The sequence below is a fragment of the Oncorhynchus keta genome, chromosome 19 (assembly GCF_023373465.1).
Source record: "Oncorhynchus keta strain PuntledgeMale-10-30-2019 chromosome 19, Oket_V2, whole genome shotgun sequence".
In the NCBI taxonomy this organism is placed as follows: domain Eukaryota; kingdom Metazoa; phylum Chordata; class Actinopteri; order Salmoniformes; family Salmonidae; genus Oncorhynchus; species Oncorhynchus keta.
The window spans coordinates 43,043,911-43,165,893 of NC_068439.1; the positions used below are offsets into that span (position 1 = coordinate 43,043,911).

Genomic DNA, 121,983 nt, shown 5'->3' on the forward strand with positions numbered 1-121,983 from the left:
ACAGTACATATAATAGGTGCAGTCTGGAGTAGCCCTCCAGTCAAAATGTCTAGTTTACATTTTGCGAGAATCTTGAAAATAGAAAGTTACGGGAGGCCACAATCAAAGGCTAAAGTGTACCCTCATGAGGTTATGCTCGTTGAATGCTCTTCCTACACGTAAGTAGGCCAGTAGCTGCTTCAAGTTGGGGACTACCTCACACAATGAGTTTATATTATGCATTTTTGTACTGAGGTCTTTACCTATTGAAACCAAGAGAGATACTAACAGTACGGCTTTTAAGTGGAAAAAAATATTTGTGTGACTTACATTTGTCTTGCGTATCACTGCTTTTTAATTAAATTGATTGTTGTGACTTACATTTATCTTGTATATACCTTGTAAGCATTTGTGTCTGTCATGTGAATGTTGCTTTTTATAAGTTTACTTTATGTTTACAGTTTATTAGGTACACCACCCTGTTCACAAAAATGGTTAACTTCTACAGAGTGAGTCACATGGCCGGGGCTTGCCTTATAAAGCAGGCAGACAGGCATCGAGCAATTCAGTTACTGTTTGATTGAACTTTAGAATGGGCAAAACAAATGATCTAAGTAACTTTGATGGTGGTATGATAGTAGGTGCCAGGGGCGCCAGTTCCAGCGTCTCAGAAACGGCCGGCCTCCTGGGCTTTTCACACACGGCAGTGTCAAGGGTTTACTAAGAATGGTGAGACAAACAAAAAACATCCAGTCATCAGCAGTCCTGTGGGGGCGAAAACAGCTTTTCGAAGGAGAATTGCAAGAATCGTGCAAGCTAACAGGCGGGTCACAAACAGGCAAATAACGCACAACTTGTCGGTCCTTGTCAAGTATGGGCTATTGCAGCAGACAACCACACTGGGCTCCACTCCTTCAGATAAAAACAGGAAGAAGTGGCTCCAGTGGGCACGAGGTCACCAACACTGGACAATTGCGAAGTGGATAAACATCGCCTAGCCTGACAAATCCCGTTTCCTGTTGCATCAATGGTTGTAAAGATGGGGAGAGTTCTCTCCGTAATCAAGAGATGCTCTGCTTTTTTGACACCACACTCCCCAATACAAGTCCTGCAGGCTCTAATTTGATTTTATCTTGATTATTGTCCAGTCATATGGCCAAGTGCTGCAAAGAAAGCCCTGGTTAAACTGCAGCTGGCCCAGAACAGAGCGGCACGTCTTGCTCTTTATCGTAATCAGAGGGCTAATATTAATACTATGAATGCCAGTCTCTCTTGGCTGAGAGTTGAGGAAAGACTGACACCATCACTTCTTGTTTTTATAAAAAAACGTAAATGCGTTGGAAATTCCAAATTGTTTGCATAGTCAACTTACACTTAAGTGATAATGCCTGAGAATCCGGTGTTTGGAGGATATATTGGTATGGGTGTTGTTAGGCTCTGGACGTAGCCGGGGGCTGGCAAACCGTGCCAGTATATTCTCCAAACACCGGCTATGAGGGCATTATCACTTTTATACAACGGGTTACCAACATATTCAAATAATGATAGACATATTTTCATTAAAAACTTTATTTTGACAAATTTATTCATATTATTACATCCTTCCACAAGATATAGTCATGACAAAAATCTGGGGTTGCTATCCAAACCGGCTGGTCATTCTGCTTTTTGTTCTATATCTATGGACGCAACCCAGTCGCTTGTTGTAAATTTTCCATTGCCATCCTGGCTGGCAACGTCCTTATCCCTTGCTTGCTAGCTAGCCAACTACGGCTAACTTACAGTCACGTCAAACAGTGCTGCCAGAATAACAACAGTGTAGCTGCATTTGAATTTGTTTAAGCTGTTTTATAGTAACAATTAGCTAATGAGGCATAGAAAATGGGTTCTCTCGTCAGGACAGAAAGACTGCAAACTAACTCTTCGTTTCATTTCACCTTTTTTCAATTTACATTTCTTTGTATCTATCCATAAAAATGAAGCCAGCTGATTGTCGTGACTTTTCTTTCATTAATCTGATGATTGATATTTATCTAATCAACTAAATGTGTTTAATTGTTACCCAATTAAATTAATCGTGTAAAAATTACCTAATTAGGGATTTGGGGCGAATTAAACTCTAAAGCTCTTTACCTATTACATCCATAAACAGTCAACTCATTAATCATAATCTTGTATCATATCATCATTCTGAACAGTCGTAACCTCCTGCATCTGCAAAAAACCCAGCCTTATTTATGATTCAGTACTACACAAATTGGTTTAATTCTTTATTTACTAGCTAACTAAATGATAACACAGGGTAAACATACACACTTACTAGATTAGAAACAGATCCACAGAGGACTGACACAATAGAGATGGAGAGGGAGGGAGGGAAAGAGAGCGAGAGAAAGAGACACTTATCGTTGGTACATTTTAGAAACTACTCTCACAGTAATCATATACTTTGCACACAAACTGCCGCCCATTTGGATTAAGAAATCATAAAACTTGGTTCTCCAAGTATTGCTGTCGGAAACAGGCCTTCTTAGAAAGGGTGTTGGGCCTTTCCGTGGCACGCTTGCAAAGCTCTGAATGTCCAAAAGGGTCCCCACTCGTCTTCTACTGTTGTTCTCTGCCGTCGTTCTGTATCCGGTAACTTGTCGTGTAGTCCTGAACAGAACTACGTAGTTTATTCGACTTTCCATTCGCTCCTGAAGCTGCCTCTTTGTAGAAGGGGTCGATGGTTCCCATTGGAGTGATGATAGCTGGTTCCACTGGTCCCACTTAAATTAGTTTTCTAGATACTTTACTTAGGACAACTAATCAGCCGCACCAGTGACTGTCTGGGAGGTGACTATTGTCTCTACCTCGTGTTGATATTTCAAAGTTCAAACCACTTTGGATGTGAGCTGCAGCTACATGCCTCTCTGGTCTGATATGTTAATTCTTAACCCACCGTTTTATACAGTTCATTCAAAAGGGGCATTTCGTGAGGCTGACACACACTCTTACCTCACTCAAGGGGGCGGTGACTACTCACTTGTACAAAGTTATTGAAACAATTTCCTCTTATAGTTTCTAAGATCACATCCCTCTCTTAACAAAAACACTTTCATCATCGTTCATATTTCATACATAATGTAGAGGATGGAGACTTCACACATATAGTGTGTATACTTTTCAAGTTACGGTATTTCCTTTATAACATTTTTGATGACATAACAAAATAACAACCGAAATGGCATTATAATTCTTTAGATCGCCTCTGACCATTCCCCACATTTATTTTTTATTTATTTATAGGGGACAATGCACATTAATCAACATCAATATTACAATAATGCAACATCCATGTAAATGTGCCGGGGTTAGCCAAAAGCTAATTTGCACCCATAGTCCCAGGGCAGCTAAGGACAATTGAACAGCCACAATACAAATACTCACCAAAATAATACAAAATACAATACATTACATCCAGTAATAAATCATTCTAACGACAACAACACCATCATCAACTGTCGTCTTACATATGAGGAACCACAGACAACTCACGTGTACAGGTTTGGATAGATTTGAGCCATTTTTCAATTCAAATTTAAAAGTACAATAATCAATGTCGCTTCTCAAGTCCATGGGCATTACATTCAAGTATATTGTAGCTCTAACAGAGAAGGCCGAATGACCGATTTTACTGTGTCGAAAAGGGACAACGCGATCCCCTCTAGTTACTGCCCTTGCTATCCTGGAGGTGCTTTCCTTGAGCATTATATATTTATTATTATTATTAAACTTTATTTAACCAGGAAGGGCTCATTGAGATTTAAAATCTCTTTTTCAAGAGCGTCCTGGCCAAGATAGGCAGCACCAAGTCATTAGAAAAATGACAGAAAAACAACATGAAAAACTACAAGTAATTTAGTAAAAACCATAGAATTCACTAGAATATAACAAAATCAAAAACAGCAAATTAAAAACATTGACAGGTCAGGGAATCAATCTCAAAATCATTCATCAGTGATTTAAAAATACCAATCGGGACAAGTTCTTCTAGTTTAAAAGTATTTTGTAAGGCGTTCCAAGACGATGGTGCAGAGTACATAAAAACCCTTTTTACCAAATTCAGTTCGGACATTTGGAACAGTTAGCAGGATAAAGTCCCGCCGAACGAAGAGAGTACCCACCACATTTCTGAACAATAAAAATTCCCAAATAAAAAGGTAGTAAACCCAAAATGGCATATATGCCAACATAGGGGTGGAGGGGCAAGACCATTCAGGATCTTAAAGACAAGGCTTGTATCTACATACTGCTTAAAGCTATCCAGACTAAAAAATGATGTTTGTAAATTATATGACAATGGTGGTAACTGTTTGTTTCGTTATCAAAAATCTTAAGTGTTCATTTGCAGAGTGATTCAATTGGTTTCAGAATAGTAGCTCCTGCTTGTGACCAGCATGTGAGGCAATATCTCAAATGTGATAAGATCATAGTATGAATATATAGTTTGGCGGCCTCCAGAGGAAGGAAAGGTCTTATAAACCTAAAGTTGGATAATCCAAACTTAACAGTGTTAATCACCTTCATCACATGTTTCTTAAATGTCAAGTTGGAGTCCAAAATTACACCAAGATACCTGAAGTTAGACACAACTATCAAATTTTCTCCATTAACAAGAACAGCTTGTTGGGAATAATCAATACATTTCTTAGAGAAGTGCATACAAACAGTCTTGTCGATATTTAAATGCAGGCAAGAATTAGTCAACCATTTAGAAAAATTTACCATAGCTTCTGTTAACATGTTCACAACCAACTGTCTATTGTTTGAGTGTACATACAGAACTGTATCGTCTGCATACTTCTGCAAGTTAACTTGTGGGCAAGCAAATGGGAGATCATTTATATAAATGGTAAATAGAAGGGGGGTAATATTGACCCTTGTTATAGTAAAGAGAGTCTGACTGAGTGTCCCCCAAATGAACCCTTTGACTTCTGTTTGTCAGATAGGAATACATCCAACTAATGACTTCAGTGGGCACATTAATTAAGGGTGGATAGTTTACATACAAGGACCCCATGGTTCACAGTATCAAAGGCCTTTTTAAGATTCAAAAAGACTGCACCCACTTCACCACATATGTCCAGTTTAGATTTAATGCACTTCAGAAAATAGGAAATGGCTGTTTCGGTAGAATAGTTAGTTCTAAATCCAAATTGCATTTGATGTATGGAGTTGCCCTGAATGAGGTGATCAGTAAGATTATCAGCCACCCATCTTTCAGCAACTTTTGATAGCACTGGAAGAATGCTTATAGGTCAGTAATTTTCCACTAGTGTTGGGTCACCAGATTTTTAAAACAAGTATCACTGCAGCAGACTTCCAAGCATTGGGGAAGAACCCATATTTTATGGACAGATAAACTAGATGTGCAATAGGGGCAATCAGAGAATATTTGTGTCTCTTCAGGAATACAGTGTCTAAACCAAATACATATTTTGTTCTAGAGCTCCTGAAGAAGCTAATAATAGTGTCCACTGCTGACTCTGAGATTTCAGGAATTATGAATATTGGTTTATTATTATACAGTTGATGGTAGAAGTTTACATACACGTTAGCCAAATACATTTAAACTCAGTTTTTCACAATTCCTGACATTTAATCCTAGCAAAAATTCCCTGTTTTAGGCCAGTTAGGATCACCACGCTATTTTAAGAATGTGAAATGTCAGAATATCAGTAGAGAGAATGATTTATTTCAGCTTTTATTTCTTTCATCTCATTCCCAGTGGGTATGAAGTTTACATACACTCAATTAGTATTTAATATCGGCTCATTCCTCTTGACAGAGATGGTGTAGCTGAGTCAGGTTTGTAGGCCTCCTTGCTCGCACACACTTTTTCAGTTCTGCCCACAAAGTTTCTATAGGTTTGAGGTCAGGGCTTTATGATGGCCACTCCAATACCTCGACTTTGTTGTCCTTAAGCCATTTTGCCACAACTGTGGAAGTAGGCTTGGGGTCATTGTCCATTTGGAAGACACATTTGCAACCAAGCTTTAACTCCCTGACTGATGTCTTGAAATGTTGCTTCAATATGTTCACATCATTTTCCTCCCTTATGTTGTCATCTATTTCGTAAAGTGCACCAGTACCTCCTGCAGCAAAGCACCCCCACAACATGATGCTGCCACCCCCATGCTTCACGGTTGGGATGGTGTTCTTTGGCTTGCAAGCCTCCCCCCTTTTCCTCCAAACATAACGATGTTCATTATGGCAGTTCTAACAGTTCTATTTTTATTTCATCAGACCAGAGGACATTTCTCCAAAAAGTATGATCTTTGTCCCCATGTGCAGTTGCAAACCGTAGTCGGTTTTTTGTATTGCAGTTTTGGAGCAGTGGCTTCTTCGTTGCTGAGAGGCCCTTCAGGTTATGTTGATAAAGGACTTGTTTTACTGTGGACATAGATACTTTTGTACCTGTTTCCTCCACCATCTTCACAAGGTCCTTTGCTGTTGTTCTGGGATTGATTTGCACTTTTCGCACACCAAAGTTCATTCATCTCTAGGAGACAGAGCGCGTCTCCTTCCTGAGCGGTATGACGGCAGAGTGGTCCCATGGTGTTTATACTTGCGTACTACTGTTTGTACAGATGAACGTGGTACCTTCAGGCATTTGGAAATTGTTCCCAAGGATGAACCAGACTTGTGGACGTCTACAATTTTTTTTCTGAGGTCTTGGCTGGTTTCTTTTGATTTTCCCATGATGGCAAGCAAAGAGGTACTGTGTTTGAAGGTAGGCCTTGAAATACATCCACAGGTACACCTCCAATTGATTCAAATTATGTCAATTAGCCTATCAGAAGCTTCTAAAGCCATGATATAATTTTCAGGGATTTTCCAAGCTGTTTAAAGGCACAATCAACTTAGTGTATGTACACTTCTGACCCACTGTAATTGTGATACAGTGAATTATAAGTGAAATATTCTGTCTGTAACAATTGTTGGAAAAATTACTTGTCTCATGCACAAAGTAGATGTCCTAACTGACTTGCCAAAACTATAGTTTGTTAACAAGAAATGTATGGAGTGGTTGAGAAACGAGTTTTAATGACTCCAACCTAAGTGTATGTAAACTTCCGACTTCAACTGTATATTAACTGTGGTCTTGGATGAAAATCATTGAGCCAGTTCCCTGACAGAGTCAACAAAAAAATGGTTATAGGTGGTGGATATGAAATTGGAGTCTTGAATTAGAATCCCGTTAACTTTTAATTCAGGATGTTTTTTGTCCTTTTCAGCTCCTCTCCCTGTTAGTTTGTTGAGATTTTCCCAAATTATTTGCCATTTCCTTTCGCTTCATTGATCACTCTAAGAAAGACCTCTGCTTATGCTTTGTTTTATATTCCTAACCACCTTAATTCTCAGTGCTGTAAATACACGTCTGTCATCATTCTTTCCAGACTTCAGTGCTTCTTCACGCTCTCTCATCTGCCTCCAGAGGTCCTTGTTGAGCCATGGCAGAGAAGTTTTCCATCTTGGCTTACATTGAAATGTCCTTGTGAAAGAGGTATCCACTTTGTCAAAAGCTGACAGAAATGTTCTGTATCCAGACTCTGGGTCTTCATAGCTTAACAGATCAGACCAGTCAATTTGACTTAGAACTGCATCGGTGTTACTCTGCTCACTTTTCAGGATTTTTTTTATCATACTGTTGCACATTAATATGGTTCTTAAATCTCTTTTTAGTAAGCTTTCTTAAATCTCTTTTTAGTGAGCTTTCTATCCGCCAATGTAACATTGTGGTCAGATATGCCAGTTGGTAAGTTACTGAACTTAGTTATTTGATCAGGTCTGTTAGTAAAGACCAGATCAATTTGAGTCTGGGATGACTGTGTTACTCTGATTGGACCTTGTATTATTTGAGTCAGGTAGAAATAATCTGTGATCTCATTGAGTTTTTTACTGCGAGTTTTGTTTTCCCAGTTTATATTGAAATCGCCCCTGAAGAAGATCTCTTTCTTAAGATCACATTCTTTAAGCATGGCATTAAAATGGTCATACAACAAGATATCAGATGTTGGTGGTCGATATAATCCCATAATAGTGAGAGACACATGAGGGGAGAGGAAGTCATCCATCCCCATACATTCAAAGTCATTGGCATGTTTCCATATGATACGATTGGAATATCCAGGGACATTAAAGACAGAAATATGAGAAGATTTCTTCTGCCACGACTCAGAGAAACAGAAGAAAATCTAGATTGGAGTCATTCAATAAATGTTATACCTGTTCACTCTTCGAATAATGCTATGAATATTCAGATGACCTCCCAATATTCCTCTAGGCTTGGAACCATGGTCCCAAAGCATTTTAGACAGACAAATGGTTTTAAAAAGTTTCATGGTACAATGTTTTATAATACCTGTGTTAAGGCAAATGAGTTTCTGACTCAAAGGCGGGTTTTGTTTGGGACACGTATCAAGAGTTGGCATTAAAATGACATTATCAGCAGATTGCTCATTCTCTTGGAAAGCCATGTTAGAGACAGAAGTCATGCTCACATACACAGAATATCCTTCTCTGAACCAGATCATTTTTTACTCAGATATAGATTATTTCAATCCTTCATCAATGATTTTGGTCTGGATGGCTAAGTAGGGGGACTTTTCTCCATTTCCCCAGAATTACATCCTCCATATCAGCAGGTGACCTAACTCCAGACTCTGATGAGGAGCTTGTTACCCTGGGCCGCTTGGGTGTAAGTTTATTCCGGATTGTTTGAATGAAGACCAGCGTTAATGTATGGCTGCCTTCTTTTGTATTCCCCAGAGAGTTTCACTACCTTCGGGGGGCCCTTATTAACCTCAGAGTTTTAGCATTTTCCCTCTTGTTCTTCTTCTTTATCATGGAATGAGAGGTCACTGTTGTAGACTCTGGCTCACCAGGTACCATCTCCAATGTTTCATTCACTCCGTCTTTGCCCCTGGGAGCCAAGGAATTATCCTCTTTAACTTCAGTCTCACATTCTGTCATTTCAGCTGAGATATGTGATATGTCTGCCCTAATCATGGGGAAAGGATTGTTGTCCTGCACGTAGTGTGAAAAAGTTTCCTATGTTAGAAATATTGTTCCAGTACTTTAGAACATGTTAGAGTTTTGTCAGGAAAACGTCTGTGAACTAGGCACATTGCTGTGTGAATTTGGAGAGGGAGATAGCTGAACGTTCTTGTTCTTGATTTACAGCAGGGTGTGAGCTGTCTTTGGGTGAGAGAGGGTCTGGTTGAAGTTATCCATTGCCAAGCTGATCTAACCTATTTGGATCCTCAGTCATGACATGATTCATGATTTCGACTGGCTGAGAAACGCCGCCTGTCTGTCTCGTCCCGACTCTCGACACGTTCATTACAATGGGACAGCTGGAGGTCGAAGTGGAATATTGAAACAATGTTTCAAATGTTGAAGAGATAGACAGCAAGGTTTCAGTGGATTGAGACAGTGGATTGCGCAGTCAGATGGAACAGAGTAAATAGGCATTTTAACGTCATAGATTTAGCTGGGGGAATAGACACTGGCTGGAATGTGGTTTTAATCAATCAGCATTCAGGGTTAGACCGAGCCATTGTATAAACAGCACTGACATACACACTTACCCCACCAGACATGCCACCAGGGGTCTTTTCACAGTCCCCAGGTCCAGAACAAATTCATGTACAAATTCATGTACATGAACAGTATTTTACAGAGCCATGAATGAGTGCATGGAACACCCATTCATCTTATATAGAGCAAGTGAACAGCAAACCTGGTTTCAAAAAACAAATAAAGCAACACCTCACGGCACAACTCGCCTCCCCCATGTGACCTACTTGTTGTGTGTGTGTGTACTGACATACGTATGTGTAACTGATAGATGCACACACAGTACATGTTCATGTTTTTAAATGTATGTAAATTGTAAAGTATTTTTTGTTGTTGTCTGTAATGTCTTTTTCGTTATGTGTCAGACATCAGTAGGACTAGCTGTTGCCATTGAGGTCGGCTAATAGGGATCCTAATAAATCAAGTGATGCTGATGGCAGAGTCGGGAATAACTGACTCAGGAGTAACTGAATAATTTTCCTGGCAGATGTTAGGTCCCTTGATACAAATTAAGCAACGTTTGAACAACACACCTTGAAGAATTCATGCTCCAAAGAATTCAGGCTGTTCTGCAAGCAAAGGGGGGTCCGACACGGTACTAGATGGATGTACCTAATAAACTGGCCACTGATTGCATACCTTTACCTTTATCTAATCCGACTTGCCACAACTGAAGTTCCTTCTGGAAAAATAATCAAGACATAATTGCTCAACTTTTGGTTGAAGGAACAATTCATTAAATCAATGATCTAATATCTATTGAGTTCATGAGGAATTATAATCACAACTTTAAACAAAACCTCGAAGTGACAGCAGCACACAAAAATAACACCAGACCAGGGTAGACTGAACATACTCATCTAATTTGTTTATTGATCTAATTTGTTTATCAATGGACCTCAATGGATTTGCATGACAAGGACACATTCACAGATTCAACCTGACTATTATCTATTACTGTAATAATACTGCTCTACACTGCTTCACTGTGTTTGCATGTCATTGTCCTCCAAGTGTATCTCCCTCCCGTGAAATCTCTGTTTCGTGGAGAGAAAATGGAAGTCTCCTCCTGCAGTTTTGCACGACGGCCGCTAGGTGGCAAAAGTGCTCTTACTTCTTTATGAAGAAGTCATTGCACATCACCGTGAGGCAGGACACCAGAGTGACATACTCCTTGAAGTCGACAGTGTTGTCTTTGTTAGAGTCCAGGTCCTTGAAGATTCTGTCCACTGCTGACTTGTCACTGGCTTTCTGCAAACAGAGAGAATGCAGAAGAAAAAAGTGGGAGGTTAACACAGCAAACAAACTGTCTTGGTTTATATATCTGTTTATTTTGATCATGGCGACACATTGCTGTATTTCTGGCCAATGGTGAGATAAATCTTTGAGTTTCAATATTTTGGGATGCCATTGCTGGAGTTAGCGAGTATTGTTTATTTGAGCTGTATTCAAAAATGGACCCCATCTGTCCAGCTTTCCTATTCTGCCCAGCGCAATGGATCTCTGAAGAGAGAGAACTGATCCAGCATCAAATCAAATCAAATGGTATTAGTCACATGAGCCGAAAACAACAGGTGTAGACCTTACAGTGAAATGCTTACTTACCCTAACGAACAACACTAGATACTGCAACAGTGCAGTACAAACATATTAAAACAGGGCCCTCACCTATTTAAAAACGCATGGACACAAATATAAAGGAAATAACAAAAATCAGACACACCCCACTGGGCAAAAACTGGTTGAATCAAGATGACATTTTCAACCACCTAAATGAAATGTGATGATGTTGAATCAATGAGTGGAAAACTTTTTTATTTTTTTGGATTATTATTTTTTTTTTAAATCAACAAAAGGGAATTTAATATTTTTTGGTCACCCAACTTTTTCCCCCAATGACATGGTAACACTTTTTGGGATTTCACATTGAATTCACATTAGTTGACAACTCAACAAATTATATCAAAACTAAACCTGATCTGTGCCCAATTGTCTCAATATTTACACTCCTGCTGTAGTGCATGTTTAGCAATTGATCCCAGATCATTAGGACTTGCTCATTATATCAACCATTCATCTCCCCTAGAGCCTGGAGATGCTCTTTCAGCTCAACATTTGAGGGTGAACAATGTCTCCCTGCCCTTCCCAGACTACTTGTGGTTAAGGAATGCATTTACATCAAGTTTACCTGCTGGATCCCAGACATGGTAACTATAGTTAAAGGGGAAACAGAGGGACACACAACCTATTAGAAGCACTAAATAAATAATGTTTCTGGACATCTGTGGGGCATTAAACCATTTCAATGAATTCACTGACAGCATATGGTTGTTGTTTTGCATCATACTGTAGCTTTTTCATCATAGCTTTTGTCTCGTGTGTTTTTCTCTGTATTTTCCATGAAGAGGGATAAAAATAAACCCTGGTTTCCACAGAGCCCATGGTAGAACCATTATTTCCTACATAGCCCTGGTCAAAACAAAGTAGTGTACTTATTGGGAATAGGGTGCCATTTGGGAGGCACCATGGTCTCTACCACAGGTTCTATGGTGAAATACTGGCACTGTTATTGACAAGACGATCCTGATCTCCTGGTAATTGACAAGACGTTATTGATACTGGTTATTGACAAATTATTGATCTGTGGATTGACTAATTTTCCATATGCTGTGTTATTGACAAGAGAGTCATTGATACTTTAATGTTATTGACCTGCTATTGATTGTGGCTGATTGAGGAATGGGTTGATACTGGTTATTGACGTTATTGATGAGACAGAGAATGAATGAAAGAAGGGAGAGAATGACAAAAGGGAATGATAATAGTGTTATTGACAAAAACTGTTGATTGATACTGTGTTTTTTCCCTCCAGAGATGACCCATTACAACTACTGATACATTTTGTTTTGACAAGTGAGAAAATATGATAAAAATAAAAGTGTTACTGACAAAACATACTTGAACAGGGATTATTGAAAGACGTTATTGATACTGTTTAAACATCACGTTATTGATACTGTTTATTGACAAACGTTATGACATTTTCTACTCACCGAGATGTACGAAGAATGAGAAAGCAAAGTAGAAAGTGAGTGTATATGGAGAGAGTGAGATAGTGAGAGACTGATGGAGACAGGGATGTGTTTTATACACATCCACACCCTCTATCCCTCCCTTTATCTTGGTCCTTAAATTCTCTTCCCCCCCTCTCTCTTTCTCTGGGACATTAACTATTACTTTCCTCTTCGTTCACTTATCATTCATTTATCATGTTACCTGATAGTGTTAATTGTCTCAATATTTACACCACATTGCATAGGAGTGGATGTTTAGCTTGGTGCACCTGACATGGTCTAAATCCTTGCATTATATCCAACCATTCATTCCCAAGACTTTAGATGCAATACAATACATTTAGAACAATTCACTGCCCTTCTCACACTATAGGTTAAGCAATGCATTTACATCAAGTTTACCTTGAGCTTATGACCAGCAGCCTTTAGTTGTATTGTAGGTTGACCAAAGAGGGTTTGCTTAAGAATTATTTTGATTGTGTAGTATTAAAGCCCATAATGAATTATTGTCTGCCAAACAGGCCTACTTTTGTAACTTGTTCGTAATGCAAATGGGTGACGCTAACATTGAATCTGCCAGCTAGTATGTCTTATTGATACTGTGTTATTGATACTGTGTTATTGACAACACGTTATTGATACTGTGTTATTGACAAGACGTTATTGATACTGTGTTATTGACAAGACGTTATTGATACTGTGTTATTGACAAGACGTTATTGATACTGTGTTATTGACAAGACGTTATTGATACTGTGTTATTGACAAGACGTTATTGATACTGTGTTATTGACAAGACGTTATTGATACTGTGTTATTGACAACACGTTATTGATACTGTGTTATTGACAACACGTTATTGATACTGTGTTATTGACAACACGTTATTGATACTGTGTTACTGACAACACGTTATTGATACTGTGTTATTGACAAGACGTTATTGATACTGTGTTATTGACAAGACGTTATTGATACTGTGTTACTAACAACACGTTATTGATACTGTGTTATTGACAAGACGTTATTGATACTGTGTTATTGACAAGACGTTATTGATACTGTGTTATTGACAACACGTTATTGATACTGTGTTACTGACAACACGTTATTGATACTGTGTTACTGACAACGCGTTATTGATACTGTGTTATTGACAAGACGTTATTGATACTGTGTTACTGACAACACGTTATTGATACTGTGTTATTGACAACACGTTATTGATACTGTGTTACTGACAACACGTTATTGATACTGTGTTATTGACAACACGTTATTGATACTGTGTTACTGACAACACGTTATTGATACTGTGTTACTGACAACACGTTATTGATACTGTGCTATTGACAACACGTTATTGATACTGTGTTACTGACAACACGTTATTGATACTGTGTTATTGACAAGACGTTATTGATACTGTGTTATTGACAAGACGTTATTGATACTGTGTTACTAACAACACGTTATTGATACTGTGTTACTGACAACACGTTATTGATACTGTGTTATTGACAACACGTTATTGATACTGTGCACTGGTTGTTTAAAGTTCGCATACAGCGTAGTGTCCTACAGACTTGCACTACATAGTGCTTATGGATAAGCACAGTCATACTGTAGATACAGTATAATATGAGTTCCATTTGCACAGTAAAAGTAGCCAATTGCAAAGTTGACTATATGAGAACACATTAAACTTATTTAGGTGTGTTAAGACAGCAGATCTAGAATAAAATTTAACTACGGGATTTCGTCCCAAACGGCACCCTATTCCCTACATAGTGCAATATTTCTGATGGGCCCTGGTCAAAAGCACTATAAAGGGAATAGGGTGCCATTTGGGACACAAGCCTATGGCTGGATATGTGTTTAACAGAGGGAAATGAACCCTGCTTGTCTGAGTGAGTCATGCAGTATCATTTATATAATTACAACATGTCCCAAAAGCCTGCGGTTTCCTTGGTCACAATTAACTTCAGTCACCAGTTAGATTCTTAGATGCATTTATAGGAATTGCTTCACAACTTGACCAAACATCTTTCAACTAGGAGGCATGGGCTGTATTCACTGGAGGATAAATCGTTTACAATATGTATAAATAATGTAATTGAGTTACTATACCATAATACTACTGTATTTACTGAGAAGAAAACACTTTTAATCACCAACACGTCTTATGTCATTTCTGTATTGTAGCTCTTCTTCACATTAATACATTAATATCTGGTTTTACTTGTACTGTATATGCCATTACATCACACACACACACACACACACACACACACACACACACACACACACACACACACACACACACACACACACACACACACACACACACACACACACACACACACACACACACACACACACACACACACACACAGTCTCTGTCCCGTGCTCTTCCTTTGTTGCTTTGAGAAATGATAATCAATGTCATCTTGTGACGCTTTTCTAAAGCTTGTAAGAAGAATAATAGAAACGCTGACCCACACACAGTTGAAAGATTCCAACAGTTTATTGTTTTGAGTCAGAGTAATTTGTCAGGCCTTGGCTCTTTTAATCTAACGCTTGAGTTGGATACAGAGAAAGACAGTGAGTGCATGCTTTTATGTACCACTCCCACAACTCTCTGCGTGCTTTTATTCCTAAAAATGTGCATCTAGATTACTGTGTGGGGCTGGTTCTCCTTCATATCACTCGTGTGTGTGTGACTCAGTGAGGAAGCTGAATGTGTGTATGTGTGTGTGTGTGTGTGTGTGTGCGTGTGTGTGTGTGTGTGTGTGTGTGTGTGTGTGTGTGTGTGTGTGTGTGTGTGTGTGTGTGTGTGTGTGTGTGTGTGTGTGTGTGTGTGTGTGTGTGTGTGTGTGTGTGTGTGTGTGTGTGTGTGTGTGTGTGTGTGTGTACTAGTTCCAGTTAAGTTCTGCAAATGAAGCTCCTCCTGACTCACTGGTAGTGAATGGGTCCACTCTTCCTCCACAGCGATTTAATTCCACAGTTCTGAGGTGGTGATTGTGAATCACTGACATGACCCTGAGCAAATGAGTCAGACAGACGCCTGACTGTACATAATTATGAACATCTAAGCGTCAGGCCCATCTCTACCATTATTGCAACCAATGCAGTCTCAGTGGTCATCATGTGTGTGCGTGTGTGCATAAATGTGTTTGTGTGCATGGATTTGTGCGTGCGTATGGTCAGTGGTTTATCAAGGATGCATTATGTGTACTATCTTGGATTTCTGCATTTGTCTGTACGTGTATACATTGTATATATTCCTCCTTGGAATTCGTCCTTAATTCAACATGTCTTCAAGATAGCATGAGCCTCCGATACAATAGGATCCAATTTAATGGTCTAACGTTCAAGTATCTTTGGCAACTATAAGATTATAAGATTGGGGCGGCATGGAGAGCGTTGGGCCAGTAACCGAAAGGTTGTTGGATCGAATCCCTGAGCTGACAAGGTACAAATCTGTCGTTCTGCCCCTGAACAAGGCAGTTAACCCACTGTTCCTACGCCGTCATTGTAAATAAGAATTTGTTCTTAACTGAATTTCCTAGTTAAATAAAGGTTAAATACAAATGTAAACAAAAAAATTAACACTGAATACCCCCTTGGCCTTAGAGTACCAGTACCAAGTCAATGTGCAGGGGTATGAGATAGTTGAGGTAATATGTACTTGTAGGTTGGGGTAAAAATAACTAGGCAATCAGGATAGATAATAAACAGAGTAGCAGCAGTGTGTGTGTGTGTGTGTGTGTGTGTGTGTGTGTGTGTGTGTGTGTGTGTGTGTGTGTGTGTGTGTGTGTGTGTGTGTGTGTGTGTGTGTGTGTGTGTGTGTGTGTGTGTGTGTGTGTGTGTGTGTGTGTGTGTGTGTGTGTGTGTGTGTGTCCAGTAAGTGTGTATAGGGTCCATGTGAGTCAGTGCTCTGGTACTGCTTGCCGTGCGGTAGCAGAGTGAACAGTCTATGGCTTGGGTGGCTGGGTCCTTTGACCATTTTTGGTGCCTTCCTCTGACACCACCTGGTATAGAGGTCCTGGATGGCTGGGAGCTTGGCCCCAGTGATGCACTGGGCTGTCCGCACCAATCTCTGCAGACCCTTGTGATCGAGGGTGGTGAAGTTGCCATACCAAGCAGTAATGCTGCCAGCCAAGATGCTCTCAATGCTCTATTACTTTTTGAGGATCTGAGGGGCCATGCCAAATCTCTGTCACGCCTTCTTCACAACTGTGCTGGGGTGAGAAGACCATGTTAAGTTCTTGGTGACATGGACACCAAGGAACTTGAAGATCTCGACACACTCCACCACAGCCCTGTTGATGTCGTCCACGATCACCTCCTTTGTCTTGCTGACGTTGATGGAGAGGTCTCTGTCAGGTCTCTGACCTCCTCCCAGTAGGCTGCCCCATTGTCGTCAGTGATCACGCCTTCCACCGGTGTGTCATCAGCAAACTTGACGATGGTGTTGGAGTCGTGTGTGGCCACACAGTCGTGGGTGAACAGGGACTGCAGGAGGGGACTAAGCACACACCACTGATGGGGCCCCGTTTTGAGGTTCAGCGTGGCAGACGTGTTGTTACCAACCCTCACCACCTAGGGTCGGCCTGTCAGAAAGTCCAGGATCCAGTTGCCGTATTCAGTCCCAGGGTCCCAAGGGACTGATGTTTCAATTGTGTAAGATTATGTAGGAAACAACAAGAGTCCCACTGACACACAGGCACGCACACACACAACCCAGGCCTTTATTACCCAGTGCTCATAAATAGGAGAAATAGATAAATAAACAGCAGTCCACACACATATGACCAACTTATCACATGAGAACACAAACGTCTTCATCTTCAAATATGTTTGTGTAACCATGATGAGATATAGCATAGGAGTACATATTGCGACATCCTTTGTATATAGCCTCATTATTGTTTATTGTGTTACCATTTTCTACTTTTTAACTCTGCATTGTTGGGAAAGGGCTGGTAAAGTAAGCATTTCCCGGTAAAGTGTACACCTGTTGTGTTTGGATCATGTGACAAATACAATTAGATTTTTCATTTGACTTGACTGACCTCCTCTGTGGAACTCCTCTCTGCCTTTCTTTCCCTCTGCTACCCCCTCCCCAACACCTTCTCTCAATCTAAACGTTTTTGTCTTTGAAGGACAGACAATACAAAAGGAAGAGCACACAGTAGAGGTTAATGTAAGCAGCAGTGTTATGTGGTTGTTTGTGTATGTGAGGGTTGACAGTAACAAATTACCTGGGTCGTATTTATTAAGGCACATCTCAGCAAATCCTTCTGCAACAGAATATGAAAACTGGTTTCTCGTTGCACTCATTCTTGTAGTCGCTCCCTTTTTAGTCGTTTTAGTTAGTTTTCTTCCATACAACAATGCAATAGCTCCGAGTTTAACAGTAGGATTGCCATACTCTCCTGACATCTAGTGGTCAAATATGGAACTCCAGAATAGAGAAGATAAGAACTTTGGTCAGTGCCAAATCTTGTACTTGTTTTTAATCAATTAGACATACAGTACCAGTCAAAAGTTTGGACACACCTGCTCATTCAAGGGGTTTTCTTTATTTGACTATTTTCTACATTGTAAAATAATAGCAAAGACATCAAAACCATGAAACAACACATGGAATAATGTATTAACCCAAAAGTGTTAAACAAATATATTGTATATTTAAGATTCTTCCAAGTAGCCACCCTTTGCCTTGACAGCTTTGCACACTCTTGGCATTCTCTCAACCAGCTTCGCCTGGAACATTTTTCCAACAGTCTTGAACGTTTTTCCAACAATTTCCACATAAGTTGAGCACTTATTGGCTGCTTTTCCTTCACTCTGCGGTCCAACTCATCCCAAATCATCTCCATTGGGTTGAGGTTGGGTGATTGTGGAGGCCAGGTCATCTAATGCAGCACTCCATCACTCTCCTTCTTGGTCAAATAGCCCTCACACAGCCTGTAGGTGTGTTGGGTCATTGTCCTGTTGAAAGAAAAATTATAGTCCCACTAAGCGCAAACCAAATGGGATGGTGTATCGCTGCAGAATGCTGTGGTAGCCATGCTAAATCACTGACAGCACTGACAGCATCACCAGCAAAGCACCCCCACACCACCTCCTTCATGCTTCATGGTGGGAACCACACATGCAGAGATCATCCGTTCACCTACTGTGCGTCTCACAAAGACACGGCGGTTGGAACCAAAAATCTCAAATTTGGACTCATCAAAGGACAGATTTCCACTGGTCTAATGTCCATTGCTCGTGTTTCTTGGCCCAAGCAAGTCCCTTCTTCTTATTGGTGTCCTTTAGTAGAGGTTTATTTGCAGCAATTCAACCATGAAGGCCTGATTCACACGGTTTCCTCTGAACAGTTGATGTTGAGATGTGTCTCTTACTTGAATTCTGTGAAGCATTTATTTGGGCTGCAATTTCTGAGGCTGGTAACTCTAATGAACTTATCCTACGCAGCAGAGGTAACTCTGGGTCTTCCTTTCCTGTGGCGGTCCTCATGAGAGCCAGTTTCATCATAGCGCTTGATGGTTTTTACTACTGCACTTGAAGAAATGTAAGAAACTTTCAAAGTTCTTGAAATGTTCCGTACTGACTGACCTTCATGTCTTAAAGTAATGATGGACTGTAATTTCTCTTTGCTTATTTGAGCTGTTCTTACCATAATATGGACTTGGTCTTCTATATGCCACCCCTACCTTGTCACAACACGACTGCTTGGCTCAAATGCATTAAGGGAAGACATTCCACAAATGTACTTTTAACAAGGCACACCTTGTTAATTGAAATGCATTCCAGGTGACTATCTCGTGATGCTGGTTGAGAAAATGCCACGAGTGTGCAAAGATGTCATCAAGGCGAAGGGTGGCTACTTTGAAGAATCTCAAATATAAAATATATTTAGATTTGTTTAACCTTTTTTTAGATACTATGTGATTCTATATGTGTTATTGCATAGTTTTATTGTCCTCACTATTATTCTACAATGTAGAAAATAATACAAATAAAGAAAAACCCTTCAATGAGCAGGCGTGTCTAAACTTTTGACCGGTACTGTACTTTGAGACAGGCATTGTAAATGGAACTACATAAGTTAGTTTTATTGAACTATCCAAAATGGAAATTGTATCTAAATAGTTGAAATCGAAATTCTCCGATTTTTTTTTCTTCCCGAAAATGTGTTTACATATATACTCTCAAACCAATGATCAGTGACTTCCAACCCATTGAGGAAAACTGGTTGAAAATATTTTTTTTCAATTGCAAAACAGTAAGAAATTATGTATTTTTAACCAGTTTTGCACCCTGGGAAGTGGGAACGTATCTAGTGTTGTCTCACTTAAATTGAGAATATGTAAATTACTGTAGTTTTGTTGTCTCATTTAACACAGTACATTATACAGCATTACAATATTCTGTAAAATGCACATAGCACAAAGGATGTTATGAAATTATCCTGAGAGAAGTCCCAATTCTAAAACCCTTGTGTGTGTCACATGGGCGTGTAACTCATGTGGATATAGTGTTTATACTGTTTATGCAACCTCCCCCTCAACCCACAGTTACCTAGCAACACCCCTGTTTGCCTTGTAACCAATAACATTGGTTGGCAGCAAAGTAGGCCCTGCTTAAGTATACTCAGAGAACAAGAGAGGGTAGGTCCTGCCAAGAGAGAGAATGAGAGAGGAAATAACAGCTTTTGTTACTCAACTTGCACCAGACCATGACACACGATGAGAAAGGCCTTGTGGGAAAATAATTGTATGAAAATATAGCCCACTATGTGTCCTATAATTAAACCACCCTACAGTTATTTTGTTGGCCTCTGTTACATACAGTGCATTCGGAAAGTATTCAGACCCCTTGACTTTCTCCACATTTTGTTACGTTACAGCCTTATTCTAAAAGCAATTACATTTACATGTATTCAGACCCTTTACACATTTCTTTGTTGAAGCACCTTTGGCAGTGATTACAGACTCAAGTCTTCTTGGGTATGACGCTACAAGCTTGGCACACCTGTATTTGGGGAATTTCTCTCTTTCTTCTCTGCAGATCCTCTCAAACTCTGTCAGGTTGGATGGACAGCTATTTTCAGGTCTCTCCAGAGATGTTCGATCTGGTTCAAGTCCGAGCCACTCAAGGACATTCAGAGTCTCTAAGCCACTCCTGCGTCGTCTTCTTGGAAGGTGAACCTTCGCCTCAGTCCTGAGCAGGTTTTCATCAAGGATCTCTCTGTACTTGCTCCGCTTTCCCTCGATAGTCTCCCAGTCCCATCCGCTGAAAAACATTCCCACAGCATGATGCTACCACCACCATGATACACTGTATGGATGGTGCCAGATTTCTTCCAGACATGACGCTTGGCATTCAAGAGTTCAATCTTGGTTTCATCAGACCAGAGAATCTTGTTTCTCATGGTCTGAGAGTTCTTTAGGTGCCTTTTGGCAAACTCCAAGTGGGCTCTCATGTGCTTTTTACTGAGGAGTGGCTAAGTACGATAATGTATGGACTAAGTCGCTCTGGACAAGAGTGTCCGCTAAATGACTCAAATCTAAATGTAATCTGTACAAGACTGAAATCACAGGTAAATCTGTAAAAGGACATGGTATATGGTGTCTTTATAAGGCAGTCTCAGACACACATTAATCCTAGTTATGGACAACAACAAAAACAAGCTCAACAGCGATTATCCATTGAAATAGCTTTTTACTCCAGGAGAACGGTTCATAATAATGGCCGGAATGGAGCAAATTGAATGGCATCAAACACCTGGAAACCATGTGTTTGATATATTTGTTACCATTCCATTCATTTCGCTCCAGTCATTACCACGAGCCCGTACTCCCCAATTAAGGTGCCACCAATCTCCTGTGGCCTAATCTGTGTCCAAGAAACCTCCAAGACTATTATGCATTTTTTTGTAAACAAAAATAAACACACATCTACAGTATTTTGTACTCTAATTGAATTCCAATAGACTAGCTACAGTATAACACATGTACAACCTGCATCTATAACTACTTTCTCTAATGCATGCACACACACACACACAAAATAATGACAACAACTCCTTGGTCTTTGTGTTTAATGGACAGTGTGATCATTACAAAAGTGAAAATTAGAACCCTTCCTCCTCTCCTCTTTTCATCCCTCACTTCCCCATCTTCTTCTTGTGCATCTGGTAGCACTGTTCACAGGCGATGGACAGGCCCACAACTAGAGAAACAAACTCCTCAAAGTCCACCTCTCCATCACCATTAGAGTCCAGATCCTTCATGATCTTGTCTACTGTGGCTGGGTCCTTCTGAGACTGAAAGGAAGACAGGGATGTTTTAATAATACAATGTAAATACTGTAATTTCACAAACAGTACTAGGGGACAACTGTTGACGCCGCTACTCTTTATTGGGCAGATACATGACAAGTAGGAACACTTTTTTGCGGACCACCTGACCAAGGAAAACACTGGGCTTTATGACCTGGTCCCCTGAGTTTTTCCTGGTCAAGTCACGTGATCAGGAAAAACTCCAGACCCTAATCATAAATGTGCATGTTTTCTATAGCAAAATAGTAATAGAGATAATATTTATTTATTTTATTTCACCTTTATTTAACCAGGTAGTATACTGTACATCCCAAATGGCATCCTATTGCCGAAATAGTGCACAACTTTTGACCAGAGCCCTATGGTGCCATATGATACACAGACATAGTAGAGATAGTAGTAGAGATGGCCACCTTGAGGAAGCCAGAGAGCTCGTTCTCCATCAGGTCCCTTAGCTCACGGCGGCTCAGAGTGTTGCCACTGCCCTCCTTAGCAGCATACTTGTGGAACACAGTGATCATGGACTCCATTGCTCGTTCCAGGTCTGATGGCATGGTTGCAGGTCTAAGTTAGGTTGCACTGAGAGAGAGAAAGAGAAAGAGAAAGAGAGAGAGAAAAACATTTGAATGACAGGGTAGCAAAGCATTCATGTGACTAACATGTATCTTTAGTCTGGCATAATGTTTTTTACAAATACTGTAGTTTACAAGATGTTGGCTAAAGGAACTATATTTCATGAGGGAATGTGTGTGTGAGTGAATGGGCCATGTTGAAGAAAATCAGCACCATGTGCCCTGCCCATTCCAATGAGTAATGCTCACATGAGTAATCCATAAAATCACCAACAAAAGTTGATCACAGATTCACTACTAAGTTCTTTCCTCTCAAATACAGAACACAAAATACATTCAAATACACACAAGTCAGATACAAAGAGCACACAGATAATTTGACCTAACTTTACCTGGTTGAATTAGATAGAAGGGAAACGTAAAAGAGAGCCAATGAAAAAGGGTGTGGTATGAGAGAAGAGGAAATGACTGAACTTGGAAAAAATGTAGTCCAAAACTGAGGAAAGTAGGGTAAAAGGAAAGACAAACCAGACTCGAGAAAGAGAGGTGGCACCAACAGTGAGGAAATACGTGTGTGTACATGTCCACAGTCAGCTCTTAACCCAGTCATTCAAAGTGAGCCACACCCGTATTTCAGTCAATTTCTTTATTGTTAAATAATATTACAAACTCAGATTCTTTTAGACCAAAACAATTATAATGCACACAATTATAATGCTCTAATTGTTTAGCAAACATTCTAGGTTCTATATCTATGTGTTGGACATGCTCTTTTGTCCTAATGACAAATGTGATTATTTTAGTTATGAAACTATAAAGTTTTAAAATCCTTCATCAATGCAGAACACCTAAAAAGGTACTACTGTAAGGCTGGACTGTAAAAAGTGACTTCTGTTGACTTTTATATTTACAGATGAAAAGTTTGACAACTACCCCATAGAAACCTGCACTTCAAAGCCAAATGCACAAGACCAAGAATGAATTAAAGTATTTCAAGTCCTCTGACTAGTTCCTGAGTTGGATGAAGAGATCAGATAGGATTAACAAAACTATTTAGCCTGAAGCGACGTTTTACATTCGTAGACATATTTTTTTTACCACCAGTCGGACAAGAACAAGAGTATACATATTATATGCTGAATTCTTACCGTTCACGAGTGTGGAGTTGGCGATTGAGAAGAGTTGAATCGTGCTGAGCTGAGAAAAATATTGCGTCTGAGAATTTATAGACAGGCGCCGCCCTGTCGTCTATGCGCTGCCTTGAGTGAAGTAATGATATATTGAGCAATATAGTATGTTAAATTGGTAAACCTTGCAAACACAGTCAACGAATAGTTCGCGTTGTGCGTTTAAAATTATTAAAATGACTTACTCATTTACATGACAAGTAGGGCAAATTTTTATTTTAGAAAGTATTAATATCCCTAAATTGTATTAATCTCCCACTTATATACAGAATAAAGAGAATAGTGAAAATTGAGAGTGAGGTAAAGACAAATAGACATAGCCTAGTGTAAATGATAATCGATTGGAATAGTCGAAAGGAGCGCAGCGTGCTTAGAGTTCCACATACTTTATTACAAATTGAAACTTCACAAAAACAACAAAGAATAAACGAACGTCCAGTACAGAGCGCACTTAGCCACCAACTGAAAACAATATCCCACAATGCAGGTGGGAACAGTGGACAACTTAAGTATGATCCCCAATTAGAGGCAGCTGATTATCGTCTCTAATTGGGGATCATACTTACAGTGCCTTGCGAAAGTATTCGGCCCCCTTGAACTTTGCGACCTTTTGCCACATTTCAGGCTTCAAACATAAAGATATAAAACAGTATTCTTTTGTGAAGAATCAACAACAAGTGGGACACAATCATGAAGTGGAACGACATTTATTGGATATTTCAAACTTGAACAAAACAAAAAATGAAAAATTGGGCGTGCAAAATTATTCAGCCCCCTTAAGTTAAAACTTTGTAGCGCCACCCTTTGCTGCGATTACAGCTGTAAGTCGCTTGGGGTATGTCTATGAGTTTTGCACATGGAGAGACTGACATTTTTCCCCATTCCTCCTTGCAAAACAGCTTTGAGCTCAGTGAGGTTGGATGGAGAGCATTTGTGAACAGCAGTTTTCAGTTCTTTCCACAGATTCTCGATTGGATTCAGGTCTGGACTTTGACTTGGCCATTCTAACACCTGGATATGTTTATTTTTTAACCATTCCATTGTAGATTTTGCTTTATGTTTTGGATCATTGTCTTGTTGGAAGACAAATCTCCATCCCAGTCTCAGGTCTTTTGCAGACTCCATCAGGTTCTTCCAGAATGGTCCTGTATTTGGCTCCATCCATCTTCCCATCAATTTTAACCATCTTCCCTGTCCCTGCTGAAGAAAAGCAGGCCCAAACCATGATGCTGCCACCACCATGTTTGACAGTGGGGATGGTGTGTTCAGGGTGATGAGCTGTGTTGCTTTTTACGCCAAACATAACGTTTTGCATTGTTGCCAAAAAGTAAAATTTTGGTTTCATCTGACCAGAGCACCTTCTTCCACATGTTTGGTGTGTCTCCCAAGTGGCTTGTGGCAAACTTTAAACAACACTTTTTATGGATATCTTTAAGAAATGGCTTTCTTCTTGCCACTCTTCCATAAAGGCCAGATTTGTGCAATATACGACTGATTGTTGTCCTATGGACAGAGTCTCCCACCTCAGCTGTAGATCTCTGCAGTTCATCCAGAGTGATCATGGGCCTCTTGGCTGCATCTCTGATCAGTCTTCCCCTTGTATGAGCTGAAAGTTTAGAGGGACGGCCAGGTCTTGGTAGATTTGCAGTGGTCTGATACTCCTTCCATTTCAATATTATCGCTTGCACAGTGCTCCTTGGGATGTTTAAAGCTTGGAAAATCTTTTTGTATCCAAATCCGGCTTTAAACTTCTTCACAACAGTATCACAACAGTATCTCGGATCATGAAGCCGGAGGCTTCCTCTGCGCCGGTGTCCAGGCCAGGCACGGCATCTAGTCCTGCTCCATGGCCGGAGCCTTCCTCTGCTCTGGTGCCCAGTCCGGCGTTCAGCCCGGCTCCATGGCCGGATCCGCGGGTTGAGCGGGTGCTACGTCCTGCACCGGAGCCGCCACCAACGCTAAGTGCCCACCCTAACCCTCCCCATCCATCATTATCAAATAAAATGTTATTTGCGCATGCGCTGAATACAATAGGTGTAGACCTTACTGTGAAATCCTTACTTTACAAAGCCCTTAACCAACAATGCAGTTCAAGAAAGAGTTAATAAAATATTTACTAAATAAACTAAAGTTAACAAAATGACAAGAAATGTACATAACAATAACGAGGCTATATACAGGGTACCGGTACCGAGTCTGTAAGAGGGTGCGTGCTGGTGGCAGGGAAGTCAGGCGCAGGAGATCGAACTTGGTATAAACGGAGCAGTTTAATAAGTGCTAAAAAAAATCTAAATATACAAAATAATACTAGTGGGTACAAAACCCTTTGCACACCAGAACATAGCTTACAAACAAACAATCACCGACAATGACATGAAGGGGAACAGAGGGTTAAATACACAACATGTAATTGATGGGTTTGGAACCAGGTGTGATACAAGACAAGACAAAACCAAAGGAAAATGAAAAGAGGATCAGCGATGGCTAGAAAGTCGGTGACTTCGACCGCCGCCCGAACAAGGAGAGGGACCAACTTCGGGGGAAGTCGGGACAGTAACCCCCCCCCCGACACCGGGGACGACCCAGAGGGCGAGGCGCAGGGCGATCCGGACGAAGGCGGTGGAACTCCTGCAGCATAGATGGGTCCAACACATCCTCGACCGGAACCCAGCTCCTCTCCTCCGGGCCATATCCCTCCCACTCCAAAAGATACTGAAGGCCCCTTGCCCAGCGCCTCAAATCCAGTGTGGAGCGAAAGGAGTACGTTCAGAGGTGGCGGAGGAACCTCCCACACCTCAGACTCCTGGAGCAGGTCAGCCACCACCGGCCTGAGGAGAGACACATGGAACGAGGGGTTAATGTGGTAATCGGGGGGAAGCTGTAACCTATAACATACCTCGTTCACTCTCCTCTGGACTTTAAAATGGCCTCACAAACCGCGGACCCAGCTTCCGGCAGGGTAGGTTTCGGGTCGAGAGGTAGGTTTCCGGTCGTGAGACCCCGGTGCATTACTCTTCTGGCGTGTCACGGCCTGCTGAAGGTCCCATGTCTCCTCCGCACTCCTGAACCAGTCGTCCACCTCAGGAACCTCGGTCTGTCCCCGATGCCAAGGCACCAGAACCGGCTGGTACCCTAGTACGCACTGGAAGGGAGAGATGTTAGTGGAGCAGTGGCGAAGCGAGTTCTGCACCATCTCCGCCCACTCCTCCGGCCGGTCCTGGCAATAGGACCGCAGAAACCTTCCCACATCCTGGTTAACTCTCTCCACTTGCCCATTACTCTCGGGGTGAAAACCTGAAGTAAGGCTGATCGAGACCCCCAGATGTTCCATGAACTCCTTCCAGACCCTAGACGTGAACTGGGGACCCTGCTGACTCCATAGTTGGGTCGGTGATTCTGTAAGAGGGTGTGTGCTGTTGGCAGGGAAGTCAGGTGCAGGAGATTGAACTTGGTATAAACGGAGCAGTTTAATAAGTGCTCAAAAACAGAGGGTTAAATTCACAACATGTAATTGATGGGATTGGAACCAGGTGTGATACAAGACAAGACTAAAGGAAAATGAAAAGAGGATCAGCGAAAGCTAGAAAGTCGGTGACTTCGACCGCCGAACGCCACCCGAACAAGGAGAGGGACCAACTTCGGTGGAATTCGTGACAGAGTCAATGTGCGGGGTACAGATTCAGCGAGGTAATTTGTAAAGTGACTATGCATAGATCATATACTGCGAGGGGGGGGTTTCAATGTAAATAGTCCGGGTGGCCATTTGATTAGTTTAGTTGTTCAGCAGTCTTTAAGGAGCTGTTAAGGAGCCTTTTGGTCCTAGACTTGGCACTCCAGTACGGCTTGCAGTGCGGTAGCAGAGAGAACAGTCTATGACTTGGTTGACTGGAGTCTTTAATAATTTTTGGGGTCATCCTCTGACAACACCTAGTTAAAGGTCCTTTATGTCAGGAAGCATGGCCCCAGTGATCCACAATGCAGTTAAGGATTTTTTAATATTTTTAACACATAATTAAGGAGCAACAATAAAATAACAATAGCGAGGCTATATACAGGGAGGTCCGTTACAGAGTCAATGTGCACAGGCACTGGTTAGTTATTCTGTAGGTGGAGGTAAAGTGACTATGTATGGATAATATACAGAGTAGCAGCAGCAGTGTAAAAATAGGGGGTTGGGTGAGGACAATGCAAAACATATTCCAGTCTGTGTTAGCAAATCAGTTCTGTAGCTTAGCATCTGCGTCCTCTGACCACTTCCTTATTGAGCTGATACTTTCTGCTTTAGTTTTTGATTGTAAGCAAGAATCAGGAGGATAGAGTTATGGTCAGATTTGCCAAATGGAGGGCGAGGGAGAGCTTTGTACGCATCTCTGTGTGTAAAGTAAATGCGGTCTAGAGTTTTAGAGCATGCCCCCATTCTCATCGACAGGGCCCTTTTCCCCTCAGGAGACTGAAAAGATTTGGCATGGGTCCTCAGAGCCTCAAAAAGTTATACAGCTGCACCATCCTGCTTGGTTGCAGCACTGCCTGGTACGGCAACTGCTCAGCCTCCGACCGCAAGGTACTACAGAGGGTAGTGTGTACGGCCCAGTACATCACTGGGGCCAAGCTTCCTGCCATCCAGGACCTCTATACCAGGCGGTGTCAGAGGAAGGCCCTAAAAATTGTCAAAGACTCCAGCAATTGTAGTTATAGACTGTTCTCTCTGCTACCGCACAGCAAGCGGTACCGGAGCGCCAAGTCAAGGTACAAAAGACTTCTTAACAACTTCTACTGCTTCTACTCTTTCCCCAAACCAGACTCTCCCTACCCATCAAATGACTATTTGCGTTGCCCCCCTCCCCCTTCTACTCTGCTTCTACTCTGTTAATTATCTATGCATAGTCACTTTAACTACATGTACATATTATCTCAATTACCTCAAGCCCTCAACAGGGCTACTGTTATATTACGGCTGCTATTTAATTATTTGCTACGTATCCATTTTTTCCTTAACACTTATTTGTTTTAAAAATGCATTGTTGGTTAAGGCTTGTAAGTAAAGTCTACACCTGTTGTATTCGGCACATGTGACAATTACAATTTGATTTGATTTAGAAATGAGGTAAAACAGATGTTAAGTCACATTAAAGTCCTCGGCCACTAGGAGCATCGCCTCTGGATGAGCATTTTCTGTTTGCTTATGGCCGTATACAGCTCGCTGAGTGCCATCTTCGTGCCAGCATCGGTTTGTGGTGGTAAATAGACAGCTTAGAAAAAATATAGTTGAAAACTCTTGGTAAATAGTGTGGTCTACAGCTTATGAGATACTCTACCTCAGGCGAACAAAACCTTAGTTAATATTAGATTTCGTGCACCAGCTGTTATTTTCAAATAGACACAGACCGCCACCCCTTGTCTTACCAGAAGCAGCTGTTCTATCTCGCCGATGGACCGAAAACCTACCAGCTGTATGTTATCCATGTCGTCGTTCAGCCACGACTCTGTGAAACATAAGATATTACAGTTTTTAATGTCCCATTGGTAGGATTGCACATTGGCTAATAGGACTGATGGTAGAGGAAGTTTACTCACTGGTCTACGAATTCTCAGAAGGCAGCCCGACCTCCGCACCCTTTTTCTCTGTCTTTTCTTCACACAAATGGTGGGGATTTGGACCATTCCTGAGAAAGCAGTATATCCTTCGTGTTGGACTCGTTAAAGAAAAATCTTTGCCCAGTTCGAGTTGAGTAATCCAGAAGTTATTTTCGGTCATAAGTGATGGTAGCAGCAACATTATGTACAAAATACGTTTTTTTTTAAAGACAAACAACGCAAAGAAAAACTAACAAAATAGCACAGTTGGTTAAGAGCACGGCAGCCACCCCCTCCTTTGTTTGTTACCATTCCATTGATCCATTCTAGCCATTACAATTGAGCACATCCTCCTATAGCTCTGCTACATTGAGGTTTATCTTAGGTTATCTGGCATTAGTGCATAAGCCTAAATTTTAGGGCCTAAGAGTACGTGCACCAAATAGGCCTGCCGACAAGAAAAAGTTAACGCCATCCACAGACATTTTCTGAGTTTAATTCAATAAAAGAAAAGCTGCGAAATGGGGAGTTGAAAAGGAAGATGGGAGGGCCAGAAAAGTAATGTTCGTTAATGATTTGGTGAAGTGGAAAAAGAGGATGATAGCAGTGCCTATGTTATGTGTGATGATTGTGAGGCGCCATACAAAATCGACAGTCACAAGATGGGGACTTCAAATAGGCCTACGGCACATCAAGGGAACCATAGCCTACTGTTCAGATCACACAAAATGCAGGCAACATCTTTACTCAAGCGGAGAAATATAAGAGAATGCGAAAGCACAGTCAGTAGGGGTGCTATCTTGAGCAGCATCATAAAAGCAGGTAGTATTTCAATTCAACCAGATATATGCCTCCAATTCAAACTGAAATCTTATCAGAAACATGTTGGGTCATGTTCACAGCTTTGTATTTCCTTGCAACCGGTCAAACTGCTGTCATTTGGAAATTTTGTACTGAAAATCTTTTCCACAATGTTTTTGTTTGTTATTGCATTTTCTCCCCAGTCCATAAATGTCTTACTTCATGAAAGAAACAGATCACAGAGAACTGTACCGATGTCAACTAGTTTGAAGCATACAATCTATCCATTTGTGACAATCTGGTGAGCAAGGGTTTATTTAGTCTTCTAGGGCAATGACATGACTTTTATTGATGAAATGGACCATCCAAAGGTTATGTTGTTATGCCCTCTAGTGGAATATCGTTGTAATGACAGATTACAGTACTATAAGTGAAATATTTAAAATAACGTTTTAAATGTGGTTGTTTGGAACTGCAGCGATAAGGGGAACGTGATGAAATGTCAGAGTTCTCTCTCTCTCCCATTTCATTCCTTTCTTTTTCTGTCTTGCTTCTCTGCCCTAACCCTCACCCCTCTCTTTCCCCAAACCAGACTCTCCCTCCCTCTCTATCTCTGGTGTGTGTGTGCGCGCGTGTGTGTGTGTGTGTGAATACACGTGTTAGACAATTTGCTGACCAAAAAGACATGGGTATATAAAGGAGGGTCACCTAGCGACAACACCCAGCTTCCAAATAAAAAAAAAAATTTCAGCCTACACCCTTTTCTCTCTCAATCTGCTCCAGGCATGAATAATTGTATTTGTAATAATTGTATTTGTATTTATGTGACAAATAACAATGTCACAGGCCATGTGCTCTTCAATAGAAGCTCCCTCAGTCTCTCCCCGTCTGCACCTGACAGATTCTCCTATTCTACACACGGCTAAGACCGACAGGAAACTCAGGAGAAACAGAATACATTCTTGGACAATCTTAAAAGATAATACAAGGAAGAGGTGAGGGCCCTGGCGGAGTAGTGCCAGGAAAATAACCGCTCCTTCAACATCAACAAAACGAAGGAACTGATCGTGAACTTCAGGAGACGGCAGAGAGCATTGCTCGCTCGGATATTTCTTAATGATTTTCTTTACATTTTGGGGATTTTCGTGTATTGTAAGGTATTACTGCACTGCTAGAAGCATAAGCATGTAGCAGCACCTGCAATAGCATCTGTAAATACCGTATGTGTACGTGACCAATAAAATTTGATAATAGCATAGTAGGGTAGAAAGCAGGAACTTGTAAAATCATGTTTTTTAAAATGCTTTAGGGTTAGATATCGTACATGAATGTCATTTGGAACAGTAATCAACATACGGTACGGCTGCGTGACTGGAAATAATCATTAACAAAGGTTATACTGTACATTTATTTACAACACTACTGTGTCCAAATACTTGGAATGTCTCCAACTGTTCATGCATTTAAACAAGAGTTCAAGTCAGTAATATGTGTGATATCATTGGTCTGAGTAAACTTATCAATTAGACATGTGTAGTGGAACGCCAAATGGATCTACCTCCTGGTCCTCTTCCCCTGTCTTGCCCACCAAGGGTGGAGACAGAGATGACCTCGCCTACTGAAATACCGGATTGGGCAAAGCCACCAGAGGAGACTCAAGCCAACCAACTGTTTGAACCTGACTGGTGTCAGGAGGAATCGCCCTCTGCCTCAGGTGACACCTCTGAATGGGAACAGCTGATGGACTCATTGCTGATAGAGTAAGGGCACTGTCATAAACAGAGGCCCATATGCGCACTGTAAGAAAAGCATTTCCTCATTGTTGCTAGAGTAATAGGCTCTGTCATAACCAGAGGCCCATATATGCACTGTAAGAAAAGTGTTTCCTGTTGTAAGATATGTCATCACCCTCTCTGCTCTGAGGGAATGGGAGGAGCAGCAGATCGGGTGCAGAGAATCAAAAGGTATATAAAAGAGACATTTGCCATTACTTTGGCGCTGACTTCTTGAATTCTGAATTCATTTAGACAACCATTTGACTTCGGGTAAATTGACACCTGACTCAAATTACTTAAAAGATTCTAACTTGTTGGATCTGAGAAGTGACTCTCCGATATACCGTTTAACTATTGACCAGTTGTTTTGTCGCTTTGATGCCGTTGTGTTGAAACGCCTGATGTTTATTAACAGTGAGAATCGCAGAATGGTGAACTAAACGACGGAGAGTTTTGACTGTGTGTGATATTAGATCGCTTCTTGTGTAAATATTTTCTGTCTGGATTTTAATGATTTGTTACTACTTCTACTTAAGAGAGAGAACGATAAACAGATTGAGACAGATTAAAATGTAAAAGACAGGTAATTGTAAATTCTGCCAAAGCGTTACAAAACAAAAAATTCTAAAAAGTTGAATGTTTTAATGGGTGCGTGGGTGCTGATGCAAATATATCCAGAAGTGTTCTCCGGAACCTCTCGATTGAGCTCAGCATCTCGACCTCGTTGCGGACACAGACTTTTTGGTATTCCATTTGGGGCAGGGAATCACCAGCGGGTTCTCCCATCCAGTCCAAACTTGAATCTCTCAATTTAGCAAAGCACCGACTCCAAGTCAACCTCTCAGCCAGTAGAGGGGAGTCGCTACTAACTAAATTCTAAAAAAGAACTCTGACCGCTTGAAACTCTGCTCCTGATCTTGTGGGTCTCCTCGTCATCTCTCAAAGGTAGTTAAATAACTATTATAAGTATTTAATATAGAGATAAGTGTTATCATTGTGCCAGGCATTTTATAAGAGCATTAAGTCAATTGCATGTTTTTGATTAACGCTGTGTGTGACCGAGTAACAATTGTGTATTTTGATGTCTGTTTGATTGTAAAAGACAAAAAACAGAGTGTTTTCAAAAATAAACGGTAGTCTTATTTTGTCTCGAGTAAACGGTCCTCTCAAAGACAGTTAACGGCACGGGAGATAACAACTCTGACACTCCCCGCTACCGGGACACTGGAAACGGAGATCAGTACTCTATGACAGAATGAGTTACTATTAAAAGACAAAGAGGAAGGTGTGTCCAGTAGTGATTCATTTAATTGTCTTATCGATCTATCTAAGTTTTATTTTCCAAGCGATACATAGCCGACGGGCAGAGTAGTGAGACTAAGTTGACTAAAGGTCCTCACACTTTAAACTAGATACATCACAGAGGGGAAACACTCAACCACAGGGAAATCATATAGAGACTGGTAGGACTAGTGTTTAATAATAACTCAAGGACCAATTAGTGGTGAAACAAAGAGTCTAGAGGATAAAGGTGGCGTTCACACATCCCAGCTAGAGCTAGACCGTTGAGAGTGACAAGTCAAAAGACCTCCCTACGCGGACAACGCTTCGATATAGAAAGAGAGGCAGGGCTACGCGAGCGGTCCTGGTTATACCAAGATAACCTGAAGTACCTATAGTGCCCTGTCCAATCCAGGGAACGGGACGCTAACCACCTCTAGCAACTCCGCTGCCGGCCAAGGGGCGGGGCTGAAGGTTTTGTATCGCGACACATGTCTAATCTATTCTTCATTTTGTAAGTGCTTACTTACATAGTCCTCTTCATTCCTGTAAAGTACATTAGGCCTTCCACATGTAAGCTACTTGCCTAGTACTTATAATAGTTTCTACCCCCAGGACCACCATCACCGTCACCGTCAGACACCATGGCACAGCCCACATCTCTGGAAGCCTCCCTGGGAGCTCTCATCATGACATTCCACAAGAAATCACTTTCAACGAAGAGTATCCATTGCGCTAGCTAGCAGATTGTAACGGGCTAATGTGATGCTCGCAGGCCTTCGAAATTCCAGTCCCTGTGGGCTTGATTGGTGTCACACTTTCCCCCTATCTCTAGCAAACACACCTGATTTAAACAAATTTCCTTTTTAACTGAAGATGATTAGTTGATTATTGGAGTCAGGTGTGTTAGGGCAAAAGTGTAACACCAATCAGGCCCCTGAGGACTGGAGTGCCCAGGCCTGTGAGAGTACTGTTTGGCGTAGCACAGGGAATATTCAACCAACCATCCTTAACGATACAATCTTTTTTCTCGATTCGGCCAAAAATGTCAGTGTCCAGTTGCAGGTGGTTTGTTTCAATTTAGAAAATGCTCCGTTATTAAAATAAATGTTTTGCTCCATGAAGTAATCTGAATGTGCTTGCTACTATTAAGCATAGTTTTCATTTTTAAATCTAGGACTAGGCTTGATCTGTATGACTAGAAGTCTATGGTATCTACTAGCATGCTAGCAGTTCCTATAAGGGCTCAGGGCCAGACCCAGATGCAGACACGGGAGGCAGATGGTTTGAGTGTGTGATATTTATTAGTTCCAAAAGGGGTAGGCAAGCGAATTGTTGTAGACAGGCAAAAGGTCAAAACCAGATCAGAGTCCAGTAGGTACAGAGTCCAGAAAACAGGCAAGGGTCAAAACCGGGAGGACTAGCAAAAGAGAGAATAGCAAAAGCAGGAGTGCGGGAAAAACACGCTGGTTGACTTGAACCAGACAAGACAAACTAGCACAGAGAGACAGGAAACACTGGGATAAATACACTGGAGAAAATAAGCGACACCTGGAGGTGGTGGAGATTCTAACTAGCATTACCGCAATGACTAGAAACCTATGGTATCTACTAGCATACCGCAATTACTAGAAACCTATGGTATCTACTAACCAATAGAAATTGGTTCAACGAGTTCATCTAACTCTGGGTTCTTGATAAATCCTGAAGTATTCCTTTAATTTGTTGTGATTTGAATAAAAACTATTTAATTCTTGGTTTGATTGAACTTTGACTTATTCTATATTGCATGGAGTCTCAACCATTCAGTGCGAATGACAATTAAATACAGAAATGTTAAGGTATTGTGACTTTCTTTACTTGTGATCTGACTGCATGAAAAATCTGTCGATGTGCCCTTGAGCAAGGCACTTAACCCTCATTGCTCCTGTAAATTGCTCTGGTTAAGAGTGTCTGCTAAATGACTAAAATGATCCTATATTACATTTGCATGAGCAGAAGGGTGGTCCTGAAGTGGATGACCTGATGACGATGCTGGACCAGGATGCTGACGACTCTGTGGACTTCAAGGAGTACATTACCCTGATTGGATCCCTTGCCTACGCATGCAACTGTGCCCTGTTGAGGAGTATGTGATTGGATGTAAAGATCTGCCTGCTTCCATCTGCTTTGTACATTACATTCTACATTAATAAATGTCTTTTTATTTTTGAATTTGGTTGTTCGGGTGTTTATTTTGTGAGTTTTTTGCGTGAACAAGGGTTTTGTGAATAGGTTTTGTAGGATCTTAATTTGATCAACCTGTTGCTGGAGAACTTTCCTGCAATGCAGTGTGTATATTCAGTCAAAATCAGATATACAGGTTTCACATTTTCAGCTAAACATGCACATTATTCTTTGAGTAACTAACTAGCCAACAAGTTTGTCGAGTAGGCTAGACAGGGTGCTTGTTGAAAAAGTACTCTTATTTGTGCAAGCAGGTTGTGAAGGACTGACAGCCAGGGGATTGAGTATATACCTCCCTCGGAAATTAAAGAATAAATATCTAAAATCAGATAAAATAAATCTTGCACCCCTGTTGAAAAATCTTTCCACCGTCTGTGACTGTAGCCTACAAACCCCCTTTTCTATATGAGTGGGTTAGCTAATGGAAATGTCTCATGAAAATAATTTAAAATAGATTCTCATGCCACATGTTCTTATGTTTTCCTGTACATTTAGATACATTTGAGAAAAGCTGTAATGTATAATTGGCAGCTCCACATATCAACACTGCGTGGTTAAATAAGAAATAGCAATCTACCTCTACAACCACCATGTAAAGCGATCCTAATGGAGAGGTGCAACAGTTTTATTGTGCGACATTGAAACTTTTGGATGGTTGGGTCCATTTCTTCAATAGAAGTCATGTTTTTATGCCCTCTAGTGAAATATCTTCAATGACAGATTACTGTATTATAAGTGAAAGATTTAAAATAGAGTTTTAAATGCGGTTGTTTGGAACTGCAGCGATGATGGGGAAGCTGATGAAATGGCAGAAATCTCTTTATCTCTCCCATTTCATTCCTTTATTTTTGTCTGTCTTGCTTCTCTGCCCTAACCCATTCTGCCAGTCACATTCTGTTAAAGGTCCCCAAAGCACACACATCCATGGGTCTTTCCTCTTTTCAATTCGCTGCAGCTAGTGACTGGAGCTGCAACAAGCAAGACAGAGAAAAAGCAAGCTTCCAGAAAATTGGAACGGAAATGACGCCACACCAAACTGGAAGTCTTCCGACTAGCTTTGAAAGACAGTACCGTGCAGTATCGAAGAGCCCTTACTGCTGCTCGATCATCCTATTTTTCCAACTTAATTGAGGAAAATAAGAACAATCCGAAATTCCTTTTTGATACTGTCGCAAAGCTAACTAAAAAGCAGCATTCCCCAAGAGAGGATGGCTTTCACTTCAGCAGTGATAAATTCATGAACTTCTTTGAGGAAAAGATCATGATTATTAGAAAGCAAATTACGGACTCCTCTTTAAATCTGCGTATTCCTTCAAAGCTCAGTTGTCCTGAGTCTGCACAACTCTGCCAGGACCTAGGATCAAGAGAGACGCTCAAGTGTTTTAGTACTATATCTCTTGACACAATGATGAAAATAATCATGGCCTCTAAACCTTCAAGCTGCATACTGGACCCTATTCCAACTAAACTCCTGAAAGAGCTGCTTCCTGTGCTTGGCCCTCCTATGTTGAACATAATAAACGGACCCAGAAAATATAAAAAACTATCAGTGTATATCGAATCTTCCATTCCTCTCAAAAACTTTAGAAAAGGCTGTTGCGCAGCAACTCACTGCCTTCCTGAAGACAAACAATGTATACGAAATGCTTCAGTCTGGTTTTAGACCCCATCATAGCACCGAGACTGCACTTGTGAAGGTGGTAAATGACCTTTTAATGGCATCGGACCGAGGCTTTGCATCTGTCCTCGTGCTCCTAGACCTTAGAGTGCTGCTTTTGATACCGTCGATCACCACATTCTTTTGGAGAGATTGGAAACCCAAATTGATCTACATGGACAAGTTCTGGCCTGCTCCAGTTTCAACTGTTCTGCCTTATTATTATTTGACCATGCTGGTCATTTATGAACATTTGAACATCTTGGCCATGTTCTGTTATAATCTCCACCCGGCACAGCCAGAAGAGGACTGGCCACCCCACATAGTCTGGTTCCTCTCTCGGTTTCTTCCTAGGTTTTGGCCTTTCTAGGGAGTTTTTCCTAGCCACCGTGCTTCTAAACCTGCATTGCTTGCTGTTTGGGGTTTTAGGCTGGGTTTCTGTACAGCACTTTGAGATATCAGCTGATGTATGAAGGGCTATATAAAAATAAATTAATTAAATTTAATTTGGAACAAGCTGCAAAAAACACTCAAGCTGGACAGTTTCATCTCAATCTCTTCGTTCAAAGAGGGTCACTCTTCCTGACAGTTGAGGCTGCTTTGTGTGATGTATTGTTGTCTCTACCTTCTTGCCCTTTGTGCTGTTGTCTGTACCCAATAATGTTTGTACCATGTTTTGTGTTGCTACCATGCTGTGTTGTCATGTGTTGCTGCCTTGCTATGTTGTTGTCTTAAGTCTCTCTTTATGTAGTGTTGGGTTGTCTCGCTTGTCGTGATGTGTGTTTTGTCCTATATTTATATTTCATTTAAAAAATAAAAATGATCCCAGCCCCCATCCCTGCAGGATGTCTTTTACCTTTTGGTAGGCCATCATTGTAAATAAGAATTTGTTCTTAAAATTACTTGCCTAGTTAAAAAAATAAAAATTACCCTCACCCATCTCTTTCCCCTAACCAGACTCTCCCTCCCTCTTGATCTCTGGTGTGTGTGTGTGTGTGTGTGTGTGTGTGTGTGTGTGTGTGTGTGTGTGTGTGTGTGTGTGTGTGTGTGTGTGTGTGTGTGTGTGTGTGTGTGTGTGTGTGTGTGTGTGTGCATAAATATGTTTGAAATAATTTTTGTGCCCAAAAAGAAATGGGCATACAGGGAGGGTCACCTCGTGACAACACCCAGCTTCAGTCAACACCCTTTTCGGTCTACTCCCTTTTCCCTCTCAATCTGCTCCAGGCATGAGCAACATATGCGGTTGCTTAGGCCCCAAGCTGCTAGGGGACGCAACCCCCCCCCCACCCGAAAGATTTGTATTTGTTTTTACTCAGTCTGGGTTTCAGCTTATTGTTGAGAGTTAGAATACCAGAATACACAAGGTGCAAGTTTGACATTTGGTTCTGCATCAGCAATGTTTATCTTGTTATGTCAGTCACTGACAGCCACTCAATTAGCCATGTCAGCTGACACTTTTTAGATTGGTACAGTAGTCTAGCCAGCTATCTAAATTTGTAGTATGCCAAATCATGGCCGAATACCAACAAGGCACATGCCCAGGGGCCTGACCACCAGGGGGCAAAATGAGTAGAATTGCATGTCGTTTGTCACAAAGTCTCGCTTAGGGCCTCCAAATGGACCTGCTCCTAACGCTTTCCCACTCTTAATTTCTCTATGTGTCATCAGTGTATGACTCACACATGACATTCAATGGCTCTTTGAGCCACATTGTGCTCCTCTACCCATGGCTTAACCTTAGATAGAGATCATTTGTGCTGCTTTTCATGCATGAGGGTTCTCTATTTGTATAACTCCGATGATATTAAACTAAATGTCACAACCAAACAAGTTCAACTTGAATATCTACAAGGTCAGAGAGAGAGAGAGACAAACAGCCAAACCAAACTGCTCATACCCAAGATAAATATTTGATACACTAAAACCTGAAGGCACTGTGTTGCCGAAACGCTGGTTATTAGGTTTAGCCAATTGTTGGGAACATACAGTACATATGCAACTTTCTTTCTTTTTATACTACAAAAACCTTCTGCAACTGTCATGATTTCCCTGGTGTTTTGTGCCTTGCAGAAACATTTAATTAGCTATGAATGGCACTTATCAAATATCTTTTGCAACTCACTTTTTGTAAGCAGCTAAATTTGTGGGAAAGTGGCTTTGTGTAGTGAGCCTAGCATTCAAATGGAGAATGTCATGAGAAGATGTCAGAAATGTTTCTCACAGGAGGAAGCTCACCAGTGGCACAATGCCAACAATACATTTGTTGATATTAAAGGTGTCCCAAATGTAAGATCCATACCATCTTCCTTCTTCTCCTTATCATCATCATCATCATCATCAAATGATCATCATCAAATGAAAAGTGAAATTGGTATCCCATAAAAGCATCTGTCAAATTGAAGCATCCACCTGCGAGGATGTCAAGGAGATATTCACAGTGCGCAACTTCAAATAGGCCTATGGTACATCAAGGGAACCGTAGCCTACTGTTCAGATCCGTTAAATGGAAACTGAAATCTGGAAACTGACTGTTGATCAAAAACCTCACACATAGCCTTAATATTAATAATTTCTTGCAGTAAAATTAGACACAAAATGTAGGCAACATCTTTACTCGAGCGGAGAAATATGAGAGAATGCGAAAGCACAGTCAGATACTGTCAGTAGGGGTGCTATCTTGATCAGCATCATAAAAGCAGGTAGTATTTCAATTCAACCAGATATATGCCTCCAATTCAAACTGAAATCTTATCAGAAACATGTTGGGTCATTTTCACAGCTTTGTATTTCCTTGCAACCGGTCAAACTGACATAATTTGGAAATTTTGTACTGAAAATCTTTTCCACAATGTTTTTTGTTAGTGCATTTTCTCCCCAGTCCATAAATATCTTACTTCATGAAAGAAACAGATCACAGAGAACTGTACCGATGTCAACTAGTTTGAAGCATACAATCTATCTATTTGTGACAATCTGGTGAGCAAGGGTTTATTTTGTCTTCTAGGGCAATGACATGACTTTTATTGATGGAATGGACCATCCAAAAGTTATGTTTTTAATGCCCTCTAGTGGAATATCATTGTAATGACAGATTACAGTACTATAAGTGAAATATTTAAAATAACGTTTTAAATGTGGTTGTTTGGAACTGCAGCGATAAGGGGAACGTGATGAAATGTCAGGGTTCTCTCTCTCTCCCATTTCATTCCTTTCTTTTTCTGTCTTGCTTCTCTGCCCTAACCCTCACCCCTCTCTTTCCCCAAACCAGACTCTCCCTCCCTCTCTATCTCTGGTGTGTGTGTGCGCGCGCGTGTGTGTGTGTGTGAATACACGTGTTAGACAATTTGCTGACCAAAAAGACATGGGTATATAAAGGAGGGTCACCTAGCGACAACACCCAGCTTCCAAATAAAAAAAAACTTTTCGGCCTACACCCTTTTCCCTCTCAATCTGCTCCAGGCATGAATAATTGTATTTGTAATAATTGTATTTGTATTTATGTGACAAATAACAATGTCACAGGCCAGGTGCTCTTCAATAGAAGCTCCCTCAGTCTCTCCCCGTCTGCACCTGACAGATTCTCCTATTCTACACACGGCTAAGACTGACAGGAAACTCAGGAGAAACAGAATACATTCTTAGACAATCTTAAAAGATAATACAAGGAAGAGGTGAGGGCCCTGGCGGAGTAGTGCCAGGAAAATAACCGCTCCTTCAACATCAACAAAACGAAGGAACTGATCGTGAACTTCAGGAGACGGCAGAGAGCATTGCTCGCTCTGATATTTCTTAATGATTTTCTTTACATTTTGGGGATTTTCGTGTATTGTAAGGTATTACTGCACTGCTAGAAGCATAAGCATGTAGCAGCACCTGCAATAGCATCTGTAAATACCGTATGTGTACGTGACCAATAAAATTTGATAATAGCATAGTAGGGTAGAAAGCAGGAACTTGTAAAATAATTTTTAAAAAATGCTTTAGGGTTAGATATCGTAAAATGAATGTCATTTGGAACAGTAATCAACATACTGCGTGACTGGAAAGAATCATTAACAAAGGTTACACTGTACATTTATTTACAACACTACTGTGTCCAAATACTTGGAATGTCTCCAACTGTTCATGCACTTAAACAAGAGTTCAAGTCAGTAATATGTGTGATATCATTGGTCTGAGTAAACTTATCAATTAGACATGTCTAATCTATTCTTCATTTTGTAAGTGCTTACTTACATAGTTCTCTTCATTCATGTAAAGTACATTAGGCCTTCCACATGTAAGCTACTTGCCTAGTACTTATAATAGTTTCTACCCCCAGGACCACCATCACCATCACCGTCAGACACCATTGCACAGCCCACATCTCTGGAAGCCTCCCTGGGAGCTCTCATCATGACATTCCACAAGAAATCACTTTCAACGAAGAGTATCCATTGCGCTAGCTAGCAGATTGTAACGGGCTAATGTGATGCTCGCAGGCCTTCGAAATTCCAGTCCCTGTGGGCTTGATTGGTGTCACACTTTCCCCCTATCTCTAGCAAACACACCTGATTTAAACAAATTTCCTTTTTAACTGAAGATGATTAGTTGATTATTGGAGTCAGGTGTGTTAGGGCAAAAGTGTAACACCAATCAGGCCCCTGAGGACTGGAGTGCCCAGGCCTGTGAGAGTACTGTTTGGCGTAGCACAGGGAATATTCAACCAACCATCCTTAACGATACAATCTTTTTTCTCGATTCGGCCAAAAATGTCAGTGTCCAGTTGCAGGTGGTTTGTTTCAATTTAGAAAATGCTCCGTTATTAAAATAAATGTTTTGCTCCATGAAGTAATCTCAATGTGCTTGCTACTATTAAGCATAGTTTTTATTTTTAAATCTAGGACTAGGCTTGATCTGTATGACTAGAAGTCTATGGTATCTACTAGCATGCTAGCAGTTCCTATAAGGGCTATAAGACCCAGATGCAGACACGGGAGGCAGATGGTTTGAGTGTGTGATATTTATTAGTTCCAAAAGGGGTAGGCAAGCGAATTGTTGTAGACAGGCAAAAGGTCAAAAACAGTTCAGAGTCCAGTAGGTACAGAGTCCAGAAAACAGGCAAGGGTCAAAACCGGGAGGACCAGCATTACATTTACATTTACATTTAAGTCATTTAGCAGACGCTCTTATCCAGAGCGACTTACAAATTGGTGCATTCACCTTATGACATCCAGTGGAACAGCCACTTTACAATAGTGCATCTAAATATTTTAAGGGGGGTGAGAAGGATTACTTTATCCTAGCCTAGGTATTCCTTAAAGAGGTGGGGTTTCAGGTGTCTCCGGAAGGTGGTGATTGACTCCGCTGTCCTGGCGTCGTGAGGGAGTGTGTTCCACCATTGGGGAGCCAGAGCAGCGAACAGTTTTGACTGGGCTGAGCGGGAACTGTACTTCCTCAGTGGTAGGGAGGCGAGCAGGCCAGAGGTGGATGAACGCAGTGCCCTTGTTTGGGTGTAGGGCCTGATCAGAGCCTGAAGGTACTGAGGTGCCGTTCCCCTCACAGCTCCGTAGGCAAGCACCATGGTCTTGTAGCGGATGCGAGCTTCAACTGGAAGCCAGTGGAGAGAGCGGAGGAGCGGGGTGACGTGAGAGAGAACTTGGGAAGGTTGAACACCAGACGGGCTGCGGCGTTCTGGATGAGTTGTAGGGGTTTAATGGCACAGGCAGGGAGCCCAGCCAACAGCGAGTTGCAGTAATCCAGACGGGAGATGACAAGTGCCTGGATTAGGACCTGCGCCGCTTCCTGTGTGAGGCAGGGTCGTACTCTGCGGATGTTGTAGAGCATGAACCTACAGGAACGGGCCACCGCCTTGATGTTAGTTGAGAATGACAGGGTGTTGTCCAGGATCACGCCAAGGTTCTTAGCGCTCTGGGAGGAGGACACAATGGAGTTGTCAACCGTGATGGCGAGATCATGGAACGGGCAGTCCTTCCCCGGGAGGAAGAGCAGCTCCGTCTTGCCGAGGTTCAGCTTGAGGTGGTGATCCGTCATCCACACTGATATGTCTGCCAGACATGCAGAGATGCGATTCGCCACCTGGTCATCAGAAGGGGGAAAGGAGAAGATTAATTGTGTGTCGTCTGCATAGCAATGATAGGAGAGACCATGTGAGGTTATGACAGAGCCAAGTGACTTGGTGTATAGCGAGAATAGGAGAGGGCCTAGAACAGAGCCCTGGGGGACACCAGTGGTGAGAGCGCGTGGTGAGGAGACAGATTCTCGCCACGCCACCTGGTAGGAGCGACCTGTCAGGTAGGACGCAATCAAGCGTGGGCCGCGCCGGGAGATGCCCAACTCGGAGAGGGTGGAGAGGAGGATCTGATGGTTCACAGTATCGAAGGCAGCCGATAGGTCTAGAAGGATGAGAGCAGAGGAGAGAGAGTTAGCTTTAGCAGTGCGGAGCGCCTCCGTGATACAGAGAAGAGCAGTCTCAGTTGAATGACTAGTCTTGAAACCTGACTGATTTGGATCAAGAAGGTCATTCTGAGAGAGATAGCGGGAGAGCTGGCCAAGGACGGCACGTTCAAGAGTTTTGGAGACAAAAGAAAGAAGGGATACTGGTCTGTAGTTGATGACATCGGAGGGATCGAGTGTAGGTTTTTTCAGAAGGTGTGCAACTCTCGCTCTCTTGAAGACGGAAGGGACGTAGCCAGCGGTCAGGGATGAGTTTATGAGCGAGGTGAGGTAAGGGAGAAGGTCTCCGGAAATGGTCTGGAGAAGAGAGGAGGGGATAGGGTCAAGCGGGCAGGTTGTTGGGCGGCCGGCCGTCACAAGACGCGAGATTTCATCTGGAGAGAGAGGGGAGAAAGAGGTCAGAGCACAGGGTAGGGCAGTGTGAGCAGAACCAGCGGTGTCGTTTGACTTAGCAAACTAGGATCGGATGTCGTCGACCTTCTTTTCAAAATGGTTGACGAAGTCATCTGCAGAGAGGGAGGAGGGGGGAGGAGGATTCAGGAGGGAGGAGAAGGTGGCAAAGAGCTTCCTAGGGTTAGAGGCAGATGCTTGGAATTTAGAATGGTAGAAAGTGGCTTTAGCAGCAGAGACAGAGGAGGAAAATGTAGAGAGGAGGGAGTGAAAGGATGCCAGGTCCGCAGGGAGGCGAGTTTTCCTCCATTTCCGCTCGGCTGCCCGGAGCCCTGTTCTGTGAGCTCGCAATGAGTCGTCGAGCCACGGAGCGGGAGGGGGAGGACCGAGCCGGCCTGGAGGATAGGGGACATAGAGAGTCAAAGGATGCAGAAAGGGAGGAGAGGAGGGTTGAGGAGGCAGAATCAGGAGATAGGTTGGAGAAGGTTTGAGCAGAGGGAAGAGATGATAGGATGGAAGAGGAGAGAGTAGCGGGGAGAGAGAGCGAAGGTTGGGACGGCGCGATACCATCCGAGTAGGGGCAGTGTGGGAAGTGTTGGATGAGAGCGAGAGGGAAAAGGATACAAGGTAGTGGTCGGAGACTTGGAGGGGAGTTGCAATGAGGTTAGTGGAAGAACAGCATCTAGTAAAGATGAGGTCGAGCGTATTGCCTGCCTTGTGAGTAGGGGGGAAGGTGAGAGGGTGAGGTCAAAAGAGGAGAGGAGTGGAAAGAAGGAGGCAGAGAGGAATGAGTCAAAGGTAGACGTGGGGAGGTTAAAGTCGCCCAGAACTGTGAGAGGTGAGCCGTCCTCAGGAAAGGAGCTTATCAAGGCATCAAGCTCATTGATGAACTCTCCGAGGGGACCTGGAGGGCGATAAATGATAAGGATGTTAAGCTTGAAAGGGCTGGTAACTGTGACAGCATGAAATTCAAAGGAGGCGATAGACAGATGGGTAAGGGGAGAAAGAGAGAATGACCACTTGGGAGAGATGAGGATCCCGGTGCCACCACCCCGCTGACCAGAAGCTCTCGGGGTGTGCGAGAACACGTAGGCGGACGAAGAGAGAGCAGTAGGAGTAGCAGTGTTATCTGTGGTGATCCATGTTTCCGTCAGTGCCAAGAAGTCGAGGGACTGGAGGGAGGCATAGGCTGAGATGAACTCTGCCTTGTTGGCCGCAGATCGGCAGTTCCAGAGGCTACCGAAGACCTGGAACTCCATGTGGGTCGTGCGCGCTGGGACCACCAGATTAGGTGGCCGCGGCCACGCGGTGTGGAGCGTTTGTATGGTCTGTGCAGAGAGGAGAGAACAGGGATAGACAGACACATAGTTGACAGGCTACAGAAGAGGCTACGCTAATGCAAGGAGATTGGAATGACAAGTGGACTACACGTCTCGAATGTTCAGAAAGTTAAGCTTACGTAGCAAGAATCTTATTGACTAAAATGATTAAAATGATACAGTACTGCTGAAGTAGGCTAGCTGGCAGTGGCTGCGTTGTTGACTTTGTAGGCTAGCTGGCAGTGGCTGCGTTGTTGACACTACACTAATCAAGTCGTTCCGTTGAGTGTAATAGTTTCTACAGTGCTGCTATTCGGGGGCTAGCTGGCTAGCTAGCAGTGTTGATTACGTTACGTTGCGTTAAAAGAACGACAATAGCTGGCTAGCTAACCTAGAAAATCGCTCTAGACTACACAATTATCTTTGATACACAGACGGCTATGTAGCTAGCTATGGAGCTAGCTACGATCAAACAAATCAAACCGTTGTGCTGTAATGAAATTAAATGAAAATGTGATACTACCTGTGGAGCGAAGCGGAATGCGACCGGGTTGTTGAGTGCGGAAGTTCTATTCAGTAGACGTTGGCTAGCTGTTGGCTAGCTAGCAGTGTCTCCTACGTTAAGGACGACAAATAGCTGGCTAGCTAACCTCGGTAAATTAAGATAATCACTCTAAGACTACACGCTCTAAACTACACAATTATCTTGGATATGAAGACAGCAAAGACAACTATGTAGCTAGCTAACACTACACTAATCAAGTCGTTCAGTTGAGTGTAATAGTTTCTACAGTGCTGCTATTCGGTAGACGGTGGACGTTTGCTAGCTGGCTAGCTGCTGGGCAGATAGCAGTGTAGACTACGTTAGGACGACGAAATACGAAGTTGCAATAGAAGTGCTGACTGTTTCACTTTGTTGTCCTCTTTCTTTTCCTTTTTCTTCTGTCCTTCTTTTGTCCTTCTTTTGTCTCCCTTTCTTCTGTAACTAGATATTTTTTTGTTGTTATTCTTTGTAAGCTAGCTAGCTTCTTCCAGGAGAGTCCCTAGCAACTGCTTAGCAACAAGTAAACAATTCTGCTAGCAATTCAGCTAGCTAAGATAACTGTACAATTTTATGAAAAATAGTTACTTTTTCAAAAGCCTGTCTTTTTTGGTTTGTTCCTTGTTTTGTCTTCTATTGAGTCTTGCAGTTTTCTCTTGATTTTTTTCGATGTACTTCACTCTAAAAAAACATTTAAATCTCAATATATACAGGAGCTCATTTTTCAGCAGCTGCTCAATTTAGAACTCCGGAACGGAACCAGCAAAAGAGAGAATAGCAAAAGCAGGAGTGCGGGAAAAACACGCTGGTTGATTTGAACCAGACAAGACAAACTAGCACAGAGAGACAGGAAACACTGGGATAAATACACTGGAGAAAATAAGCGACACCTGGAGGTGGTGGAGATTCTAACTAGCATTACCGCAATGACTAGAAACCTATGGTATCTACTAACCAATAGAAATTGGTTCAACGAGTTCATCTAACTCTGGGTTCTTGATAAATCCTGAAGTATTCCTTTAATTTGTTGTGATTTGAATAAAAACTATTTAATTCTTGGTTTGATTGAACTTTGACTTATTCTATATTGCATGGAGTCTCAACCATTCAGTGCGAATGACAATTAAATACAGAAATGTTAAGGTATTGTGTCTTTCTTTACTTGTGATCTGACTGCATGAAAAATCTGTCGATGTGCCCTTGAGCAAGGCACTTAACCCTCATTGCTCCTGTAAATTGCTCTGGTTAAGAGTGTCTGCTAAATGACTAAAATGTAAATGATCCTATATTACATTTGCATGAGCAGAAGGGTGGTCCTGAAGTGGATGACCTGATGACGATGCTGGACCAGGATGCTGACGACTCTGTGGACTTCAAGGAGTACATTACCCTGATTGGATCCCTTGCCTACGCATGCAACTGTGCCCTGTTGAGGAGTATGTGATTGGATGTAAAGATCTGCCTGCTTCCATCTGCTTTGTACATTACATTCTACATTAATAAATGTCTTTTTATTTTTGAATTTGGTTGTTCGGGTGTTTATTTTGTGAGTTTTTTGCGTGAACAAGGGTTTTGTGAATAGGTTTTGTAGGATCTTAATTTGATCAACCTGTTGCTGGAGAACTTTCCTGCAATGCAGTGTGTATATTCAGTCAAAATCAGATATACAGGTTTCACATTTTCAGCAAAACATGCACATTATTCTTTGACATTGACATTGAGTAACTAACTAGCCAACAAGTTTGTCGAGTAGGCTAGACAGGGTGCTTGTTGAAAAAGTACTCTTATTTGTGCAAGCAGGTTGTGAAGGACTGACAGCCAGGGGGATTGAGTATATACCTCCCTCGGAAATTAAAGAATAAATATCTAAAATCAGACTAAATAAATCCTGCACCCCTGTTGAAAAATCTTTCCACCGTCTGTGACTGTAGCCTACAAACCCCTTTTTCTATATTAGCGGGTTAGCTAATGGAAACGTCTCATGAAAATAATTTTAAATAGATTCTCATGCCACACGTTCTTATGTTTTCCTGTACATTTAGATACATTTGAGAAAAGCCGTAATGTATATTTGGCAGCTCCACATATCAACACTGTGTGGTTAAATAGCAAATAGAAATCTACCTCTACAACCACCATGTAAAGCGATCCTAATGGAGAGGTGCAACAGTTTTATTGTGCGACATTGAAACTTTTGGATGGTTGGGTCCATTTCTTCAATAGAAGTCATGTTTTTATGCCCTCTAGTGAAATATCTCCAATGACAGATTACTGTATTATAAGTGAAAGATTTAAAATAGAGTTTTAAATGCGGTTGTTTGGAACTGCAGTGATGATGGGGAAGCTGATGAAATGGCAGAGATCTCTATCTCTCCCATTTCATTACTTTCTGTCTGTCTTGCTTCTCTGCCCTAACCCATTCTGCCAGTCACATTCTGTTAAAGGTCCCCAAAGCACACACATCCATGGGTCTTTCCTCTTTTCAGTGACTGGAGCTGCAGCAAGCAAGACAGAGAAAAAGCAAGCTTCTAACTAGAAAATTGGAACGGAAATGACGCCACACCAAACTGGAAGTCTTCCGACTAGCTTTTGAAAGACAGTACCGGCCTGCAGTATCGAAGAGCCCTTACTGCTGCTCGATCATCCTATTTTTCCAACTTAATTGAGGAAAATAAGAACAATCGGAAATTCCTTTTTCAATGATACTGTCGCAAAGCTAACTAAAAAGCAGCATTCCCCAAGAGAGGATGGCTTTCACTTCAGCAGTGATAAATTCATGAACTTCTTTGAGGAAAAGATCATGATTATTAGAAAGCAAATTACGGACTCCTCTTTAAATCTGCGTGATTCCTTCAAAGCTCAGTTGTCCTGAGTCTGCAAAAATCAACTCTGCCAGGACCTAGGATCAAGAGAGACGCTTACAACATGTTTTAGTACTATATCTCTTGACACAATGATGAAAATAATCATGGCCTCTAAACCTTCAAGCTGCATACTGGACCCTATTCCAACTAAACTCCTGAAAGAGCTGCTTCCTGTGCTTGGCCCTCCTATGTTGAACATAATAAACGGACCCAGAAAATATAAAAACTATCAGTGTATATCGAATCTTCCATTCCTCTCAAAAACTTTAGAAAAGGCTGTTGCGCAGCAACTCACTGCCTTCCTGAAGACAAACAATGTATACGAAATGCTTCAGTCTGGTTTTAGACCCCATCATAGCACCGAGACTGCACTTGTGAAGGTGGTAAATGACCTTCTTAATGGCATCGAGTTGTCAACCGAGGCTTTGCATCTGTCCTCGTGCTCCTAGACCTTAGAGTGCTGCTTTTGATACCAGAGATGCGATCACCACATTCTTTTGGAGAGATTGGAAACCCAAATTGATCTACATGGACAAGTTCTGGCCTGCTCCAGTTTCAACTGTTCTGCCTTATTATTATTTGACCATGCTGGTCATTTATGAACATTTGAACATCTTGGCCATGTTCTGTTATAATCTCCACCCGGCACAGCCAGAAGAGGACTGGCCACCCCACATAGTCTGGTTCCTCTCTACCTTTCTTCCTAGGTTTTGGCCTTTCTAGGGAGTTTTTCCTAGCCACCGTGCTTCTAAACCTGCATTGCTTGCTGTTTGGGGTTTTAGGCTGGGTTTCTGTACAGCACTTTGAGATATCAGCTGATGTATGAAGGGCTATATAAAAATAAATTAATTAAATTTAATTTGGAACAAGCTGCAAAAACACTCAAGCTGGACAGTTTCATCTCAATCTCTTCGTTCAAAGAGGGTCACTCTTCCTGACAGTTGAGGCTGCTTTGTGTGATGTATTGTTGTCTCTACCTTCTTGCCCTTTGTGCTGTTGTCTGTACCCAATAATGTTTGTACCATGTTTTGTGTTGCTACCATGCTGTGTTGTCATGTGTTGCTGCCTTGCTATGTTGTTGTCTTAAGTCTCTCTTTATGTAGTGTTGGGTTGTCTCGCTTGTCGTGATGTGTGTTTTGTCCTATATTTATATTTCATTTAAAAAATAAAAATGATCCCAGCCCCCATCCCTGCAGGATGTCTTTTACCTTTTGGTAGGCCATCATTGTAAATAAGAATTTGTTCTTAAAATTACTTGCCTAGTTAAAAAAATAAAAATTAAATTACCCTCACCCATCTCTTTCCCCTAACCAGACTCTCCTCCCTCTTGATCTCTGGTGTGTGTGTGTGTGTGTGTGTGTGTGTGTGTGTGTGTGTGTGTGTGTGTGTGTGTGTGTGTGTGTGTGTGTGTGTGTGTGTGTGTGTGTGTGTGTGTGTGTGTGTGTGTGTGTGTGTGTGTGTGTGTGTGTGTGTGTGTGTGTGTTGCATAAATATGTTTGAAATAATTTTTGTGCCCAAAAAAAGAAATGGGCATACAGGGAGGGTCACCTCGTGACAACACCCAGCTTCAGTCAACACCCTTTTCGGTCTACACCCTTTTCCCTCTCAATCTGCTCCAGGCATGAGCAACATATGCGGTTGCTTAGGCCCCAAGCTGCTAGGGGGACGCAAACCCCCCCCCCCCCGCCCGAAAGATTTGTATTTGTTTTTACTCAGTCTGGGTTTCAGCTTACTGTTGAGAGTTAGAATAGCAGAATACACAAGGTGCAAGTTTGACATTTGGTTCTGCATCAGCAATGTTTCTCTTGTTATGTCAGACACGTTATGTGACATGTTATGTCAGCTGACACTTTTTAGATTGGTACAGTAGTCTAGCCAGCTATCTAAATTTGTAGTATGCCAAATCATGACCGAATACCAACAAGGCACGTGCCCAGGGGCCTGACCTCCAGGGGGCAAAATGAGTGGAATTGCATATAGTTTGTCACAAAGTCTCGCTTAGGGCCTCCTGGCCCTGCTCCTAATGTTTTCCCACTCTTCATTTTTCTATGTGTCATCAGTGTATGACTCGCACATGACATTCAATGGCTCTTTGAGCCACATTGTGCTCCTCTACCCATGGCTTAACCTTAGATAGAGATCATTTGTGCTGCTTTTCATGCATGAGGGTTCTCTATTTGTATAACTCCGATGATATTAAACTAAATGTCACAACCAAACAAGTTCAACTTGAATATCTACAAGGTCAGAGAGAGAGAGACAAACAGCCAAACCAAACTGCTCATACCCAAGATAAATATTTGATACACTAAAACCTGAAGGCACTGTGTTGCCGAAACGCTGGTTATTAGGTTTAGCCAATTGTTGGGAACATACAGTACATATGCAACTTTCTTTCTTTTTATACTACAAAAACCTTCTGCAACTGTCATGATTTCCCTGGTGTTTTGTGCCTTGCAGAAACATTTAATTAGCTGTGAATGGCACTTATCAAATATCTTTTGCAACTCACTTTTTGTAAGCAGCTAAATTTGTGGGAAAGTGGCTTTGTGTAGTGAGCCTAGCATTCAAATGGAGAATGTCAAATGAAGATGTCAGAAATGTTTCTCACAGGAGGAACCTCACCAGTGGCACAATGCCAACAATACATGTGTTGATATCAAAGGTGTCCCAAATGTAAGATCTATACCATCTTCCTTCTTCTCCTTATCATCATCATCATCAAATGATCATCATCAAATGAAAAGTGAAATTGGTATCCCATAAAAACATCTGTCAAATTGAAGCATCCACCTGCGAGGGTGTCAAGGAGGTATTCACAGTGCGCAAAACCATTTTGTGATTTTATATGTCCATGGGAAAAAGTGGAACTACATGTATCCAGCCAAGGGCGTACATTTGAATTGAGTCCACAGTGTGTATTTGAAATATTAACGGGATAGATCACCGAAGTTACAAAATGATTACGCACTACTTTTTAGAAGCAATAACACTGTAGGTTTCATTTTGATAGGGGTGAGTAATTATGAGGGTTTTTAAATCTCATGGTTTATCATCAGTCACATTAGTTCTTCAGATGACTTAGCCAAGTCATATTTATACTGTTGTATAATCAAAACAACAGTATAAACACATACTCTCTTAGTCACTGGGCTAAACGTTTAGCATTTCACTGTTAGTCTACACCTGTTGTTTACGAAGCATGTGACAAATAACATTTGATTTGACTTAAAAAATGCCTGTTTTAAATGACGGTTAGAGGGGCTGTGCTTTTAATGACGCCACTATAACAAACCATAAACAGGATAAACTCAAATATAACCTGATCTGGAATGCAAGTATTTACTGCAAGACAAAGAGAGCATGGACACACCCTGCCATTCAATGAAATGCCACGGACAGTGTAATAGAAAATGGACTTAGATAACTTAAACCATTTACCATCCTCTCTATATGCAGTTGTTGTTGCATGATACATGCATGATATATGAAGGCATACTGTTCACAAAAACACAAGAGAGGACAATGAATGTGTTGTATTCATTTGAGTTGCATGTTATGCAACTTTAGTGTATAGACTACTACTATTAATCACACAAACGCTATTAAGGCTAAGGATGATGCTATTAATATGGACAATACTTTTTTAGACAGCATATTCTACAGAGAATTTTTATATTTGCTAAAGCAGCTACCATGAAAAGTCAGGTCACACAGGGACATGCAGGAAGGGCGTAGCGTAGAGAGAGATGAGGGAGAGGAGAAAGAGGAGGGAACAGGGAAGGGCAGAGAGAAGGATGGAATCAAGGGGAGTGTCACAGGCCAGGTGCTGTTCTATATAAGCTCCTTCCCTTTCCACCCCCTCCGCACCTGACAGATTCTCCTATTCTACACACAGGTAAGACCGACAGGAAACTGAATACATTCTTAGACTGAACCTTAAAAGATAATACAGTAACTGTTATCAATTTAACATGTCTATTCTTCATTTTGTAAGTGCTTACTTACATAGTCCTCTTCATTCCTGTAAAGAACATAAGTCCTTCCACATATAAGCTACTTGCCTAGTACTTATAATAGTTTCTACCCCCAGGATCACCATCAACTTCAGACACCATGGCACAGCCCACATCTCTGGAAGCCTCCCTGGGAGCCATCATCATGACATTCCACAAGCACGCTGGTAGTGGAGATGCCAAGACCCTCAACAAAAAAGAGCTAACCAACCTCATCAAGGCAGAGCTGCCCAACATCGCTGGGGTGAGTCATTGCAACACCTCGGGCCAGTTTCCCGAACACAGATTAAGCCTATCGTCCTGGACTAAAAATAACTTTCAATGAAGAGTATCTATTAAGGTAGCTAGCAGATTGTAACGGGCTAATGTGATGCTCGCAGGCCTGAGCAATTCCAGTCCTTGTGGGCTTGATTGGTGTCACACTTTTCCCCTATCCCTAGCAAACACACCTGATTTAAAAAAGAAATGTGTTTTTAACTGAAGATCATGATTAGCTGCTTATTGGAGTCAGGTGTGTTAGGGCAAAAGTGTGTGCCCAGTCCTGCGAGAGGATAGGTACTGTTTGGCGTAGCACAGAGAATATTCAACCAACCTTAATTTAGGCAATTGTATCTTTCTCGATTCAGGCCAAACATGTATCTTCAAAAATGTCCGTGTCCAGTTGCAGATGGTCTGTTTCAATTTAGAAAATGCTCCGTTATTAAAATAAATGTTTTGCTCCATGAAGTAATCTAACAATGTGTACGCCACCGTCTTTTATTTTTCAAATCTTCTCTCATTGATCGAGACCGATGAGTGTCATCGTAACACTTTGGGGTGGACCCACCTGTCTCAATCAATGAGAAAAGATTTGAAAAAGAAAAGATGGCGACGAACACATTGTTAGATTACTTCATGGAGCAAAACATTATTATAATTCCGGATTTTATAAATTCAAACAAACCAATTGGACTCTGACAATTTGGCCGAATTGGTTGAAAATTCTCTGTGCTACGCCAAACGATCTGTATCTGGGAAACTGGCCCCTCTTGAGATAGTAAATGCTATTCTAATGCCACCTTTTATTGTTAAAGAGATACTTCAGGATTTTGGCAACTAAGCCCTTTATTTACTTTCCCAGTGTCCGATTATCTCATGGATACTATTTTTATGTCTCTGCATCTAGTGCGAAGGAAGTTAGAGGTAGTTTCACTAGCAAATTCTAACTAGCATTACCGCAATGATTAGAAGTCTATGGTATCTACTAGCATGCTAGCAGTTCCTTTAAACTGTACGCAGAGACATAGAAATTGTGCCAACGAGTTCATCTAACTATGGGTTCTAGATAAAGGTGTTCAATGCCAAAATCCTGAAGTAACCCTTTAAGTGTGTTGCGATTTGAATAAAAACAATTTAATGCTTTGTTTGATTGAACTTTGACTGATTGCATGGAGTCTCAGACATTCAGTGCGAATGACAATTAAATACAGAAATGTTAAGGTATTGTCTTTCTTTACTTGTGACAGATTTTTCATGTAGTAGGATCAATGTGCCCTTGAGCAAGGCACTTAACCCTAATTGCTCCTGTAAATTGCTCTGGTTAAGAGTGTCTGCTAAATGACTAAAATGTAAATGATCCTATATTACATTTGCATGAGCAGAAGGGTGGTCCTGAAGTAGATGACCTGATGACGATGCTGGACCAGGATGCTGACGGCTCCGTGGACTTCAAGGAGTACATTACCCTGATTGGATCCCTTGCCTACACATGCAACTGTGCCCTGTTGAGGAGTATGTGATTGGATGTTAAGACCTGCCTGCTTCCATCTGCTTTGTACATTACATTCTACATTAATAAATGGCAGTTTAATTTTAATTTGGTTTTTCGGGTGTTTACTTTGAGTGTTTTGTGTGAATAAGGGCTTTGTATGTGGAAGAATGTTTTTCCCATAGTTGCACTGGTTACTCCGGATGCTTTATCTGGACGTGGTTTGTCAGGACCTCCAACAGCCGAAGCTAAGTAGTAACATAAACATGATGCCTTCTAATTGTAGTCGCTGTACTCATAATATACAGGAGAACGATCGCCTTGCGGCTAAGATAGCTGTGCTGCAAGCTCAGCTTCAGATGCAATCGTTAGGCAAGGGTAATTTCAGTGTAGGAAAGGATGAAACAGCATCTGTGCCACCAGTAAATACAGATAGTAACGTTAGTATAAATCCCCTCGCACGGTCCCCGCAGCCGGACAACTTTCTCATGGTTTCCGGAGGGAAATGCTGTAGGAATGCTCAACCAGTGTCGCTCATTCAGCAGACAAACTTTCAACCGGTTTTCCCCAATAAGCAACTGGTTTTCCCCAATAAGCAGCGAGTCGGAGTCTGAGGCTGAGCCTTCTCTTGTCTCTACTCCTCCCGTTACGGGGTCAGAGACGCCGACACTTCCCACCATTAGCTCTGACAAATTGAAAACTCTAGTCATTGGCGACTCCATTACCCGCAGTATTAGACTTAAAATGACTCATCCAGCGATCATACACTGTTTACCAGGGCCAGGCCTACCGACGTTAAGGCTAATCTGAAGATGGTGCTGGCTAAAGCTAAAACTGGTGAGTATAGAGATACTGTTATCCACGTTGGCACCAATGATGTTAGGAAGAAACAGTCAGGTCACCAAGCGCAACATAGCTTCAGAGTATAAATCAGCTAGAAAGATTTGTCGGCATCGAGTAATTGTCTCTGGCCCCCTCCCAGTTAGGGGAAGTGATGAGCTCTACAGCAGTCTCACAACTCAATCGCTGGTTGAAATGAGTTTTCTGCCCCTCCCAACAGATATAATTTGTAGATAATTGGCCCTCTTTCTGGGACTCACCCACAAACAGGACCAAGGAGTGACGGACTCCATCCTAGCTGGAGGGGTGCTCTCCTCTTATCTACCAACATAGACAGGGCTCTAACTCCTCTAGCTCCACAATGAAATAGGGTGCAGGCCAGGCATCGGGCTGTTAGCCAGCCTGCCAGCTTAGTGGAGTCTGCCACTAGCACAGTCAGTGTAGTCAGCTCAGTTATCCCCATTGAGAGAGTGTCTGTGCCTCAACCTAGGTTGGGCAAAAATAAACATGGCGGTGTTCGCCTTAGCAATCTCACTAGGATAAAGACCTCCTCCATTCCAGTCATTATTGAAAGAGATCGTGATACCTCACTTCTCAAAATAGGGCTACTTAATGTTAGATCCCTTACCTCAAATGCAATTATAGTCAATGAACTAATCACTGATCATAATCTTGATGTGATTGGCCTGACTGAAACATGGCTTAAGCCTGATGAATGTACTGTTAAATGAGGCCTCACCTCCTGGTAACACTAGTGACCATATCCCCCGTGCATCCCACAAAGGCAAATTTTAATTTACAAAAAAAAAGACGTTTTCGTCTTTTGAGCTTCTAGTCATGAAATCTATGCAGCCTACTCAATCACTTTTTATATCTACTGTTTACAGGCCTCCTGGGCCATATACAGCGTTCCTCATTGAGTTCCCTGAATTCCAATCGGACCTTGTAGTCATAGCAGATAATATTCTATTTTTTTGGTGATTTGCATTCAAAGAACACCATACATACTATGAAGCATGGGTGTGGAAACATCATGATTTGGGGCTGTGTTTCTGCAAAGGGACCAGGACGACTGATCCGTGTAAAGGAAAGAATGAATGGGGCCATGTATCGTGAGATTTTGAGTGAAAACCTCCTTCCATCAGCAAGGGCATTGAAGATGAAACGTGGCTGGGTCTTTCAGCATGACAATGATCCCAAACACACCGCCCGGGCAACGAAGGAGGGGCTTCGTAAGAAGCATTTCAAGGTCCTGGAGTGGCCTAGCCAGTCTCCAGATCTCAACCCCATAGAAAATCTTTGGAGGGAGTTGAAAGTCCGTGTGGCCCAGCAACAGCCCCAAAACATTACTGCTATAGAGGAGATCTGCATGGAGGAATGGGCCAAAATACCAGCAACAGTGTGTGAAAACCTTGTGAAGACTTACTGAAAACGTTTGACCTCTGTCATTGCCAACAAAGGGTATATAACAAAGTATTGCCGATAAACTATTGTTATTGACCAAATACTTATTTTCCACCATAATTTGCAAATAAATTCATTAATAATCCTACGATGTGATTTTCTGGATTTTTTTTCTTCTCATTTTGTCTGTCATAGTTGAAGTGTACCTATGATGAAAATGACAGGCCTCTATCATCTTTTTAAGTGGGAGAACTTGCACAATTGGTGGCTGACTAAATACTTTTTTGCCCCACTCCTACAGTGGCCAAGAAGTAGGCCTATTGACTAAAAAGTGTAGACATTTTACAATCAGAGTTCTTTGTAGTATGTTAAACACCATAGTTTAATGCTTAGCAAAGGTATGGAGAGCATATTGTATAGTTCTCACCGGTAACGCAATGAATGCTGGGGAGTATTTTTGAACTAATAATGTATTATTCTTTTGTTTTTGCTCAATCTGATTGGGTGGGCTTGGCGGGGCCTGGCTCCCCAGTGGGTGAGCCTGTGTCCACCCAGGCCTATGCCCCTGGCTGCTTATAAGGCAAAAGACCCAAACAGAGATCAATGTTTGGAAAGCTGATTGTTTCGCATGCGTTTATGAACATTGCAATCCCACCTGTGTGGCTAACAGGGATGTTGGCTACTACCAATGACATGTATACTGATATAATATAATTTTTGAACTGAAGAATAACATTCATTCCTATGGAGGACAGGTCATTCTAATGAGAACCAATATGGCTTCAGGGCCTCTCATTGACCAAAACATAGCATCAGCAATCTAGTGTTTATATAGATCATTGGCTAGGCCTACTACAGTGCTCTTTTTATTCTGTTTGTGAAGCAGTAGCAATTTCCTATGTAAAATATCTGATTAATTTAATTGCAATAAATGATTTTAGAGACCACTCTTTTTAAACAGGGTTTATTGTGCATGGTGTGACTACTGCAGCCCTTCTCACCACCGCCCCATTATATTACATACCGTGTATAGCAGAGACAGAGGCCCCGAATCGGTAGATTTTCCGAGTCTGATGCTCGATAAAGGAAGGTTGGGAGACATCTGGGCGCTCGGGGAGTCACATTAGCGCATCATCTGGCACCATTTGGAACAGTGTGTGTATTTTTGTGGTCGTTTCCGTTTAATTTCATTACAAATTCAATGTCTCTCTTCCATTTGGATTCATTTTTCTATCGTGAACTGCTATAGCCCTACAGTACGTGCGTGTGTCCAGTTTCAGTAATCTTATCACTAAAAACCGATGCGATATTAGGGCTAGGCCTACTCCATCTAAATAGCAGTTATGAATTTTTATTTTGCAGTATTTGCCTTTATGGCACCTTGCATTTTGTGATAGTAACGGTAGGGGTACCATATATAATTCATCGAAGGAGGCAAGAGTCGGATTTGAAAACGCTCACTTCTATGAAGGATGCTCTGGTTCGTATTAGTGAGTATACTGTGTCTGTGGTCATGTCAGCGTGTTTTGTCTGTGTTAACATGTTTTGTTATAGCCTATGACATTTTACAGGCTGATGATGATGCATGCTGGCAGTAAAGCCAAGGCTACCAGAAACAGATTGCTACCATTTTTTTTTCAGGTGTCTGATTTGTCCGCATTTTTGCCCTGTTGGACCACTCTTATTATGCTTTATATCTTCACAACAACATGGACTCTACAAGGGCATGGACTCTACAAGGTGTCGAAAGCGTTCCACAGGGATGTTGCACAATGTTGACTCCAATGCTTCCCTCAGATGTCAAATTGTCTGGATGTCCTTTGGGTGGTGGACCATTCTTGATACACATGGGGAAACTGTTGAGCGTGAAAAACCCAGCAGCATTGCAGTTCTTGACACACTGAAACCGGTGCACCTGGCACCTACTATCATACCCTGAATGGAATGTTCCTTTAAGCCTAGTGCACACCAACTGCCGATACGGAAATCCATTCATTTCAATGGGAGCCGGACTAGGTTGCAGTGTATGAAGTGTGTCGCATGCGTGGAATTTTTCCAACTTGCTTTGCCATGCTGTATCAGAAACAGAAGTAGATAAACCACAGAAGAAGGTGCTAACGTGTAGTGTGATTATTTTTGTTGTGATGCGGTGCATGGTTTGCGACAGTTATGTACCGTATGGCAATGTAATGATGCAGCCTGTGAAGTAGTGGTAAGAAAATAGGTGGGTAATGTCACGCTGGTATAAAGGATTTGGAGACAGGCACAGGAATACACAATAGGGGTTTTTAATATACACAAAACAAACATGTATACAAAAACACTGGGCTGTACTCAAACAAAAGAGCGAGGGTAAACCTTGTTGAATGACACGGGCCGATAACCATAATACACAATTTATAAAGCACGCAGTATTACCGCTGCACCACCGTGTAGGTACTCACACAACCAAAGGACATGGGAACAGTAACTGACAGAGGGAACAGAGGGCACATATATAGCATACTAATCAGGGGAAATGGGAACCAGGTGTGTGTAATCAGACAAGACAGTCCAGGGTTTATGACAATGAAACCTGTTCAGTGAAGCCTAGAAAACCGGTGAGTAGACCTTCGGAACTGGAGAACAGAATGAGCAGCAGTAACGGGGATCCTTTACAGGTAAACTCTGATCGAGGTGAAAAAAGTAACACACCCTATACTTTCAATGCATTTTTCGCAAAAGGTGGGTTAACTGTAAAAAAAATGTAATTAAATAAAAGGTAGGTAGCCAAGCTAAGTAGTGCTCGCAGGCCACTACACATAGACAACTACCCACAATCACAGGTGGGAAAAGGCCTGCCTAAGTATGATCCCCAATCAGAGACAACGATAGACAGCTGCCTTTGATTGGGAACCACACTCTGCCAGAAACAAAGAAATAAAGAACATAGAATTCCCTCCCAAATCACACCCTGACCAAACAAATAGAGACATAAGAAGGCTCTCTAAGGCCAGGGCGTGACATGCACTTAGAGTTTGGACTTCTGTTTTGAAGCTATAAGAATGACAATTGTTCATTTTTTATTAAAAGTATGTGTTGTATGTGTGTGCTTAGCGTGACTTTCACCCTGATATTAGCTACTAGGTAGCTACTAGGTAGCTACTTCACACGCACCTGCGCATAATCAGACTCACCTGGACTCCATCACTTCCCTGATTACCTTCCCTATACATGTCACTCCCTTTGGTTCCTTCCCTAGGCGTTATTGTTTCTGTTTCAGTTTCATGTCTGTGCGTTGTTTGTGTTTTTTGTTTTGTATTATGTTGCGTTTATTTATTAAAACACTCCCTGAACTTGCTTCCTGACTCTCAGCGCACATCGTTACAGTACTGTAGATATGTGGTGGAGTAGGGGCTTGAGGGCACACAGTGTGTTGTTAAATCTGTGAATGTAATGTTTTTAAAATGTTATAAACTGCCTTAATTTGGCTGGACCCCAGGAAGAGTAGCTGCTGATTTGGCAGATCCAATGGGGATCCATAATACAAATACCCTTCACTACTCCACTGATCGCTGATGACATTTCAGTGATGTCATTTCAGTAGCTTTGACACAACATTTACATTTACATTTAAGTCATTTAGCAGACGCTCTTATCCAGAGCGACTTACAAATTGGTGCATTCACCTTATGACATCCAGTGGAACAGCCACTTTACAATAGTGCATCTAAATCTTTTAAGGGGGGTGAGAAGGATTACTTTATCCTATCCTAGGTATTCCTTAAAGAGGTGGGGTTTCAGGTGTCTCCGGAAGGTGGTGATTGACTCCGCTGTCCTGGCGTCGTGAGGGAGTGTGTTCCACCATTGGGGAGCCAGAGCAGCGAACAGTTTTGACTGGGCTGAGCGGGAACTGTACTTCCTCAGTGGTAGGGAGGCGAACAGGCCAGAGGTGGATGAACGCAGTGCCCTTGTTTGGGTGTAGGGCCTGATCAGAGCCTGGAGGTACTGAGGTGCCGTTCCCCTCACAGCTCCGTAGGCAAGCACCATGGTCTTGTAGCGGATGCGAGCTTCAACTGGAAGCCAGTGGAGAGAGCGGAGGAGCGGGGTGACGTGAGAGAACTTGGGAAGGTTGAACACCAGACGGGCTGCGGCGTTCTGGATGAGTTGTAGGGGTTTAATGGCACAGGCAGGGAGCCCAGCCAACAGCGAGTTGCAGTAATCCAGACGGGAGATGACAAGTGCCTGGATTAGGACCTGCGCCGCTTCCTGTGTGAGGCAGGGTCGTACTCTGCGGATGTTGTAGAGCATGAACCTACAGGAACGGGCCACCGCCTTGATGTTAGTTGAGAACGACAGGGTGTTGTCCAGGATCACGCCAAGGTTCTTAGCGCTCTGGGAGGAGGACACAATGGAGTTGTCAACCGTGATGGCGAGATCATGGAACGGGCAGTCCTTCCCCGGGAGGAAGAGCAGCTCCGTCTTGCCGAGGTTCAGCTTGAGGTGGTGATCCGTCATCCACACTGATATGTCTGCCAGACATGCAGAGATGCGATTCGCCACCTGGTCATCAGAAGGGGGAAAGGAGAAGATTAATTGTGTGTCGTCTGCATAGCAATGATAGGAGAGACCATGTGAGGTTATGACAGAGCCAAGTGACTTGGTGTATAGCGAAAATAGGAGAGGGCCTAGAACAGAGCCCTGGGGACACCAGTGGTGAGAGCGCGTGGTGAGGAGACAGATTCTCGCCACGCCACCTGGTAGGAGCGACCTGTCAGGTAGGACGCAATCCAAGCGTGGGCCGCGCCGGAGATGCCCAACTCGGAGAGGGTGGAGAGGAGGATCTGATGGTTCACAGTATCGAAGGCAGCCGATAGGTCTAGAAGGATGAGAGCAGAGGAGAGAGAGTTAGCTTTAGCAGTGCGGAGCGCCTCCGTGATACAGAGAAGAGCAGTCTTAGTTGAATGACTAGTCTTGAAACCTGACTGATTTGGATCAAGAAGGTCATTCTGAGAGAGATAGCGGGAGAGCTGGCCAAGGACGGCACGTTCAAGAGTTTTGGAGAGAAAAGAAAGAAGGGATACTGGTCTGTAGTTGTTGACATCGGAGGGATCGAGTGTAGGTTTTTTCAGAAGGGGTGCAACTCTCGCTCTCTTGAAGACGGAAGGGACGTAGCCAGCGGTCAGGGATGAGTTGATGAGCGAGGTGAGGTAAGGGAGAAGGTCTCCGGAAATGGTCTGGAGAAGAGAGGAGGGGATAGGGTCGAGCGGGCAGGTTGTTGGGCGGCCGGCCGTCACAAGACGCGAGATTTCATCTGGAGAGAGAGGGGAGAAAGAGGTCAGAGCACAGGGTAGGGCAGTGTGAGCAGAACCAGCGGTGAACCAGCGGTGAGCACAACCTGGTCTTTTCAACTAATCTGTGAGCTAATGAGTCAGTGTACAATTTATAGTGTATGAGTGTGCGTGTGCCTTGAAGGAAGCAATAAGCACATGGACATTCTTTGGAAAGACTGTATCGAAGGCCTGTCAATCAAAGCAACAGCTGGGCACCACAGAGGAGAGTGGAAAACGAATAACAAGAATGTTGCTGTTGCGGCTAGCTCTCAGTCTCACATCAGAATTAGATATTCATCCATGTTTCTCAAACGTCAAATTTCGAAGTGTTTAAGGTTAAGTTTAGGTATTAACTCGGAATGGTTTGGCATAGGCTTAAAACAAAAATCTAAAAAACAACTTTCTATCTCTGGATTTGAACTTGCAACCTTTGGAATCAGAGGCTTACACCTATCCACAATACCCTTCCACAACACCCTAGCAAAACCAAAACCTACTTGGAGGTAAGTGCCTGGTTTCCACGGCAACTCCCTACGTCCTCCGACATGGAAGGACATTGAATACTGACTTGTATCACCGGTGACCAGGCTGGCTGTTGACCATACCACTATGTGAAGTGCTTATGCAAGGAGAATTAGGGCTCCTGAAGTGCAGACATAGATAGCAATAGAGACATAGGCACATTTCAAAGCCAAGGGGTAATTTATGTTTGATGTAACAGAGAGTTTGCAGTGGAATAGGTCTTTGAGATTGTAATCTATAGTCTATGCTACATAGCCCAAAACAAGTGACAGATGGGCATCTGCACTATATCCAGGTGATGAGGATGATAGACATTCTCTGAATAAAGATTTCCCAATATGTTTAAATAATCATCTTATTTCCATATTGATAGATACCAGGGTTGGGTTCAATTCCATTTCAGCTCAGTCAATTCAGGAAGATTGTACGGAGTAGGTCTGTTGGTGATGTAGTAGTAGTACTATTGTAGTAATTGAGTTTTGAACTTTATTGTAGACCGATTATTGTTGACTATTATTTTAATGTCATTTCAGAATTTAGATACTTTTGTTTCACCTAAATGGCCTAAGAGCCACTTTGAGATTCGGGACATTTGGCTCCTTGTCGACAAATATTTTTCTAATTACACTTTTTGATTAACAGTGAGAGTAAAGAAGGGGGAAAAATAACAAGTAAAGAAGGAAAATGATATTTGCCTTTTTGTCTCGTCATATTGGATGACATCCGCTGATGCACATGCACCACACATTCTCAAGCCTTCTCTCCATAGGCTTGACGTGTCTTCATAGTCTTCACAAAATCCGTTCTTCTTTGAAAGTTTAAAGTTTGTCTAAGAATTACATACATATTTTTCTAAAGAAAAACAACACAAGATATGACTGATAAATTACAAATGCGTGCATTACAAACAAAATATCTCCTCTTGAGATGTGTTGCCTGTTGGCGAGGTGTTCGGTTCTTGATGCATTCAGAAGTTGGGACAGGAACGCGGTTGCATGCACTCTCATTCATGAGCATGCTGTTCTAAAGACACATGCAAAGAATCAGTTTTGTCAGGTCTCGAACCAAAGAGGCGACCCAGCTAGCACATTTGGTTCCTTGAATGTTGTGGTTATGTTACAGTGCCTTGCAAAAGTATTCATGGCCCTTGGATTTCTTCACATTTTATTGTGTTACAAAGTGGGATGAAAATGGATTTAATTGTAATTTCATTGTAAATATTATTTAAAGATTGATAGAAATGAAATAACTAAAATATAGTCAATACATGTAATAAAAGCCTTTGGCAGCGATTACAGCTGACCTGTGCGTCTTCTTGGGTAAGTCTCTAAGAGCTTTACACACCTGGATTGAAAAATATTATCTACATTATTATCTTCATCATCCTTTCAAGTCAAAACTGTGACCTGGCCACTCAGGAACATTCACTGTGGTAAGCAACTCTAGTGTAGATTTGGCCTTGTATAGTAGGTTATTGTCCTGCTGAAAGGTGAATTTCTCTCCCAGTGTCTGGTGTGAAGCAGACTGAAGCAGGTTTTCCTCTAGGATTTTGCCTACGCTTTGCCACATCCTGTTTCTTTTTATCCATGAAAACTCCCCAGTATTAGCCGATGTCAATCATACCCGTGATGCAGCCACCACCATGCTTGAAAATAAGGAGGCATTTACTCAGTGTTGTGTTGGATTCGCTGGGGAGAGTGAGCCATTGGTGGTTAATGCGCTTTTGATGGAAATGTGTCGTATGGTGGCAGATCATCTGGGGGTTGGAATGGCCGTCTTCTCCCCCTCAATGGAGTTCCTTCAGGTTGGGGAAGGTATTTACCTCCTGTTTCTGCAGTGGTGAAGCGTTGCTTATGTAACAGTATAACTTTAGACCGTCCCCTCGCCCATACCCGGGCGCGAACCAGGGACCCTCTGCACACATCAACAACAGTCACCCACGAAGGATCGTTAACCATCGCTCCACAAAAGCCACGGCCCAAAAGCCACGGCCCAAAAGCCAAGGCCATCAGACTGTTAAATAGCCGTCACTAGCCGGCTACCACCCGCTTACTCAACCCTGCACCTTAGCGGCTGCTGCCCTAATATACATAGACATGGAATCACTGGCCACTTTAATAATGGAACACTAGACACTTTAATAATGTGTACATATTGCTTTACTCATCTCATATGTAAATACTCTATTCTACTTGTATTTTAGTCAATGCCATTGCTCGTCCTAATATTTAATAATTTTGAAAATCCATTATTTTACTTTTAGATTTGTGTATTGTTGGGAATTGTTAGATACTACTGCACCTTTGAAGCCCTGACTTTAAGTTATCTCTGTTTTCGTTATTATTTGGATTAGGTCAGTGTATGACGAGGGTGGGTATGCTTGTTTGGCTTGTCTAGGGTTTTTGTATATCTAGCTTTTTTGTATTTCTAGTTTTTTTGTAAGTCTAGGTAATTGTATGTCTATGGTGGCCTGAATTGGTTCCCAATCAGAGGCAGCTGTTTATCGTTGTCTCTGATTGGGGATCCTATTTAGGTTACCATTTTCCCTTTTGGTTTCGTGGGTTCTTGTCTATGTGTAGTTAATATAATAATAATATATGCCATTTAGCAGACGCTTTTATCCAAAGCGACTTACAGTCATGTGTGCATACATTCTACGTATGGGTGGTCCCGGGATCGAACCCACTACCCTGGCGTTACAAGCGCCATGCTCTACCAACTGAGCTACAGAAGGACCACGTTGCCTTTCAGCACTAGTTTTGTATAGCAGCACGTTTGTGTTGTTAGTTTGTTCAGTGTTCTTTCTTCATTAAAAGAAGAATGTATGCATATCACGCTGCACCTTGGTCTCCTCATTACAACGATCGTGACAATGCCCACATTCTCTTGACATGAGCAGAAGGGTGTTTGACTGTTTTGGTTGTATGTTGTGTGGAGTGTGAATGACAACAAGTGTGAATTAAGTGTGAATGACAACAAATTACAGAAATCCTAATGTTTTGTCTTCCTATATTATATTGATATAAGCAGAATGATGACAATGCTGGACCAGAACACTGACGGTTCTGTGGACTTCAAGGAGTACATCACCCTGATTGGATCCCTTGCATGTGCAACTGTGTTCTATAGTGGAAAATGCCTGCTTCCATATTCTTTGTACAGTGTATTACATTACACTAGTGCACCCTGCCCTTCTGAGCGGTAAATCATTTGAAATTAATAATTTGATTCAATGCAATTCTCCCCTCCTTTAAATCAAATATGAATCTGTTCAGATTTTTGGTACCTGGATAGGCTACCAATGTTATCATCTCTGGAGGTGTCACGCCTTGGTCATTGTATTTTGTGTTTTCGTTATATGTTTGGTCAGGCCAGGGTGTGACATGGGTTTATGTTGTTGTATTTCGTATTGGGTTTTTTGTATTATTGGGATTGTGGCTGAGTAGGGGTGTTGTATGGGCTTGGCTGCCTGAGGCGGTTCTCAATCAGAGTCAGGTGATTCTCGTTGTCTCTGATTGGGAACCGTATTTAGGTAGCCTGGTTTCGCTTTGTATTTCGTGAGTGATTGTTCCTCTCTCTGTGTAGTTTCACCAGATAGGCTGTAATTAGGTTTCACGTTCCGTTTGTAGTTTTGTATTTTGTATCGTTATTTCATGTGTCACTTTTTCTATTAAAGTCATGAGTAACCACTACGCTGCATTTCGGTCCGACTCTCTTTCCACAAACGAAGAACGAGGTTACAGAATCACCCACCACACTCGGACCGAGCAGCGTGTTAACAGGCAGCGACAGCTTGAACAGCGAAGGGAGGACGTTATGGATAGCAGAGGCATGGAGTATACGACGTGGGAAGAAATCGACAGGTGGGCGGCCGACCCAGAGAGAGTGCAGGTGCCCGCCTGGGATTCGCTGGAGCAATGCGAAGAGGGCTATAGGCGAATGGAGTCAAAAAGAAAGACAGTCGGCGCAGAGCGAAAACCGAAAGTAACCCCCAAATTGGGGGAGGGCGCAGAGAGAGTGGCTGAGTCAGGGTTCAGACCTGAGCCAACTCTCCCTGTTAATCGTGAAGAGCAGTTGCAGTGGGAGAGGCTGCACCACTTGGAGAATTAGACATGGGAGGAGGAATTAGACGGAAAAGGACCCTGGGCTCAGCCTGGAGAATATCGCCGTCCCAAGGAAGAAATAGAGGCGGCTAAAGCGGAGGAGGCAGCACGGCGACGCGGTTGGAAGCCCGAAAAGCAGCCCAAAAAAAATATTGGGGGGCTAAAGGGAGTATGGCTATGCCAGGTAGGAGACCTGCGCAAACTCCCTGTGCTCACCGTTGGGCTAGAGAGACCGGGCAGACACCGTGTTATGCTATGGAGCGCACGGTGTTTCCAGTGCAGGTGCATAGCCCGGTGCGGTTCATACCAGCCCTTCGTATTGGCCGGGCTAGAGTGGGCATCGAGCCAGGTAAGCTTGGGCAGGCTCGGTGCTCAAGAGCTACAGTGCGCCTGCACGGTCCGGTCTATCCAGAGCCACCTCCACACACCAGTCCTCCGGTAGCAGCTCCCCGCACCAGGCTTCCTGTGCGTGTCCTCAATCCTGTAGCACCAGTTCCAGCACCACGCACCAGGCCTTCTGTGCGCCTCGCCTGTTCAGCACAGCCAGAGCCTTCCTTCCCTCCTGCGCTGTCGGAGTCTCCCGCCTGTTCAGCACAGCCAGAGCCTTCCTTTACTCCTGCGCTACTGGAGTCTCCTGTCTGTTCAGCGCTATCAGAGCCTTCCTTCCCTCCTGCGCTGTCGGAGTCTCCCGCCTGTTCAGCGCTATCAGAGCCTTCCTTCTCTACAGCGCTGCCGGAGCCTCCTGCCTGTTCGGAGCAGCCTGAGCTGTCAGTCTGCATGAAGCAGCCAGAGCTGCCAGTCTGCAAGGAGCTGCTAGTCTGCAAGGTGCTGCCAGCCTGCATGGAGCAGTCAGAGCTGTCAGCCTGCATGGAGCAGTCAGAGCTGTCAGTCTGTATGAAGCAGCCAGAGCTGTCAGTCTGCATGAAGCAGCCAGAGCTGTCAGTCTGCAAGGAGCTGCTAGTCTGCAAGGAGCTGTCAGTCTGCAAGGTGCTGCCAGCCTGCATGGAGCAGTCAGAGCTGTCAGCCTGCATGGAGCAGTCAGAGCTGTCAGCCTGCATGGAGCAGTCAGAGCTGTCAGTCTGCATGAAGCAGCCAGAGCTGTCAGTCTGCATGAAGCAGCCAGAGCTGTCAGTCTGTAAGAAGCAGCCAGAGCTGTCAGTCTGCATAGAGCAGCTAGATCCGCCAGTCAGCCATGATCTTCTAGATCTGCCAGACAACCAGTCTCTTCCAGATCTACCAGTCAACCAGTCTCTTCCAGATCTGCCAGTCAACCAGAATCTTCCAGATCTGCTAGTCAACCAGAATCTTCCAGTTCCGCCAGCCAGCCAGGATCTACCGGAGCCTACTACCTGCCTGAGCTTCATCTCAGAACTGGGCTTCCTCTCAGTACTGGGCTTCCTCTCAGTACTGGGCTTTCTCTCAGTACTGGGCTTCCCCTCAGTTCCGGGCTGCCCCTCAGTTCCGGGCTGCCCCTCAGTTCCGGGCTGCCCCTCAGTCCCGAGCTGCCCCTCAGTCCCGAGCTGCCCCTCAGTCCCGAGCTGCCCCTCAGTCCCGAGCTGCCCCTCAGTCCCGAGCTGCCCCTCAGTCCCGAGCTGTCCCTCAGTCCCGAGATGCCCCTCAGTCACGAGCTGCTCCTCAGTTCTGTGGGGTTCTGGGTGAGGACTATTAGGCCATGGTCGGCGGCGAGGGTGGATTATCCCAGGACGCGAAGGGGAGGAACTAGGACATTAATGGAGTGGGGTCCACGTCCCGAGCCGGAACCGCCACCATGGACAGACGCCCACCCCGACCCTCCCTATGGTTTTGAGGTGCGTCCGGGAGTCCGCACCTTAGGGGGGTTCTGTCACGCCTTGGTCATTGTATTTTGTGTTTTCATTATATGTTTGGTCAGGCCAGGGTGTGACATGGGTTTATGTTGTTGTATTTCGTATTGGGGTTTTTGTATTATTGGGATTGCGGCTGAGTAGGGGTGTTGTATGGGCTTGGCTGCCTGAGACGGTTCTCAATCAGAGTCAGGTGATTCTCGTTGTCTCTGATTGGGAACCGTATTTAGGTAGCCTGGTTTCGCTTTGTATTTCGTGGGTGATTGTTCCTGTCTCTGTGTAGTTTCACCAGATAGGCTGTAATTAGGTTTCACGTTCCGTTTGTAGTTTTGTATTTTGTATCGTTATTTCATGTGTCACTTTTTCTATTAAAGTCATGAGTAACCACTACGCTGCATTTCGGTCCGACTCTCTTTCCACAAACGAAGAACGACGTTACAGGAGGAATGTAAAAAAATCAACCATATTTCCCTTTGGATCATGGCACTGGCTTTCATGACCGTTACTTAAGTCAGCAAGCAAGATGTGCGAAATAGCAGCTTGCTGCCTTGTGTGTCACTGACTTGGTGGAGTGTGTTTTGATAGGCCTACCATGAACCCATGTTATCCATATCTATTAAAAAACGTATTCTACAATAGAAATAGAGTTAGGCCTACTATTTTGATGCATGATTGCAATGCAATTCCCCCATTTTGCGATTCAAAATGTGTCTGGATATACTGGTAGTATTTTCAACTCCCATTGGCCTATTTCCTGTCGGATCATGGAGCATGCTTTCTCTTTAAAATTCAATGTTTTGATAGGCCCATTATGAACCCTATATCTATTGTAAAAACAGTAGGCCTGTAGGTTAGGGCTGGCCCAGCATGTCTGATGCGCAGGACGCACATCCAAACTAGGAGTGGGATGTACATTTCACCTCTCACAGAGTGGGCTGACTAATCTACCAGCTCACGTTTGTTGCCTATGTTTAGGCCTAGAGCTTGTTTGACTCATTGTGTACAGTACCTTGCTTTATTTAACAGCGTTATTTGAAAGTCTTTGAGGGTTAGTTTAAGAGTTGGGGAAAACAGGGCAGTGAGCCATAAGATCTGCCTTTGCAAATGTTATGCACAGGGAATAGGGTGCTATAAACGCAGCAGCACTGTTGATAGTATATCTTGGATTGCTGCATGTTGCATATTAATACTTCTAAAGAATCAAAATTGGGCTACAAGTGCTTACATAATTTATATTGTGACAGCATGATATCCCAGGGATACCGGATATTCCGAAACACAAAAACCAGGAAAATAAATTAAAAATACAAACACAAGAGGACGGGCTTCCTTTCAGCCTAAAATGAAGAAAATCAATGACCAAATCAACCGCAGTTGAGAGGCTTACAGTATTATAATATATTGTAGATTCTACATTAATAAATGGCTGTTTCATTTTCATTTCTTTGTTTTCTTTGTGAATAGGTTTTGTGGATTAAGGAATTTATAAGGAATGAAAGGTTTTATGAATAAAATAAAAACGAACTAGTAGGCTAATCCTGTACTCCCTGTTCACCCACGACTGCATGGCCAAACACGACTCCAACACAACAGGGGTAGGCCTGATCACCGAAAAAGATTAGACAGCCCATAGGGAGGGGGTCAGAGAACTGGCAGTGTGGTGCCAGGACAACGACCTCTCCCTCAATGTGAGTAAGACAAAGGAGCTTACCGTGGACTACAGGAAGAGGCGGGCCGAACAGGCCTCCATTAACATCAACGAGGCTATAGTGGAGCGGGTCGAGAGTTTCAAGTTCCTTGGAGTCCACATCACCAACGAACTATCATGGTCCAAATACACCAAGACAGTTGTGCCCTCGTTTCAGTCTCGCCCTCAGGAGACAAAATATTTGGCATGGGTCCCCAGATCCTCAAAAAATTATACAGCTGCACCATCGAGAGCATCCTGACTGGTTGCATCACCACCTGGTATGGCAACTGCTCGGCATCTGACCATAAGGCGCTGCATTGGGTAGTGCGTACGGCCCAGTACATCACTGGGGCAAAGCTTCCTGCAATCCAGGACCTATATAATAGGTGGTGTCAGAGGAAAGCCCATAAAATTGTCAGAGACTCCAGTCCCCCAAGTCATAGACTGTTTTCTCTGCTACCGCATGGCAAGTGGTACCGGAGCGCCAAGTCTAGGACCAAAAGGCTCATTAACAGCTTCTACCCCCAAGCCATAAGACTGCTGTGCAATTAATCAAATAATTACATTTTTGTACCCTGCTGCTACTCACTGTTTATTATCTATGCATAATTGGTTCACCCATACCTACATGTACCTATTACCTCGCTATTGTTATGTTATTGTGTTACTTTTTATTATTTTGTATTTTTTACTTTAGTTTATTTGGTAAATATTTTCTTAACTCTTCTTGAACTGCACTGTTGGTTAAGGGATTGTAAGTAAGCATTTCATGGTAAGGTCTACACTTGTTGTATTCGGCGCATGTGACAAATAAAGTTTGATTTGATGCTAAAATGGACTTTTGGGTATTAGAGTCCTCTATACATCTCTATGGGTTAACCCACTTGATGGGAATTGTAAAGTGGCTCATATAGCAAGAATCGCGACACTGCCCCCTCTGAATGCACCTTCCAGTTTTTTTTACTTCTCCGCCTCTTCACACGTCGGTGGGGCAGGGAAGAGAACCTGGGTCGCTGGATTGAAAGTCAAACACCATCGCGCTAATAGGGTTATCTCACCTGGTGGGAATTGTAAAAATGACTCATATAGTGATGATCACTACAAAATATGTTATGTTTGCTGTTAATAAATGGGCCAAAGACCCAAGTACGTTTTGTAAAGCATTTACGAACATTTGCAATCACACTTGACAGTGGTAAACAGGCATGTCCTGTAATACCATTTTTTGTACAGCAGTAATTTATTATGTAAAATATACATTTAATGGAGGCCACTTTAACATGGTTTATTAGGCTACACATGCTCTGACTACTGTAGCCCTTACCCCCGCCCCATTATATTGCAGTGTACCAGCAAGAGACCGAAATCCCTGAAGCGTGACAAGGTTGATGCGATTCCGTAAAGGAGGGCGGGAGAAATATATCAAGAGGGCAGGAGTAGCCTATCAAGCGCATAATCTGGCAAACACTCTGAAAGGGGTGTGTGCATTTTCATTATCGGATTATCGTTTAGACCTAAATTTAATTTCGTTACAAATTGAATTTCTCTCTTCCATTTGGATTGATTGTTCTATTGCGTTGAATAATGTAGGCTATAGCCTTACGCGGGTGCGTCCATTTCCAATTTTATTGCGCAAAACATATGCCATATTAAAGCAAGGCCTTCTCCATCTAAATAACGTGATCATCCAGGAGTTATGAATATCTATTTTGCAATATTTGCCTTCATGGCACCTGTTGTTATTGTTATGATAACGGTAGGGGTATCATGTGTAATTCATCGAAGGAGGCACAGTCGGATTGAACGCTCACTTCAATGATGGACGCTCTGGTTCGTGAGTAGCCTGTGTCTGTGATCGTGTCAGTGTGTGATTTGTCTGTGTTTACACGTGTTGTTGTTTTCCCGTTGTAGTTATAGCCTATGACATTTTATAGGCTAATGATGATGCATGCAGACAAATCTTCCTTTCACCCCTCCTTGTGGCGGGCAGAAATACCCCCCCCCAACCCCCTTCAGTTTCTATCCTCTCCGGGAGCATCGCTCCGATTACCGTGGAAGAAACCTTCCTATCATGGCGGCTAGATTCCAGGTGAAGGTAAGAAATGCGCTGTTCTGGTAACCAAGCCGGTAACAGACAGACATCGCATTGCACAGCAATTTGCGCTGTAATAGGCTATTTGGACAAATTGCTTGTGAGGACCAGTGGTATGTGGAGGATCCTGCCTGCACTCTAAAAAAAATGTTTTTATGGTGATTAACTGTCTGCCAGTAAATTAGGGGAGACCAGGGTTGTTTGTAACATAGGATAGTTGTAACACTCTCAATATCTCCAATCAGGAACAAGCTAGAATTATGTGACTGGCTGTGCACATGCTCAGTTTAGTCCTCAACCCTCATGTGAAGAAACACGGACCTGTGATAGACAGCAGATTTCATTGACAAGAATCTGATTTGGAGGTAAGAAATACTTTTTTTTAACCAAAATTGTTTTTGTGATGGCATTACCTGCATTGTAGTTAGATTCACCAAACTTGTATCAAGTTCATAACCAGTGTGTGTAGATTGATGTAAGATAACAATGCAAGGATCAGGGTTAGTTGTAACCAGCCTTCATGGGTATGGGTTCAGTGCTAGGAATGCAAATTATGGGCCTGTCATGCCAAATAGTGCCCGCCCTCCGCATCGCAATACGATTTGATGTGATTGTCTAACAAGTTGGAAGTCAAGGGTTGTTGAAATACTAGTCTATGTAAATTTGCTCTGTTTTCTTTCTCTCTGTTTCTCCCTCTCTCTCCCTCTCTCTCTCTCTTTCTCTCTCCGTCTCTCTCTCTGTCTTTCACTCTCTTCCCACCTCCCGCTTTCCCTCTCCCACTTTCATCCTCTCTGTCTGTCTGTCTGTCTGTCTGTCTGTCTGTCTGTCTGTCTGTCTGTCTGTCTGTCTGTCTGTCTGGCGAAGAAACCTAGCTAAGGGCAATTGGAGCTACCATAATTGCTCACACCTATCCATTTGATTGATCAAGGTTAACTTGTAGCTAGATACCTCAATATGACAGACAGATAACTAAATGTATAGCTAGCAACACGTAGATGACCAACCAGATGGCTAAATGTTGAAAAAAAGGTTGTTCAATAAATCCTTCCAGTGATCTAATTGAAGTTAATTATTAAACTTTACCCTGTGAATTTCTCTGCCCTACGAATGTTGCGACACTTGTTCGAGATCAGCGATGCCTTCATAGTATTCCACCTGATTGGAAAGATAAAACAAAATCTCCTCGAGGGATGCCCTTAAAGTGCAAGCTACATACATTCAGAAAGCTACAAAAACAGTTAGCTAGCTATCGTTTGCTAAATAAAACTGGCTGGCTAGCAAGCTGACAAATCAGGCTGAAGTACAGTGCATTCGTAAAGTATGCACTGTTATGTTTTGTTATGTTACAGCCTTATTCTAAAATGGAGTAAATAAAAAATGTTCCACATCACTCTACACACAATACCCCATGATGACAAAGTGGAAGCATTTTTTGCTAATTTATTGCAAATAAAAAACAAAAATACCTTATTTACATAAGTGTTCATAAGTGTTCTTTTCTATGAGACTCTAATTGAGCTCAGTGCATCCTGTTTCCATTGACCATCCTTGAGATGTTTCTACACCTTGATTGGAGTCCACCTGTGGTAAATTAAGTTGATTGGACATGATTTGGAAATTCACACATGTATAAGGTCCCACAGTTGAAAGTGCATGTCAGAGCAAAAACCAAGCCATGAGGTCGAAGGAATTGTCCGTAGAGCTCAGAGACAGGATTGTGTCGAAGGCACAGATCTAGGAAAGGGTCATTTCTGCATCATTGAAGGTCCCCAAGAACACAGTGGCCTCCATCATTCTTAAATGGAAAAAGTTTGAAACCATCAAGATTTTTCCTAGAGCTGGGCGCCCGGCCAATCAGGGTAATTGGGGGAGAAGGGCCTTGGTCAGGGAGGTGACCAAAAACCTGAAGGTCACTCTGGCAGAGCTCCAAAGTTCCTCTGTGGTGATGAGAGAACCTTCTAGAAGGACAACCATCTCTGCGGTACTCCACCAACCAGGCCTTTATGGTAGAGTGGCCAGACGGAAGCCACTTCTCAGTAAAAGGCACATGGCAGCCTGCTTGGTGTTTGCCAAAAGGCACCTAATGGACTCTTAGACCATGAGAAAGAATATTCTCTGGTCTGATAAAACCAAGATTGAACTTTTTGGCATGAATTCCAAGAGACACTTCTGGAGGAATCCTTGCACCATCCCTACGGTGAAGCATGGTGGTGGCAGCATAATGTTGTGGGGATGTTTTTCAGCAGCAGGGACTGGGAGACTAGTCAGGATTGGGGGAAAGATTAACAGAGCAAAGTACAGAGAAATTCTAGATGAAAACCTGCTCCAGAGTGCACCCGACCTAAGACTGGGGCGAAGGTTCATCTTCCAACTGGACAATGCAGGAGTGGTTTCGGGACAAGTCTCTGAATGTCTTTGAGTGGCCCAGCCAGAGCTCGGACTTGAACCCGATCAAACATCTCTGGAGAGACCTGAAAATCGCTGTGCAGTAACGCTCCCCATCCAACTTGACAGAGTTTGAGAGGATCTGAAGAGAAGAATGGGAGAAACTCCCAAAATATAGGTGTGCCAAGTGTGTAGCATCATGATACCCAAGTACTCAGTAAAGGGTCTGAATACTTAAATGTAATATTTCTTTTTATTTTGTTTCTTTTTGCAAAAATTTCTAAAAACACACTTTGGATTTGTCATTATGGGGTATTGTGTGTATATTGATGATTTAATATTTTTTTTAATCCATTTTAGAATAAGGCTGTAACGTAACAAAATGTGGAAAAAGTCAAGTGGTCTGAATACTTTCCGAATGTACTGTAAATACATAGCTAGCGATGTCCATCGAAAATCAATCTATTAACAGCTTCAATTATTTCTTCCTATTTGACAATATTTTCTTATATAAAGACAAATATCAAAGAAAGAGTTTTTTTCCTTTTCAGTATTTTCGGTCTTCTGAAGCAGTAAGTAGTCCGCAGGTATTCACCGTAAAAACAACGTCCTTGTAGAGCGATTCTGAGGTAATATATTTGCGCGGACCGAGTGAGCACTTATGAGGTGAAATAGATCTAGAACGTCGTCCCTCTTCAGCGACGCTACAAGGTAAAATAGAGCCAAGCAACCAGCATAGCAAAGGACTCTTTGTTTCATTACGTAGGCCAGTCAGAATTTTGAAGTTCAAGCAACAGCCCTATCAATGGAACCTAGAGGTCATTGAATCCCATTGTGACGCAGGCAGAAGGGACACTTTTTGGCATGACAGGTCCCACCAAGCCTGTACCCCAGGAATACCCTACCACTGTCACAACTGTGACTCTTATTCAGTGAGCATGTCCAAGATTCAGTCACACACACACACGCACGCACGCACGCAAACACACACACACACACACACACGCACGCACGCACGCACGCACGCACGCACGCAAACACACACACACACACACACACACACACACACACACACACACACACACACACACACACACACACACACACACACACACACACACACACACACACACACACACACACACACACACACACACACACACACACAGCACCCCTCTTGTCTCTCTCAAACTCACTCACACACACACGCAAACACACATGTGCACACACACCACAAACATTCAGCTGTTTTGTTCAGTTGTTGTTTAGTTGTCAGATGTTTTTATTTAGTTGAGAAGGGACAGTTAATGGAGTGTAAAAAGAATAAACATTTTATGATTTGTATTATTTTATTATTTCTGCCACACACAAATATATGTTCAACATGGCAATGTTGTTCTCATGGTCTGAATAAAGGATTTCAATATTTTGTTGCTTGTCATGATCTATGCAATTTTGCAAAATGTTACGTTTCACCCCAAGCCCTGTTACATCTGACCCGGGAGGTGGTGTAAAAATTGTAATTTCACTCCATGTATTTGAGGAAAAAGTCACACCTTGTCAGTTTGATTTAGATAAATAACACCTATACCAATTTGTAGCAGATGTAAGTTGTTCGTATCAAATTTTGAATTTAGTACCTCAAACAATCTCTGAGAAATTGACAAAAATGCAAAAAGTGTTACAGCCATCCCTGGTCTTCCCTACATACCATTTTATGGGGGGGATTTTTTTTTTAAATCGGCTGATTAGACTGAAGAACAAAATAGTACATTGATCATTAGGGTAGAATGCAGGAAGTAAATACTTTTAAACATTTTTGAGAAATTATTCTTGTTAATTATGTTTTTCCTTAAAGTGTACTATTCATATCTGTTTAGTTCTTTACCTACACACGCTACTTTGTCCTAAAAATACTTAGAATGTCTCAAACATGAACATTAATTTACTGTTCATGCATTCACAAGAGTTCAAATGTTAGTTACTTGTGTGATATCATGGTCTGAGTAAATGTATCAATTTACCATGTATATTCTGCATGTGGTAAACTCCTACTTACATTACTGTATGTAGTTTCACTTACTTACTGATTTAGTCCTCTGTATTCCGATGCAAAACATAAGGCATTCCACAAGTAAGCTGCTTGCCTAGTAGCCTACTTATAATAGATTCCACCCCCAGGATCTCCATGACCCTCAGACACCATGGCACAGCCCACACCCCCAGGATCACCATCACCCCCAGACACCATGGCACAGCCCACACTCCTGGAAGCCTCCCTGGGAGCCATCATCATGACATTCCACAAGCATGCTGGTAGTGGAGATGCCAAGACCCTCAGCAAGAAAGCTAACCAACCTCATCAAGGCAGAGCTGTCCATTATCGCTGTGGTGAGTCATTGCAAGACCTCGGGCCAGTTTCCCGGACACAGATTAAGCCTATAGCCCTGAACTAAAAAGCACCTTTCAATTAAGATTATCAGTTGAGCATGCCTTTTTTTTGTGAGGAGCGTCGTGCAATGTGATAAAAAGGAAATGCAGTACGTGCTGTTCTATAGCGCGTGCAAGGATATCCGAGTAAAAAGTATAAATTGTTTGCAGTAACGTTTTTTGTTGTAATATCGCAAACGGTCGTGCCAGTTTTAAAGTCCAGTACTAGGCTTAATCTGTGTCTGGGAAACTAGTCCTTCACAAACTAGCAAATGCTATTTTTATTGTTATGTGTTGTGATATTAATAAAACATTTACATGAAATAAAGTTGAATTGAGATTGACTGATTATAATGCATGGAGTCTCATTCATTTAGTAGCCTACTAATGACAGCAAAGTATAGATATCCTAATGTATTGTATTGTCTTCCTTGTGATCCAACCCCCCACACGTTTTCTTGACATGTGCGAAGTGTCAGCCATTCAGTGCGATTGACAACAAAATACTGCAATCCTAATATATTGTGTCTTCCTTGTGATCCTGTTTTACGTTGTCATGAGCAGAAGGGTGGTCCTGAAGGGGGATGACCTGAAGACGATGCTGGACCAGGACGGCGACGGAGCCCTGAACTTCATGGAGTACCTTACCCTGATTGTATCCCTTGCCTGCATGTGCAACTGCGTCCTGGAAGAGAAAACGTGTTTGCATTTCATGAAAAAACCTGCCTGCTTCCATCTGCTTTCTACAGTGTATTGCATTAGGCCTACATGTCACACTAATGTCTCATATCTCATTGAGTACATTGGGTAAATGCCATCCTCCCTGTGTCCACACGCAATGCACGCACGCCCGCACAGACACAAAGGCTTGCATAACTCGGCAATAATTATGAGACTGATCTTCAAATACATTTACCCACATGGATTCGTTGTCAGAAAGTAGCTCAGTTGGTAGTGCATGGCGCTTTCGATAACAGGATAGTGGGTTTGATTCCTGGGCACACCCGTTGTAAAATGTAGACGCGCATGACTAAATCGCTTTGGATAAAAGCCTCTGCTATAAATGGCGTATATTGTTAGATTATATTAAGATCTCAAGAATGCTGCTAAACAGAGCATAGCATGTGAGATAGTAAAGTGTGTGTAGGCTATGTGTAGGCCTAAGTATTTACCGTGATATGTTTTATTTTTGCTGCTAATAAATGGGCAAAATCCCCAACCAAAGATCCACGTTTGGAAAGTGGTTTGTTTTGCACACGTTTATGAACATTTGCAATCCCGCCTGTGCTATAGACTCTAGTGTACTTTTTTAAATTCTGTATATATAAAGCTGTAGCAATTTTTTAAGTAAAACAAATAAATAAATTGAGGTCACTCTTTTTAGTAACAGGCCGGGTTTAGTACGCATGCTCCGACTACTGTAGTCCTCACCCCGACAGAGACAGAAAAACTGAATCGTGGCAGAATTTCCGAGGTTGATGTGATTCGGTAAATGAAGATTGAGAGACGACTAGGTGGGGAGTAGCCTACCAAGCGCATAATCTGGCAGGATTTGGAATGGTGTGTGTATTTTCATGTTCGCTTTCATTTCATTTGGTTACAAATTCCATTTCTCTCTTCCATTTGGCTTCATTTTTTATTTTGTTAATTTTTTTTTTAGGTTGTAGGCTCATGCGCATGCGTCCATTTCTAATAATGCGCAAATGTCTATTATGGCTAAATACGCTATATTGATCCAGGAGTTATGAATATCTATTTTGCCGTTTTTGCCTTCATGGCACCTGTTGTTATTGTTATGATAACGGTAGGCCTATCATGTCTAATTCATCGAAGGAGGCACAATCGGATTGAACGCTCACTTCTTCAATGATGGACGCTCTGGTTCGTATTAGTGTGAGTAACATGTATCTGGTCATGTCAGTGTTTTGTATATGTTTACATGGTTTGTTGTTTCCCCGTTGTAGACTACTAATAGCCTATTACATTTTATAGGCTAATGATGCAGGCAACAGCCTAAAGCCTTGGCTACCAGAAACAGATCACCATTTATTTTCAGGTGTATGATTCGCCCCCGTATGCATCTGTCGGACCCCTCTTATTAGTCTACGACATAATTTCCAACATTTAACACTGCTCAATGTAACACATTGGTATCTTTAAAAAAAATGGTGATATAGGCCTGTCTATACACTGTTTTCTAGAAAATCTATTCCCTTTCCACCCCATTCCTCTACCTTGAATGTGGTCATGAATTCGTTATGATGGCCTAAATATTCTTCAACCTAGACCAAAAGGAAACATATATTTATGTTTTAAATAACACTATCATTTACCATACTATTCCCATTAGGCAATATTCCAATTTCCATTGAATTCACCTGCAAATATGTGGATGCCTACCAACTGTATTGAACCACTTATAGGCCTTTTATAGGCGTTCCCCTTCTTGGGCAACATTTTTGAGAACTAGGCTATAAGGTGCTCTATCATGTATATATATTTTTTGAGTGGACAACAAAGTGCTAAAGAAATGTAGACCATATGCCTACTCAAATGCAACATTAGACACGCTGGAAACAAATAAAGAAGCCGTGCAACTAAAATGCTAGGCGTTTTGTGCATGCTCCGGGGATGCGCAGGGACCACGGATGCTCGTTACCATGGAGACGGGATGCAGGAAAGCGGCGCGGTCTTGCGCAGCAGAGGGGGAGATAAATAAAAAAACTAGGGTACCGAATATTGCACAGCGCAATAGGCTAACCTAGTTTTGAAAAATAAGAACAATGAGAGACTGAAAATAACTATTTTTTACGCACTATATTAACAGGAATGAAAAGGGAGTCCTTAAATATTTGCATCTCACAACTCTCCCATGCCACACCTTGTGGCGGAGCAGAAATATCCCCGGTTTTCAGTTTCTACTATCCCCTCTGGGTGCGTCGCTCAGATTACTATGGAAGAAACCTTCATATCATGGCGCCTCGATTCCAGTTGAAGGTAAGAAATACACTGTAGCACAACGCGTGTTCTGGAAATCAAACCGGTGACAGACAGACATCGCATTGCAAATCAATTTTCGCTGTAATATGGAATATAGGTCCTATTTGGAAAACTAATTTGTGGGCGTCAATAGATTGTAGCCAGTGTAGCATAGCCTGTCTAGCCCTATTGCTAATTTAGTCGCCGGCTGTTTTGAACAGAACAAGAAAGGACAGGACGGATTTGACATTGGTGAATGACAGCGAGACAGGATCTCTAACCATGTCCTGCTGGTAAATTATAAATTATCTTTCTTTAACCTCCAGGTCTGCATGTTTTTTTATGATGTGATGTGTGTGTGGATTGTTTGGTATTGCTTCATATAATACAAAAAAAAATCGCTTTGGTGCAATTTCAACAAGTAGGCTGGCTATGTGGTACATTTTCACAACCGTAAGCACAAAAATTCAAACGAAAATGGCTCATGTTTCAAAACTCTAAGCACATTTTAAATTGACTGAGTACAACAAATTAATTCACAGTCACTTGTTAATTGCATCAAATCACTCTTTCAAGTTGGATACATATTCAATCGATGTATCTGCTTTTCAAAATGCAATAAGCCTACTTTTGATATGATGTTCTTGTCATTTGTTAACAATACAATTAACTGTCATTTAATCAAACTGCTTAAAACTGTTAACTGCTGGACCAAAAGTAGTGTATAGTTAACGTGTATACTGTACACTGAACAAAAAAATAAACAACATGCAACAATTAAAAATATTTAACTTACATACAAGGAAATCAGTCAATTGAAATACATTCATTAGGCGCTAATCTATGGATTTCACATGACTGAGAATACAGATATGCATATGTTGTCATGGATACCTTTTTTTTAAAAGTAAGGGTGTGGATCAGAAAACCAGACAGTATCTGGTGTGACCACCATTTGCCTCAAGCAGCGCGACACATCTCCTTCGCATAGAGTTGGTCAGGCTGTTGATTGTGAGCTGTGGTATATTGTCCCACTACTCTTCAATGGCTGTGTGAAGTTGCTGGGTATTGGCAGGAGCTGGAACACGCTGTCGTACACATCGATCCAGAGCATCCCAAACATTCTCAATGGGTGACATGTCTGGTGAATATGCAGGCCATGGAAGAACTGGAACATTTTCAGCTTCCAGGAATTGTGTACAGATCGTTGAGACACTGACTGGGCCGTGCATTATCATGCTGAAACATGAGGTGATGAATGACAAGACAATGGGCCTCAGGATTTCTTCAAGGTATCTCTGTGCATGAAAATTGGCAATCGATAAAATGCAATTGTGTCCGTTGTCCGTAGCTTATGCCTGCCCATACCATAACCCCACTACCACCATGGGGCACTCTGTTCACAACGTTGAAGCCACTCGCCCACACTGCGCCATACTGCCCGGCAATCTGCCCGGCATAGTTTAGACCGGGATTCATCTGTGAAGTGCACACTTCTCCAGCTTGCCAGTGGTCATCGAAGGCGAGCATCTGTCCACAAGTCGGTTATGACACCGAACTGCAGTCAGGTCAAGACCCTTGTGAGGACGATGAGCACGCAAATGAGCTTCCCTGGAACGGTTTCTGCAGAAATTCTTCGGTCGTGCAAACCGAAGAACCAAAAAGGGTTCTTCAAAGGGTTCTCCTATGGGGACAGCCGAAGAACCCTTTAAGGTTCTGGATAGCACCTTTTTTTTCTAAGAGTGTAGTGTACAATGCACTGCTGAAAGATCTGGGTTGTATATAGCAACATATTCCACTCGCTATCTGAATTTCATTGATGCACTGTAAGCGAATCCATTTTGTCAAGCAGATAGGTGGTATTGCGTCAGTTGACAAGTCACGTAGAAAACGTGATCTTGTACAATATTGCATGGGGCAGAAAACACTATGCTATGTTTTTAGCAAACTGCTTCACAATACCCCTATTTCTGATGATTTGTCCTACGTATGTACTGTATAGGGATAATAAAACGGTAACACTGACATATTTCTCAACATCCTCACAACCTGCCATTGGATACAACAAAACAAAATGGTGCATGTCAATTTATAGTCAAGTACTGTATGGAAAATGCAATTGGAATCAGCCCAGAACTACACGGGAGGATCTTGTCAATGATCTCAAAGCAGCTGGAAGTTTTCCGTGAAATACCATGTGCACATTTGGTTCAGTCACCAATACATCAGTTAATGATAGGCTCACCATTTAGTCATTTTAACTACCATTTAACTACCACCGTTCTCATGATCATTGCAACTCCACGAGGTGAGATCTTGCATGGAGCCCCAGGCTGAGGGAGATTGACAGTTCTTTTGTGTTTCTTCCATTTGCGAATAATCGCACCAACTGTTGTCACCTTCTCACCAAGCTGCTTGGCGATGGTCTTGAAGCCCATTCCAGCCTTGTGTAGGTCTACAATCTTGTCCCTGACATCCTTGGAGAGCTCTTTGGTCTTGGCCATGGTGGAGAGTTTGGAATCTGATTGATTGATTGCTTCTGTGGACAGGTGTCTCTTATACAGGTAACAAACTGAGATTAGGAGCACTCCCTTTAAGAGTGTGCTCCTAATCTCAGCTCGTTACCTGTATGAAAGACACCTGGGAGCCAGAAATCTTTCTGATTGAGAGGGTCTCAAATAGTTATTTCCCTCATTAAAATGCAAATCAATTTAACATTTTTAACATGCGTTTTTTAAATATTTTTTTTATTCTGTCTCTCACTGTTCAAATAAACCTACCATTAAAATTATAGACGGATCATTTCTTTGTCAGTGGGCAAACGTACAAAATCAGCAGGGGATCAAATACTTTTTTCCCTCACTGTAAGTGCTGTTCTTAAGCACGACACAACGCAGAGTGCCTGGATACAGCCCTTAGCTGTGATATATACCACAAAACCCTGAGGTGCCTTATTACTATTATAAACTGGTTATCAATGTAATTAGAGCAGTAAAAATACATGTTTTGTCATACCAGTGGTATATGGTCTGATATACCACAGCTGTCAGCCAATCAGCATTCAGGGCTTGAACCACCCAGCTTAGATGGTTGCTTAAATCATATAATCAAATGCAAATAATGTAATTCAAGTGGATGTGATTAGTTTAGAAAATTCAAAGGGAGGTTGTTATCCTCTTCCTCTCCCCTCTCCCCTCTGCAATCAATATAATGGATATGTTAGGTTAAGTGGGTTTCAATGTAATCTGTCTGATTAAATTGTGGCAGTGTGTGTGTGTGTGTGTGTGTGTGTGTGTGTGTGTGTGGGAGTGAGTGTCAGTGTGAGAGTGAGTGTGAGTGTGTGTGTGTGTGTGTGTGTGTGTGTGTGTGTGTGAAGGAGTGAGTGTCAGTGTGAGAGTGAGTGTGAGTGTCAATGTGTGTGTGTGTGTGTGTGTGTGTGTGTGCGCTATCAGTGTTAATGCATTCCTGCAGCAGTTACACTCTCATAAAAAAAAGGGTTCCAAAAGGGTTCTTTGGCTGTCCCCATAGGATAACCCTTTTAAGTTTCATGTTGAACCCCTCTGTGGAAAAGGGTTCTACCTGCAACCAAAAATGGTTCTTCAAAGGGTTCTCCTATGGGGACAGCCGAAGAACCCTTTTAGGTTCTGGATAGCACCTTCGCAGTTTACAGGGGGATTTCCTTCATTCATTCATTCACTCACTCATTCACTCATTAATTCATTAATTTCCTTCACTCAGAGTAGGAATGCTGATCTAGGATCAGGTCCTCCCTGTCCATGTAATCTTACTCATTATGATCTAAAAAGTTAAACAGCTAACAGAATCTAGCCGCTAGCTGTTTTAGCCAAAGCTTTATGTCCCAGACCTTTGTCAAGGGCAACCACAGAAGCAACACACCTAGTCTTGGACCTATCAGTGCCCACTGTCTAGCTCTAAGGGACACGCTATCTTCAGCATTACAAATGCATTTCCTCCATTCAGCCTTCCGATCTAGGTCTGTATTCATAAAACGTCTCAGAGTAAGAGTGCTGGTCTTGGATCAGATCCCACTGTCTATATAGATCTTATTCATTATGCTCGAAAAGGCTCAACTGATTCTAGATCAGCACTTCTGCAGGAAACTTTATGAATACACTCAGGTATGGTGCGTGTGACAGCAGGGAGCACCCGTCTATAAAGCAGAGGTGTGTGGAATGAACTCATCGGGACCAGGGGTCACACACACACACACACACACACACACACACACACACACACACACACACACACACACACACACACACACACACACACACACACACACACACACACACACACACACACACACACACACACACACACAAACTCACATACACACACTCCGGATCAGGTGTGTGCAGGAATGACAAAACGTCTGGTCCTCCTTCCTTATAGATATTTAACGCGTCTCACACTGTTTTGACAGCCCATTGAGGACAGCTATTTATAAAGCCCACCGTCATAATGTCACATGTTAACACTTAGCTAGAGAAATCTCTGCCCTCTCTCACGCTACGGCTGCATCCCAAATGGCACTCTATTATCTATATCAGGGGTGTTCAACTCTTACCCTACGAAGTCCGGAACCTCCTGGGTTTCTGTTCTACCTGATAATTAATTACACTCACCTGGTGTAAATCAGTCCCTGATTATAGGGGAACAATGAAAAAATGCAGTGGAATTGGCTTCGAGGCCCATAGTTCAGTTCGATGGCCCTATATAGTGCATTATTTTTTACCAAGGCCATAAGGCTCTGGTCAAAGTTAGTGCACTATATAAGGTCGAGGGTGTAATTTGGGATGCCAGCCTATCTCTCCTCCTTCAACCTCTCAGCCTCTCTGTATCTCACTCAGTTACCGAGACCGCTCATCTCCTGTGCTCTGTGTTCTCGTGACTTGCATGTTTATGGATCTTGAGTGCTGCGGTTAATTGTAGTTGGTGGTGCAGCTATTTGTTTTATTTCTATAACTCTCTTAAATTTTCTTCATGTCATTCCTCTGTTTCTGTCCCGTACTCTTTTCAACAAATGTATTATAAATTCATCCCTGGACCCCCTCCTTTTTTTGTTGTTGTCTTGGTGGGTTCATTTTAGTTAAATTAATTACAGTAATTCCCTTGGATATCAATGTAGTAGAGACTCCCCATTTACATTACATTTAGGTCATTTAGCAAACACTCTAACCAGAGCGACGTACAGTAGTGGCCCACAACCCTGACCTTGCAAGCGCCATGCTCTACCAACTGAGCGACATGGGACAGCCTTAGCGCTGTCTATCTGCTGTACCTGTGTGATTCATTGACTCTCTCCATCTCCCTCCTCCACAGTCTAACATGAAGAGCATGGAGCGCGAGCTGCATTGCCCGGTGTGTAAGGAGATCGTCAAGCAGCCCGTGGTCCTGCCGTGTCAGCACAGCGTCTGTCTGATGTGTGCCTCCGAGGTCCTGGTTCAAAATGGCTACCCTCCTCCGGAGTTGCCGCCCGAGCCCAACTCTCCTGCCTCCACCCCCAACACCCGCTCTCCCCACCAGGGACGCAGGCCCATGCCCAGCAAGGCCGACCATCGACCCATTGACCGCGTGCTACGTTCAGGTAATGTTTGTGTGTGTATGTGCGTGTGAGTGTGTGCACATGAGAGAGAGTGTGTGTGTCTTTAGATTCAATGTCGAATGTGACGATCAATAGGACTAGTCTGGGTATGCGATGGGAATACACACATCCTCCTCTGATTCTTGTTTTTACTCTATTCTCCTCCACCCTTTACCCATCCCCTCTCCCAACCTGTATCCAGGATTTGGGACCTATCTGTCGCCTGGGCGACGGCGTAAGGAACCACCCCATGCAATGTTATTTCCATGCCCGCCCTGTGGGAGGGAGGTAGAGCTGGGAGAGAAGGGTCTGACTGACTGCCTGCGTAACCTCACCTTGGAGCGCATTGTAGAGAGGTAACACACACACACTTATACACACTTACACTTGTACATGCACGCACGCACACATGCGCGTATGCACAATCATATGGAGTGGAGGTGTCAGTTCATGGTCTTGTGAGCCCTTGCGTGACAAATTGAGAATTTCACGTGATCCCATGTGATCTTATGTGAAGTTAATGCGATAACATGCAAAACACATGACCACATTTGGTGTTCCGAAATGCCGTTTTCACGTGATTTTCTGAATTTTCCGTGAAATCGTGGTACTTCTGTAAGGGAGGATGTAGCCCTCCCTGCCTGCAAAATCGGTGTCACCATCCGGAAGGAATTTCTGTTTAAGATTTTTGTTTCCCAAGAGGTTCAGATCTCACATTTGAGTCATTTAGCAGACACTCTTATCCAGAGCAACTTACAGGAGCAGTTAGGGTTACGTGCCTTGCTCAAGGGCACCTTGACAGTTTTTTTCACCTAGTCGGGGATATGAACCAGCGACCTTTCGGTTATTGGCCTAACCTCTTAACCGCTAGGCTACCTGCTGCCCCTGACACACACACACGCGCACACACACATGCACGTGCACAAACACACTCAGACAAAGATACATATAAAAACAGCATTCACACTGCGTGGTGGTCGGTTGTTACATGCCTCTATGCTGCAGGGTAGGCTATAGTGTAACATTTCAATTAGTAGCAGCTTTAGCCCCTTAAATAGTGAGTGAGAGAGCGTGTCCAAGTTCTGCATCCCAAATGGCACCCTGCTAAAAAGTAGCGCGGACCCTGGTCAAAAGTAGTACACTACATAGTGGGAATAGGGTGCCAAGTGCTGACTCTTGTTAATCAGCGTGAAGCTGCGCTAGAGAGGAAGCTAGCAGAGCTCCTGCAACCTACTGCAGCAGGACATACACTGCACTTCCACTGGACTACTGCAGTGTAGCTGCAAGCAACTTATTTCCCCCATGTACAGTAATCTCTTTATGATATGTATCACCATGTCTTACCCATCCACTCTCTCTCTGTCTTGGCACCGTTTTCTCCTTCCACCGTATTCTTTTTTTGTCTCTCTTTTTTTCCACTTCTTTTCGCCCTCACTCACCCCCTTTCCACTACGATCCAGCCCTAATTCGCCCAATGCTCTCTCTTTCTCTCCCCTATCCTCCTCCCTTTGATCGTCCCCCCACTCCCTCTCTCCCCTCCTCCTCTCAGGTACAGACACACAGTGAGCCTAGGCAGTGTGGCTGTGATGTGTCAGTTCTGCAAGCCTCCCCAGTCCCTGGAGGCCACTAAGGGCTGCGCCGACTGCCGAGCCAGCTTCTGTAACGAGTGTTTCAAGCTCTACCACCCCTGGGGGACACCGCGCGCCCAGCACGAACACGTCCAGCCCACCCTCAACTTCAGGCCCAAGGTGAGGCCTGCCTCTCTCTGATCCCTCTCTGTCCTCTCTCATCCCTCTCTTCTCTCCTCTCTCTCATCCCTCTTGCCTCTACTCCTCCAGGTTCTGTCGTGTCCTGAGCATGACCAGGAGCGTCTGCACTTCTACTGTAGGACGTGCCAGCGGTTGCTGTGCCCGCTCTGCAAGCTGCGCCGCGTACACGCCGGGCACAAAGTGGCGCCAGTCGCCCAGGCCTACCAGACTCTCAAGGTGGGCATCTGGGTGCAATAGCTTAATTGGTTATAGCATGGTTCCTGCATTGGCCTTATACTGTACAATATACTGAATAATGTATGTAATACCTTTTAGCTGCTTTGCATAAAAGTATCTGCTAAATGGCAATAGTTGTTATACTCAGTGGCATTAGTGGATATCACATGCAATGGAGATTGGCCCTCAACGGTTGGTGGTTAGTCTAGTAGTACAGTGCATGACAGAAAAGGGGTAAGAGTAGCCATTGAACTGTGGGTTTAGATCGTCCAGTGTGTAAGAGATGAGTACAGTTAAAATGTAGTGTAATACAGAGCTACTGTTGTGCATTAGGATTTAAGTCTGGTCTGGGTGTTAAACTCTTTGTTTGTTGTCACTGTTTATTTGTCAGGACAAGATTACCAAGGAGATGAACTACGTTCTGGCCAACCAAGAGACGGTGCTGGGCCAGATCACACAGCTGGAGAGTGCCATCACTCAGACAGAGGTGACTAAATAATACTGCAGTCTGCAGAGCTCCAGAAATACCCCACCAGAGGAGTATACTACAAAGCAGGATCAATGAGTTAGCCAGCTAACTTTGATAAAGAACCAGCAATAACTATAGATTTTCTGGTTTGTGAAGAAAGTTCAACTTAGACATGTGTTTTTGGTTGTTCAGTCAATTAGACCATGGCCATTTCAAGTTATTTCAAAACATTGAGGCAAATTAGGATCATTGATCCTACTGACCACACCACGATGGACAACATTGTTTACCACAGTAAACATCATATGCTACTGTATACTGTATATACAATATATTGCTCTATGGTCCTAACCTGTGTGTTGCTGTGTAATACATAATCTCTGTGGTCCACCTAACCTCTCTGTGTGTTGCTGTCTGACTGTTGAACTGCGTAGCCAGTGTTAATCACAGAATGAAATAGAACACAACTCTAGAATAATATAGATTCATATACAGTATATCTCTATGGTCCTAACCTCCCTGTGCGTTGCTGTCTGTCCCCAGGCCAACAGCGTAGCGGCACGGGAGCAGCTGTCTCAGAGCGTGAGGGACCTGACTGCCCTCCTCGCCGAGCGCCATGCCTCATTGACCGAGGCCCTGGAGAGGGCGAGGCAGAAGCGGGGCGAGGCATTGGCAGGCCAGGTGGCGGAGAGGCGGAGCCTGCTGGAGCATGCAGGCCTCATGGCGTTGTCCCAGGAGCTGCTGAAGGAGACGGACCCGCCCTGCTTCGTCCAGGCAGCACGCCAGACACACAGCAGGTACACACAATAGGTCTGACTGGCTGGACAGCAGACAGCGTGGCAACTTAAACAAATAGCACCCTATTGTTATACAAATAACACCCTATTCCACATAGGGTTCTGGTCAAAAGCACTGTAGGGAATAGTGTGCTATTAGGGACGCATACCCAGGACTCTTTAACTCCCTAGTTTTGTTGTTTGTTCATTTTTCTGTTCCTTTGTTTGTTTTTTTCTCTGTTATTGTTCCGTTTCTACTCCCACTCCATCTATCAATGTCTATTGTCTATGCTTCTTTCCTTTTTCTGTGTGTTTTCGTTGCTCATTCCACATCACCAGCAAAATAACAAATGGACACAAGAGGGGACCATTATACCTGTTAGATCAAAATAACATGGCGTTGTTTTAGTGATGTTGTTCTTTGTTAAACTCAGCAAAAAAAAGAAACGTCCTCTCACTGTCAACTGCGTATATATTTTCAGCAAACTTAACATGTGTAAATATTTGTATGAACATAACAAGGTTCAACACCTGAGACATACACTTAACAAGTTCCACAGACATGTGACAAACAGAAATGGAATAATGTGTACCTGAACAAAAGGGGGGTCAATATCAAAAGTAACAGTCAGTATCTGGTGTGGCCACCAGTTGCATTAAGTACTGCAGTGCATCTCCTCCTCATGGACTGCACCAGATTTGCCAGTTCTTGCTGTGAGGTGTTACCCCACTCTTCCACCAAGGCACCTGCAAGTTCCCTGACATTTCTGGTGGGAATGGCCCTAGTCCTCACCCTCCAATCCAACAGGTCCGAGACGTGCTCAATGGGATTGAGATCTGGGCTCTTCGCTGGCCATGGCAGAACACTGCCATTCCTGTCTTGCAGGAAATCACGCATAGAACAAGCAGTACGGCTGGTGGCATTGTCATGCTGGAGGGTCAGGATGAGCCTGCAAGAAGGGTACCACATGAGGGAGGAGGATGTCTTCCCTGTAACGCACAGCGTTGAGATTGCCTGCGATGACAACAAGCTCAGTCCGATGATGCTGTGACACACCGCCCCAGACCATAATGGTCCCTCCACCTCCAAATCGATCCCCCTCCTGAGTACAGGCCTCAGTGTAACACTCATTCCTTCGACGATAAACGCGAATCCGATCATCACCGCTGGTGAAACAAAACCGCGACTCATCAGTGAAGAGCACTTTTTGCCAATCCTGTCTGGCCCAGCGACATTGTTGCCGGTGATGTCTGGTGAAGACCTGCCTTATAACAGGCCTACAAGCCCTCAGTCCAGCCTCTCTCAGCCTATTGCGGACAGTCTGAGCACTGATGGAGGGATTGTGTGTTCCTGGTGTAACTCGTGCAGTTGTTGCAATCCTGTACCTGTCCCGCAGGTGTGATGTTCTGATGTACTGATCAAGGGGCAGGTGTTGTTACAAGTGGTCTGCCACTGCAAGGGAGGTCAGCTGTCCGTCTTGTCTCCCTGTAGCGCTGTCTTAAGCTTCTCACAGTACAGACATTGCAATTCATTGCCTTGGCCACATCTGCAGTCTTCATGCCCCCTTGCAGCATGCCTAAGGCACGTTCACGCTGTCACAAACGTCGTAGTGAGGAGACCAAAGAGCAGAATGATGTGAATACACCCTTTTAATGATAGATGAAAACAAACACGAAGTATACTAAGCAAACAAACAAACAAAATATCAAAACGAACGTGACGCTATACTACAAACGTTCAGACACAGGCATCTAGACATCGACAATAACCACGAAATACCCAAAGAAGATGGCTGCCTAAATATGGTTCCCAATCAGAAACAACGATAAACAGCTGCCTCTAATTGAGAACCAATCTAGGCAACCATAGACACACATAAACACCTAGATGATAAACAACCCCATAAACCTACAAAACCCATAGACAGTACAAAAACACATACATCACCCATGTCACACCCTGACCTAACCAAAATATATAAAGAAAACAAAGAATACTCAGGTCCCGGTGTGACACACGCAGATGAGCAGGGACCCTGGGCATCTTTCTTTTGGTGTTTTTCAGAGTCAGTAGAAAGACCTCTTTAGTGTCCTAACTTTTCATAACTGTGACCTTAATTGAAAAGCTGTTAGTGTCTTAACAACCGTTCCACAGGTGCATGTTCATTAATTGTTTATGGTTCATTGATCAGGCATGGGAAACAGTGTTGAAACCCTTTACAATGAAGATCTGTGAAGTTATTTGGATTTTTATGAATTATCTTTGAAAGACAGGCTCCTGAAAAAGCAATGTTTCTTTTTTTGCTGAGTTTAGTTGTGCTCCAACCGGTGTTCACTGTTTCCAATGATAGTTTGTCTGACTGACACTGGATCCGTGGCATGAAACATGTACAGACCCTTCCAATCTACACACAAATACCCCATGATTTCTCAGTGGAATTATGTTTTTAGAAATTCATAAAACATGAAAAGCTGAAATGTCTTCAGTCAATAAGTATTCAATCCCTAAGTTTTGGAAAGCCTAAATAAGTTCAGAAGTAAAAATATGCTTAACAATTTGCATAATAAGTTGCATGGACTCATTCCATGTTCAATAATAGTGGTTAACCTGTTTTTTTAATAACTACCCAAATCTCTGTACCCCAAACATACAGTTAGTTTCAAACCTGTAAGGACCCTCAATCGATTAGTGAATTTCAAATACTGATTAACCACAAAGACCAGGGAGGTTTTTCAAAGCTTCGCAAAGAAGGAGACTGATTGCTCGATGTGTAAAAAAAAATATATCCCTTTGAGCATGATGAAGTTGTTAATTAGACTTTGGATGGTGTATCAATAAACCCAGTCACTACAAAGATAGAGGCGTCCTTCCTATCTCAGTTGCCAAAGAGGAAGGAAACTGCTCAGGGATTTTACCATGAGGCCAAAGGTGATATTAAAAGAGTTACAGAGTTTAATAGTTGTGATATGAGAAAACTTAGGATGGATCAACAACATTGTATTTACTCCATACTGAAAAGAAGGAAGCCTGTACAGAATAAAAATACAAAAACATGCATCCTGTTTGCAACAAGGCACTTAAATAATACTGCAAAAAATGTGGCAAAGAAATGAACTTTTTGTCCTGAATACAAAGTGTTGGGGCAAATCCAACAACACATAACTGAGTACCACTCTTCATATTTTTTGAAGAATGGTGGTGACTGCATCATGTTATGGTATGCTTGTAATCTGCAAGGACTAGGGAGGTTTTTAGGATAGAAAATAAATAGAATAGAGGTACACACAGGCAAAATCCTAGAAGAAAACCTGGTTCAGTCTGTTTTCCTACAGGCACTGGAAGACAAATTCACCTTTATTCAGGACAATAACCTGAAACACAAGGTCAAATCTACACTGAGTTGCTTACCAAGATGACACTGAATGTTTCTGAGTGGCCGAGTTACAGTTTTGACTAAAATCGGTTTGAGAATCTATCGCAAGACTTGGAAATGGCTGTCTAACAATGGTCAACAATCAACTTGACAGAGTTTGAAGAATGTAAAAAAGAATAATGGTCAAATATTGTACAATCCAGGTGTGCAAATCTCTTAGAGACTTACCCATAAAGATTCACTACTGTAATCACTGCCAAAAGTGATTGTAACATGTATTGATTCAGGGGTGTGAATACTTATGTACATTTAATATTTCTGTATTTAATTTTCAATAAATTTGCCCCCAAAAATGTGAACATATTTTCATTTTGTCATTATGGGGTATTGTGTGTAGCTGGGTGAGAAAATGTTTTATTTAATCTATTTTGAATTCAGGCTGTAACACAACAGAATGTGAAATAAGTCACTGTATGTGAAAATGAACATTCCAAAATGAACTGCAAAGTACACTGTGTATTATTATTGGCCTTTTTTGGGATCATGTCTTGATGGGATACAGCTTAGCCTAATTCTCCTAACCTGCTACGTTAATTTGCCTAACCTCTGCATATGTACTTGTCACACCCTGACCTCAGAGAGACATTTTATTTCTCTATTTGGTGAGGTCAGGGTGTGATGTGGGGTGGGCATTCTATGTTTTGTATTTCTTTGGTTTTGGCCGAGTGTGGTTCCCAATCAGAGGCAGCTGTCTATCGTTGTCTCTGATTGGGAATCAAACTTAGATAGCCTGTTTTCCCACCTATGTTGTGGGATCTTGTTTTTTGTTAGCTGTGTGAAGCCGGCAGAACGTGACGGTCGTTATTCCGTTTGTTGGTTTTGGTTGGTGTTCTGAGTATTAAACAAGTCAAAATATATTTCATATTTGACATTCTTCCAATAGCCACCCTTTGCGTTGATGACAGCTTTGCAAACTCTTCTACAATGTAGAAAATAGTAGAAATAAAGAAAAACCCTTGAATGAGTAGGTGTTCTAAAACTTTTGACTGGTAGTGTACATGTTACAGAAATACTGCCTATCTCTGTGTGTATTACCCTAATGATAAAATTGTCTCCCTCCCCCGACTTGTTGTATGTCTCGTCTACTCCCAAACAATTAATCTAAATATATCTCCCTTTCTCTCTCCCTCCCCTCTCTCCATCTCGCCCCCCCTGCCCCCCTCCACGCTCTCTCCAAGGTTATCCACATCCATCGAGGGGCTGCAGTGTTTCTCTCTGGCCGCTGATCCCTCCTTCAGACACTTCCAGCTGGACGTCTCCAAAGAGCTCAAACTCCTCACAGACCTGCAGTTCATCCAGGGTGAGACAGAGGAGGAGAAAAAGATAAAGGAGGGGACCGGGGGCTAGGGAGGGGTAGTGGGATAGAGTCCATCAGAGAGAGAGGATAAGAGGAGGTGGCTGGGGAGGGATAGTCAGCCAGAGAGAGAGGAGAGGAAGATGAAGGTGGGGTCTAGGGGGGCATGGAGGGATAGAGTCAGCCAGAGAGAGAGAGAGGAGGATAACAGAGGGGGATATGAAGGTGAAGGAGGATAGTCAGCCAGAGAGAGAGGAGGATAATGGAGGGGGATATGAAGGTGAAGGAGGATAGAGTCAGCCAGAGAGAGAGGAGGATAAATGGAGGGGGATGTGAAGGAGGATAGAGTCAGCCAGAGAGAGAGGAGAGGAAGATGAAGGTGGGGTCTAGGGGGGCATGGAGGGATAGAGAGCCAGAGAGGGCGAGGATGATATAACGGAGGGGGATATGAAGGTGAAGGAGGATAGAGTCAGCCAGAGAGAGAGGATAACGGAGGGGGATATGAAGGTGAAGGAGGATAGAGTCAGCCAGAGAGAGAGGAGGATAACGGAGGGGGATATGAAGTTGAAGGAGGATAGTCAGCCAGAGAGAGAGGAGGATAACGGAGGGGGATATTAAGGTGAAGGAGGATAGAGTCAGCCAGAGAGAGAGGAGGATAACGGAGGGGGATATGAAGGTGAAGGAGGATAGAGTCAGCCAGAGAGAGAGGAGGATAAATGGAGGGGGATATGAAGGTGAAGGAGGATAGAGTCAGCCAGAGAGAGAGGAGAGGAAGATGAAGGTGGGGTCTAGGGGGGCATGGAGGGATAGAGAGCCAGAGAGAGCGAGGATGATATAACGGAGGGGGATATGAAGGTGAAGGAGGATAGAGTTAGCCAGAGAGAGAGGAGGATAACAGAGGGGGATATGAAGGTGAAGGAGGATAGAGTCAGCCAGAGAGAGAGGAGGATAACGGAGGGGGATATGAAGGTGAAGGAGGATAGTCAGCCAGAGAGAGAGGTGGATAACGGAGGGGGATATTAAGGTGAAGGAGGATAGTCAGCCAGAGAGAGAGGAGGATAACGGAGGGGGATATTAAGGTGAAGGAGGATAGAGTCAGCCAGAGAGAGAGGAGGATAACGGAGGGGGATATGAAGGTGAAGGAGGATAGTCAGCCAGAGAGAGAGGAGGATAACGGAGGGGGATATTAAGGTGAAGGAGGATAGAGTCTGCCAGAGAGAGAGGAGGATAACGGAGGGGGATATGAAGGTGCAGGAAGATAGTCAGCCAGAGAGAGAGGAGGATAATGGAGGGGGATATGAAGGTGAAGGAGGATAGTCAGCCAGAGCGAGAGGAGGATAACGGAGGGGGATATGAAGGTGAAGGAGGATAGGGTCTGCCAGAGATAGAGGAGGATAACGGAGGGGGATATGAAGGTGAAGGAGGATAGAGTCAGCCAGAGAGAGAGGAGGATAACGGAGGGGGATATGAAGGTGAAGGAGGATAGAGTCAGCCAGAGAGAGAGGAGGATAATGGAGGGGGATATGAAGGTGAAAGAGGATAGAGTCAGCCAGAGAGAGAGGAGGATAACGGAGGGGGATATGAAGGTGAAGGAGGATAGAGTCAGCCAGAGAGGGTTAGGGTAACAACATCTCACTGAGTATACCTTTATTTATGTCATATTACTGCGTCTTCAACTATGTATTTCACGGTAAGGTCTACGCATTCGGGTGCATGTGACAAATAAAGTTTGATTTGATTTGTTTACAAACTGTTTATTTATTTATTTTACCTTTATTTAGCTAGGCAAGTCGGTTAAGAACAAATTATTTTTTTCAATGACAGCCTAGGAACAGTGGGTTAACTGCCTGTTCAGGGGCAGAACGACAGATTTGTACCTTGTCAGCTCGGGGGTTTGAACTTGCAACCTTCCTGTTACTAGTCCAACGCTCTAACCACTAGGCTTCCCTACAAACTGTAATGAACATCTGGTAGTATTGCATATACAGTATAATCAAGCCAGAGAGAATTGTATGTTTGTGAATCTAACATCTGACTGACAGCTGTAATGTTTTCTCCCATCAGCCCCTCTGGCCCCTGTCATTGACACCCAAAAGACCCTGGCCTATGACCAGCTTTTTCTGTGTTGGCGGCTGCCTCAGGAATCCGCTCCCGCCTGGCACTTCTCTGTGGAGTTCCGTCGCCGTGGGGTGGTGCCAGGAGGCGGGGCCAGAGGTGGTATCCAAGGACGATTGGCTGCGGCCCGCTGGGGCTGGCAGCGGCTGGAGGAAGTGGGCGGGACCAGTGCTGTGATTGACAGGTTGGAGATGGACAGTGTGTATGTGTTGAGGGTGAGAGGCTGCAACAAGGCCGGCTTCGGGGAGTACAGTGAGGAGGTGTACCTACACACCCCGCCAGCACCAGGTGAGGTCTATACACTGTTCTAAAGGCGCACACACACTATACACGCACACACACGAACACACACACTTGGCCTCATTATAAGTCTTGGTATAGCTGGTATGCATCAGAACATTATCCATGGAGATCATCTTAATGACAAATGTCTCTCTTTTTCTTCCCATTCCCATACTTCTTTCTGCCCATACCATCCATCTCTCCTCCCATCCCTCTCTTTACCCATCCCATCTCTCTATCCAACCCAGCTTCTTTCCTCTTTACACTTTGTCTTCACATATCTCTCCTCATCTCACTCATCCCGCTCCTAGATCCAATCTCCCAATCCACATTTCTACCTCTGCCTGTTAGTGTGAGCATCTACACCCTTTCTCCTTTTTCCTCTTATTGCTTTGCATATATCTCTACCTCTTTTACATGTATACCATGCATCTCTTGTTCTCCCAGCCACCCTCTTTCTCTCTCTCTCCCATAATGAAATCTCAGAGTGTGTTGATGAGGTTTGCTGTTTGTTAAGACCTGAGGCTTGACAAATCAATTTGGTTGGTTGAGATCCATGCTTATGGGTCTGAGAAGTGGTCAATGTATCCCTTGTCTCCCCTGGTAAAGTATTCTATCCTGTGATATTTCCCTCAGGAATAGTAATCCCCAAAATTATCCCAGTTTAGGAAAGATGCATCCCCTCTTTTGATTGACCTTTGGCTTTGAATGTTTTCTATCCGTTTCCAGTTTGTTGATGGACAGTTTGACTCCCTTTCTATTAGTCCTTGTCTCCTCTCCTCATTCCAGAGGACTTGCATGTTGTCCATACCTCTCCTCCTCTCTTAACGCTCTCAGTTCTTTCCTTGCCCTGGTTCTAAGTCTAAGTCTATCCCTGTATTTACCTCCTCTGTACCCTTATCTTCTACCTCTCTCCTATTTCACTTCTTTACTCCATCCCATCAAAACCCTCCCCTTCCCGCTTCTCTCTTTCCTAAAAATGCACTCCTCCTTCCAACCTCCCTCCTTCTCTCCCTCCATCTCCCTCTCCTCCATCTCACTCTCCTCCCCTGCCTTCCTCTCTCAGTGTTAAATTTTTACCTGGACTCTCGCTGGGGTCTCCATGCCGACCGGCTGGTGGTGAGTAAGGAGCAGCGCTGCGCCCGGAGCGTCCCCGGTCTGTCCCTGCTGCAGGCCGCCGATCTAGCGCTCACTTCCTGTCACCTGACTGCAGACCTGCTGGTGGGCGACGTGGCCATCACCCAGGGCAGGCACTACTGGGCATGCTCAGTGGAGCCCGGCTCCTATCTGGTCAAGGCAAGTGGAATGGCTGGGAAGAGAGTTTTGCCCAATCCCATATCGTCCCCACAGCCCCGTGCCCTATTCACCTGTGGAGATCTGAGAGGATTTGACAGGTGAAATCCATTTGGTAATAACTCCACCTTGCCCTCTGATAAGCTAGGTGGACGTTTACTCATATTTCTTATACCAATCAAATCCTCTCAGATCTCCGTACTGCATAGGGCTTAACCTCACTAGGGAACGTGGGATGGTAGCATCCCACCTGGCCAACATCCAGTGAAATTGCAGAGCACCAAATTCAAAAACAGAAATACTTATTATAAAAATTCATAAAACATACAAGTGTCATACATTGGTTTAAAGATTAACTTCCTGTTAATCCAACCACGGTGTCAGAATACAAAAAGGCTTTATGGCGAAAGCATACCATGCGATTATCTGAGAACAGCGCCCAGCAGACAAATCATTACAAACAGTTACCAGCCAAGTAGAGGAGTTACACAAGTCAGGAAGAGCAATAAAATTAATAACTTTGATGATCGTCATATGGTTGCACTAACAAGACTCCCATTTACTCAATAAATGTTTGTTTTGTTCGATAAAGTCCCTCTTTTATATCCCAAAACCTCAGTTTTGTTTGCGCGTTTTGTTCAGTAATCAACAGGCTCAAATGCAGTCACAACAGGCAGATGAAAAATCCAAATAGTATCCGTAAAGTTCGTAGAAACATGTCAAGCAATGTTTATAATAAATTCTCAGGTTGCTTTTAGCCTAAATAATCAATAATATTTAAACCGGACAATAACGTCGTCAATATTAAAGGTCAACAAGAAAGGTGTGGTCTCGGTCACACGCTTGAAAAAGCTCTGGGACACTGCAGTGTCCACTCATTCAGAGTGGTCTTACTCCCTCATTTTTCAGAATACAAGCATGAAACAATTTCTAAAGACTGTTGACATCTAGTGGAAGCCATAGGAAGTGCAATTTGAGTCCTAAGTCAATGGATACTGTAATGGCATTCAATAGAAAACTGCAAACATAAAAAGTCCCACTTCACGGATAATATTTTTCTCAGGTTTTTGCCTGCCAAATCAGTTCTGTTATACTTACAGACATTATTTGAACAGTTTTGGAAACCTTTGAGTGTTTTCTATCCTAGCTGCTGGGCCTGAGTAGCAGGCGGTTTACTTTGGGCACACTTTTCATCCGGAGGTGAAAATAGTGCCCCTACCCTAGTGAAGTTAAAGAGCAATTTGGGATTGGCCCTTACTGTACTGTAGATGGTGTGGTGTATTTTGTATGGTTTTGTAGGCTATATACAAAAATGTGTATGAAAATTAATGTGTGATCATATGTGTTTTTGCATGTTGACCTCTTGGGTAATAATGTACCCTTGATAAAGATGAGCAAAAAATGAATAATACAAAATACTGGGCTATATTGTACGCAAAACAAATGTGAAAATAATCATATTGTATGATAATATTATTGCTCAGAGATAGTTAACAACTCATATTTTTCTCAAAAGGACAGGGGTCAAAATTATTGGCACCTCATTTTCAATACCTTTCAATAACTCACCTTGCAAGTTATTTAAAAAAATGTTTTTATGAGATTGGAGAACACACTGGGAGGGATTCTAAACCATACCTCCGTACAGGATTCTTGATATCCTTCGCCTGTGCTTATGGACTGCCCTATTCAATTCAAACCACAGGTTTTCAATGGGGTTCAAGTCCGAAGATATGGCCATTGAAAAATGTTGAGTTTGTGGAAATATACCAGTTGTGGATATCGATGTGTGCTTGGGGTTATTGTCTTTCTGGAAGATCTACTTGCAGCCAAGTTTCAGCCTCATGGCAGAAGCAACCAGTTTTTTTTCATAAAATGTCCTGGTACTGGGTAAAGTTCATGATGCCGTTGATCTTAACAAGGGCCCCAGGACCAGTGGAAGCCAAATAACCCCATAACATCAAAGATCCTCCATCATATTTTACAGTAGATATGGGGTTCTTTTCTGATTATGCGTTACTTATTTTTCGACGACAAACCCACCACTGGTATGTATGCATGGCCAAAGATCTCTATTTTCACGTCATCCAACAAATGTAAATGCCTGGAGTTTGCTAAATCAATCAATCAATCAATCAAATTGTATTTATATAGCCCTTCGTACATCAGCTGATATCTCAAAGTGCTGTACAGAAACCCAGCCTAAAACTCCAAACAGTAAGCAATGCAGGTGTAGAAGCACGGTGGCTAGGAAAAACTCCCTAGAAAGGCCAAAACCTAGGAAGAAACCTAGAGAGGAACCAGGCTATGTGGGGTGGCCAGTCCTCTTCTGGCTGTGCCGGGTGGAGATTATAACAGAACATGGCCAAGATGTTCAAATGTTCATAAATGACCAGCATGGTCAAATAATAGTGAGGCAGAACAGTTGAAACTGGAGCAGCAGCATGGCCAGGTGGACTGGGACAGCAAGGAGTCATCATGTCAGGTAGTCCTGGGGCATGGTCCTAGGGCTCAGGTCAGTTGAAACTGGAGCAGCAGCATGGCCAGGTGGACTGGGGACAGCAAGGAGCCATCATATCAGGTAGTCCTGCGGCATGGTCCTAGGGCTCAGGTCCTCCGAGAGAGAGAAAGAAAGAAGGAGAGAATTAGAGAATGCACACTTAGATTCACACAGGACACCGAATAGGACAGGAGAAGTACTCCAGATATAACAAACTGACCCTAGCCCCCCGACACAAACTACTGCAGCATAAATACTGGAGGCTGAGACAGGAGGGGTCAGGAGACACTGTGGCCCCATCCGAGGACACCCCCGGACAGGGCCAAACAGGAAGGATATAACCCCACCCACTTTGCCAAAGCACAGCCCCCACACCACTAGAGGGATATCTTCAACCAACAACTTACCATCAAGAGACAAGGCTGAGTATAGCCCACAAAGATCTCCGCCACGGCACAACCCAAGGGGGGTGCCAACCCAGACAAGATGACCACAACAGTGAATCAACCCACTCAGGTGACGCACCCCCTGCAGGGACGGCATGAGAGAGCCCCAGTAAGCCAGTGACTCAGCCCCTGTAATAGGGTTAGAGGCAGAGAATCCCAGTGGAAAGAGGGGAACTGGCCAGGCAGAGACAGCAAGGGCGGTTCGTTGCTCCAGAGCCTTTCCGTTCACCTTCCCACTCCTGGGCCAGACTACACTCAATCATATGACCCACTGAAGAGATAAGTCTTCAGTAAAGACTTAAAGGTTGAGACCGAGTTTGCGTCTCTGACATGGGTAGGCAGACCGTTCCATAAAAATGGAGCTCTATAGGAGAAAGCCCTGCCTCCAGCTGTTTGCTTAGAAATTCTAGGGACAATTAGGAGGCCTGGCATTGGCACTTCGATTGGAACCGGTGCTATGGTCAGATTAAATGAAAATAGAGCTGTTTTATCACACACACAAGTGGTGGGTTTGTCGTCAAAATAATGATGACAAAACAACTATTTAAACTGAGAAAAAAAATATTTCTTGTTAACCTGTTGCGACGAGCAATCCCGTATTCGGGATCGTAATTATAGCCTCAAGCTCATTACCATAACGCAACGTTAACTATTCATGAAAATCGCAAATGAAATGAAATAAATATATTGGCTCTCAAGCTTAGCCTTTTGTTAACAACACTGTCATCTCAGATTTTCAAAATATGCTTTTCAACCATAGCAAAACAAGCATTTGTGTAAGAGTATTGATAGCTAGCATAGCATTAAGTCTAGCATTCAGCAGGCAACATTTTCACAAAAACAAGAAAAGCATTCAAATAAAATAATTTACCTTTGAAGAACTTCGGATGTTTTCAATGAGGAGACTCTCAGTTAGATAGCAAATGTTCAGTTTTTCCAAAAAGATTATTTGTGTAGGAAAAATCGCTCCGTTTTGTTCATCACGTTTGGCTGAGAAAACCCCCCGAAAATTCAGTCATCAAAACGCCAAACTTTTTCCCAAATTAACTCCATAATATCGACAGAAACATGGCACACGTTGTTTAGAATCAATCCTCAAGGTGTTTTTCACATATATATGGCAGTTTTGTTTCTCCTCTGAATCACATGGGAAAATACATGCAGCTGGAGATTACGCACCAATTTCGACGGAGGACACCAGGCGGACACCTGGTAAATGTAGTCTCTTATGGTCAATCTTCCAATGATATGCCTACAAATACGTCACAATGCTGCAGGCACCTTGGGGAAACGACAGAAAGTGTAGGCTCATTCCTGGCGCATTCACAGCCATATAAGGAGACATTGGAACACAGCGCCTCAAAAATCTGGCTCACTTCCTGTTTGAAGTTTCATCTTGGTTTCGCCTGTAGCATTAGTTCTGTGGCACTCACAGACAATATCTTTGCAGTTTTGGAAACGTCAGAGTGTTTTCTTTCCAAAGCTGTCAATTATATGCATAATCAAGCATCTTTTCGTGACAAAATATCTTGTTTAAAATGGGGGGAAAAATTGTATCCATAAATTAAAAGAGCGCCCCCTATATCCAAGAAGTTAAACAAAATCTATTTCTCTGAGCAATTGTATTGTATAAAATAATGTAATTTAAAAATATTCTGGAGCATACAATATAGCTCAGTATTTGTTTTATTATTTTATACTGTCTTTTTTGCTAATCTTTATCAAGGGTGCTAATAATTTTAGACCCCGTTGTATGCTTCTGCACCTTTTCAGTGCCTCTATCTGTTCCGTAGGTGGGGGTGGGCCTAGAGGCCAAACTACAGGAGTGGTTTCATCTTCCCCAAGACATGGCCAGTCCCCGGTGAGTGGTGCTGGAGGTTAAGGCTGTAAAGTGCATGGAATACAGGAAGTAGTCAATGGAAAATATGTTGAGGAGAGACTGACCTACATCAGGGCTTGTATTCAAAAAACTTCTCAAAGTAGGAGTGCTGGTCTAGGATCAGTTTAGCCTTTTACAGCATAATGAATAGAATTACATGGACAGGGGGACATGAAGATCAGCCTTCCTACTCTGAGATGCTTTATGAATACAGGCCCTAGTTGTATGTGTGTGTATGTATGACTCATCTCTCTCTCTCTCTCTCTAGCTATGACCCAGACAGTGGTCATGACAGTGGGGCGGAGGATTCCCTGGACTCCCCTCCCCCCTTCTCCTTCCTCACCATGGGGATGGGCAAGATCTTCCTGCCCCACGGTCCCAACCATCATAACAACCATGGTTGCCCCGCCAATGGCACCAGCCCTCGCCGCAGCCCCACCATCTCCAACGGCAACATCCCCGCCTCCTCGCCTACGGGCCTCACCTACCCCCTGCCTCCCAGGCTCGGGGTGTGCCTTGACTTCGAGAAGGGTCGCGTCACTTTCTACGATGCCCACTCGCTCCGTCCACTGTGGGAAGGGCCTGTCGATTGCTCCGGCCCCGTTTGCCCGGCTTTCTGTTTTATTGGCGGAGGGGCGCTGCAGTTACAGGAGCTTGTGGCCAATCGGATGGCAGACCAGACTCCAGTCAGGAGGGTCACCATCCAACCACGTGTCACTAATCTGAATAACTAGGCCAGATTCAATCCGAAACCACGGTGTAGCGCGCTTGACATTTAAAGGTATTTTCCCATTGTGACAACATCTGCAGCGTTTACCTTGAATGCGATCTCTGCAAATGCGGTAACATTGCCTTTAAAACGCGCATCAATCATCTGAGGTGATTGATTGGACATAGAATGTAAAGTTAATTGTAAGCTATTTACTTGGCCGGAGCAAAAAGTTAGTAACCTCAGAGATTGTGTTGTTTTGTATTTCATTTGTATGAGAAAAATAGTTTTTATTGCAACCAATATGCAAATGTCTAACTTTCCTGCATTATTTTGGGGGTTTGCACATTTTATTTTGTCAGAAATACTAAATTGCTTAAGTAGGAGCTGTCAAATTACACACACAGCAATTATGTAATGTCTCATTATATCTCTGACACTTGCACTATTAACCACACTATACTGTATATATTTACAGTATATATGTTTATATATATGCAAGAACAGATATAGTTTAGAAACTCTCTTTCTCAGTCATGTTATGTCTGGGTGTTCATCTAGGTCAGGGGTATTCAAATCTTACCCTACAAGGTCCGGGCTACTGCTGGTTTCTGTTCTACCTGATAATTAATTGCACCTACCCGGTGTCCCTGGTGGAACTGGGTTTGAGGTCCAGATTTGAATTTGACGGATCTATGTTTTTTGATACTTCATGTAACAGGTTCCCCTTCACTGTGTACTAACACTTTTTACACGTCTACGTCTGTGTATCACCAATGGTAAAAAGTCCTGACTGTTAGTGAAATCTTCCCACTCACTCCATCACAACCCCAACCAAAGTGATTTCTCTGGACTAAATACTGTTGTAATTGAGTAGACAGTAGATTTAGTTAGGTGGATAACATGAACATGAGGCAATACTGTAATTAGGAACTGAATGATACTGCTTCGGCTTCAGCCACCTTTATCACTTGCTTCTTGATTAATACGTTTGTGCATTGATTGTTTTTTCCAATGTTTAACTTCTGCAGTGTGTGCGTGAATGTGTGTGTGTAGGAGAAGGAGTGAGAATGCAGTAATTCACTTGTCTGATAATCATATTGATCACCATTGGCTAATGATCATTTTGACTTTTAGGGAATATTTAGGATTATTTCAAAGTGGGCTTGATTGTAAATAATGAGCAGTGCTTCTTATGAATGATAAGCTTTCTAGAAATGTAGGTTGTCTCTGAAATGGCACCCTATTCACTATATCGTGCACTACTTTCGACCAACTCGATTCTTGGTCAAAAGTGGGACGCAGACGAAATGTAGACTTCTCCTGCTGGGAGAATGTTTGTAAAAATAAAAAACATAGACCAACAATTAACTCTAAATAAATACAAATTCTGAAAATAAGAAAAATCTGTCCTCCTTATTGTTATGGGTAGTAGTAGTAGTAGTAGTCAAACCAGCTTCAGTTCACTGTCCTTTGCATTGTCCTTTGCAAAATGTGTCACATTTACTGAGTACTTTCATGTCAAAATAGACTCTTGCCATTCACTTTTTATTTAACAGTTAATTTAACCTATTTTGTGAGGGGAACGTAAAAACTGCATAGGGGTGACAACTGCAAGTGTTTTGACCAATGATGTACAGTACCAGTCAAAAGTTTGGAAACACCTACTCATTCCATGGTTTTTCTTTATTTGTAATATTTTATAGACTGTAGAATAAGAGTGAAGACATCAAACTATGAAATAACACATGGAATCATGTAGTAACCAAAGTGTTAAACAAATAAAAACAGATTTTATATTTTAGATTCTTCAAAGTAGCCACACTTTGCCTTTATGAAAGATTTGCACACTCTTGGCATTCTCTCAACCAGCTTCACCTGGAATGCCCTTCCAACAGTCTTGAAGGAGTTCCCACATATGCTGAGCACTTGTTGGCTGCTTTTCCTTCACTCTGCGGTCCAACTCATCCCAAACCATCTCAATTTGGTTGAGGTCAGGGGATTGTAGAGCCTGGAGGTGTGTTGGGTCATTGTCCTGTTGAAAAACAAAGATAGTCCCACTAAGCCCAAACAAGATGGGATGGCGTATCGCTGCAAAATGCTGTGGTAAACATTCTGGTTAAGTGTGCCTTGAATTCTAAATAAATCACAGACAGTGTCACCAGCATAGGCCCCCCACACCATAACACCTCCTCTTCCATGTTGTACGGTGGGAAATTTACTATCCAAAAAAGCGTTAAAAACAGCTCGGTACATTCAGCTTGTCAACACTTCTTACAAAAACAAGTAGTAATGAAGTCAATCTCTGTTCCACTTTGAGCCATGAGAGATTGACATGCATATCATTAATGTTAGCTCCCTGTGTACTTTTAAGGGCCAGCTATGCTGCCCTCTTCTGAGCCAATAATTATTTTCCTAAGTCCTTATTTGTGGCACCTGACCCCAATACTGAACAGTAGTCCAGGTGTGACAAAAATAGGGCCTGTAAGACCTGCCTTGTTGATAGTCTTCTTAAGAAGGCACAGCAGTACTTTATTATGGACAGACTTCTTCCCATTTTAGCTACTGTTGTATCAATATGTTTTGACCATGACAGTTTCATTGTCAACTCCAGGGTTACTCCAAGCAGTTTAATCACCTCAACTTGCTCAATTTCCACATTATTTATTACAAGTTTTAGTTGAGGTTTAGGGTTTAGTGAATGATTTGTCCCAATCACGATGCTTTAAGTTTTTGAAATATTTAGGACTAACTTATTCCTTGCCACCCATTCCAAAACTAACTGCAGCTGTTTTTGTAAGTGTTGCAGTCATTTCAGTCGCTGTAGTAGCTGTTGTGTATAGTGTTGAGTCATCCACATACATAGACACACTGGCTTTACTCAATGCAGTGGCATGTCATTAGTAAAGATTGAAAAGTAAGGGGCCTAAACAACTACCCTGGGGAATTCCTGATTCTACCAGGATTATGTTGGAGAGGTTTCTATTAAAGAACACTCTCTGTGATCTGTTAGACAGGTAACTATTTTTCCACAAAATAGCAGGAGGTGTAAAGCCAGAACACATATTGTATGTTAACTTATGGTCCTTCTGTAGCTCAGTTGGTAGAGCATGGCGCTTGTAACGCCAGGGTAGTGGGTTCGATCCCCGGGACCACCCATACGTAGAATGTATGCACACATGACTGTAAGTCGCTTTGGATAAAAGCGTCTGCTAAATGGCATATATTATATTATTATGTTTTTCCAGCAGCAGACTATGATTGATAATGTCAAAGGCCTCACTGAAGTCTAACAAAACAGCCCCCACAATATTTTTTATCAGCAATTTCTCTCAGCCAATCATCAGTTATTTGTGTACCAGGTGCACCTGTGTAATGATAAGGGTTACAAAAGGTCTGAAACGTTCTGTTAAATTTTCCATGGGAGGATAAGCCTGGGAATTTGGGGAATTTTGCTTAAAATCATCAAAAACGTTATCTTATAACAGTAAACCTTTTGGGATACACGTAAGGCAATTCTACGTCTTCTGGTATATTTTGGTTAAACTATCCCCAATTCAATGGGATTGCAACCCTCTGCATGCACAGTGCATTCTTCCATCCCATGTGCAGTGTACTCTTCCATCACATGTACAGTTGATTCTCAAGATCTTGCGCACTAATGGGATGCTATTGAGTCCACACTACTACACTGTCTGAGCCAAGGACTACATGCTTTCTGGTAAGTTTTGATTATATTACTGGGTGAGTGAATATATTTTATGTAACATACATGATTTTTTGTTAACTAATAAATAGTAGCCTACAGCAAAAGTGTGTTTAAAACATTTCTAACTTGTTAACAATTTCTGCTAGTTAGTTTTTACTACCATGTGGGTTTTAGCTTGTACATTTGCAAATACTGTGCCAAATCATATGTGAAGAATGCAACAAGATCAAGTGCATAAAGTTCCCTCAGTGCTCACAACAAGCAACCTCTGACAAAAGTCCCTCTACTTATATTCAAGGTGAAAATGATGAATCAGACACCTTATAGCAACAGCTCACGGTCCTCCTGGAATCAGAAGTTGTTTTTGACTGAATGGAGGAACGTAGTCAGATAAATGCTGATGAATGTCTTGCTCGAGCCGTGTATGCAACTGGTTCACCTCTGATGCTCACAGGCATTGTGTATTGGAAGAGATTTCTGAATGTCCTTCACCCAGCATATACCCCTCCAACCAGAACAGAGCGGCACGTTTGCTCTTAATTGTAACCAGAGGGCTGATATAAATACTATGCATGCCAGTCTCTCTTGGCTAAGAGTTGAGGAGAGACTGACTGCATCACTTCATCTTTTTTTAAGAAACATTAATGTGGTGAAAATCCCAACTTGTTTACATAGTCAACTTACACATAGCTCTGACACACACACTTATTCCACCAGACATGCCACCAGGGGTCTTTTCATAGTCCCCCCCCAAAAAAAATCCAAGTCAAATTCAAGAAAACATAGGATATTATATAGAGCCCTTATTGCATGGAACTTCCATCCATCTCATATTGCTCAAATAAACAGCAAACCTGGTTTCAAAAAACAGATAAAGCGAACACCTCGTGGCACAACACCTCTCCCCTATTTGACCTAGATAGTTTGTGTGTATGTATTGATATGTAGGCTTCGTGTGCCTTTTTAAAAATGTATGTAGTTCTGTCCTTGAGCTGTTCTTGTCTTATGATGTTCTGTATTATGTCATTCTGTATTATGTTTCATGTTTTGTGTGGACCCCAGGAAGAGTAGCTGCTGCTTTTGCAACAGCTAATGGGGATCCTAATAAAATACCAAGTACCAAACCAGACATGCTTTATCTACTAATTTGCTGGATGCAAAGTTCAAAAGAGTTCAAGTGAAGGTCAAGCAAATCATAGAGAAAGCAGACTGTATTGCAATCATCTCTGATGAGTGGTCGAATGTTCGTGGGCAAGGAATAATTAACTACATAATCTCCACCCCTCAACCAGTACTCACAGACACAAGTCTCGGTCTCTACATTGTAGACGAGCTGAAGGCAGTCATCATTGACCTTGGACCACAGAAGGTATTTGCACTGGTGACAGACAATGCTGCGAACATGAAGGCTGCTTGGTCTGCATCTCCAAAATTGCCCTCGCTAGAAGCATGTGTTTCAGACATAAGGAAGTGGATGGCTGCAAACTTTCTACTATTAAACTCGGACAAAACAGAGATGCTTGTTCTAGGTCCCAAGAAACAAAGAGATCTTCTGTTGAATCTGACAATTAATCTTAATGGTTGTACAGTCGTCTCAAATAAAACTGTGAAGGACCTCGGCGTTACTCTGACCCTGATCTCTCTTTGAAGAACATATCAAGACCATTTCGAGGACAGCTTTTTTCCATCTACGTAACATTGCAAAAATCAGAAACTTTCTGTCCAAAAATGATGCAGAAAAATTAATCCATGCTTTTGTCACTTCTAGGTTAGACTACTGCAATGCTCTATTTTCCGGCTACCCGGATAAAGCACTAAATAAACTTCAGTTAGTGCTAAATACGGCTGCTAGAATCCTGACTAGAACCAAAAAAAATTTGATCATATTACTCCAGTGCTAGCCTCTCTACACTGGCTTCCTGTCAAAGCAAGGGCTGATTTCAAGGTTTTACTGCTAACCTACAAAGCATTACATGGGCTTGCTCCTACCTACCTCTCTGATTTGGTCCTGCCGTACATACCTACACGTACGCTACGGTCACAAGACGCAGGCCTCCTAATTGTCCCTAGAATTTCTAAGCAAACAGCTGGAGGCAGGGCTTTCTCCTATAGAGCTCCATTTTTATGGAACGGTCTGCCTACCCATGTCAGAGACGCAAACTCGGTCTCAACCTTTAAGTCTTTACTGAAGACTCATCTCTTCAGTGGGTCATATGATTGAGTGTAGTCTGGCCCAGGAGTGGGAAGGTGAACGGAAAGGCTCTGGAGCAACGAACCGCCCTTGCTGTCTCTGCCTGGCCGGTTCCCCTCTTTCCACTGGGATTCTCTGCCTCTAACCCTGTTACGGGGGCTGAGTCACTGGCTTGCTGGGGCTCTCTCGTGCCGTCCCTGGGGGTGCGTCACCTGGGTGGGTTGATTCACTGTTGTGGTCGGCCTGTCTGGGTTGCCCCCCTTGGGTTGTACCGTGGCGGAGATCTTTGTGGGCTATACTCGGCCTTGTCTCAGGATGGTAAGTTGGTGGTTGAAGATATCCTCTAGTGGTGTGGGGGATGTGCTTTGGCAAAGTGGGTGGGGTTATATCCTTCCTGTTTGGCCCTGTCCGGGGGTGTCCTCGGATGGGGCCACAGTGTCTCCTGACCCCTCCTGTCTCAGCCTCCAGTATTTATGCTGCAGTAGTTTATGTGTCGGGGGCTAGGGTCAGTTTGTTATATCTGAGTACTTCTCCTGTCCTATTCGGTGTCCTGTGTGAATCTAAGTGTGCGTTCTCTAATTCTCTCCTTCTCTCTTTCTTTCTCTCTCTCGGAGGACCTGAGCCCTAGGACCATGTCCCAGGACTACCTGACATGAGGACTCCTTGCTGTCCCCAGTCCACCTGGCCATGCTCCTGCTCCAGTTTCAACTGACCTGAGCCCTAGGACCGTGCCCCAGGACTACCTGACATGAAGGCTCCTTGCTGTCCCCAGTCCACCTGACTGTGCTGCTGCTCCAGTTTCAACTGTTCTGCCTTATTATTATTCGACCATGCTGGTCATTTATGAACATTTGAACATCTTGGTCATGTTCTGTTATAATCTCTACCCGGCACAGCCAGAAGAGGACTGGCCACCCCACATAGCCCGGTTCCTCTCTAGGTTTCTTCCTAGGTTTTGGCCTTTCTAGGGAGTTTTTCCTAGCCACCGTGCTTTTAAACCTGCATTGTTTGCTGTTTGGGGTTTTAGGCTGGGTTTCTGTACAGCACTTTGAGATATCAGCTGATGTACGAAGGGCTATATAAATAAATTTGATTTGATTTGATTTTGATTTGGAGACCATCCCTCGTATCACACCCATGGACTGTGCTGCTCATGCATTGAATCTGCTCCTCAAGGACATCAGGGCACTGAAAACAATGGATACACTCTACAAGAGAGCCAAGGAAATAGTTATGTACAGTTGAAGTCGGAAGTTTACATACACCTTAGCCAAAAATATTTAAACTCAGTTTTTCACAGTTCCTGACATTTAATCAAAGTAAAAATTTCCTGTCTTAGGTCAGTTAGGATCACCACCAATAATAGAGAGAATGATTTATTTAAGCTTTTATTTCTTCCATCACATTCCCAGTGGGCCAGAAGTTTACATACACTCAATTAGTATTTGGTAGTATTGCCTTTAAATTGTTTAACTTGGGTCAAACGTTTCAGGTAGCCTTCCACAAGCTTCACACAATAAGTTGGGGGAATTTTGGCCCATTCTTCCTGACAGAGCTGGTGTAACTGAGTCAGGTTTCTAGGCTTCCTTGCTTGCACATGCTTATTCAGTTCTGTCCACACATTTTCTATAGGATTGAGTTCAGGGCTTTGTGATGGCCACTCCAATACCTTGACTTTGTTGTCCTTAAGCCATTTTGCCACAACTTTGAAAGTATGCTTGGGGTCAATGTCCATTTGGAAGACCCATTTGCGACCAAGCTTTAACTTCCTGACTGATGTCTTGAGGTGTTGCTTTAATATATCCACATCATTTTCATGCCTCATGAAGCCATCTATTTCGTGAAGTGCACCAGTCCCTCCTGCAGCAAAGCCCCCCACAACATGATGCTTCCACCCCCACAACATGATGCTGCCACCTTCGTGCTTCACGGTTGTATGGTGTTCTTTGGCTTTTTTATGGCGGTTTGGTTAGGTGAGAGGCTTAGCAGGTGAAACGTCGGGGGGTCCGTTTAATGCCCATCTTTCGACATTTGAAGATAGCAGTTGTTTGACTTTAATCTTTTAATGCACTTATGAGTCATTATTTTTTTCATTTAACGATTTTTTTGACTAAATAAGGCTTTGAGGAACATGCATTTTTTCTTACAAGATGACGGATTAGCCTGAACTATTAAAAAAAATCAACATTTCAAGATAGCAGTTTGTTTGGTTTGATCATCTCATGTACTGCTGCAACTTTATTTTATTCATTTTCACATATATTGTTTTTCTACAAAACAATTACTAAGTCCAGAGTCTCTGTCATTGCACTATATTGAGCTGTGCACCTGGGGAATGAACGGGTTACCAGGTGCATTTTTCATTGTGGTTCTTAATGGCTTCATAGGGTTACTTGGGTCCATTGCTTGGCAAGGAGGCCCCCCCACCCGGGTTCTGACAACAGGGGGCGACCCCCCTCTATGAAAACTGAATGTTGATATGCTGGTAACCTCATCTCCGGAGATGATTCACTCAGCCTTTCAACTATTTTCAAATGATAGGATGTCTATTTAACACAACTTTTTCAACATTTGAAGATAACATTTTGTTAAATCTTATCCTTTCATGTACCGCTGCATTGTTATTTAATTCATTTTCAAAAAAATCTATCTACAAAAAAATGACTAAGTCTCATCTCTGTCATTGCACTACCTGGGTAAAGGAAGACCGCCATAAAATTGACAAAAATGAATGGCGACTTATTGCCATTGGGCGAACCATGTACACAATCACAAATACCACTCAAATGGATGGCAGTTCTTTCAAACCTTATGGCAAGTGGAACATGGCAAATGCCAAGTGAGTGTCATACCCCAAAAATCCCAAAGATGATGAGCACGCGCCACCATTGATTGTCATATGGCAAATGGTCACAAAGTCAAGACACGTCAAGCCTCGCTCGGTTGAGGCTCGGCTGGAGCGTATCGAAGAAACGGGGTTAACCGTCTCCGAAAGGGGCTCCCCTGATAGAGGAAAATCCACATAGGGCAGGAGGAACTGTCCGTCTGAACACCGGCCTAAGGCCGGCGACAGGGGCCCTCCCAGGTGGATAACGAATGCAAATCGGTCAGAAGAAAATAAATTGGCTGGACAACAGAGGGGTACCAAGGTGAACAGAGCTGGGGACTGGACTGGAGAGCCAGCCCCCCCCGGCCTAAACAACCACCAATTGGTTCTCTGAAGGGACGGGCACATTCATAGGACTAGAACCATGGTCATGAAGGACCCAGAACCCGCAAGGTGAAAGCTGGGATAGAGCACCTGCCCAGGACAGAACTCAACTCCCAAGCTGGGAAACTGGGATCAAAAGTCAGGACCTCTCTGGGGCTGCACACCACCAAATCGGTCGCCGAAGGGATAGTCACCAAAGAACCATGGTTCTGAGGGGTGCACAACCCTCAAAAGTGTCAGTTTATCATTTATCCGCACGAGCCGAGAAGTTTTCCTCCACCCCCGTCTCTCTAGGACATGGATCTCTTGTTGTCGACAACTAGGTTTCTGAAATTGCGCCAGTACATGTCTAGTCAACCCAGACCTGAGTGTGTACACTACCTGACAGGCCGCATTGTTGACATAAGCCCTGACACTCACGGAGCTATAGTGTTGCTCCGCCGTCAGGGGTCAAATCCCGCTGCCCCCGAAATAAAATGTAGCCTTTAATAACTCAAAAAGTACAACTCCAATCTGGGGATGGGGTTTTTTGCACAAAATTGCACACATAGATGAACATTTTGACTAATCAAAACCGTTTTTCAATAACATTTTATAATAGAAAATCGTGTTTTAATTTGGTGAAGAAATGAATAGGTGGGCGGGGCCTATAGCTTCATTTACATTACATTTAAGTCATTTAGCAGACGCTCTTATCCAGAGCGACTTACAAATTGGTGCATTCACCTTATACAGCTTCCTATAGGTTCTACATTTTTTAACCGAGGGTAATTGTTGCCCATTACCAGAGAGGGCCAAAATGTGGGACCTTTAGCCCCTCGGGACGTATTTTTAATAATTTCTTGAAAAAGTCCGAAATTTATCGAAAAAAGTGACAGTGCCCACTTTTTCCTTTCGCTCCAGAGAATGTCCAGCTGTGCGCCTGGTGATTAAATGGGTTACCAGGTGTATATTTTCAAAATGCTTTTGTATCCATTTAGGGGGATCCAGGGTTCCATGCCCGGCTAGGGAGCACCCCACTACCTGGCCAAGTCCCTGGAGGGCACCATTGGTCTATTTATGAGGTTTTGAGAAAATGTTCAAAAATTACTGTCCAAACTTCTCAGAAATCAGGATGTTAGCGTCCCACATATCCAAGAGAGGTTAATGACCGGGCCCGGCTGGCATTACGAGGCCAATTATGGTACCGGTAGTACCGTGCCTGCGTTTCCAGAGAATCACACATATGGTCAGCCACGGTTCCCCGGTCTGTAACCGACCCTTGATTAACCTCTCTGGGATATAGCCAGGGAAAATGCAGAGCGCCAAATTCAAATAAATTACTATAAAAATCTAACTTTCATTAAATCACGCATGCAAGATAGCAAATTAAAGCTACACTTGTTGTGAATCCAGCCAACATGTCAGATTTCAAAAAGGCTTTTCGGAGCTAACTCTCTACCCCAGACCACTTGACCTCTAGATGACATGGACATCCCATGCAGGCCACAACATACCCCTCACATGCACAATGCATGCTCTCATCATGCTCCAATGAGCATCCTTGACACCTGGTGGACCACACCTCCTTTCTCTATAAAAGAAGGGCATCATCTCAGACTCAGTACCATTTGGTTGAAGTTCTTCAAGGAGACAACTTCATCCAGATACCAGCAAAGAGCAGGAGACCCACTGTCGACACTCTGAGACCAACTCTACCAGACCCAGCACCCACAGAGGGACCAGGCCTACACCAATCTCCCCCTCCGTTCAACACACCACCCAGCAGAACACCACCGCTCTCCACGAGACCGACCAAGCCCAGACACTTCCCGCCGGAGACACCACAACTACTACACGGGCCGTAGTAGTCATCGGTCCCCCCTTGGTACAGGAAGATACCACTACAAGGCATCCTACAGCAGACACTCCCACTATACAGGGAGGCAGAGCAGACCAACAGAACAGGACCGAACAGCTCCTGCACCCCTACGTAGCACCTCCAACCCAAAGGACCACTACCACACAGAGAAGATTGAACACCGCCACGCCCTGGGACCTCCTCCACACTACACAACAGCTTCCAGACACTCCAGGGAATCAAGAAACCGAACTACCTCCATAGAAACACCTCCCCAGCGGTGAACTGATCCACCTCTGACTCAAAACCACCACAGCGACACCTCTGGAACAGAGACTACGTCCCACACTGGCAGCAGCTTCAGCCAAGCCACGTTGGCCACCACTACTACTATGGGTACCATGGACTACTCACCAGTCCCCAGCCCTTCTCCTCCCCTAAGACAAGGAGCACCTACACAGAGGACTCCACACCAGCAGCACCGAGACCCCTCTCATGACACTAGAGGACATCTCCTCCTCCTCTTCCCTACCATCATTCCAGCGGCCCATCTCCCCTCTTCACACCCGTAGAACTACAGAACAGCAACCAAGAGAGATCTTCGCCCTGTTCCACCCTAGGGTCAAGAAATCAGCTAAGCTGATCTCCAGACTCCTCAGAGCGATACACCACCTGGAAGCAACCAGCGAGCACTTCTCCGGAGGCCCTCTACCACCTGGCTACCAGACCAAGACAAAGACAAAGGAACTAATAGCCCTTTTCATCCCATCTAGAGCATCAAACAACACCCTCAATGAACTAACCATCGCCACCACGCAATGGCTCAGAAGGAACCACGAGATCCTGGAGAGACACTACAGGAACGAGACAGAATACACCCACCACATCCTCTCCGATTACACCAACTGCAGAGGTCGGGTACCTCGGCAGCAGATGGGCAGAAGGACTCCTTCAAAGACCCCCACTACTACCTCTTCTGGAGAGCCTGCGGAACTCCCTCCCTCACCTTCAAGGAGACTGGCCAACCAGAGACAATGGCCAATTCGTCCCCCACTCACCCACACCCACCCAGGCAGTAAAGCAGACTCACCTCTCCAGACCTCTCTACACATCACCCCAACTGAGGAGAGACCTCGTTCGCCACGCCAAGACCTGAAACGGCCCCTCTCAATAGAAGAAGAACCGGCAGGACCGAACTTCGACCCTCCGGACAAAGCCACTACCTCCCACACCACGGAAGAAACCTACAAGACAAGATACCCACAGACCTCTACTAGAGGACGCAAAAGAACCCACGAGACCTACAGAGCCTCTACACCCTCTCCAGATCCTGACAGAACCAGCCACCTACAGATCAAGACTTCCCCCAACCCACCGCCCGACCACTAGTACGGCCCAACCCAACCCCAGCACGGACCCCACCCAGACCAAGGAGACCGCACCTGAGGAAACCAAGGCTCATCCTATTACCTCTGAGTCCACAACACTCCACTCCACCCTGGACAGAGACCACCACCTACCAGAACCTACAGACCCGCCAGCACCAACTACCTACAGAAAGACCAAGATACAACTCAACCATTACTCCAAGATACCCATGGTACTTCTCCAAAAGACCAAGCCCCCTCCACCCTCCAACCTATCCACCCGGCATTGCAGAGACCATCAACCAACTCACCGCACTAGAAGAGGGGCTCCCCAACTTTCTGGACCTCTCCACCAGACCTCCAGTCCTCTCCGGACCCCCACTATCACCTCTTCACTCCACCGGACTACCATCTGCACTGGCTCCAGAGGATCAAGATATCCTAGACGATGCCCTCCTCATGCATGCTGTGGCGGAACTCTCCCAGAAGGCTAGAAGAGAGAACACAACAGCCACCAGACGCCACTCAACCCAGACACAAGAGGCACCACTACCCTCCACAAGTAAGAAGACCACCACTACAACACTACCGTGGCACCTCTTCTTCTACCTTCTCCACGATCCTCCACCACAATGACGAACACCAGACAACATCGAAAGGGACACAACACCCCCAGGATCAACCAACCACCGCCCAACAGCAAGACCATCACACCAGCACAGACCAAGAGCAGCTCCTCCACACCTCAACCCAAGTCAATGACTCCTCTACACACTCGTCTAGAAACATCGCCACCACCACCTCCTCCTCCACCGCCGACTCCTCATCATCATCATCCCTCTCCTCCTCCACCTTCTCATCCTCGATGTGCTCCCATCACCACCCAAAACCTCTGCCATTGCGGACCAACCCAACACCTACACCTACCACATCCCATCATAAAAAATGACACAACAGACTCCAATCAACACTCTACTCAACAAGATACAAAGCCAAGTGTGGACTCAGCAACGGGCCCCCAAGGCACTAGCCATCAAGGAACCAACAAAAACACACGGAGGCAACAGCCTTCCGGTGTTTCAACACATCCACTCTCCAATCAAGCCTCTCATCAACCTCAACTACAATCAACCCACTACAACCCACCAACAAACCCTATGACAGAGAGGACCTAAACACTCCTCCAACTTTCAGTCCCTTGGCTCCCCCAATGGGCCGTCTGTGTGCTGATCCTCCCTTGCAAATCAGGCCCGTCCAAAGCCTAACACCAAAGGGTGAAAAGTATGGTAAAAACGTAACCATCTAAATACGCCTGTGGGACTAGATGGAGGGTCTTCCCCTCCAAATCTACCCTTCAACCACATATTTAAGAACTTCACGTGACCCTCGAACCACGCTGCTCAGAGGGGCTTAGAGATGGAGTGCACCTTGGATTCATGCCCGGCATAAGACACTCTAACAAAGCAATGCTGCCCTACGCACATCCGTTCCATATTTCTTTAAAAAAAATGCCAGACACTCTCACCGAAGAGTATGCGGGACTTGACTAACAGCCAACGACATGCCTTCGCTCCCGGCAGAGCTACCCTGTAAGTCACTGGCCTGCTGATTCAGTACCTTGACAGAATGAGTCGGGAAGTTCAGCCTCTGACCAGCTGGTGGCCATCGATGTCTCCAATGGAGTGTTGGTGAAATGGGCTTGGGATCACTTGGCACGCTGGAACCTGTTTGGGGCCTTGGAACCTGGAAGGGGGACCAGGTACAGTTTGACGGGGAAGAGGATCCATCAGATATGAAAACCAGCTTCGGACACTCTGCGGACACCTAGCCCAGTCTTGCTCATACTGATCCGACCACTACAAGACTTGAACAACATAATGACAATAACTCACTGGCTAAGAATGACACCCTTTTTGTGAAATATGTCATCTTGCTCTGGCGAAAGTCGGGCGGGGAAAAGAAGGGCAACCTCCCCAACCCCACCTAGCCACCAACCTCTGCGAAACAAAATTATGTCTACTGACAGAATTATCAACCAACCCAGGTTATCAAAACTGGCATCACCTTTCGGCAAGGCAGAGCCGTAAGACAGACATTGCTCTTTCAACCCCTACTCTGTGTCACCTATTTAGGGGAGTCACTCCAACGACTGGGAAAAAAATCACTTCTAGCAGGATAGTATGAGGAGGTAAGGAAGGTGCCCTCTAGTAGGGCCTCTCTAATCCCTTCTTGTATGACACCTGGTGGGGTTGAGTAGATCTATCTCTGACAGGGTAGTGCGAGGAGGTAGGGAGGGGGCCCTCTAGTAGAACCCCTCTGGTCCCTTCTTGTAAGACACCTGGTAGGGGCAGGTCGAACTGTCTCTGGCGTGTTAGTGCAGGGAGGTAAGGGAGGCAGCCTTCCAGTAGGGCTCTTTCAACCCTTCCTTGTAGGTCACCTGTTCTCAGTTGTCGATAACGATGCAAACAAGAGTAGCCAACCAGTGGTGGCTCGGCTAGGAGGGGGAACTATGTTCTGGGAGACGGCTGATGGAACTTCGGCACCATCAGTCTGATCACAGAGCCTCTGTGGTGAAACGTTTAAAAAACGCGCATCCCTATATTTAGGTAACGCTAAACCGCGAAGGTTTGAATCGAACGCCAAAGAATGATTATTAAAGGGAGACGGTCGGTGCGACGGTCGGTGCTTAGCGGTTAGGTACTACCAGGTCTCAGGTTTGCCTGAGTAAGGGACTCTACACATTAAAGTGGGAGCTCCCTTTCACGCTTCTCAGAGCATGAAGTGGGATGGCATGTGACTAACCCTTAGCAAAAACATACCGTCTACAGATGGGTCTTAGGTTCCGAGGACCCGGGGGTAATAACTGCCCCCATGGTGAATAGAGAGGATAAAATTGCTGGCCGAAAGGGAGGTACACTACATGCATACGTGCACATGGTAAGGTGCGCAGGGGCGGAACGGTAACATGTATCACTCACACCGGCAAAACCCACACATAGTGTTACAGTTCCATACAATGCAGAAGCCGCTACCATCCGACGCACGGTCGAATAATCCCACTCTTTAGTCACCCTCAAGTCTCTTATGGTGACGCAGAGTCAAGTAATACGAATCGGATGCCCTCTCCAGCTGGAGGATGCCAGATACAGTAGCGCTAGTCCTTGGTGACCTCGTTTCCAGGTAAGTAGTACGCAGCACAAGATGGCTCGTAGGCGACTGACGGCCAGTCGGTAAACCGGCAAAGAGTCCACCCCGCCATGCGGATCAACCGAGGGTCAAATGGCTGACGTTCAAAAGAGACGAGCCCCACTTCGAGCTGTCAAAGAGAAGAAATTCAATGAATTCCGGGTAAAGGGCAGGAGTGATTGTGACTCTGTTAAGGTAGCCAAATGCCTCGTCATCTAATTAGTGACGTGCATGAATGGATGAACGAGATTCCCACTGTTCCTACCTACTATCTAGCGAAACCATAGCCAAGGGTTTGGTGGAATCGGTGGGGAAAGAAGACCCTGTTGAGAATGATGTTCAAGAGGTGGACATTGAGGAGGTCCATGGAGAAGACATGGAAGCCTGAGAGGAAGAGAAACAAAGCTTTAGTTTCTAGACTATCATTTTACAGATGTTGAAAACGTTTTTGGGAGATGCGATGGATCATTGGGATCATTCAATATTCCCTTTATTTAGTTGTTCAGTGAAATCATCCCATGTGAAGAGTCAACTCATTTATTTAAAGTTCAATTCGTAACTAAATGTTTTTTTTCTACTGGAAGAATTTAATCAATTGCAATTATGTCTACTGATTATAAGGTAAAATGTTTATGTTTCTGTCTCCATATGATATGGTAAATATATCCAATGCAAAAAACATCTACATTTAAATGGTATTAATATTCATTTGCATATATTTCCATTAATTCCCATATATTCCTGTTAATTCCCACAGACAGTTCCCACCTCTGAATATTCCCCAAATTGTTCAAGCCTAGTAATGATCATGTTGTTTAGTCAACTTCATGATATGCCACACCAGTCAGGTGAATGGATTATCTTGGCAAAGGAGAAATGCTCACTAACAGGGATGTAAAATTTGAGAGAAACATTTAGTTGTCCATAGACAATTTCTGGGATCTTTTATTTCAGCTCATGAAACACAGGACCAACACATGTTGCATTTCTATTTCTAGTGTATACAGGGCATTCGGAAAGTATTCAAACCCCTTGACTTTTTCCACATTTCTGACCAATATCTGAGCAGTGTTTCACCTTGACCACTGGGAGGCAGTAGAACATTAACTATTCTAACAGTAAGTCTAATTCATACCTTGAGAGAATCTAAATTGTATTGCTGTGATACCTCATGTCCTCTCTCCTTGCCTCCTCAAAACCCATTGGATGAGAAAGTGAAAAGGGGTTGACCTTCTCATTGAAAGGGGTTTTAAGAAGAAGGTAAGGAGAGAGGATGTGAGGAATCAAGGAAATGCAATTGAGATTCTCCCCGTACGATATTATATTATATGTAATATGTGCACTATGTACTGGGATAGACAGCAGTGATGAGGGAATGTAGCTCACTGTATCAACTATGCATAAAAACCATGGTACATAAAACTCAGCCTGTCCTAACAAACAATCTTAGGGATTTAAAAAAATATTTTATATTATACCACAGTGGTATACTTTAGTGTTGTGGAGGCATGGAGCCACCTGTTGGGAGACAATGACAATAGAGTCACTAGCCTGGTCGCTAATCTCTATGTACTATAGCAAATCCTCAGAATGACAATGATAGTCAAACGACTTGGCTAAAGCACACATACAGATCTTTAAACAAGCAATGTTGCTATCCCAGCCTCATAATATAAACAATATGGTTTGCATCTATGATGCTTTATTGTAGTTGAATGGAAGGAAAAATGTAGGTTTCCTTCTCAGTAGCCTGAATGCTGAAGATGGATGACATTGTAGACTATACAGTACATTTTTAACAAATTCCACATGTTTAACATTAACAAAAAACAAAATTCTGACTGTAAAATGCTGTATTTATGAAATAACACTTGACTGAAGTGAGAAATAATGTTGTATTATGAATCATGTGAATAAAATGAACATCGGATGTGCCCTTAAATATCATTTACACAATAATGAAAACTGTAAGACTGTACAGGACATGTAAGAATGTTCAGCATATGGTCCCTATGTAGATGAGCGTGATGTAAATCCCTACATTTTTTTTTTTTTACGAGACCTCGATATGAAAATCCACATATGTATTTAATTGGGTCCATGTTCAGGGGGAACCAAAGGGTGGATGGGTTTGCTAGCTTCAGCCACCAAGGAGAAATAAAAACCGACCAAAAAACTATAGAAAGCCAACAGCACAATACAGAGGTTCCTAAGACAGAAAAGATAGATAAAAGCCAAAATGTAAATGTAAATGGATAGCTTTATCTCTCTATCGCCGCATGATAGAGGGATTGGAATTGGAATGTATTGTACTCTACCACTCCTCTCTCTTTCTCTCCTGCTTTCCCTCTCTCGCTCGTTGGCATAGCACCTCTCTTTAAAAAAAATATTATATTTGGTCTAAATCTGTAACAGATTGTGTTTAGACTGGCTGGAGGTATGCTGCCACAACACCACATGCAGGGGGACCAATGTTATCCTCCCATTGAGCATTAAGCCCAGCATGGGCCTTCTTTTAAATACCTCAGAACAACTACCACCAATACTTCATCGCCATGATCATTATTTAACATGTACTGTAACGAGAGGGGGGAGGTGGATGGGGGACTGGAAAAGGCATTTGACATTTTCTGATGAAGGCCTGGCTGGCTGTGAGATCAAATCTGGAAGAGCTGTACTGTAGTCTACCATCTTGAAGACCCACGCTGCACACTCTGGTTGTTGAGGCTGGTAATGATCTTCTGTATACAAGATCCGTGTTAGTACACATTCTAAGCCAATATCCTTTGTACGGCCCAGTGTACTAAATAATATCCATATAGCATGAGTTCCAGTCTGTTTGTGCTATCATGTCAACTCCCTGTCAGCAGCAATGGAATAGACAAGAGCACAAACAGATCTGTGACCAGGCTACTGTCTGTGTACATGGCCTATATTTCAAGGTTTGTTGATGACCGGTCCTATCCCGCACAGTTAAAGTCATCATTACCATGCTTTGCTGAAATGGAGGCTCTCAGTGATACATATAGACAATGCCTTTTATTAACCAGTATAAATAGTAGCCTAACTTCCCACCTACATGGCACTGACTGTCCCACTTTGGTTTGATTGCAATATAAATGCTTTGATTGAATTGCAATCCACTCAGCACAAGTTACATAATAAAACTATTATATTTATCTTCCTTTTCACCTTTGGCATGCTGTATCATTCACATTACCCATTGTCCCAAATTATACTTTTTCATCCTGGAATTTAAACTCTAATTATAAAACAATTTTACACAAAAAAATAGGCCTCTGGTTAAAACATTTATACTGTTTCTTTCATCCATCAGCAGCATGAATATATTCCTGTCTGGCTGCCTTCATCAAATTGATAAGCTGAATTGAAGTGCGGGGGCGGGGGGCGGGGTCAATCAACTAAATGTTTGGTAAGAGGATTTGAGAAGCCATTGTGGGGTCATCTTCATTCACTATAATAAATTAGGGGTGACAGTAATACTAGACAGCCCATATGGCCACATACTGTATCCGGGTGCAATACGGTCATGGGGGGGGGGGCTAATGGATAATTAAATTACCATTTACACTCCCAAAGCCACATCCATTTGGATTGTCTTTCAATATTTCCATTTTCCCTATACAGACAAACTCTGCTTTTATTGTTAC

At 43.1% G+C, this 121,983-nt stretch overlaps 3 protein-coding genes and 1 long non-coding RNA gene across 13 annotated transcripts; 3 read left to right on the forward strand and 1 right to left on the reverse strand.

Annotated features, from left to right (window-relative positions):
- Positions 1-21,778: 21,778 nt before the first annotated feature.
- Positions 21,779-23,911, reverse strand: LOC118398358 (protein S100-A1-like). The gene is made up of 3 exons (XM_035793616.1): positions 23,756-23,911; positions 22,449-22,614; positions 21,779-22,020 (listed from the first exon to the last, which is right to left on the reverse strand). The coding sequence occupies exons 2-3, from the start codon at positions 22,587-22,589 to the stop codon at positions 21,862-21,864; spliced, it is 300 nt and encodes a 99-aa protein (XP_035649509.1). The 5' UTR covers positions 22,590-22,614; positions 23,756-23,911; the 3' UTR covers positions 21,779-21,861.
- Positions 23,912-52,505: 28,594 nt separating this feature from the next.
- Positions 52,506-54,549, forward strand: LOC118379063 (protein S100-A1-like). The gene is made up of 3 exons (XM_035766074.1): positions 52,506-52,576; positions 52,772-52,938; positions 54,335-54,549. The coding sequence occupies exons 2-3, from the start codon at positions 52,795-52,797 to the stop codon at positions 54,470-54,472; spliced, it is 282 nt and encodes a 93-aa protein (XP_035621967.1). The 5' UTR covers positions 52,506-52,576; positions 52,772-52,794; the 3' UTR covers positions 54,473-54,549.
- Positions 54,550-71,505: 16,956 nt separating this feature from the next.
- LOC118379064 (uncharacterized) lies at positions 71,506-78,266 on the forward strand. Of its 4 annotated transcripts, none has more exons than XR_004824554.2 (4): positions 71,506-71,969; positions 72,473-72,592; positions 76,794-77,003; positions 77,607-78,266. It is a non-coding gene; the product is annotated as an uncharacterized LOC118379064 (long non-coding RNA). The 4 variants fall into 4 exon arrangements; XR_004824553.2 differs by having other exon boundaries at positions 71,507-71,965; XR_004824552.2 differs by lacking the exon at positions 71,506-71,969 and adding an exon at positions 71,976-72,230.
- A 189-nt stretch (positions 78,267-78,455) lies between these two features.
- LOC118379061 (tripartite motif-containing protein 46-like) lies at positions 78,456-104,227 on the forward strand. Of its 7 annotated transcripts, XM_035766066.2 has the most exons (13): positions 78,462-78,602; positions 78,876-78,935; positions 85,365-85,629; positions 85,829-85,982; positions 87,176-87,374; positions 87,465-87,611; positions 88,003-88,098; positions 88,624-88,877; positions 93,469-93,590; positions 95,649-95,987; positions 97,048-97,277; positions 102,014-102,081; positions 102,368-104,227. In XM_035766066.2, the coding sequence occupies exons 2-13, from the start codon at positions 78,909-78,911 to the stop codon at positions 102,831-102,833; spliced, it is 2,367 nt and encodes a 788-aa protein (XP_035621959.1). In that variant the 5' UTR covers positions 78,462-78,602; positions 78,876-78,908; the 3' UTR covers positions 102,834-104,227. The 7 variants fall into 7 exon arrangements, with proteins under 7 accessions (XP_035621961.1, XP_035621959.1, XP_035621958.1 ...); XM_035766068.2 differs by lacking the exon at positions 78,876-78,935 and having other exon boundaries at positions 78,456-78,602; XM_035766065.2 differs by having other exon boundaries at positions 78,474-78,935.
- The last annotated feature ends 17,756 nt before the right edge of the window (positions 104,228-121,983 follow it).

Bases quoted from the DNA above. Each gene is read 5' to 3' on its own strand.
- LOC118379061 (XM_035766064.2), top strand. From the start codon at position 79,872: ATGAAAAGGGAGTCCTTAAATATTTGCATCTCACAACTCTCCCATGCC. The intron at 85,630-85,828 runs GTAATGTTTGTG...ACCTGTATCCAG, and splicing joins TGACCGCGTGCTACGTTCAG to GATTTGGGACCTATCTGTCG. The intron at 102,082-102,367 runs GTGAGTGGTGCT...CTCTCTCTCTAG, and splicing joins CAAGACATGGCCAGTCCCCG to CTATGACCCAGACAGTGGTC.
- LOC118398358 (XM_035793616.1), bottom strand. From the start codon at position 22,589: ATGCCATCAGACCTGGAACGAGCAATGGAGTCCATGATCACTGTGTTC. The intron at 22,021-22,448 runs GTGGCCATCTCT...TCTTCCTTTCAG, and splicing joins AGCTCTCTGGCTTCCTCAAG to TCTCAGAAGGACCCAGCCAC.
- LOC118379063 (XM_035766074.1), top strand. From the start codon at position 52,795: ATGGCACAGCCCACATCTCTGGAAGCCTCCCTGGGAGCCATCATCATG. The intron at 52,939-54,334 runs GTGAGTCATTGC...TTGCATGAGCAG, and splicing joins AGCTGCCCAACATCGCTGGG to AAGGGTGGTCCTGAAGTAGA.